General features: G+C 34.5%; 3 protein-coding genes across 5 annotated transcripts; 1 reads left to right on the forward strand and 2 right to left on the reverse strand.

The window, feature by feature from the left end:
• Positions 1 to 679: 679 nt before the first annotated feature.
• Positions 680 to 63,953, forward strand: SLC2A12 (solute carrier family 2 member 12). Its single transcript, XM_012549351.3, has 5 exons — positions 680 to 954; positions 28,579 to 29,928; positions 49,995 to 50,117; positions 53,848 to 53,980; positions 59,842 to 63,953. The coding sequence occupies exons 1-5, from the start codon at positions 831 to 833 to the stop codon at positions 60,008 to 60,010; spliced, it is 1,899 nt and encodes a 632-aa protein (XP_012404805.1). The 5' UTR covers positions 680 to 830; the 3' UTR covers positions 60,011 to 63,953.
• TBPL1 (TATA-box binding protein like 1) lies at positions 62,537 to 92,662 on the reverse strand. Of its 3 annotated transcripts, none has more exons than XM_031964236.1 (7): positions 92,545 to 92,662; positions 70,136 to 70,325; positions 69,350 to 69,432; positions 68,702 to 68,765; positions 67,103 to 67,206; positions 66,905 to 66,999; positions 62,537 to 64,344 (listed from the first exon to the last, which is right to left on the reverse strand). In XM_031964236.1, the coding sequence occupies exons 2-7, from the start codon at positions 70,268 to 70,270 to the stop codon at positions 64,265 to 64,267; spliced, it is 561 nt and encodes a 186-aa protein (XP_031820096.1). In that variant the 5' UTR covers positions 70,271 to 70,325; positions 92,545 to 92,662; the 3' UTR covers positions 62,537 to 64,264. The 3 variants fall into 3 exon arrangements, with proteins under 3 accessions (XP_031820096.1, XP_031820098.1, XP_031820097.1); XM_031964238.1 differs by lacking the exon at positions 92,545 to 92,662 and adding an exon at positions 92,269 to 92,349; XM_031964237.1 differs by lacking the exon at positions 92,545 to 92,662 and adding an exon at positions 91,824 to 91,942.
• A 39,128-nt stretch (positions 92,663 to 131,790) lies between these two features.
• TCF21 (transcription factor 21) lies at positions 131,791 to 135,332 on the reverse strand. Its single transcript, XM_003769463.3, has 2 exons — positions 134,610 to 135,332; positions 131,791 to 132,568 (listed from the first exon to the last, which is right to left on the reverse strand). Exons 1-2 carry the CDS (start codon positions 135,057 to 135,059, stop codon positions 132,479 to 132,481), a joined length of 540 nt encoding a protein of 179 aa, XP_003769511.1. The 5' UTR covers positions 135,060 to 135,332; the 3' UTR covers positions 131,791 to 132,478.
• Positions 135,333 to 144,179: the final 8,847 nt, after the last annotated feature.

Consider the following 144,179-nt stretch of genomic DNA (forward strand, 5'->3'; position numbering starts at 1 on the left):
AAAATTACTTGATGAGAAGCTGGGGTGAAAAGAGAGAAATGTGAAAAAAAATTAATCAATAAAAAAAATAAATTCTTTATTAGATGTCTACCCTATACCAGTCACTCTGCTAAGTGAAGAGGGTACAAAGATGGTAAAGGAGTCTATTATTCTGGAATGTGGCTTCTCTGTCACCATGAGGAAAAAACTGGGCATGGGTTCGGGCCCTGGGATGGAGATTTTTGTGTTCTATTTAAGGTGCTCAATGTCCCTGGACTAACAGTCCTGGTGAAAATCTGACACTCCTTCCCTCCCTGGTATATCTTAGCATAACTAGTTCCTTATTCTGCAAGATCCGATACCATCTGCTTTAGGCATGGAATTTAAATCTTCTCTGTGTCTGCTCTCTGTCTTTTCCAGAGGTGCAAGGGATACAAGAGGCTTTCAGAGCCTCGGTCCAAGGAATGTGTCAGAGCTCCTCCATGCAAAAGTGTATTAACCCCTACCTCCAAGGCTTTGCTCAAAGGCCGGAGCCACACTTCCGAAGGATGGCCCACCCCCTGCCCGGTGATAGGCTGCTGAGAATAGCAACAGCTTGTGTCACTGGAAAGGGCAAAGCTTTCTGAAATAGAAACAAAAGTTGTTCACGAATCCCTCTGGCTGGGTCTGAAGTTCCCCCAGCCCCCCCACCGCTCCCCCCACTCCCCCTGAGTTGTTTCTCCTCCCCCTTCTTCTCCTGTCACAGCCCCCTACACCACGCTGCTATGGGGAAAATAATTGCTTCCCTTTCTGTCGGTAGGATAGGTTCTGCTCTTGCACACTCCGAGGAAAGACTGTAACTTGGAGATGACATGACAATGGTACCTGTTCAAACCGCGGAGGAGCCGGACCGGCCGTGCCAGAAAATGAGAGCGGCTGAGAGTGACTGCAACAACAGCCCGGGCGGCGCTGGGCGGCAGCTTCCCGCTCCGAGAGGTAAAAAGCCCCCCGCTCCCCCTCGCAGCCCCCCAAGCCGAGCTACGGACCCCGGGAGGTTAGCGTAGCAAAGAGTAGCCTGCTGCCCGAGGAAGGCGCACCAGGATGGGACGGGGAGCCCGGAGACTGGGGCTAGATCCCCGGAGGTACTGACCTTGTTTAAAGACAAAAGGTGAGCTGCCAGCAAGATCCCGAGGTTACTCTCGGCCCTTTGAGATTTGCCCCAGGAGCAATCAATCCTTTGCTTTCATTCCGCGCTGGAATGCATAAACCCTCCCACAGGAAAGTTTACTAGAAAAGTCAGCAAAACCTGTTCGCATCCATCAGTTCATCCGTCCCCATCCATCCTCCAGAAAGCGGGGGTGGGGTGTTTCAGGGGATCCCACTTACCCCCCGGCGCAATGGCACTCTCCCCTAAAAAAGCGGATTGCTGGATGACAGTGTCCTAGAGAGCGATGAAGCTCGGTGAAATTTCATGGAAAATACACAGTACAGTCATTCAGGAATATTCTTCCTCCACACACCCCCTCTTTCAAATCTCACACTTGTGCCTATTTGCAGTGACTTTAAGCCTCCTTTTCAAGCCTGGACTGTCTTTTTGGAAGGAAACTTTTCCATTACTTTTGCTCATAAAGTTTCAACTAATTCATTTCAGTTGTCTCCGTGAAAGCAAAGCAACTTTGTTTGGCTCTAAAGTTACTTTGTTTTGTTTTGTTTTTTAGTTTACTTGAAGACATTTCCAATGCCACACAACACGTTTCTGGCTCCTTTTCCTCGATCAGTGTGTGCTCAAGGAATGACATTAATTTTGATAATAGCCAAAGCCTAACATAATTAGATAAATCTGCTGCTGATAATAAAAATCATATTCCATATTCCACAAACAAGTGGGGAGGGCAACTATAGTCAGAATATAACATTCATTTAGAGATGTCATAATTTAAGCGATTAGTATCTAACTCTATATAACAACGAGTTTTAATAATGGGATTCTACCACATTTCTGGTTTTTTGAAAAACATCTAGAGTTTAAAAAAAAACTTCATTGAACACTTGTTTGCTGAATGCGGTCTTCTACTATCAGATCATTCAGATGTAATTCTATTTCAGTTTGGTTATTAGGACATCAACATTTCATTTCTCTATAAAAGTCCAGAATATTAATATAAATTCACACATGAAAAATAACAATTATGTGATAGAATAAAACTGTTTAAAGTATTATGCAATAATTCATTAGGCAGAGATTTATTGAGTGCCTACTAAGTGCAGTATGCTATTAGGTACTGGAAGAGATAAGAAGATATATGAGACCAGTCTCTTCTCACAGAAGTTCTTGATATAACAAGGGGGATAAGATATGGATAAAATTAACTATAATATGAAGTAGCATATGATAAATACATAAGAAAGTTAGAAGTAAGTTCTATGACTGTTCAGAGGAGGGACAGATCACTTTAGTTAGGGATTAGCAGAGGTGGGCATTTGATCTGGATTTTAAACGATGCAGAACTGGGGATGGCAGTGAAAGAAGAAGAAAAACCAAGGATAAAAATAAATATTAATTGATTGATTTTGTGAAAAAAAGGATGATATAGTAACTCTTGATTTATTATCATTATCATTTAGTAAAAAGTAAGATTCTTCAGGGTAGGAATTGTTTTTCTTTGTAACCCAGCACTGAGACAATCCTTTGCCTATAGTAGGCTTTTTAAGCTTGTTAAATTGAATAACACTTAGAACTTTAAGATGCACAAATAACTTTAAAAATAAATCTTTTGCATTAGATAATACAAATATCATTAATATTATTTTATAGCTCAAGAAATTGAGACAGAGAACTTAAATGAATTATCCAGGTATAACATCACTGATTATGTGCATGAGCAAGTGTTTACATTGTGTGGAAAATTCAAATTGGAGACTAATGGAAAAAATACATTTGGTCTTTGAATTCTTTTTTGTACTTATATTTGATTTTTAAGTGTCCATTATCTGAGAATTCAAAATGCAACCAAAATAAAGAAGTCCCATTGTTAAGACTGAACTCAATAAATGGGAAAGTTCCCTGGAATTCTTATTCTGTACTTCTCACTTATTCCAAATACATACTTTAAATTGAGAGTGTCACTTCTCACAAGTTCCACCCCAAAGTAGAGCTGCCATTTTTCTCTGAGTATATGCTCTTACTTTATGTCTCGAATCATTCCTAATGGTTCTAATTCAGAATAAGAATAAATAGAAACAGTAGTAAATTAATAAAGGGGAGAAGATGACAATAACACAAGAAAAAGACTTGCCAGGAATGTAAGTAAATTATCTGTGAATAACTGAAAATTTATTATTTAATTTTGGTGGTTTTCATAAAGTGGTATATTTTCAATAATCTCTAAAGCTGTACAACTTCATAAATCTCCCAATGCAAAATATAATTCATAAATAATAACTGACATTTATATACTTGATACTAAATATTATCTCTGCACTTTGCTTATGTCAATATACATACATATGTCTCCCAAATGTATTGAAATTGAATTATTTTAATATTAAATATGGTAGATGGCTCAAGTGTTAGAATATTCTATTTATATTTTAACTATATTCATTATTTTTCATTTTTAATGTTTTAAAATTTGCAGTCATTTCAAAAGGGGGGAAAAACCCCTTTTCCTCCCATCCAGATTGAATCCTCCTTATAAATAAAGAAAAGTACCTGATACAGTGACTTCATCTATGTAAGTGATATTCTGCCCTCTAATCTTTTGCCCATCTTCCATGAGGAGGGATGTATGTTTAAATGAAATCATTAAAATATATATATTACATATATATGTAATATATATTACATATATATAATATATATATATATAAAGAGTAAAAAGTATTCTTTTAAAATCTTAACAACTGAATCTTGCCTTGTTTTTTGCCCACAAGGTTGGACTATAGTTAAATATGAAAATTAAAAGATTAATAAGAATTTTTCTATATTGCCTGACATATGTATCAATTTATATATGTTGTATGATATGCTTACAGACATGTATTTTCTATATTAAAGAAAGATGCTCTATAAGACTTACAAGTCATTTAATTTTTTTAGTCTTTAAAATTAACAATGATATTTCTGCTTAATGAGAGGAGTCAGGAAGATTGTCTTCTTGGTCTAGCTGTAACAATAACTAGTTGTGTGGCTTTGTGTAAATTAAGCTAACCTCTCTCAGCTTCCTCAGCTTTAAAGAGGATGGAGTTAGATTAGAAGATCTCTAAGGTCTTATCAAGCCCTATTATTTAAAATAATATTTACCTAGTTCTTTGAGCTTCCACTTGAAGGAAGCTTCCACTTCCATTCCTTTTTTCTTCTCTGTAGTATCTATGACTTTTTCATTTAAGGAATTCAGAACATTGATGATTATCAAGTCCCTAGTGGAAGAAGGTTTCTCAGTTTTTCTGGAGGCAGAAACTGCGGCACAAAGAAAGGTGAATTACACAATGAGGGCAAAGGGATCATGGGATCATAGATTTGAGTCTAGAGGGGATTTCAGGGAATATCTAGTCCATCTCTTTTAGCTTACAGTTAATAGGAATCTGAAATCTAGGGAAATTAACTAACTTTCCTAAGGTTATACAGACGGTGCTGGTACCAAGAATAGAATTCCAGTCTTGTGCCCTTTCTACTATGTATACCACCACCACCCATTTCCACTTCAGCATATTCTCTCCTTGCTGCTTTTCCAAAGTTTTGTTACCACAGTATAAGGACTATTGTATTGACTCAAAATATGCTCCTTCATGACCTTGGAGATAAAATGGGAAAAATACTGATTCTAGAGTAAGAGAATTTGATTCAGATCCTGTGTGAATTACTTACCTGTGTGAATTTTCATTGGGTTTATTCATGTGTAAAATGAAGGGATTGAATTAGATGGCATTGAAGGTTCCTTGTATCTCAAGTTCCATGGTTATTCATACAATCCTTCTCTCCAATTATTCTCATTCTCTCTCCATATCTCTCCACATCTTTCTGTCTTTGTCTCTCTATCTTTGTCTTTTGATATCTCTCTGTCTGTGCCTCTTTCTGTCTTATCTCTCTGTCTCTTTTTATCTGTATGCCTCTATCTTTCTGTTTTGCTGAATCTGTCTCTCTTTTGCTATCTTTGTCTTTCTGTGTGTCTGTCTCTGTGTCTCTATTTCTCTCTGACTCTCTGTCTCTGAGTCTTTCTCTGTGTCTGTTTCTCTCTCATCACAGAAGCCAAAATTCGTAGTGACTAGAACATTGAATGATTTGGAATCAAGAAAATCTGGGTTTATACCTTCTCTCTTACCCACTTTTATTACTTTGTGACCTTGAATAAGTCACTTTTTACTTTTAGAAGACTTAGTTTCCTCATGTAAAAAATTAGGAAAGTGAGCTGAACAACCTCTGAGGTCTTATTAAGCTCTAGAACTATGATATGATCTTTTTCTTCCATTGATTTTTCCCTCTTTTTCCTTCTAGAGAAGTAAGAAATATCATATGCAGTATATTCATTACACATATAATTCCATCTTGTTTCAAATCTGTGGGACTTTCCTGTAGGACACTCCTGTAATATCGAGTGCTGCATTCACAAAGGGAGATGGTCCTTCAGATGAACTTCTAAAGTTCAGTGGAATTGGTGAGAAGTAGGGCAATGTACCAAATTTCTGGTGGCGAATGGGATGCAGCACTTGACATTACATGACTGTCCTATAAATTACTTTGAGTTGGAGATGGGAGTGAGATGATACATGTATGCAAGGTTATAACTTCACAATTTCTGGCTTCTCAGTCAATCCCAAAGCCTGATAGAATTTAGTCAACTTAGACACACAGATTTCAGATGAAGCTTTGTTTATAGAGGCTACAATACAGGAAGGCTTCACCATAATTCCGTGATTCAAGAGAAGAGACATTATCAACTAGCCCTATATATGAATATGAAGGATGAATCAGGACCTTTTAAGAACAAATTTTCAATTATAGGAGGCTTATGTGGTTTACTATCTAAGGATATTTAAGCACTTAAAAATTAATTGCTGTATATACAACTTGAATCACAGCTTCCCCAGTAGCATTTTTCTAATAAAAGTTAGTTTAACTTGTGGCTAATAAAGTTCTATGATCTCTATTAGACTGCATTCTAATGTATCTGATGTACAGTTGCCTGAGAGAGTTGAGGGTTTGGCTTCAATCTTGAGGGAATGCCTTCCCCAAAGTATTTAAGAAAGGGTTCTTTCTATAAAATTTTATAAGTTGGATTGAATCTGACTTGTTTCCTAATAGAAGGCTTTCTTAAAGGAGATGATTATTGAATGAAATGTAATCATGAGGGCTTTTAGAATTAAATCAGTATTTAAATGATTAGAAACTGGATTAAATTTTCTTTTTCACTTGGAGACTCTCCACCTTCCCCTCCCAATACATGTTTAGGATACATTTCTTGCTGATTTCTCCAATAAATGTAACGTTCTAAGTAAGGTGAGTTAAAATCTTGTGAGATACTTCCTGATTTGATAACAGTTGAGAAAGATATCTTCTCAAAACATATTCAAAAATGTGGTGTTATTTTCCTAAATGATCTGGATTTACTTATGACACAAAAATGTTTCTCCCCTTATATATCATATGGCATATTGATATCCAGTCTTCCCTTAGGTTTATCTCGGGTACCAGCTCTTATTCAAAGCCTTTTCTGATATCCCTAGTTCTTTGGACTCTTTCTCTGGAAATTTCTTTTTCTTTATTTGTATGCAAGTTGTATTCTTTATTCCCAATAGAATGGAAACTCCTTGAGAGCAGAGGTTTGATTTTTGTCTATCAAAATAGAGTGTTGTGTTGTGGTGTTGAAGTGAGAAAAGTGCTGCATTTGAGATCAGACAATCTTTTCAATTCTGGCTCTGCCCTTTATTACTTTTATGACATTGGGAAAATCTGTTCTGAGCCTCTGTTTTCTCATCTGAGGAATGCCAGATGACCTTGAAGTTTATAATCATTTGATATATAATAGGTGCTTAATAAATAGTTACATATGATAAAAATCTTTGATTTGGAAGAGCCATTTTGTAAGGGACAATTTCAGTGCTGTTCTAGTCCCTCTAAAATAGCTGGGTCATTTTTCATAAATCATGAATGATGATTTACATAAAGCTGATTTTAGAATCTTTTAAAGGTAGCAATTTTTAAATTATAAATTATTTTAATTAAGAAAATAGAAAAATATAACCATTGATTTGATTTATAATAATATAGTATTTATTTTTGAGATAAATAGAATGTATTTTTTTAAAAAGTGTTCCTTCTCTAAGGGATTGAATGTTTCTTCAGGAATCCTCATGACTAATTCTAGTTTGCCATCATGTATATAGAGATATATTCCAAAATTTCTAGTCCTTGATCTTTTTGGTTTATAATTCTAAAAAGAAAGTGAGAAAAAAATCAAAATAAATTTTTAAAAAAGGTGAGGAAGATGGATACTGATGTTTGAGAATCTTCCCTTGAGTGAAACCCCTGATTCAGAAATGGGATGCTATTTTTGTTTTGTTTTTAAGATAGGCATATCTTAATTACAAATTACATCTACTTTGTGATAAGGGTTTCAATGCAAATGGGATATTTTAATTTATTTATAAAAAAATGTAGGAAACCCCAAGGCAAGATCACAGAAAGATTATTTCAGGGAACAGATAAGTTTATTTTATTTAGGAGTTTCCAAATTCCAAAACAAAAAGCATTCAAGCATTCACTGGGAAGATACTGATGTTTTGGGTTATAAAGGGGTGGCATAAAAATGCCTTATATTTTTCTGGTATCACTAAACCAGATCATCCCTTTGGGATACCATATCATTGCTTGGAGATGAACCTGGATATTGGGAGATTGTATTCGGATAGAATAAGCTCTCAACATTCCTACCAAGAATTTTAAGAAGTTTAGTTAAATTTTGAGACTTCAATAGAAGGTTGCCCATTGAAAGATTTTTATTATTTTTTCCTAGTCATAACAATTTCTGAAGACCATCAATATGACCTAGAACTGTAGCAATCCTACACTGATGAAACTATGAACCTGTAAACTGTGGATTACCTACCTCAGACACCACTTACTTGCTATTTGATCTTGTGATTTCTTCTTCCTAGAAAAATGGGTGGGATTACAATATATGATTCCTAAAGTTCCTTCAAGCATTGACATGGTTCATTTGCATTTGTTAATGCAGATAACATTGATTTTTCTCCTTTCTGATCATCTATATCAGTGGTTCTCAAACTCTTTTTCTCAGTATCTTTATGGTATTAACAACTATTGAGAATATGTCCAAAGAGTTTTTGTTTATATGGGTTACATAATAGATATTTATCATAAATAGAAAAAAAAAAAACTAATTTTGAATTTGTAGAGCCTCTGAAAGGATTTCAAAGACCCTTCAGGATTCACTGCACCACACTTTGAGAACCACTGAATATTGTTTAGCTATATGTCCTGTGCATTAAGGCAAATTGGTTGAGTTTTCAATCTTTACCATATTAGATGCTATTGCCTTGTACGTCTTTCATGTATTGTGTAAGTTTTGGCTATCAGTGAAATTTCCACTCAACAAGGAATATTGGATTTGTAATAAGAGGATTTAAGTTTGAATCTCAATTCTTCCACTTATGATCTAGGTAAACCTGGACAAAACATTTAACATCTTGGGATCTTAGATCCTTGTCTAAAATTGTAGGAATAAACAACATGGTCTCTTATCTCTAAATCTATGATCCTATGATCCTGAGTACTTACTACATTCTAGGTGCTTATTAGATCTAGAAATATGAATAAAAACAAATCAAACAGTTCCTGCCCTCAAGGAGTAAACATTCTATTAGATGATTAGAATATACATAAATAATTTGAAGAGAATGAGAATGTTAAAAACTAAAGGTAATCAGAAAACGTTTCTGTGGTACTTAAACTAAACTTTGATAGAAACTATGGATTCTCAGAAGTTGAAGCAATAAGGGAGTATATTCCAGATACAAGAAAAGAGCACATGCAAAGGTACTGCCAGGAAGTTGGATGTTGAGTTTGGGAACAGCAAGGACATTATGAGCTATTTAGAGACTGGCATTATAGATTGACTCAACAAAAACATATGAAGGTTCTGTGATACTTTCAGTGTATGAGATTCCTATTGTAAGAACTTCCTCTAGAAGGGTAGAACACAAATTGATTTTCATCTATGATTTAGCGAATCCCAGGAATTGGTTTGAAGCTGATAAGGAGTAAATAATTCCTTATAACAAATAAACATAGTCAAGTAAAGCATATTCACACAGTAGTTATGTTCATATCTCTTTGTTCACCTTGAGACTATTATTGTTCTATCAGGAGGTAGGAAACATGCTTCATTAGCAGGTGATCCATAGTTGTTATTTATCATTGCTTAATGAAAATTCTTATGACTCTTTCGAAGTTCCTTTTTTTTTTTTTGGTACAGTAAAGAATTATTGTGTAAATTGTTCTCATAGGTCTGCTTACTTTACTCTGCATTAATTCATACTTGCCAAGATTTCTTTGAAGTGAGCTATTTCATCATTTCTTATGACATAATGCTGTTCCATTACATGCATATATTATTGTTTCTTTAGCCGTTCTCCAGTCTATGGGGACCCCTTTAGAGTCTAGTTCTTTGTTTTTTGTTTGTTTGGGGTGTGTGTGTGTGTGTGTGTGTGTGTGTGTGTGTGAGTTTTAAATTTCCCTTCAGGATCAGGGAGTTTGTGTTGTTTGCAACTATTCCTTTCCTGGTATTATCCTTTCTTTTACCCACTTATTTCCGATTACTGCCTATTTCCCTGTTGTGTGTATGTGTGTGTTGTTTATACTTGTGCATATATATGTTCAATTTTTCTTAGATAAGAGTGAGACTCTTTGCATGACTGATGCAATCTTCTCTTGAGAAGGAAGGGCTTGTTTTCCCACTTTCTCACACACTCTAGTTACGCAAATAGGACGTTTTAATTCTTTCTTCCTCCTTTCTACAGTAATGAATTCTTTTTACTCTCCTCTTTTTTTCCTCTTCGAACTCTAAGAATATAATCAAATACACCCCTAGGTCTTCCATTTTTTCTTATTTAACTCCCTCAATAACCTTTGAAAGCATTAAGGCTATGAAGAGACCCTTGTTTCTTCTTTCCCTATTAGATGTTAGCACTGTATCATTGTAATTTTCTTCCAGTTGATCAATGAAATTTCCCTTTCAGTTTTCTCTTGACTTGTGTATATTCAGCTTTGATCTTTTCATTTAAAAATGCTTTAAAGTTTCCAATTCCATTAGAGTTCCATTCCCCTTCTCCCTACCCCTGTTGAATTATGCTCACTTTTTCAGGTAAAGATTTTTACATTCTATGGAGGGAAAAAGCCCTATCATTTATCAGCCCCAAAGGAGGTTGTGCTTTCTGAAACTAATCTCCATTAGAGATTTTCAAGACAAGATTGAATTATATTTAAAAAATTTTAAAAATGAATTATAAGGAACATTGTAGTGGGAATGCTGATAAATTCTCTTTCAACTTTGGAATTCTCTGAGTGAGTGAAAACTGTCTTCAATAATTACCTAAGTGATTTATAATTAAAATGAATCTGCTACAAATATTATCATGCAATATATTCTAAGTAAATTATTTTTTTAAAAATTGGAGATTGTAATCTATTTAGGATCAATCATGTCACTATTAAAGCAGATAATTGAGAGCATATAATCATCATTACATTTTATATCATGCTTTATAGTTACAAAATGACTTCTGTGCTTTATATTTTTCATCCTCACAACTAACAATGAGGATGGCACAAATATTATTATCCTCATTTTATAGATGAGAAAACTGAGGTTTAGAAAGTTGAAATGACTTTATCCAGTGAAAAGTAAATCTGGGATTCATATTTCAAGTCCAGTATTTTTTTCTATGTATAATAAATGTTCTTGTCTTGACTAAATCTTTATAATATTACTTATTTTGTATATACAGACATGAGAGGCAGTATATCATGATGATCTAAGAGCCAGCCTTGGAATAAAAGAGATCTGAATTCAAGTCTAGCCTTTGAGATATACTTGTTGGGTGGCCATGATAACCTGTAACCATGATTCAGGGAAGTGTCTATGATTATAGTTATATCCACGATTATAGTTATAGAGAAGTTGCTGTTTTGCATCTATGAGAAAGTATCCATATTTGAGAGTTTCCAATATAAAAAATCACATGTCCTGACAATAACAAACAAATAAATGTAGAAACATTGTATATTTAAGGTCTGAGGGAGGAAGAAGAGAAGAAAAATTGTATCTTTTTAGAATCTCAGCACTATTTACCTTTTTTTAAATTAATATCAAACCTAGGAAGATGAACCCTTCCCATGATGTCTAAAAGAGTAATCAAATGCCAAATTTCTTATCATTAAACTATTGGTAATAGGTGGGAATTTTTATACATAGAAATAAACACTGATGACACACAAATATATCCCTAAATTTGTTGATTCCTGCCAACACATCTCATATATTTGGAGTGCATTACACCTCCCATCTTTTACAATTCTTTTCTTCCCTCATGGTTTAGCTCAGGTGTCACTTCCTATGAGAAGCCTGTCCTCATCTTATGGTTTTTAATGTTTTCTCTGTGCTCTGTATTGACTTATCTAAGTGTAAAGAGAGAAATTCTACTTGTGATGGCACTTGTGTAATCATGGACTCAAGTGTAATAATCTAAGGCATTAATTGTCTCTCTTACCAGTCTCTCTCCTGTGGTAACCTCACTTCCCACTCAACCCCTTTGTTCTGGCAAAAAAATATTTTTTATCTTTTAAAAGAGCACAGGCAAATTCTATGCTCTCTCTTCCACCTTAGCTTTTGTCAAAGGGAGTAAAGTGTCTTTTTTTCTTAAAGCCAAAAGAAACTCCCAATCCCCAAACTGTCCTTTTTGCCATCCTTAATCATATAAGTCAAGCTATCACTTTTTCTATTGAAGAGAATAAATCAACAAACAATTAAAAAACATGAAATAATCGAGGAATAGATTATTTGGATCACTAGCTGACTCAGAGCTGCAACTCATAAGTAACACAATAGATTTCTCTGCCATTACTCTTCCCCTCTCCAGAAAAGGAAGACCGAAAATGAATGTATTGGACAGGTAACTGAGGACAGTTCTTTCAGAAGGAATAGAGAAGGGAGAAAGGAAGATGTCATTGGCTTGTATTTAGTTCTTCCTCTAAACTGCATTTAAAATCTTCCTTTCCCAGAGTTCACATTTTCAACTTAATAATATCACTGCTTCTGTGACCTTCAGACAAAAGACTGTTGGTTATTCTAAGTATTCCAAATTTAGTCTTGGTAGCATGGTTATTGTTGAACCCATTTGTCTGTGTGTGTGTGTGCGCGTGTGCGCGCGTGTGTTGTGTGCTGTATTCTCTCAGTAAAATATAAGCTTCTTTAGGACAGACTTTGTCATTTCTGTTTATGTATCCCTTGAACCTAGTATGATGCTTAAAAGGTATGTTATATTGAAAAAATTAAGGCTGTGAAAATACTGGACTTTTAAAAGCTACAAATGTCATTGATTAATGATAGAAAAAGAAATAAAATTGAATTTTGGCCATAAGTCAACTTTGAATTTTTTTTAGGGTCATCATGTTTTATTTTTTAAAAGTAGAATTAATCTAGACTTTGTTTTAGTTACTTGGAAGTAGAACTGATGCAAAATTGTGGGAAAAGATTTATCACCATTCAAAAAAAGTACTGGACACTTGCCATAAAACGGGGTTATTTTATGCCTCATGTTTTTAAATGTTGTTTCATTTAATTTTCTTCTACTAATGATGATAAAACATATCTTTTAACATACCGAACTATTCCTACATCTCTTTTAGCCAAAAAAAAAAATAGCATAAGCTATGGCATGGTCATATCAATTGGTGTTAACTGAACAGAAGATGTAAACAGGGTTTGTTTAAGAGAGAAGAGATGACATTATTTGGATATGTCTCAGAAACTTTATTAAAATGAAGGTTTCAAATACAATAAACTATTCCGTCATTCATTATATTCTACCACCCTCTTTTAAGAGAAAAAACTGTCTAAAAATCATAAATACAAAAAAGTTTTTATTTAAAATGAAGGTCTTAATGGAAAAAAAATCATCCTCACACTAACTGACATCTTTTAACATGGATTTAAAAAATTCCCCTTTAAGGCCCTACACATCTAAAAAGACACAGAAATATTGAACATAGGTTCACAGGAGAAATAATGAGAACTGTAGGTTGCTTCTACATTATATTCTATGGGGTATAAATGGGTTGCAACATATTACCAGAGAAGATTTAAGAAAAGCTGAGTAAAACACCTTCAGAAAAACATATGATAAGAAGAGGAAGTGAGCTTGTGCCATATTGAAGGTGAAGGAGAACAGATAAATGGCTTGAGAGCTCACTTGTTATACATGGTGTGTGAAGAGATCACTCAGAGGACAGAATTAGAAACAATGGGTGGGGGATGCAAAGAGACAAATTCATCTTGATATAATGGAGAAAATTTCCTTAAAATTAGTGATACTCCAAAGTAATGGATAGTCTTAGAAAAAGGCAAGTTCTACCTCATTGGAGATCTCAAAGGAAAACTGGGTCAGCCATAAGTCAGGTATGTTGGAACAGAAATTTCTTGTTCAGGTATGGGTTGGATTAGATGGTTTTTAAGATTCTTTTTTGCCTTGAGATTCTGTGATTCCATGATCAAGGTCCTTGTTGGGACCTCTATGGGCATCTTTAATTGTCACAAAAAATAAGGAAAATTGTATGGTCTGTACCAATGAAGAAAGAATTCATCATTATGAGTCATTCATTCAATATCATTCAATGAGAAAAACTCATATCATTAAGGTCACAAGATACATTGAAATATCCCATTATAGATTATTGCAGGATGAAGTATTCTTGAGAGGAGAGGATGAATCAAGAGGTAGGAGAAGGGAGAAGCACAGAGATTAGGGATTAAATTGTAGGGTAAAAATAGCTGAAATGTAGGTAGAGTATCCTTGGAATTCTTAGAGGAATATTCAGTCATATTCCCAGATTACCTTGAGTAATATGTTACTTAATCATTTAAGCTTTTAAAGGCTCAATTTCCTTATATGTAAAGTAGGGGGTTCTTCTACATAATCTTAAAAGTCATTTCTAGTTGTAAAAATATATGATCCTCTCATTCTATGTCGTATGTCCTTAGGAAGCCACTTGACTAGGGCTGGACTAAACCCCTAACTGTGACATTATTTATTAAAACCAAGCTTCACACTAAAGTAAATTCATTGAAGTTGCTCTTCCAAACCAATGTTAATAGTATAAGGTGTTGAAAGATGAAGGACACATTAATATGAAGCATAGTGAAAATTTAGGATGGCTTTAAAAAAATAACAAGCCTCTTAGGACATAGAATTCCTGAAACCCAAATTCAAAGACTTCTAAGTCTAAACTGAACCTGAACAGGAATCTCTTCTTCAACACATCTGACAAATGGTTATGCAGGTCTTGGTTGAAGACTTCCAGTGAGGTGAAATCTACCATCTTCCAAGACTTAATTCCATTTTCAGACAGAAATGTTTTATTTGAAGACTTCCAATGAAGTGGAACTGATCCTCTTCCAAAGCTGCTTATTTCACTTTAGTACCGATCTAATTATTGGGATCCTTATCCTTATATCAAACTTTGTCTACCTCTGCAATAGTGACTTTTTAATCATGAGAGTTCTTTCTATATTCGAAGGCAGAGTCATGTTTCACTTAAGGCTTCCCTTTCTAACTCAGTTGGTAAAACAAGGGATAGAGGAGGGAGAATGAAAATAATGGAAGGAAAGAGGAGAAGGAAGAACTGAGCAATCACTGTCAACCTTAGGGAGGTTCCAAAATAAGTATCGATTATGATGTCATATTTTCTCAATTCAATTAGATTTTAACAAGTATCTATTACAAGGTGAGAGGCAACATTGCTAGAGTAGATAGAGGGAGTCAGTAACATGGTTTAAACTCCACCTTGTACTGCACACTGGCTATGTAACCTGTTGAAATGACTTAATCTTTCAAGGGCCTAAGCCATTCTCCAAGACAGTAAGTCCCCAAATACTTGCTAATCAGTACTAGCAGAGAAAATCCACTCATAAAATCATTATGTTAAAATGACAAAATGTCCTTGCCATCAAGAATCTTACATTCAAGGGCAAGGTTGAGGATAAACTTCAAAATGTTTAGCCCCATGCCAGAATTCTCCTTCTGGGAATTGTGTGGTGCTCAACATCTAGATCTGACCTATTTACTAAAACAGAGGATATGGATGCAAATATGGAAAAGTCTATGACTATAGCCCTTGACACCCACCAATAGAATTCCACCAATCCCTGTTTGCATTGGCTTAGTAAATCTATAGTTACCTTTGTCTATGTTGCTTTAATTCCTTCAATTATAGTCCATTGCCTAACTAAACCAAGTTTTTGTTTTTCTTCTGCTCACTTAGATTATTTCCACATGGAATATTACTTCCCTACATAATTCCAGAATATTTAGGTAGGATAGTGAAGTATAAAATTCTCATGTTTTATGCCTTTTTTATATGAATGGATGAATACACTAAATTAGTTTGTCAATAATCTCTAAAACTGATCAACAATGTGAGATCTTGTCTATATTCTTGGAAATCCCCAAACTTGACTAGTATCTCTGGGTGTTATGGAAACTGGTCAAACCTTCTATGACCAAGAGTCATAGTTGTTGATCTTGGCTAGAGCTTATTAAAACAGTCCCATTTATACAGAATTTCATTTGTACATTAGATGCCCAGTAAAAATCTGTGTAATGACAATGAAAAATAATGTAATCCCTATATGAGTGTCAAATGGGTTAACTGACTACTATCAGTGCTATATGTAGCCATGATATAATATTTAAGAAATATAACATAAATGCTAAAATGTGTAAACTTTTGCATATATATTTTGTTATTTATATATACAGTTCTGTGTGATGCTAACCTAGGATATGCTATTTAAATGAGTCTGCTGATTGAACTGAAGGGCAGGATGGAATAAGAATTGTTCGAATGAATGCTGCCTTGCTTAAATGTATAGCAATGTCACTAGTTTAGCCTCTGTCTTTATGTAGCAATGGATGGGTAGGCTTGTCTTTTACATTTGTAAGTATTCAGAATCTGATAATGCTTGGACAAAAATTGGCTCTGTATGTGTGTGTTTGAAAAAGATAATTACAGAATTCTAGAACTAGAAAGGATATGAGTCCTTTTAGGATTAATTGGACAATAATCCAATTTACTCATTTTGCAGAAAAGAGAATTAAGGTCTAGAGAATTTTCTAGAGTTGTGCAGTCATGTAGTGACTTGTGTTGGGTCAAAAAATATTGGATTCTTGGCTTCAAACCCAGGGCTCTTTCTTGTTTCCCCTACTTATAGAATTTGTATATACGTTTTAGTAAGATTTTGGAAGCAATAAATAAGTCTTTGCCAAGAGCCTAACAGGATGCATAGTTCCATGGGCACTTGGGTCAGGAGGAAAGGAATTAAAATATTGTGAGAAACTCAATGTTTCATGTACTGTGCCAATAATATTCATTTCATCTAACTGGCTATGAGGAATAGGCAACATAGCTATTACTGTAGTAACTAATACAGTCACTGCAATGGATTGTTTACATTCTGTTTTCTATGTCTTTTTGTTGAGGATTCTCTATAATGCCTCTTGCTCATTATAACCTTCTTGCAATCCTCAGACTTCTTGAAAGGATTTGTTTTTGTCTCTGTTTCCTGGCTTCTGTGACTGCCTTCAAAATAAAATCCTGCCTTCTGCTAGAAATCTTTCTTGAACCCCCTAAATTATCTTTATTTTGTATGTATCTTGTTTATTCATAATTGTTTGCATGTTGCCCTCCCCCATTAAGTCATGAGCTCACTGAGGGCAGGGACTAGTCTTGTCTTTCTTTGTAGCCTTAGTGCTACACCTAGCACTGGCTATCTAGCAGGGACTTTATAAATACTTGTTATTTTTGGATTGATCAGGATCAAGAGGAAGAAAAGAAAGAAGGTAAAAGATCCTTGACCATGAACTATTCTAAGAGGCACGGTTTTGTCAAGGAGGTGGCAAAGTACCTTGGCAAAATGCCCAAACAAGTTAACTAATGATAATTTAGGATAATTAAGGTGAAATACAACCTTGATCTCTATTCCCTGGAATATACTCTCCCTTCTCACCTCTGAATCTTAGAATCCCTGAACTTCTTCAAGACTCAGCTCATTGCTATCTTCCACAGAAGTCTTTCCTACACCCCAGCCCACATCTGCTAATCTCAGTCCCTCCAAGATTACTTTACATCTACTTTGTGTATTAATTTGTATATAACATATATATAAATTTTGTCTTTCCATTAGCATGGAAGATCCTTGTGAATAGAAACTATTTTTCCTTTCTTAGTATTGTCAGTTCTTACTTTTATTTTTTTAATTATAGCTTTTTATTTCCAAGATATATGTGTGGGTAATTTTTCAGCATTGACCCTTGGAAAACCTTCTGTTCTAACTTTTCTCTTCCTTCCCTCTCCCCCCTGTCCCCCAGATGCCAGGTAGATGAATACATATTAAATATATTAAAATATATGTTAAATACAATATATGTATGTATACATATACGTACAGTTATTTTGCTGTCAGCTCTTACTTAGCCCAATTACCTAGCACATGGTAAATTAGCTTTAATACATGATTATTGATTTGATCAATAATGTATGTACATATAGATAGATAGATATCTGTGTATATAGAAATAATATTTTATATCTCTATATAGACAAAGATATTTAGATGCCTGTCTATATCTTTCTATCTAAATATTAGCTTATAGATATAAAGTATTATTACTCAATAGCAGGCATAATTTAGACTGAAAGTAAAAAAATGTTCAATCAGTTGAATAACTTTTCCTTGTCTTTTTAAGCTCCTAAATTATTCGTGACTGGAAGGAAGCTTAACCCAAACTTCCTTTTGGCCAGTTGGAATGGTGATTGGGCCTGCTCCCAGGGGATCAGGGATGGGAAAAGGTACTGTTATTCTTGGGCAGCTGGATGGTACAGTGTGTGGAGTGTTAGGCCTGGAGTCAGGAAGGCTCACCTTCCTGAGTTTAAATCTGACCTCAGACCTTATGTCTGAATCTAAGTCACTTAAATCTGTTTGTTTCAGTTTTCTCTTCTATAAAATAAACCACAGAAAGAAATGGCAAACCATTCCAGTATCTTTCTCACCCTAAATGGGGTTAAAAATATTCAGACATGACTGAAATGACTATACACTGCTGTACTTACTAAATAAGGAATGGCCAGGTATGCTGTAATGTGAAAAGTCAGAAGATTTGGACTAGATTGAAATATGGAGTGAGTTACATAACTTCTCTAGATCTTATTTCCTTCCTTTGTAAAATTAGGGATAATACCTTTGCTGTTACTTTATGATGTGATTGTCAGGATCAAATGAGATGATGCATCTAAAAGAGTTTTGCATATGGCCATCCTACCCTTCCTAGTCTTCCTAACATGAAATGCCTTAATGTTAATGTTTATTTCTTCTAGCTATAAAACTGCCTTAATGTTAATGTTTATTTCTTCTAGCTATAGAACCATCAAGGTTTTCCTTCTACAATAGTCAGAATAATTGGAAGAGTTCTCCAAGGCGATCTGTTTTCTTTTTTGAAAACACTAAATCTATTTTTTTCTAGATAGATGAGTATTGATCTCAATGAATTCCAAATTCTTAAATGGTTATTATAATTGTCTTGGTTACTAGTGAATGTCAAGTGTACAGTACACCATCCCTTGAGAAGATTTATGACATTTCATTTGTATTGGGCAACCCTTCCTCTGATACTGATCAAATCTATTTCTACTTTAGCAGAGGTTTTCAAGTATTGATTGAGAGCTGAAAGGGAAATTTGAGGTCATAGAATCCAGCCAATTGGTTTTATAAATGAAGAAACTGAAGCATATAGAGGTTAAGTGATTTTCTAGGGTCACACAGTTAATATAGAATTTGAATCCAGATCTTGCTGACTCTTAGGTTCAACAGTTTATCTATTATATTATACTCTTTTTTTGGCTGTGGCTAAAAATATTCATCACCATCAAGAGGCTTCAGTAGAGAAAAAGAAGGCTGGAGTTGAAAGAACTGGATTATAATCCTAACTGATACAAATCAGTTGGATGACTGTCTTTGAGGCCAAGTTTTTCTCAACTACAAAACCGGGCAAATATTTGCTGTCCTGGCTATCTCACATGGTAACTGTGAGAATTGAATGACATCATACACACGAAATATTTTGTGCTTCAAAGGCAGTAAATACACATTAGTTTGTTATTATTCAGTAGCAGTCAGTATTTAGATGAAACTAAAAAAGAGACTAATAATCATTACTTTAGACCTCTTTAGAATACCTTCTCTTGAAAGTTGGTCTGAAAAATTGAGTGATGTATTGGAAAATAAGGAGGAAAAAAGACTTGGAGATCTCTACTAATTGTTTTGATCTCAAGTCCATTTTAAAAAATCATTCTGCAGAAATAAAAAGTCACTATGAACATTTAGTCACTGGCACTGTTAGGCACAAGACAACATTTCTGTTCACAGCAGGCCAGAATTATTACGTCTGAAGGTTTTGTCTCAAGTCTTAGAAAATAAACAAACAGAGATATAACATTCCTGGCTCACTCAATCACAGTTTGTACAGTGGAAAGCTTCTTGGGTTTGGATCACTTCACCTACATTTGAATTCTGACTCTTGACACTTATTTCCTGTTTAACCTTGGATAAAGTACTTAATCCTTTTATACTGGGTTCCCTTACCTGCGAATGAAGGAAGTAGAAGGAGGTAGATTAGACCAAAAGTCCTTAACTCACCATCCATGACATTTTTTTTTTTAATGTTTGATAGCTATTTCAATAAAATTGATTTCCTTTGTAATCCTATGTATTTCATTTTATACATTTCAAAGGAGAATTCTGAGAAGGGGTCTATAGACTTCACCAGATTGTCAAAGGAATCAATTTCACATAAGAAGGACCCCTAGACTAGCTGGTTTCCCAGGTTCCTTCCAGTGTTAGAGCTTATTATATAGTTCTTTTCTCTTTCTATAATTTTCTTTGATGCTTTTTATTGCTGTTTAGTTATTTCAGTCCTGTCTGATTCTTTGTGAGTATCATATTTCTTGCCCTCTCAATGGGTGGGGAAGGGGTGGAGAAAGAGAGAATTTAGAATTAAAAATGAAAAATGAACTCAGTTCTTCCTGACTGCAAGCCTAGAGCTCTATCCATTCAGCCACCTTGTTGCTCTAGAGTCAGGAGACTTCAGTTCTAAATTCTGTCTCAGATGCTTACAATCTGTATAACTCTGGCCAAGTCATTTAACTTTTTAGGCCTTGGTTTCTCGTTTGTAAAATAAAGGCAATTGTTTTAATCTCTGAGGTTCTTTATAGTTCTTGAATTACACTGTATGACCACCTGTTGAACCTTGCCAGAGATGATGAAAGATTCCATGCACCTTGATAAACTGCTGAAGAAGATTAAACAAACTAATAAATAGGTGAATGAAAAATAAATGAATGAATAAGCAAACAAACAAATTAATAAGTGGGCAAGACTTCCTGGCATCATTCAAATCATGGAATACATTGTAGATATCTGCATTCTTTACCTACAGATGAGATAATAAAAGTGCTTGATCCTATATTCCAGTTATTTTTTTATCATGTCAGCTTTTAGGTAGCTGGGATGATGGCTCACAGATGGGGTAAGGTCATAGAATGGCTGGATAGAGGAATTTTCAAGATTTTTAAAGTCATATAACCCTTATATTAAAACAAAAACTTGCAATCTTGATCATTCAATGTAATTTGAAAGAGATCTAAGAGGCAAAAAGTAATAAGATAAAATTCATGTCTATATCCAATTACTCATATTAAAAGAGAATGGAGGAGAGAAAAAGTCTGAAATGTCATTTTATTTTTGTTTATTTTTTTATTTCTTAAATTTAACAATTTTTCATTCCTGGATGCCTTCAGAAAGAGGGCTAAAATGGCATTATCCATAAAGTGTATTATTGCTTTCAGTTCTAGATATCATATTTTAAGAGGGACATTGATATAAATGGATAAAGCTTCAGAGTCGGTAGTCTATAAGGAATGAACAGGAATTAGGAAACTTTTTTTAATCTGGAAAAAGAAAGAATTTGTGATTAGGAAAATAAGAGCAAGTAGCATTTCTATAGAGTTTTAGGTCTGCAGAAAACTTAAATATTGGATAGAGTACTAGATTTACAGTGAGTAAAAACTGAATTCAAATTCTGCTTCAAGTATTTGTCAGCTGTGTGATTCACTTAACTTTCATTTGCCTCAATTTTTTCATCTCTAAAATAAAGATTATAATAGTACCTATCTCTCAAAATAGTTGTAAAGATAAAATAAGGTAATATTTATTAAAATAAATATTAAAGTAATTTATAAAGCTTGTTATCTAGAAGAGGAATTAGATTTAATACTTGACTCCAGAAGCCAAAATTGGAACCAATAATAGATTTAGGAGAAAGTTTTTATCCTTTTTTGATCACTTTTTTGTTGATTTGACTCTTTGTGACCTCATTTAGGATTTTTCTCTGGCAGAGATATTGGAATAGTTTTCAATTTCCTTCTCTAACTCATTTTGCAAATGAGGAAACTGAGGCAAACATCTTTCATTGATCCACCCAAGATCACACAACTAGTAAGTGTCTGAAACCAGATTTGTACTTGTCTTTTTGCTTCCTAGATCCAGTTCTACTCATTGTATCATCCTGCCTTTTAAATATATTTGCAAACAAATCTATTGCTACGGTTTAGCTGTATTGAGGAGAAAGTATTTTGAGATAGGATAAAAAGAATAATATTCTTACAAAAGCTTAAAACACAAAGAAAGCAAAAAAACTTTAAATTTCTGATTTTATGAAAGCACCTGAAACATTAGAGGTCTAAAAACATCTTGAAAAATTCTCCCACAAAGCCAAAGGCAGATTCTGTGAAATTTCAGCACTCCACAGAAGAGAGTTTGAAAAATTCTGTCCTTGGAAATATGCCAAAAGTCTTATCTCTTCCTGTCCCCCTACTAAACTCTCTGTTACATTTGGTTCTGCTAAACCAGGAAGCACCTTGGTCCATAATCCATATTCCAGATTTGGGTCATCTGGATTAGATAAACTCATTAAACTCTTGCTCTTGCCAAGACCAAGAATCCCAATTTAGATTATTCACCAGGGTCTAAAGATATTTCAAATGTACTCTCAAGACCTAAGGGACTCCAAGGAGAGGCTTTGGGCTTACATAGACTGTGTTCAGTTCTACAGAACCTAATCTCACCTCTCTCTGTCTCTGCTCATATGCTATATATATTAAGTCCTGAGAAATCTCTAAAACAAGCTAAATTATAGTTTATCTTTAAAGTTTCCCCAATATGTCAGGAACCAAGTCCTTCTAGAAAAATGTGGATATCCACTGTAAAATAGATATTTGTTTCCTGTACCTATTAAGAAGGTACATAAATACTAAGGACTCAGAGGGTATGGATGAACAAATACAGAAAACATAAAATATCTCAAGTAACCCTAATGTTCCTTATACTCCTTGCTTGGGTGTACATTCTCTGAGTAATTCACAAGATCCAGATCTCTTTGCCAGTCAGGGTATGAAGTTCTCTAGTCTTTTAGCTACAAGATGTATGTGGAAAAGGTTATAATTTCCTCTGGGTAGGTGGTACACTGTTCAGGAACTCTTTAACTCCTGCAGTAACTGGCAAGGTTGAGTGAATCCATTGTTTTCAAAATCACTAGTACTGAATTGTAATTAGTCAAGGACACATAAAGACAGAAGAAGGAAGACAGAAATTCTAGATCTAATCTTAGGCCCACCTAGATAAAAACCATTATATACTTATGCTACAAGGCTCTTGATGTTCTAGGAAACTCTTTAAAATTAAGTTGGCTTTGACCTGGATTAGTAGATAGTAGATTTTTAATTCCTTAAAGAAACCACTGAACTAGTTTCTTATGCCCTTTACTTTTTTACAACATGTATCCATTTGGAGATTATTTTAGCCCACAGTGTCAGATATTGGTCTAAACATAATTTCTACTAAACTGTTTTATAGTTTTCCCAGGCGTTTTTATCAAATAAGGGACTATTTCCTTTAGGTGTCCAAAATTTCATATTTTTATGCCTTTGCATTGGTTGTCTCTTCTTCCTGGGACATTCCTCTCATTCTCACTGCATTCTTCCTTTACTTAATTAAGTTAATTATTTTATTGTTTGTTTTAGACTGAAATTAAAAGTAATTATTAAGGAATTAGCATGTACCAAATGGGGATACAAATGCAAAAGCAGGATAACTCTTGCCCTTTAGAAGTTAACATTATTATATATATATACATATATATAAATTTTTAAAATTTATATGTAATTTTTCAAACATTCTTTTAAAAATTTTTGAGTTCTAAATTCTCTCTTCCCCTCCTTCCAAAGAGGAGGCTCTTTGAGAGGCAAACAATTCAATACATATATAGTCATATAAAATATTTCCATATTAGCCAATTACCAAGAAAAAAATACCCTGCAAAAAATGAAGTTTTTAAAAAATTGTGTTTTGATCTGCATTCAAACTATCAGGTTTTTTTTCTCAGAAAATGGATAACATTGTTCATCAAAAGTCCTTTGGAATTATCTTGGATCATTCACAATTAAACATCTTATAATATTATTGTTATATTATCAATTAATATTATATACAATGTTTTTCTGGTTCTGCTTATTTCACTTTGTATTCATTATTTTAAATTTTCTCAGGTTTTTCTGAAAGGATTCTAATCAGTATTTCTTATAGAACATTAGTATTCTATCAGTAGTTAGGTAGCAAAATGGATAAAGTACAGAGCCTGAAATCAGAAGAATTCATCTTTCTAAGTTCAAATCTGTTCCTAGGCACTAGTTGTGTGAATCTGGGACAAATCACTTAATCCATTTGCCTCAGTTTCCTCATAAAATGAGCTGGAGAAGGAATGGCAAGCTATTCTATTATCTTTGCCAAGAAAGTGACTGAAAATGACTTAACTTATTTCATCACAATCATGGAACACAATTTGTTCAGCCATTCCCCAATTGATGGGTATCCCTTTAATTTCTAATTCCTTGCCACTACAGAAAGAGCTGCTATGGATATTTTTGTAAGCAGAGGTCCTTTATATTTTATTTTTAGATCTCTTTGGAATATAGGCTTCAGTCGTGGCATTGCTGCTACCACCACCTCCCCTCTTTTTAGAATGTCTGCTTTCCTTTAAATTCAGCTTGAGTTTTACCTTTGCATGAGTTGTTTTGGGTCCTTCCCTCTTGTAAAATTTTCCCCTTCAAATTTACCTTTGATTTACTCTGAATTTACCTTGTGTTCCTAGTATTTTGCATGTTTTCTTCTACTCTTCTCCACTTCCCACCTTGCTACTAGAGAATAAGAACTGTTTTTTTTTCTTTGTTTCAATACTTAGCATAGTTGCTTGGTACTTAGTAAAAGTTTAAAAAAGATTTGTTGATTGATTGAATGGACAAACTATCCTTCCAGTCACAGGCTCAGAAGCTCTGAGCTATTTTCTGCCTCACTTTACATATGTAATCAATTTTCAAGCTTTGTCTATTCTTCTTATACAACATTTCTCATGTCTATTCTTTTCTGTCCACTCAAACTGTCATGGTATCAATCACCTCTAGATTGAATGAAATTGTCTACTTGTTTCTAACATCTCTTCTTTATACAAAGGATAAAGAAAATAATTTTTTTAGTTTTGAAGTTTGGGTACCTCAGTTCATATTCCACCTTAGATACTAACCTAACCTTATGATTGTAGGAAATTCACTTAGCCACTTAGATACTCAATTTCCTCATCTGTAAAATAGAGAAGGAAATGCTTATATACAACTCACTATCGAAGGTTTCTAAGAGGAAAACATATTATGTTTGTAATGGATGGTATACAACAATACAACTACCTTTTCAATTTATTTCACATTACTCCTCTTCTTTCTATGTCTGGCCAAACTGGCTTCTTCCTGGTTTTGTTCTGAGCTTTCTTGCTTCCATACATTTATGCAGAACATCTCTTAGATCCTTTTTCTGTCTGGCTTGCCTCTTCCTTTAAGGTTATCTGGTTACTTCTGTAGCTCTTTGTCTGGAATTCTCCTTTGTCCTTAACACATTCTACTTTATATTATATTTATTTGTATATTTGTCATGTTTAACCTTTGGATGATAAGTTCCTTGAGGGAAGATCCTTGTCATTTTTCATTCTTAAAATCCCTAATGTTTGGCCTACTGTTTACAACATAATAATAATCAAATGAATATTTGATTTTATGGTTCCAGACCTCCTTCCAACAATGAACATTGCGGCAGATCGTATATAAGTATTTATATATAAATATAAGTAAATATATATGCATATATTTTATTGATGTTTTTTGTTTTTAGAACATTTATTTCTAAATATTTACCCTGTACCCCCAGAACTGAGCTCTCTATTTTAACGCCCCAAAATTAGTTAAGTACAGTCAATACAGTTACTATCTGTACCACATTTTAGGTCATTTTTCAGTTGTGTCTGAAATTTTTATGACCCCTTTTGGGTTATTCTTGGGAAAATTATTAAAGTGGTTTGTTGTATCCTTCTCCAGCTAATTTTACAGATGAGGAAACTAAAGCAAATAGGATTAAGTGACTTGCCCAGGGACACAAGCTAATATATGTATGAGGTCAAATTTGTACTAGAGACTTGTACTAGTAGAGTCTTTCTCATTCCAAGGCCTTTACTCTATCCACTGTGTCACTAACTGCCCCTTCTGATCCAATTTTGTACATATTTATTTATGCATATAATCTCTCCATTTCAATCAAGTAATAAACTTTTATTAAGCATCTGCTTGGTGCCAGTTTTGTGATAGGTGCTGGGGATAAAAATACAATATATGAAATAACTCCTTCTTGCAGGGAACTGTCATTCTAAAACAGCCCACACAGATACTCACACACAAACACATATGTATATGTATACAGGATAAAATAAAGAGAATAAAAATATAAAGTAGTTAAATGCAAAATAGAGAGAGAGGGCACTAGTAATCAGAATCAGGACAGATTGAATATAAAAAAGGTAGTAATTAAAGGATTACATATAGGTATGGATATATAGGTATGGAAAGAAAGCTTCCAGGAATTGGGGACAGATTGACTGACATTCTGCCAAGAGGAAGAAGCTTTGTTTCATTATCAGTTTTCTAATACCAGTATTGGTCATTATAATAACTGAATTCAATTTTATTTTGGTGTTCTTTTCATTTACAATTTTCATTGTAATCATTGTACATATTTTTCTGGTTTTGCTTACTTTATTTTGCATATAGATTTCTTCCTGTGCTTCTCAAAATTTGTTATATTTGCTTTTTCTTACTATGTAATGATGTTCCAGTATATTCACATTCTGATTTGGCTATTTTCAGTATATATTCATGTCTATTTTGGGGGGGCTATATAACAATTTTGACATGAATGAGACCGGTTTTTCTCTGTCTTCTTTAGCCCGTTAGTGGAATTGCTGGATTAAATGGTACAAACAGTTTAGTAACTCTTAATTACAAATTGTTTTCCCAAAAGATTGCACCAATTCACAACTACAGCTAACAATATATTAGTGTGCTCATCATACCCCTACCCTTGGGAAAAAATGTAAATGTTTTAAAAATATTTTCCTGTAAGAATAAGAGGATTCTGAATTCTTTGTCTCTGTATCCAGCCAACCAAATTTGCTTTTGGTACATTTAATACCTAAATGCATAAGAATCCTGGCATTGAATGTCTATTTACTAGTTATATCTTCACCATGGACAAGAGAGTTCTTGGAAACAATTTATATGTAGAATATTACTTCCTTTCCCATTAATCTATCAATGATTCACCATCATTCCTACTTTTACTTACATTTGAATATAGCATTTATTTGCTAAGTGCACTTCACTCTGAGTCCCTTCCTAAAATGTCTTCTGGAGATTCCAGTTTACCTCTCTTTTGAGTTGCTTCAGTAGATGAGGGATGGAAAGTGTAATGATAGAGCAAATCTAACTCAGGTTGGACAACAATTCTGGAACAAAAAAGGAGCTTCTTTTTCCATGCCAGAGGTGACTTCCCTTCTAATGTTGGAGCTCCCATTCAACAAGGAATTTCTGTCTTGGGACTGGCAAAGCTGGGAATTTTGCCCTTCTATAGACTCAAAAGAACTGAGGAGCAGATGACACCAGGAGAATCCCTTCATTGTTTTTCTCAGGTTATTGGTTCTAAAATTTGGTTAATGATGGAAAACAAGGTTACCAAGTATTTATAGAGAATCGTGAAGAATCCTCAGATAAACAACAATAACTCAGTCTCACAATCAAACAGAACAAGGATGGTGGGGTTAGAGAAGGGTTGAAGAGGGTTTTCTTATGAGGGAGAAGATGACTAGAAGAGTTATGATCTGGAATCTGAACATTTCCCAGATGTGCCAGTCAGTCCTTGCAGTAGCTCCAGCTGCTGCCCTCTAGAAATCCTACAAGTTCAAATGGCCTGGGATAGACTACTTGAGAGCCTAAAATTTGAAGAGTCTTTTAAAATTGCAGTGATTATCAGGTATAACTTTCTTCTTTTACCTCCTCCAGCAAGCTCTTGCCTAGTCTTAGTGAATAACAGCCTCTTTTTAGATACTTCACACACAAGCCTATGGGATGTACTTAGCACATATTAAAACTATTTAAGTTGGTGTCTATACCATCCTGTTAAACCAAAAGCTTCTTGAAGATAAGGACCAAGTCATAGCTAACTTTGATATTTTCCCTTTTCTTACCATGATGGTCATCATAAAGTAAGTAATTAATTTGTTATTTGATACCATTATTATAGCAAAAATATTTTTTTAGAAAAGCATTTTAAGAACTATTCAGTGACTACCTAGGTAACCTTAACCCCAGAATTTTTCTTCTCCAGGCTACTTGGAAAGGAGAAGCTAAGGCTCTTTTTTGGGATCCAACTCATGGGAAGCTGTTTTCAGTACCAGTCCTATCTAAAAGTTCTCCTTTTGGGGAGCTGGAATTGGATAAAATAAGCTAGAATATCAGAATGGTTGAACCCTTCCTAATCTCTAACCCAATAGAGAATATTAATCTACATAGTCAACAACTTATGATTTAAAAAATTTATTGGAAAACTTTTCCCAGTACACCATCACCAACCCAGCCCCCTGCCAAAAAAAAAGTGTTGGAAGAAAGTCTTTGTTTCTGTAGCCAATGATCTCTGTTTTTCCTACAATGATGCTGAGTTTGGTATTTGTTCTTTTCATCCTAACTCAGTGGTATGAAACCATTTGCCTAAGGTTATGGCCCACTTCATACATAGGATGTTAAAATAATAATTTGGGACTGATATCTCTGTTTTTTTCTCTTTGTAGGCTGTGGAATGTTTACTTTCCTCTCATCTGTTACTGCTGCTGTCAGTGGACTCCTGATGGGCTATGAACTTGGGCTCATCTCTGGGGCCCTTCTACAGTTAAGTGGCTTATTAGCCTTGTCTTGCCGACAACAGGAAATGGTTGTAAGTTCCCTGCTCATTGGGGCCTTTTTGGCATCTCTCACAGGAGGATTCCTCATAGACAGATATGGAAGAAGAACTGCTATCATATTATCCTCCTGCTTGCTTGGGCTGGGCAGCTTGGTTCTGATCCTGAGCCTATCCTACTCAATTCTTATAATAGGACGAATTGCCATAGGAGTTTCCATATCCCTGTCTTCCATTGCTACCTGTGTCTATATTGCAGAGATTGCTCCACAGAACAGAAGAGGCCTTCTTGTATCACTGAATGAACTTATGATTGTCATTGGCATTCTTCTTGCCTATATTTCAAATTATGCATTTGCCAGTGTTTTCCATGGTTGGAAATATATGTTTGGCCTTGTTATTCCGTTGGGAATTTTGCAAGCCATTGCAATGTACTTTCTTCCACCCAGCCCTCGATTTCTGGTAATGAAAGGGTATGATGAAGCTGCTAGCAAAGTCTTGGGAAGATTAAGAGGCATCTTAGACACTACTGAAGAACTTACTTTGATCAAATCTTCCTTGAAAGATGAACACCAGTATAGTTTCTGGGATCTTTTTCGTTCAAAGGACAACATGAGGACCAGAGTACTAATAGGCCTCATGTTGGTCTTTTTTGTGCAAATCACAGGACAGCCAAACATTTTATTTTATGCATCAACTGTCTTAAAATCTGTTGGATTTCAGAGCAATGAGGCAGCCAGTCTTGCCTCAACTGGAGTCGGAGTTGTCAAAGTAATCAGCACAATTCCAGCTACGCTTTTTGTGGACCGGGTTGGGAGCAAGACTTTTCTGTGCCTTGGTACCTCAGTGATGGCCGCCTCCTTGGTGACTATGGGTCTTGTGAATCTTAATATCCATATCAATTTTACCAGTATCTGCAGAAGTCATAGTCCTATTAACCACTCCCTAGAAGACTTGACTTTTTATGAAAAAGGAAATTTTCCAGTTAGCAATGACAGTCTCAAGGAACTATTGATGGGGATAACCCCAAATAGCAAGAGCTCACTCATGTCAGTCAGAAGTGATACCAAAAAGCAAGGGGAGCTGATGTGGGCATCTGTGCCAAGTGTTGGAACCTCTAGACCAAGCCCAACACAACACCACCAAGAAAGGGGCCAAAATGAGGTCCCAGAATTTTTGAAGTGGCTCTCCTTGGTCAGCTTACTTTTTTATGTTGCAGCTTTTTCCATAGGACTTGGACCAAGTAAGTATTTCATAATCCTGTGTTCCTTGACCCATTTTTCCCATTTTTTAAATGGTAACCTATTGTTTGTGGATAGTCAAACTGTTCTCTTATAGTTCATTGTAAACATGGTTTCTGGGGACAAAAGATTAGATTAACACGTCTTTGCAATCTTCTTGCTGTGTCATAAGGATATAGTAGATATCAATCAATTGGTCATTGCTGTCTAAGATGCAGAATGACATGGTAGAGAGAGCATTACATTTGGTGTTAAGACAGCATGTTTTGCTTACAAGTTTTGTCATTTATGAATTGATCTAGAGCAAGTCACCAAAACTTTTTGATCCTGTTTCCTCATCTGTAACACTTTGTCCCACCTATCTCTTGGTGTTCTTTTGAGGATACAATGAGATAAACATATGTGAAAGTATTGTATGATGGCAAAAGACAATAGAAGCATAAGCTATTATTCCAAATTTTGTGAAGAAACATAGTGGTTGTCAAAGTCATATTTATTCTATACTTACTCAAGTGATCTAGTGTTGGACCAATGATTTTAAAGTCTTGTTTTCTTATAGCTCATTAGTCATAATGATCATTTTAGAAAATCACTTCAACAAATATTTGCCATATCTTTTGTGTGTAAAGCTTCTAGGATTTGAAAATATGAAACAAAAAATAAAGCGATCCTTATTTACTACTGATGGACAAAATATGCATAAATAAATCAATATGAAGTCATAAAAATAAATCCATAGAATAAAGGAGAGAATGCAGAAGGGGGCATAAGACAAAGTTTTGGGTAGCAGGGCACTGAATTATGCTTTGAATTCTAAAGTTGGAAATAAGCAGAGAATGCATTCTAGACCTGGGGAATTACTTATACAAAGACACAGAGGTAGGAAATGAAGTTTTGCTTATAGGTAACATCTAGCAGAATAATTTGTTTAGTATCTAGAATGTGTAATATGAAATAAAAGTAGAAAGTAATTGGGGAAAAGATTATGCAAGGATTTATGTGCCAAGCAGAGGAATTTATATTTTTTTCCTACAAGTGATAATGAGTCATTGAATATTTTTAAATGAGTGAGTGGGGCAGTAATATGATTTCTGTGTTTTAGAAATATCAATTTTATAGCTGTTGGGAGAATGGATCACAGAAGAGAAGACTGGAGACACAGAGATTGATTGTGAAGTAATGAAAGCCTAAACTAGAATTGTCTAGTATAGACCATTGATTTCATTTACTTCCAAGTTGTCTAGAAGATGATAACCTCACTTCCCCATCTCACCCATCTTCAGTTGCTCTCTACTACCTTCAAATATGCCCAAATCTCTCTCATCCTTTAAAATTCCTTCACTAGATCTTCTCCTCAATCCATCAACTTATGTTTCTCCTTTCTTTCTCAGCCAAACACCCAGAAAATGTTATTCACACTCACTGTTTCCACTACTTTTTCCTTCTACTCATTCCTCAAATCATTTCAATCTAGCTTCTGAATTCATTACTTGACTGAATTTTTTTCAAAGTTACTAGTGGTCTTCTAATTGTCAAATATGGCAGTCTTTTTTCATTCCTTATCCTTCTTCCTCTCTCTGCTGCATCTGTCCATATTGATCATATCTCCTGACTGATACTCTATCATTTCTGAATTTTTCTAATACTGTTTTTCTCCCATTTCTTCTTTTGCGTGTCTATTCCAAGAACTATTGTTCCCCAATGTCCTTTGCAGATTTATCACCTAAATTATGTTCTTTAAGATCATGTCCTAGGCCTTGTCCCTCTGGTACTTCTATATTCTGTCTCTTGGTAACTTTATCAGCTTCTCTGGGTTTAACTATCCTCTTTAAGCCAGTGACTCCCAGATTCTTCAATATCTCCCTTGATCTTCAGTCTTGCACCACTTGTTACTTATTGACCATTTAGAACAGAATGTACCAGAGATATCTCAAGTTCAACACCATAAAACAGAACTCGTCTTTTCCTCATAACTCTACTTCTTCCATACTTCTCAATTTCTCCCTTAAATATATCCTTTCTTCAAGTTTTCTAAATTCATAACTTTGACACTGTCCTCTACTCATTTACCCTCAATCCAAACATCCATTCAGTTGTCAAATGTTGCTGTTTCTATCATCACATATTTCCCATCTAATCCCTTGTTTCTACTCACAAAATTACTATCTTAGTTCAAGTTCTTCACACTCCATGATTAAATATTGCAACAGCTTCCTAATTGGTCCTCCTCCATCAAAGCTTTCTCTACTTTATTTAGTTGTCCAAGATGCTTCCTTAAGCATGGAGTTACTGTATTATCCCTCTACAATTGAAATGGCTTCCAGTTATTTCTAAATCAGTCTTCCTTCCAAGACCCCTTTCCATTTTTTCATTTGTGAATAGATGCTGAATCTCTATCCCTACTTTGTGTCAGAGAGAATCTAGAATTTTACTTCATTATTACTTCAAGACCTACTATCCCTTTCCCAGTGGTACTGGGCTGCTTTTGTGAGGCTGACACCTTGGTACATGCTATGGACTTCTGGCCTATATATTGTTACCACCTCTGGGCTTTTCTATCTGAACCCACTACTAAATATGCAGCATTTGCTGATCCCCTCAACTCTTAATGCTCTTTCTCTCAATTTAATTACTTTTAAAATCAATGCATTTAGCAACTTTGTCTTTATTCTCTTTACATTTATTCTTGTATTTATAGGCTCCACAATTAGAATTTATGTTCCTTGTGAATGTGTACTGTTTTATTGGTTATATTGCCATACCTAGTCTGTAGCACAGTAAGTGGCACATAGAAGACATTTAAAAATGCTTGAAGGTTTGGATGAGTAAAAAGAAGAGGATGGTTATGTGAAATGAAACAGAAAAAGAGAGAGAAGAAGAAGAAGAAGAAGAAGAAGAAGAAGAAGAGAGGAAAGAGGGGAGAGAGAAGAAAGAGGGGGGAGAGGGGAAAGAGAAAATCACACACAGAGAGAGACAGACAGAGAGTATTAATAACACACAAGAGGAGGTAGGAGAAAGTATATAGGAGTAAGGGATACAAAAGATCAAAATAGATGAGAAAAGACCATTGAAATGAATAGCTAAGAGATTATTGACAACTTTGGAGAGAGCAGTTTTAGACCAATAAGATTCAGAAACCAGATAACTGTTTAAAAAGTGAGCAAGGGGTGGGGCAAGGAAATGGAAGCCTCTAGAAAGAAACCTTTCTGGATCTTTGGCTATGAAAAGGAGAAAAGACAAAGGATGATAACTTGAGGGAACAGTAGGGTTAAGTGAGATTTCTTTTAGAAGAGGGTAGAATTTTAGGAAATTTTAGGGAAAGGAGCCCATATAAAATGAAAGTGAGAAGGTGAAAGAAGAGGTAATGGTTAAGGGAATCAAGCTTTTTGAGGAGAAGAGAGAAGTTGAAATCAAGAGCACAAGTTTATGAGGTAGCCTTGGCAAAGGAGAAGGGCTACCTCAGATGCTGGAGGAGAGGAGGAGAAAATAGAAAAGGGGAATAATGATGAAGAGGTTTTTGAAGTTTGGAGTAGAAAAAGTGAGTTTGAGATGAGTAACCTATATTTACTTAATATAGTGTGAGGTGAGACTCCTTTACTAAGAGGGATAATGGAAAGAGAAAGTACTATAAGATATGAGAGAAGAGAAGATTTAGTGTAATATTTGTTAAAAGTGCGACAGAGACAATAAAGGAAAAATAAATATTGTTGTGCACCAATTATGGCTCAGTTGAGATAAGATAATGTAAATTTGAGATGAAGCCATTTAGTTTGGATGAATAGCTGTGTCCCTGGAGCAGGGAAAAAGAGGGCATGGACATAACTTGGAGGCGGGGGGGTGGGGAGGTTGGCGAGGTATCATGGAGGACAGGAGAAGATTGAAATGAGAACAGAGAACAGACAACAGTGGGCAGAAAAACTGGAGGTCAAATAGGACAAAGCAGAGGTATAATTAGAAGGTGATGTTGAAGAATAGGTACTTATGGTCATATTTTCTTAATTTAAGTGAGTCTAGAGCTAGAATAAGCCTTAGAGATTATTTAAGGATTGGAAGAGATTTCAAAGATCAACTAGTGCAATCTATATATGAAAGGAATCCCCACTATAATATACATGGCTCAATCCTCTCTTTAAATGAAGTCAGCAAGAATTATTAAGCACCTACTATATGCCAAGTGGTATATTTTCCTCATTTATATAAGTGATGAAACTGAGGTCCTAAGAGTTAAAGTGTCTTAGCCAAGATCATCAGATGAATAAGTAGCAGAGCTAGGATCTGAACTCAGGTCATCTGACTCTATATCCAGGACCTTTTCTATTGTATTTACTGTCTCTTTATTTATGGAACACCTATGTGAAGCAATTATAGGTCAAGGGTGTGTGACTGAGTATGACTGATATATAATAAAGTCAGAGGTTATGAAAACTGAGGAGTTTGATGATCCTGAAAAGCCAGGGTCATCCAAGGGGGTAGTGAGATGTATGTTGAAGTTCCCAAGCATGAGGAAAGGTATATTATAAGACAGGGATATTATAATGGGATTTCCTTTAATAATATGTGGGTTGGATGAGATGGCCTCTGAAGTCTCTTCCAACTCTTAAATTTTGTGATTCTGTGAATAAAAACTACTGGACTGGGTGAGTAAGTTGGAATGAACCATGAAGAAAGAAAGCTTCCTAAATGATAGTTAGTTGTTGTTCTTCATTCTCAAAGAGGACCAAAATTTACATCACTATGTTGGAGCCAAGGTACACTGTATCCAACTGTGGCCGATCAGATCAAGATGAGCTCAGAAGTCTCCACTACAGGCTGCTGGCAAATGGACAGTCTGGTAGGATCTAGCAGAGCTGTCTAAGGGTGGCAAATATGCCATATAGGAGTGCTGGCTTGCTGCTTCAGTGGGCAATAAAGAAAGACAATTCACTACGTAGAGAAAGGTGTTAGGGATGCTTTGGGGAGGTGAGGAGGGAGAGTTGAGTATATAGATAGTAATGTAAGAGATGGAAAGAAATGAAGAGTTATAGGATAAAAGGGACATCTTAGTACTTAATAACTCCATTTACTTGGAAAGATAAAAAGTGTGGTTTTGTTTGTTTAAGTGTTTGATTCTTCCTGATGAACAAAGAAGTGAGGTGGGAGTGGGAAACAATTTTAATGTTACAGGACACAAAGAATTCTTTAAAAATACTCAGCTTTCCCAGTGATGTACGTGGAGCATGACTTTACTCATGTAAACAGCCTGGGAAAGGGAGGGAGGAGTAGAAAGATGGAAAGAGAAGAAGGAAATATGGGGTATTTCTTTAAAGTACATTTTGCCCACAGGGGTAACCTCAGGAGGCACACAATTTATTTCCATTAGGTTCCCAGGGGGTTAGGCATCATGTTACTCAGTTCAGCACAATATAAACAACTTAAAAGCCACCAACAGCAGCTGCTGGGTCAGCTAATTTCACCAGAGTCAGGCCAAAGGTTTGAGCATTTCTTTCAAATTATATATATCCTTGGTATTTGGCTCACTAGAATGGAGGGTTCATTTCATTTTTCTCAGTGTTAACTTTATCCACAAAGTTGTTTACTCTTTATACTAATAATTGATATTCATGTACATTTGAGTAATTTAGAAAGTGCTTTGCATATGTCATATTGTTTTCGATTTCATTATATTTTAGATAATATTAAATAAACTTTGCCTCTAGTATAATCTTCGCTATTATAGTATGCTGGACAGAGCATTGGAGCCAGAACCCAGTGGCCAAGCCACTTAATTTCTCTAGGCATTAGATGCCTCATGAGGGGTTTGACCTAAATGATTTCAAACATCCTTTCTCCTTTCAAAGCCATGATTTAGTTTTTTGAAATCATATTTCTGGCCATGATTTAGGGAAGCTAGATAACTTATTCACTAATTTGTGAGATGACTTGGGTAGCTCTTCTGCCTTTGGTTAATGAAATGTAAGTGCCAGTCTAATTTATACTTTCTTTTCCCAACTCTTAAAGGTCACAAAGGTAAAGAGTAAAGTTATATTCCATGTACATCACTAGGGAAGCTGTGTAAATTTGCTAGGTTATCAAACCCATCCATTACAATTAAACAAACAAACAAACAAAACCAACACAAAGCATCAGTCTTAAAAAAATTTTTTTAACAGTTTTTAAATTAAAAATTTTTTTTTTAGTATTTTAGATATATTTTTTAGATTCTCCTCAGGAGAATGTACCTTTGTCCTCCCCATCACCACCCCAAGAAGTCAGTGAAAAAAAATATATGTAAATATATCTAAAATACTAAAAAAATTTTTTTAAATTTAAAACTGTTTCCTTGAAGAAAGAAGGGGGGTGGAGAGTGGGAAACAATTTTAATGTAACAGGACACAAAAAGGTCTTTAAAAGTCTGTCTGACTTACTCAGCTTCCCTAGTGATATACATGGAGCATAACTTTACTCATGTAAACAACCTGGGGAAGGGAGGGAGGAGTGGAAAGATGGAAAGAGAGGAAGGAAATATGGGAAGTGAGAAGGTTAAGTCAAAGGGTACAAACAGTTTAGTAACTTTTAAAATATAATTCCAAATTGTTTTCCAGAGTAATTGTACTGATTCATAGTTCTACCAACTTTGTTTTAATTTGCTTGACTGCCTGCAACTCTACTAACATTGACTTTCCATTATTTTATGATAAATGCCAATTTGATGACAGAGAAGTAAAACCTTACAGTAGTTTTAATATGCATTCCTCATATTTCATGATTAGTTATTTGGAGCACTTTCTCTTATAGTTACTGATAGTTTATATTTCTTCCTTTGAAAACTGTCCATATCTTTTCTTTGAAGTATTTGTATTTACCATTTTTTATTGAGTGATGTGACAATATGTTCTTATAGCACAATTTGTTCTGTCATTCCTCAGTTTTGGAATACATGGCTTTTTTTTAGTTACTTATATCATTTTTTAATTTATTGGGTTTTTTTGCTATGATCAACAAAGTTATAAACCATCAGCTTCAATCTATAAAAAACTGTCATTAAATGTGGAAATATGTATGGAAGAATTGTACATGCTTAACATATATTATTTGCTGTTTGGGGAGGGGGTGAGGATAAGAGAGGGAGAAAAATTTGGAACACAAAGTTTTGCAAGATGAATGTTGAAAACTATCTTTGCATATTTTTTGCAAATAAAAAGCTATTATTAAAAAAAGAAAATGAATGGAATAAAATACTAATTTGTTAAAAAAATCAATTATCATTTATAACTTAAGGACTTGAATGCTTTCTCTTTATAGGAATTAGATAGATAGAGAGATAGATTATTTACCAAGCTCTACACCCTGTATCCAGCACTCTGCAAAAGAAAGTTTTAAAAAATTGTAATTTATAAAACAAATTAGAATGTTATTATTGATATTACGAAGGAAGAATTTTTTCATAAAATATTTTAGAATTCCTTTAAATAGCAAGTTCTAACACATTTGAAATACAAATTGATTTATAAAAATAAAGTTTAATATTGTAGGATTTTAGGGCAGGAAAAAATTGAGAAATTGTCTTGTCCAACCTTGCAGATAGTCTCTCAGAGCTGAAGGGGACCTTAGAGATTAGCTAATACCCTCTCAGGATTAAAATTCAAGTCTCCTGACTCATAGAGCAATGCTTCTATGCATAAGGATTTAAGAAAAGCAATAAAGAAAAATAATCATGTACAATAATGTTATTCCCAACTGGATGAGCTCTTACCTAATTAATTTTTCTTTTATTGTTCAAATTAATTTCTTCATTTGTACATATATATATACATGTATATGTATGCTTCAATCTGTATTTTGAGTGTGTGTTTGGACATGGCTAATATGGGGATTTATTTTATTTAACTATACATATTTGTAACATGTTTTGTTTGTCTTGGTTTCTCAATAGGTTGGGGAGGAGAAAGTAGGAGGATGAGAATTCAGAACTGAAAAAAATGTAATTAAAAATACATTCTTAGTAAGGATCACTTCTAACTTAATTTATTCTCAAAGTAGATTTATTCTGGATCAAATATTAATATAAACCAAGCAATTATTAGTGAAAATAGATAATATGCATACATTAGATAAGTGGATGGTATTAATGTATATACATATTGCTTCAGTGTGCCCTTTGAATATGTATATGTGTGCACATGTACGCATGCTTTGGACATGGCTACTACAAAACTTTGTTTTGCTTAACTATACATATTTGTAAAGGATTTGTTTGTTTTGATTTCTCAATAGATGGGGAAGGGGAAAGTGGGAAGAAAAGAATTCAGAACTGAAAATAAAATAAAATTGAATTTAAAAACATTCATAGTGAACAAGAATCACCTCTAGCTCACTTTATAAAATCTCAAAGTAAGTTTATTCTGGATCAAAAGCATTATAAGCTGAACATAGTGACAAATGGATAGTATTACATATAGTATTCATATATATTGAATAAATAATAGTCATGGTTCCACTTTTAGAATGAAAGACAAACAATAACAAGAATTATATTTTTCTATTATCTCCATCTTCATATATATTAATATATAAACACACATATATACCTACATATATACATATATCTGTATATATGTATGTATATGAACTTCAATCTGCTCTTTTGAGTCCATCACCTTGTTTCATTATCATTCCTCTGAAATTCTGGTTGGTTATCATATTGATCAAATTTCCTAAGCCTTTCAGAATTGTTTTTATTTATGGTATTGTTGTTACTATATAAATTATTATCCTGGTTTACCTCTCTTCCTTCACTCTATTTCAGTTCATACAAGTTTTCTAAGGTTTCGTTACAATCTTCTCATTGGTTATTTCTTACAGCACAATAATATTCCTTCATATTCATGTCATAACTTCTTCTGCCATTCTGCCTTTTCTAGTTCTTTGCCACCTTGAAAAGAGTGGCTATACATTTATATATATATGAATTTTTTTTCTTTCTTTTGATCTTTTTAAGGCATAGATTTAATATTGCTGAGTCAAAGGATATGCATAATTTAATTTCTGTTGGGGCATAGTTACAAATTGCTTCCCAGAATGGCTGGACTCATTCACTGCTTCACCAACATTACATTAAAAGTCTGTTTTCTCATAGCCCTTACAGTATTTGTTATTTTCCTTTTTTGTTTAGTTTGCCAATCTTATATGGGTGTGAAGTTATACCTCAATGTTGTTTTAGTTTGCATGCCCCTAATTATTTCACTTGGACTTTATAATGTTTCTTTCTGACTTTCTCTCCTGCCATCTTTCTCTATCCCTTTCCTCCCCCCCTCCCATCCACTCAGTCTTTGGTAAACCTCAACCATTTTCAGGGTTTCAATTTTTACCTGCATTCTGGATGACTTCCAACATCTCTATTTGCTGGCCTTTGCAGATTCATTAGTAATTTTTGATTCAAGGCAATGTTCATTTTGAAAATATTCTTATTTTTATAGAAAAATGGATTGGTTACAATTATGATATAATAGTATATAATAGCAACATATATAATAGCAACAAAAACAACAACAATAATAAACTAATCTATTCTTTAAGAAGGGTTACTGAAGGTAAAATGAATACAAGCAGCATTTAAAAATCTGTCATGGAAGTGTATACTGTGTTGCATGGGACACTAGTGATTTTACTTAAACAAATATGCTTTCTTCAACTCTATGTATTTAATCATTCATCTAAGAGAGATGACTTGCATTAGGCAAGGAAGCCCATAGCTAGTTCCAAGATTTAACTGTCATTAAAAAAAGGAAAGGGATTAGCAGGAATGGAAAAATAGCTTTCAACTTTCATACCCAAGGAATAAATGAACCAGATTTTTTAAAAAAAATTCTTAATGTCTACAGACAACTTTTAAGTCAGTGCACTCTAGAGAATTGTATTAATCACCTATTGCTAAGTGAAATGCATTATTTCATTTCTTCTGTGAGGATTTCGGCATGCTAATTAGGAGGAGTCAGTTGATATAAGGAGGAGGAAAGATGAAACCTGAAGGGTACATACCTTGCAATTATGTTATTGGAGTGTTTTGTAGAAAAAGAAGGTTTTAAGGTAGCTGAGAAATTTATTTAATGAATCCAGGTCCTTGTTTAGTCTTTAAATGAAAATAATGCTACTTTGCAAAATGTGTTAAATTTTAAAAAACTGTTCATAGGCATTTGAATTTTTTTAAAGGATTCTTCTTTTGACTCTTTGGCTTTCTTTCCTTTTACTTCCTAACTCAGAGTCCATTATTTCACAGTATTACTGAACAGCTTTAAACTGGTGATACAAATAACTGCATTTCCAAACCCTTCTAACCCAGCTTCAGGCTAACATCCTTACCTCTTGGGCATTTCCACTTTGTAGATTTACCATCACCTCAAATTAAGAGCATAGAAATTGAATACATCATCTCCATCTCCCTCCCCAAGTTCCTTTTTTTCTTATTTTTTGCTATAACTATTCTCTCATTTATTCAGGCAGGAAAACCTGGAATTATATTTGATTCATCCCTCTCCTTCTTCCCTATCTTCATTTGATCACAAAGTCCTATCTACTTTTACTTCAGATAATCTCATATCTTTTTCTCAGTCTTGCAGCTACCACAAAGTAATGAGGCCAGATCCCATAATATCAATGCTTATAATACTGGAATTGAATCCTTCTTAACACTCCTTTCTTCAGTCTGACTTATTGCTGCAAGATTAGTCTTTCTTCAATAACATTTTCATACTTACCCATATTAACTTAGAAATACTAAACAAATAGTTCATTTATTTTCTACCATGGAATTTCTGTGGAAGGAACTTTAGAATCATTCAGTTCAGCTCTTTTACTTTAAGGTTTTAAATGATTTTACCAATAGCATAATTTTTGCCTCTTAGAGGCAAAACTAAGACTCTTCAACCTAGATTAAGTATGTAAAATACACATTAGCTTTACAGATGTATTTTTAAAATAATAACTTGATTCTGAAAGCTAAAATTTATCACAGTACTACAAATGTTAGGTTCTTAATCTTTATCTAAACCATGGATTTATTTGCCAGTGGTAAAAGCTATGAACCCATTCTTAGAATATTTTTTTTCATATATGAGATTAAATATTTAGGATTAGAAAGGAACCCCCAAATCAGTGAAGATAAAGGTGTAATTTACCCCCCCCCAGGCTAGTTTATTGAATCCTGAAGTACTTACTGGATCTGTACAATCCAGATTAAGAATCCTTGTTCTAGCAATCCTTCAATCTCATGTTCTAGACTTTATACATATACATATCTGTACATACACACATGTTTTATATGTGCATGTATGTTACACAATTCAAAACACAAAACTCTGAATGTTTATAATGTACATATATAACATGTATTATATAATGGACAGACACATGTATAATGTATAACACACAATGCATGTACTATAATATATACATATATAATAAATATATAAGATATACATATTTTATGAAATATACAACTTACATATGAGACACATATAATAAATATGCATATTTAATACATACATAATGTACAAACATAATACACAAATAGATTTAATGTACATACATGTAAAACAATATTATATCAGGAACACATAATATGCAATGTTATATAGTATATATGTATGAGTAATATACACATATTCTATATAATGTACATATATACATGATGTATACATATTTGACACACATATTTCATGCACATATGTGAGGTGATTATGGAGCAATAAAAACTACATGTGTAAGAGTTGAAATCAATTCCACTTTTTAAAAAATTTTTTCATTGTCTATAATAACAAAAGTAAAACAGTCCATGTTCTCAAAGGACTGACATTATATTGGGAGAAATAAAATGTATAAAGTTAAGTCTATACAGGGTAAATACAAAGTAAATCCACCTGGGATTAGGAGGAAGAGCCCTAATACTACAGGAGATCAGGAAAGGCTTTCTGGATGAGAAGTCAAAAGATATTTATTATTTTAGGACTTTTTTCATATCATATTTTAAATATATTACAAAATCTTATTAACCTGATGTGGTTATTAATCAAATATTGCTTGTGAAATAAGCAAAGCCCTTGACATGAATAAAATAGGCAACATTCTCTGTACTGAAAGCAAATTTAATACCCTCAAGTAAACCTTCTTAGATTTGGATTGGCACATACCAATTGATGTCATTTATGAGATACAAGGGCACTATTTTTTCTGAACTTTGAGCTATCAGTTGCTTTAAAACTTTGGTGATGGACGCTAGAACCAGGCTAGTTTGTTTTTAAATGGTTAATATCACTAAGAATCTTAACTTTGTTCTTCCCAGAATTGTTATGGTGTAGATCATAATTTTTAACACCACTAATCTAGTTTGTTTTCCCATGAGGACTCAGGCTAGAGAGTAAAACAAAATCTCTGATCTCTAAATTTGTTCTCAAATGATGAAGCCTTGTTAACTCATAAACATGGTTTTTCTGCTCCTCAGCTCTTATAGTTCCAAGATTTTTTTAAGGTTCTGAGTTGTTTTAGGATTATAGGTCAAGTTGGCAAAATACTGTCAGAGAAATAATATAGGTCTTAAAGTCAGAAAGCTTCACATGAAATTCTGCCTTAGACATCAACTAGATGTGTAATACTGGAGTCCCATTTTTTGACACTTTGGACTTCTGTATTAATCATTTAAATTTTCTGAGCCTTAGTTTTCTCATCTGGAAATGAGTGTACTATTTTTCATTTTATTTTTTTTTGGTCAGTAAGGAGCTATATCAGTGAGAGCTGTTATCATCATTATCATTTGCATTTTTATTATGCTCACCATATTTACTTATAGGATCCTTTATGTTGTTTTCCCCCCACAAGGACACAGTAGATTAGAAGAACATAGTCAAGGAAGATATGGATTCTAGTTTTACATCTGATTTATACTGACTGTGTAACACTGATCAAATTACTTAACATATCAATACATCTAGGCAACTCTCTAAACTAATAAATCTTAGATCTCTGCATTGGTGAAGGGAGATTTCTTCTTCTTGTTCAGTGGCATCTGACTCCATGAACCTATCTGAAGTTTTCTTGGGAAAGAGGCTTGTTTGCTACTTTCTTCTCTAGCTCATAGATGAGAATATTAAGGAAAAGAGGATTGAGTGGCTTGCCCAGGATCACACAGCTAATAAGTATCTGAGGCCAAATTTGAACTCGGGAAGATGAGTTTTTCCAACTCATCTTTCTCAGGTAGCAGGAGGCAATGCCCATTCAGTGATTATGGCTAAGTACCTTTTATCTAGTCCAAAAAAAATCAGTCTGGGAGGGGAAGACCCAAAAGATTTCTGACCAAATCAGAAATAGTTGCTATTTATGCTCACTCTGAGCCGTCAGATCCCAAACAAAGGCTAAGATAGCTTTGGACTGTGATCTATTATTGACCAATCGATTAGAGCCAGAGTGATTTGCGCTTAAGGCATGGTACTTAAAAAAAGAAATATAGTCTTCGGATCCTAAGATATCTTGCCAGGGTATAGCAATCATGATTTATAGAAATCTAGATGGCTTCTAGAGCTTCCTTAGCCTCTTGGAACAAACAGGACCCTCCCAGAACCAGAGCAGCCCTCACTTATATTGGTCTTCCTTGTTCTGGAGTTGAGTCAGCATGAAAAGATGGGGAGGTGGGTATGGCATTTTCTGAGCTTTTAGCTTCATGGATTTAGTGCTGAAAAATAATTTCCCAAATGAAAAAAGCAAGTCTCTAATGGATATTGCTGTATTATAGCCAAGTCTTGTTATTAATTCCACTTAATAAATAATTATTAAATATTTACTATGTGCAAAGCTATGGAGAGGTGATTTGGGGACAAAGGGGCTAATACCTTAGTAGGATAGAATTTTTTATATATATATATATATATATATATATATATATATATATATATATATATAAACACATACATACAATACAAATGTTTGCATGTATCTTGTGTATATATACACACATATAATGTAGACATGTATTTATATGTTCATATAATGTATCCACATGTATCACACACAAATATGTATATAGCTTTGTATATATATGTGCATGTGTGCATATATGTACATGCACATGCATAGATACACACATAGAGCCCATAAACATATACATACATATATAAATAACAAAAGATAGGATGTAATAAAAACTGGAGAGATCCAAAGTACTTTAGACAAATTCGAGAAGAGAGTAATTCATATTTAATTTACTAAAATTAAAGGATCCTTTATGATCTTAGGCAATATATTCAGTATCCTTTGTCCATCAGCTATGTTTATGTACCAAAAAATATCACATTAGCTCACACCAAATGCTCATTTTTTCCTCAATATATTTCCTGAGTCCAATATATGCTAATCTGGGACATTTATTGAATAACTAATTAATGATTTAAAAAAATTTTAGAAACATTTTAAAGGATTATTGTAGTCTTAATGCTTGTAACAAATTACTTGCTTAGTTATGTTTACTCAGTCCAAAGTTAATAAAAAATACTAAGGGAAGGAAGGCTGAGAGTAAATATAATTTAGAAAGAAGTAATAAGGCTTTGCAAAATGCTCTTTTGAAACAAAAATAGTCATTTTTATTTTAGAAGGGAAATTATCTGCTTTAAAATCCTTCATTTAGGATTTTACATCAAAAGAATTCTTGATTTTTCAAAGGACAATTGAGAACATGAAGTTGCCAAGTTTGAGACTATGACAAACAAGTACAGGGTCATAGAACAGCAGGTTCTAATTTGGAAATTTACTTAGTTGCTTTATTCCAGGATGTGAGAAAAGAGGAATAACATTCAGAGCTACATCTTAACTATCTCAGAATTTTCTCTGGCACGAATTACATTTTCTTCTAACCCCTGGCACCTAACATTGAGATTCATCACATTAAACCTAATTCACTTAATAGCACAAATAGCGCAATTCATGTAGTTGGCATGTTGGCATGCCACTTCGGAGTTGGCAAAACACTTGGCTCACATTGTCTCATTTGATCCTTACAACAGTCCTGTGAAGTAGGATCCTATTGTTACCACTATCTTACTGATGTCCAAAAAGGTTCAGTGATTGGTTTAGGTTCACATAGCTTATGTCATTAGAGAATCTGAACATTAGGCAGTTCTTCCTAATGCTCATTCGAGCCCTTGATCCTTTGTGGTGATGCTGCCTCTTTTAATTTGATAGCAGTTTTTTATTAAGAGTGTAATGTGTAATATGTACTATGTTAGATACTAGGAGACCTATAAAGTTTAGTTCATAGATTTAGACCTAGAAAATCTAATCCAGTAGTGACAAATTCAAATAGAAATGGATCCCTGGGGGTATCATATTGTTTTAGATAACACAAATTAACACAATCTGTGCTGCATTTTTATTTATTTTGGTTCAAAATTTCCCAATTACATTTTAATATGATTTGGACAGCAGTTTTGTGGGCTGCTGGCTGAGGGATACAAATTTGACTCCTCTAAATCTCATTTTATAGGTGAAGAAACTGAAGTTTAGGAAGATTAAGCTCATGCAAGGAGCCAGGATTAGAACCTTTCATTTCAAACCAAAAAGCTTTCCAGAGTACTACAGTACTGATAGATTAGTTTGCACTGTCCACGTGGAGCTTCTATTATAATTTATAATCAATCAAATGTATCCATCCTCAGTGCTTGTTCTTCTTCTTCTTCTTCTTCTTCTTCTTCTTCTTCTTCTTCTTCTTCTTCTTCTTCTTCTTCTTCTTCTTCTTCTTCTTCTTCTTTCTTCTTCTTCTTCTTCTTCTTCTTTTTCTTTGCTTTTGCTTAAATTTCAGTTTTGGGAGATATCATTTTATACAGTTTATGATTTGGCATAGCTTACATGAAAGAGGATGTTGAAAGGAGTTTCTGGGAAGAACTGTTAAAGGAACAATTTGCTATTTTATATCTGGTCTAAAGAATCATTGACTCATGATGTGGTACAGTACAGTTCTGAGCTAATATTTGCCACTACTCATTTCCCCTTACAAAGAAATTCTAGCTTTTTGTCATTTAGGAGTGTCTTGAACTACTTTAACCAAATAGGGCTTTTTGTGAGAAAAGTGCTCAACTTAATGGGTGGATCATAGATCTGGAGAAGGAAGAGATAATCAAAAGACAAATAATACCACTCTCATTTTGGAGAAACTGAGATATGAACATAAGGCCCAGAGAAGCTCACTAAGCTAAATCACACAGATCTTTGGCATCAAGGCAAGATTTGACCTGAGGTTCTTTGCCTCCAGATGCAGTAGATCTCAGATACCCAGTTTTAAGATAAAGGAAGCAAAGAAGTATGATATAATCCAAAGACAGAATCAGATAGACATATTTTTTTTTCTTCGCACTGTAACGAACCAAGAATGTGACCTTGGAAAAGTTATTTAAGGTTTAGATCTAAAGCAATTCTCAAAAATCATCTAGTCCAAACCTTTTATTATTATATTTTTATCATTTTAGTAGCAGAGAGAGCAAAAATTGCACTATTTTTAGAGAAAAGAAAAGCTAAATGTCACCAGCTTCTTCCAGCCATTCCACATCAGCCATTCTGATATAAGATTTGCAAAGTCTACTATTGGTAAAATTACAAAAAAGTTGGAAGAATTTTCTAACCCTAAGTCATATAGAAGCCTGGGGCAATGGAGTCTCAACAAAGCAGGAGCAAAGACTTTTTTTTTTTAAATTAGGAATTCCAGAAGCATAATTGTTTTTCTGCCTTATTGTGATCTGGTTCTGAATATAAAGAGCTGAACTACTCTTTGGAGTTATGTGCTAAAACAGCTGATAGATACTTCCCCATGAGAGAAGTCTGAATAATTGCCGAAGACCATGGCAGCAAGGAAGAATAATAGTTTGCAATCAATGATATCACCCAGTTAGCAGCTAACATCCAGAATACTTTGGGGATGAGCAAGTGTAGCATTGGAATAGAAAAGGATTACAGATAGGACATAAATTTTGGAGCATGAGTTGCCTTAGCTATGCATATTCCCTATAAATATATCTTCTCCCTAGCTATACATGCTCCTTCTTTCACCAATACTATAAGAATCTGTGGGATGAGGAATCTTTATGCATAATGAGGGGTGGAAGAGGACAGTTTCCAAGCTATTTAATCAAATGTCTTTTGTTTTGATCTGGTTTTGCTCTTAATTAAAAAAAATATTGATGGAAACTTGATAAGCTGTGGTTCTGAGTGAATGTTGACACAAGACTGTTTTGAACTTGAGGTAGATTTGAGACTATAGGTGAATGGCCCCAGGCAATATATGTTTAAAATAGTTGATTGCTTTTCATTTTTTTAGTATTGAGTCATTTTTCAATAATTACTCTCCCAGCCTAGTAAATGTTGCTCCATGCATCATAGTCACTATATTTATTTTTCTCCTGGTTCTGGTTTCTTTGGTCAGGATTAATTCATACAAGCTGTCCCATGTTTCCCCAAATTTCTCATATTTGTCATTTTTTACAGCACAGCTACATTTCATTACATTAAAATACCACAATTCATTTGGCCATTGATCATTCAGACTTCTCAGTTGATGCATGTTTACTTCCGTTTTTGGTTTTTGTTTGTCTGCTTTTGGTATTAAGGTACTGCTTTGAATGTTTTGCAATAGCCTTTTCTTTTTGTGACTGGTCACCTTGGGATATATATCCAGTAGTGGTATTCTTTGATCAAGGGGTGTGAACACTTTCTTTCCTTTTCTTTCATAAATCCAAAGTGTTCTCCAGAATGGATGTATCACTACCTATTTTTTACAGATTAGGAAACTGAGGCCCAGAAAAGTTAGGAAGCACCTTACCCGAGAGCACAGAAGTGGTAAGTAGCAGAACCAAGTTTTGAACCCAGGGTCCTAGATTCTACACCCAACTTTCTCTAAACTAGCACTATACCAATAAAACTTCCTAAGTCAACTGAGCCACAGTTTCCTTATTTAGAACAGGAGGAGATAGTTCTAATAAACTATATTGTTCATACTATCTCCCTCCTCCTCAAATAAACATGTTATATTCTTAAGTAGAATGTAGGCTTTTTGTGGGCAGAGATTGTTTTCATTTTGTCCTTGTATACAAATGTATAGTACAGATTGTTTTCATTTTGTCCTTGTATACAAATGTATAGCAGACTGCTTTGTACACATTAACTACATTAATCAATACCTGTTGAATTTGGATCGAATTAAATTGTCTTTGGAGGAGCAGAAGTAGTAAAAGGAATCCGTGATAGAAAAGAAGATTATAGGACACCTGTTTCTTATTATTTAAAAATGTTTTTGCAATTTCAGGAAAATATATGTTTTAACATTAGATGTTTCTGGAAAATATTTTTATTTTTTTCTTTCCAAAATGAGTTAAAATGCAAATGTGGAAACTTATTTCTCCACTAAATTAAGAGATTGTTCTCCCCTAACCATGTTAATAACTTTGATGATTAAAATGATGACTCAAATATGAGAAAACCTCCTATGGTTTTAGTTCAAGAATTGAAAAATTACAATTAACATGTAGATTTACCTTTAATTCATCAGCACTTTCAGTCAAATTTGATGTCCATTCATTTGTGAAAATAATATTTTGTTCTCCATTTTCATAAGGGCAGATAGTTTGCTTAATTGTTAATGTTTCTATCAATATGCAAAGAAACATTTCAAAAATATGATAAAATAATTTTTCCTCATTCCTACCTTTTTAAAATCTTTTCCACTTTGAAAAAAAAGAAATGTCCTGCTGGAAAAGATTTCTATAAACTGAATATGCTGTCTTTGTCAGGACAAAGGATTCAATTAAAGAAACAGTATGACTCAACACATGGTGAAATAGAGAAAAGGAAGAGTTAATTAGCACTTAGCTCCTCTACATTTCCTACTTCTTGCCCCCCTTCCTTCCTCTATCTCCTGCCTATTTTCCTTGTGCTAGAAATGAAGAATGGTTGCATACTTAATCTACATACAATCATGGGGGATATTATTAGGAGTGAGCTAGGACTTTGGCAACTGAGGACTCCTTTTCCCTATATCCAAAGGTTCTTAGATTCCAAATATGAAATATTGAATGAAAATTAATCTTAAATGTAACAGCACCCTCTAATCATTTTAAAGCTCAATTATGTTCAGCAAATGTTCCTTCGGGTGTTGTGGGGACACACAGAAGTCCAACATTCTGTTCCTGCCCTTAACAAGCTTTACAATCCACATGGGACAACAACAAATGATAACAACAACAATACAGTTAAATAGAAATATAAAATCCTTGTAATATAAGGGATTATGTCAATGTAAAAGTAAAACCCTATCATTGCATTACCAAAATTTCCAGTTATTTTAAAACACCATAGTCAGAAAAGATTTATGTTTTAGAATCTGTTCTTTTTGTAGGCCAATTAAGTAAAGGTAAGACTGTGTAGTCTGGTTACCAAATGTTATATTGTCATCATGAAAGAACACTGAAATAAATTGTGCACTGTCATAAAATAAACACATATCTGAAACTGTTTTAGAGCAGAAGCCAGTATGTGACTATGGGTATGTTTTTTTTTTAATCAATAAATTAATAGATTTTATATTATTGTACAAGATTATTATTAAAAAAGCACTTTGTAAATAGTAATGTTTTCTAAAAATGTGATCTGATTTTATATGAGATTCCATGAAAAAATGGAACAGACATTTTGTGTGATTACATTGCATTTAATATGTCTGTGAAGTATAGGACGTATTAGAGAACAGGGAAAGAAGACATTGGAGAGGCAGAATGTTGTAACAGTCCCACTCTAAATATAAGGTGAAAAGACATAAATTGAGCTAGGAGCAGTAATGAAAATAACAAAAAGGGAAGAATGTGTAAGACTTTGAAAAGACAACATTGGCAGGACTTTTCATACATAATTGGAAAATATTTAATAAAGTAAATTTTAAAAATTTAAATAAATGTCTGTTGAATTCAATTTATATAAAAGTTGGATCAAAAGTACATTTATCCAACTAGTTCACTAGACCATGGTTGCTTATGCTTTTTTCTCATCACTTTTCTTCTCTGTGCTTTAGTGCCTTGGCTGGTGTTGAGTGAAATTTTTCCTGGTGGAATTAGAGGAAGAGCAATGGCTTTAACTTCTAGCATGAACTGGGGCATCAATCTCCTTGTCTCACTAACATTTTTGACCGTAACTGGTAAGAAACTTTGTCTTCTTGTGAACCATGTTTTGAATTTTCATAAGCAAAAGGTCCTTCCTTATTTCCCAGTCCCAAGTCAGTTCTTTTAAATACTAGTTAGTTATTTGAGTTATGCCCTGGGCCTAATATTCAGACCCTATTAATGAATTTTATTTTATTTTTTTTTTTTGTGAGGCAATAAAGGTTAAGTGACTTGCTTAGAGTCACACAACTAGGAATTGTTAAATGTCTGAGGCTACATTTGAATTCAAGTCCTCCTGACTCCAGGGTCAGTGCTCTATCTACTGGGCCATCTGGCTGATCGCCAGTTAATGAATTTTAGAAGACTATATATCCTTTATGGTCTTATAGAACCATTATGTCCTATAACCTGGGAAAGCATCACTGGACATAATGGAAGGCATCCTCAACTGGGGAGTCTTTGACATGTCCCCTGGTGGAGGAAAACAGTTCCCAGGTTACCACAGAACTTTTCTTGAGAAACTATCCTTCTTACCTCAAGAAATAGTAGCTTTGTGTCTACTCTTGACAACTACATGCAAAGGTCAGTTGTTTTTTCTCACTGGGCATCTAAGAAATCTGATTACTGGGGAGAAGGTAAGAGTGTGTAGGCTAAATTTCTTAAAAGTATAGTAAAGTTAGTAAAGCTTTTAGGGATTTTATCCAGTCAACTCCTTCATTTTATAGAGAAGATCATTGGAACAGGGAAGAGACTTGGCCAAAGTCAGAGAGGATGATTTGTTTAGTTTTTATTAAAATTGGAACTGAGCTGGCCTGGGATCAAATTGACTCATGGATGGTTAAAACTAGAAGGAACCTTGTCCAACTGTCTAATTTTTCAAAGGAGAAAAAAGGGGCCCTGAGTTAGTATCAGAGCGAGGTCTTGATCTCCTGCTCCAACTTCTGATTTCAAGGCTAGCACTCTTTCAGTCATAATGTTGAAATTTTGGTTCCTTCTGGATCAGTCTTTTTTCCTGGTCTTTTGATTAAAAAACAAAACAGGTGATTAAGAAGGGAAAGCTCCAGTCTTTCTAAAAAATGGTTTCTTAATAGTTTCTATCCCCAAGGGGTATGAACATAGATTTCAGAAGGCCTACAAACTTGGCTGGAAAAAAAAAATTGCTTTTTATTTCAAAATAATTCGTTTCCTTTGTAGTTCTAAGTATTTTATTTTGTGTACTTAAAAACATTCTGAGAAGGGATCCATAGTGTTCCTCAGATTGTCAGAGTGGTTAACAATTCATGTTCAACATGAATTCTACCCTAGAGGTAGTCAACAGGACATTGTGATTACCCTGACCTAGTTAAGGCTCTGTTATCAGAGGCCATTTCCAAAGTCAGAAAATGTATTAAAAAGGAAATGGGTCATTTACTCTGGCCACCTCCTCTCACATGTACTGCCCTAACTGTCCATCCTTATACCTGTCAGGTTTCTGTGGAGTGAAAAAGAGAAAAAGAGAGGACAGAATGGGAAAAGGGAAAAAGAAAAAGAAAAAAACAATGAAAAGAGCAGGAAGGGAGAGGTAATATGCTGGCTAACAGAATCAAGTTTCAAAAAAGATCTTGTTTATAAAGTGACCTTGATAGATTGAAAAGTGGGATGAAGCTCACAAGATAGTATTTACTATGGATAAATGTGAAGTCTTGTACTTTGGTTCTGAATATCAAAGGCAGGATGAGGGAAGTCTGACTTAACAATGGCTCATGTGACAAAAACCAAAGGTTTATAAATTGACCATAAACTCAATAAAAGCCACAAATGTGACATGACTGCCAAAAAGTTAATGTGGTATTGAGCTATATTAGTAGGAAGTACAGAGTCCAAAATGAAGGTGAGAATAGTCCCACTGCACTACACTGGTTAAAACAATCTTCATTTTAATGCTCAGTTTTGGAAACCCTGTTTTAAGAAAATTTAAAAGGGATCCCGACAACTAGAATTGATCCAGAAGATGCTATACTAAGTAGTATAGTTTTGTTTTTGTTGCTGAGTCATTTTTAGTTGTGTCCAACTCTGTGACCCATTTGGGGTTTTCTTTGCAAAGATACTGGAGCGGTTTGTCATTTCCTTTTCTAGCTCATTTTACAGATATGAAAACTGAGGCAAACAGTGATTCACTCAGGATCACACAGCTAGTCAGTATCTGAGACCAGATTTGAACTCAGGAAGATGAGTCCTGACTCCAGGCCTGACATTCTCCACTACATTATCTAGCTGCATCCTAAAGAGTATAGTAGTCATGTCCTATAATAATCAGTTAAAAGGATTAAGGATACTTATCCTGAGGGATGGGGATAAAGCATTGGCAGGAGTTGGGGTAAGAGGTGAGGAAGGGCATAATAATTCTTAAAATATCTGATGACTTGTTAAGTGAAAAAGGATTTGATTTATTGTGCATTTGTATCTAGAGGATATTAATGGGCAGAAATTGCAAGGAAGTAGATTTTGGTTAAAAATAAGAAAGACCATTGTAAAAATTACAGATAAACGTGAACTGGATTGTCTTAATAAGCACCCCATCACACACAAAAAAAGACTAGATGACCTTTATGTTCCTTTTCATTTATACAATTTTTAGGGGGAGGGGATGTACAAGAGAATACAGGTGTGTGGTTAGAGAACTACACTGAGGAAATTTAAAAAGAGAATAAAAATTAAAATTGATAAAATAATTGGAATATAGTATTATAACTTTCAACAAATAAGAGCAAGTTATATGCACATACATTTAATTTGTGGGTCATCCCCTGACTACTTTTCACATCTCCATTTCAATCAATGGTTTGTTTTGGGTATCTCTTTGTTAAAGGTCTTCAAGCAAAAGCTGAGTAATCAATCATATGTTTAGTTGCTTGTAGTCAGGGTTCATCGTTGGGCATGCTTGGTTTATGTGGCCACTGAGATTCCCTTCCAACTTTGAAAAATTCTGTGGTCAGTGGATTTGGTTGGAAATAATCAGTGTGTCATAAAGACAACCAAAGGGCTCCCGTCCTTGCTAATGCTGTCTTTGCATTATGAGCCTTCATACCTTCTCTTTCTGGAATCTAGAAAAATAACTGTTATGAATACACATTATCGTAGTTTTAAATGACATATTAGCCACTATGAATTGATTTTTTTGGATGAAGCAGTCTGAGTCTCTTCCAAAAACAAACAAAAACCAACTATCCTGTAAAAATGCATCATTAAAAGCTAATAAAAATGGCTAACATTGAGTCTGAATTGCAATAGCAACGAAATTACCAATTCCTTCTCCAGGGGAAGTTGTTATGGTAGGTAATTAATGAAAATACAATATTTGGGTAGTAGCTGTTCTTAGATTTCATGATTCCAGTTTCCTTGGTTATCATTGGTATGATTAAAATCAGAATTATATAAAGTGGTTAGTATAACATAAAAACTAATCAACTTTTTGCGTGTTCTATGTAGAACTTAAATCTTTGGCTAGTTTTAGAATTTGTGATTCCTGTTTCTCGGATTATTATTAGTATGCTTAAAATCAGAGTAGCACATTGTGTATGAAGTAGCTAGTATAACACAAGAACTAATCAACTTTTTGTGTGTTCCAAGTAGAACTTAAACCTTTTCATAGTGACTGATCTCAGAATTCATAATTCTTGTTTCCCTGATTATCCTTAGTATGAGTAAAATCAGAATTGCATATTACTTATAAAGTGATCAGTATTAACACAAGAACTAATCAACTCTTTTGTGTGTTCCTTGTAGAACTTATTGGTCTTCCATGGGTGTGCTTTATTTACACAATAATGAGTCTAGCAGCACTGATTTTTGTTATTTTGTTTATCCCGGAAACAAAGGGATGCTCTTTGGAACAAATATCGATGGAACTGGCAAAATCGTAAGTATTAATGATTGACAATTTCTATCAACATATGATTGGCACAAAGTTAACTTTGTGATACAATCAGGTAATAGATCAGCAATTAATTTAGAATAGCCTCTTTGGACTGAAAGCATTTAGAGAATGAGTTTACTGCTATGTTTTGTCTTTCAAAGATTTGTAAAATCAGCATGACTCACTTAAGGAATGAGACTATATAGCCTTCTATAGAGTGAATTTTCTAGTTGTCAGAAGAACTTGGAGACATTCAAGTTCTCCTTTCAATTTCTCCATCTTTTATGGGGTTTTCTTCCTGTTTCTAGTGGGACTAATACTACCATACATAATGTTTCCTTCCCAATATTGGAACTACTGTGGGTATTTGACCCCTCCACTGCTAATTATTCCAATCAACATTTAGAAATCTTGTAGAAAAACAAAACAGTCTTAACAGAAATGCCTGTATTTCTCTCTTTCATATGCAAAAAATATCCCAGCTAAAACTAGTTTAAGTTTAGGGAGTCAAAATAGACTCGTTTTGATAGACTGCTTTAAATAAATTTAGAACTTGAAAGTAGTCTAACCTGACCTAGAAGTGGCCTGGGGAAAAGGCTTTTCTCCTTTTCATTAGAAGAATCGATAGGGCTTATCTATTAAATGGGAGGCTAAGTGACAAACAGGCAAAGCATCGGGCTTTATGTCATCAATGCTTACAAAATGTCAAAGTGATCACCACCACTGAAGATCTTCAAGTTGAAATGGAATGACCACTTGTTGAGAATGTTGTCATGGGTTTTCATGCTTCAATAGGTTTATACTAGATTATCTCTACAATCCTTTCCAGGGCTAAGATTGTAAAATTAAATGATTGAGTAAAAGGAAATTGTAAAATTGTATGCTTTTCTCTGGAGACTTTTTTTAAATATAAAAAAATAATATATTTTTGAGAAAGTAAAATTGGAGAAAATATATCAGTTAATGCTTTTTAAAGTTCCTTTTTTAAAAAGACAAAGTGGTATCAATATGTGATAGCCAATGTTATAGGTTGCAATTATAGTGATACTTGGGAAAGGAGTAAGTTCACTTCTGAAGGGACCAAATAGCTAATTCCATAGGTGGAGAAGAATGCGGAGCGGATGCTGATGCAACTTTTCTTTTTGAAATTGCTTGGCCAATTCACACCCTCACAAATCCTGCAAAATGTAATTTTCATTAAATGTTTCTTAAAACTTTCAACAACTTATAAAAATTCCAGGAATAAATTGAATAAGCATCTTTCCTTTAACTTGGTCACTGGGCCATCTTCTGAAATGTTAATATAGTCTTTTTTTTTTTTAAATTGAGAATAAGGCTATCAATGACTTCCCCCTAGCCAAAATAGTGTTTTTCACTACTTCTCATACTTTAAAACCTCTCTGCTGTTGCTGTACTGATACTCACTTTCTTGAAATTCTCTACTTCCTTGGCTTCCACTGAAACTGTACCCTTCCAGAATTACAAAATTTTTAGTCAGATGGGGCCTTAATGGTTCTTTTTCAAGTGATATTTGAAGGGAATACTTATCATTATGACCTAATAGGGTACTGAGCGTCTGTTTGATAACATATAATGAAAGAGGGTTCCCAGTTCCTCCAAAGATCACCCATAAAATTAGCCTTTGTCTTTTGTCCAATTCAATAATGTCCTGTCCAATTCAAGCTCCTTCTCCTCCATGAAGTCTTCCCTAAATAAATAGTCCACAAGCTTTTCTTTCTCAAAGAGACATAATGGATAGAGTTCTAACCTTTAAATCAGGGAGGGCTAGGCTTAAGTACCTACTGTGAAACATGGTAGCTCTATGATGCTGAGCAAATCACTTGACTCTTCACTAGTTGCTCTAGGCAACTCTCTATGATGATAAATTGCAGGGAAGATGCTGACCCACATTGAAGAGTTTCTTCAGCTGGAGGTACCCAATACCTATAGAATCAAAGATCTGAAGCCCGTATCTATGTTTCTGTATGAATTTATATTCCATACTTCTTCCAAGTAATTGGAGAATTTACTGATTTCATTGTCTGCTATAATTAGAATAGAAAGCCTATAGGTTAAGGGAAAATCCAGTTTCAGACACTTCCTAGCTGGGTGACCCTGGGCAAGTCACTTGATCCTATTTGCCTCAGGTTCCTCATTTGTAAATTAAGCTAGAGAAAGAAATGACAATTTTATCGTTGCAAGAAAATAAATGGGGTCATGAATAGGACAAGACCAATTGACTAAAGTAATTTAGAAATTAACTAAGTAATTAATTTAGAAATTAAGTAAATTTAGAAATTAGTGTTAACCTAATGCATGTTTTTGCTAAACATAGGTGTGATTTAGGTTTGCCCATGGTATATATGATAATCAGATGTACTGGGTCCCATTGCAATTAATGTAATTACTATGTTTAAATGTACTGGGTGAATGAGGTCTCAAAATCTTTGACATAGCAGTTATTCACACTCATGAGTGTTTCAGTGCCTTTGAGCTACCTATCAGCCACTTTTGGGCTAAAGTAGCACATAGGAATGTTCTATAGTCAGAAAAGCTTCTCTAAATGTGGTTCAATAATAAACAAAATAAAGGGGAAGGACACAAAGCTTTGAAAACCAATTAACAAAGAATTTCCATTCCCTTCTTTCCATACCTCAAAACCCCCCCCAAAAAAGTCAAAAAGGAAATCTGATTGAGAAAGGAACTATGAATGGTATCTGGAAGTGTATCTGTGAGTCAAGAACTGATTTTTAGTTCTGGATGAAAGTACAACTCTCCCACCTAGTGGACAAACAGAATAAAATAATCCTTGGGAATAAACGGGTAAATTAGAAAGTTAATTCATAGTTCACTACTTTGGGAGAGGGGTATAAGGGGAAGATAAGGGAAACCTGTCCAAATTAGAGAAATTTGGAATTATGGAATATTTTAAAGGGACAGAAGTTTGTTTGCTTTTAAGCTTTCTTTTCCCAATTCTAAATCCAACGAAAAAAATTCAAACTAAGTGAAAAGGCAACAGGAAGGACCAAAGTCAAAAAGCAACATGATACTTAAAATGGAACTATCTTTATAATAGCATTTATATCTAAAGATTTGTGAGGGAGAAAGAAGATAAAGAATTAATAAAGGAAGATAAAAGGTAAGGAGGTAAGAAAAGTCCTTATTTTAAAAATTTACATATTTATGCTATATGTAAAGCAAACTGATAGGTTCATCTGGCAATTTTTTGTTTTCTCATACTAATTTAAGTTGGCAAATAAATAGCAAACAAGATAATTGCATCTCTTGCTATAAGAGGAGAGTAGCTCCTTGATACGCAGAGAATGACATTTAGATTAATATCAGTATAAAAATACCATTTTCAATTTCTCAGAAATTTCATTGTCATTGTTTTACTCGCATGTGGATGGATTTTAAAATTCTTGTGAAAATTAGAAGTTTTCATCTGAGTAATGTCTGCCATTTGAATTATCGGCTGTTTTTCAAGGGCTCCCTGGAATGCCAGTTTTTTAATAGGTAGTATTGTAGGCTAAACTGATAATTGTCCAAATATATTCCAGTGAGATTTTTAGCAAAAGTATTTTGCCTAGTTATTCTGAACAAACTAGTAGGCCAATAGGACTTAATCATTTGTCCAGTGCTATCATTCTGTTACCACCCATAGGAATAATGCAAACAGACTTGGATAAATTTTAATTTTAGTTGAAAGCAATTCATTTTATGAAAATTTAAGAGCTTCCCATTCCATATATTTCTGACCTTATAGTCAATTACTAAAAACTTATACACCTTTCTGTAATAAGAAAACACAAATTTCTGCCAGTTCACATCAGCCCCAAAACCAAAAGTTCTAACTAAATTGCTTAAGGGAAAATATGAGATTTCTAATATATTTGATTTCCTTTTTGACCATGTAATAAGATAATTCACATGGCTAACATATACACTATTTCATTGGAATAAGTATTTTTATAAATAATGGACTAGACCACACAAACATGATTGTCAATAATACCACCTATCTTTTTTCATTAGACTCCACACTCTTCTTTTCTGCCTGCTTTTCTCATTATCTTAATTTCCCTTTGGCATTTTGTTCTCTCTTGCAAAAAACTTAAATACTGACATTGGTTAACAGGCAAAATTCATTTAAATGGAAAAACACATGAATTTTAAATATCTGTGCTAGTATTTGAAAAATATTTTACTGAAGTAGAATGACAAGGTTGGACTGGATCACTAAGGTTCCCCCAGCTCTAAAAAGTTCTACCATGTCCAAGTATGGTATGAGTTCTCTACCTTCCCCACTTCCCAATTTTCTAACAATCTCTTCAGCTTCATTTTTAAATGCCTTGGAAAATTCTATTCTAACCATCATTAAGCATTAGTTGTCCCTTCTGGAGAAATATTGTCCCTCAAACCCCTAAACATAATTGTTATAAAAATGCACTGTTTGATTTTATTCTTTGTAGTTTAGTTCTTTGTAGTTGTAGTTCTCTTTAACCATGGAACACATCCTCTCAAGCACCTTATCTTACTCTTCTATGAACTTCAGATATGTTATCAGTTTTATAGTTAAGACATTTGGAAATGACTTTAATGATTACATTTTTTTAATGCCAAGGGTACTTAAAATTCAAATATTCCTTCCCAATGCTCCATAGCTAGTAACATGTTGAAATTCAGAGTTGCTATGAACTAAGAAAGGGGTTAAAGTATGCTGCAGAAAAAGGATGCATTGGCCTGGAGTGATAATCTTACATTTACTATTGAAAAAAATCTTAAACTAGGAATTATATGATTATTCTAAGGAAAAAGTAAAAGTGAATGGCATATCTAAGAAACTTTTATATTCTTTTTTTGCTTAGCATTTTCCTCTTACATTTGGAGTTAAGGCCTTATACCACTACTCTTGCAAAATTAATTTATATAACATTCATAGTGCCTAGTATTCAATAAACTGAGGGAAGAACATTCTACAATGTTAATTTGTGACAAAAAAAAAAAAAAAAAAGAAAAACTTCTGTCCTTTTGGCAGTGAATTCAAAGTAAGATGGTTCACTCTCTTAGTTATTTCATTAATGGAAATTGGCTCTTTCCTTTAAGCCAAGAATTTTATTTTATATTGTTGAGATCTGTGATTTCATCATGGTACTCCCACCAAGGTAGGGAGCTCCTCCCAAATAACACAAATCAGAAATGGTTCTACAAAATATACTCTTAGAAAGTAGCTTAGATGGTGGGTCGGGATCACAGTGTAAGAGGGAGGGAGAGTGGGAGGGAAGAAGGAAGGAAGGAAGGAAAAAAGAGGAAATAGAGGAGAAAGGAGGGGGAAAGGAAAGAAGTGAAGAAGGAAAGAAAGAAGAAAACAAAAGGGAGAGAAGAAAAAGGAAGAAGCCATTTCACAGAAATTGATCATTGTGACATTTTACCAATATAAACATCTCAATGGCTGGGAGTGAGAGAAGAGGTTCTAATGATTCATTTTCCTCCACATTTAGCAATTAACAATTACAACAAAAATGAGAAATAGTAAGATTTATGGATAAATTTTTTGAGGACTCCATGCTAAGCCTAACTATAACATTATACTTGGGAGTTCAAATTTGCAGGTAAAACTGCTATGATTACATCCTTACAATTCTTTTGATAACTAAATACGTCTTGGAAAGCAGCCAACAAAAATCTGTGCTTTAATATATCATGCAGAAAGGCTTTAGTGTCATAACGTGACCTCGGTGTACCTCTAGAATTTTATAACCCCCAGGGTGGCTTTTAAAATATGTCTATTATTATTATTTTTTTTTAAACAGCACTGTATAAAGCAAGAATGATGTTTTCATTAGTGACTCTTTCTCTTTCAGGAACTATGTGAAACACAACATTTATCTTATGAGTCATCAGAGAGAGAAGTTAGTGCCAACGGAACTTCAAAAGACAAATCATCAAGAGCAGTGTAAAAGGTTGTGTAGTAAAGAGCAATCAAGCAGCTCTTTTAGGATAACTGATGGCATATTGCAAACAATGATATAGATTTGGTGTAAGGACACTTAGTGTCTTTCTAATAATATACATTTGGTATTTTTTTCCCAACTTCTGAAGGTCAAGCTTTAAGGTATTTTCTAATCTAGTCACAAGTGGCTTGAAAATCAGTTCTTAATTTAAAAGTCTAACTAGGGAAAGAGGAAGCAGACATCAGCAAAGTACCTACCATTCTTGAAGAACCAGTTAAGAACTGACCTGAGAAAATGCAGTTGGGTCTCACTGTCCTGAACAATTTAAGAAAGAACAGGCCTTTTGCAATCAAGTGAGCACTCTACGTCACTCTACATCGCCAAATATATATATGGAATGTGTGTGTGTGTATATGTGTGTGTGTGTACACACACACACACACACACACGAAAACTTTAAAAAAAAAAGTTTTATTTTCAGAAGTATGAGGGGCAGATTTCAAAATATGATTTTACTACTCACTATAGGAACCTGGCTTGCAGAATGGATCTTTTTTTTCCTTTTTGTAAGAAAAGGCAGTAAATTCTACGGATGCAGCTCATCTTTCTTTGCTAGTTGAAAAAGGGTTAGAATGCTCTCTGACGGCTATGTCTGATTGTACTTGCTGACCCGTATCTAATTAAGAATAGTAAAGGTTTCTATAGCTGTTATTAAAATCTATGTAGTAATTTTAAAAATGTATTAACCAACAAGTGGGCTTTCTGAACTTACATGAATATATTCCAGATCTCCATGCTCATGTAAATAAGGAATCAGTTCTGTAGTAATAGATAACAATGAATTTTTCAACATTTTTGGAATTCTTGTTGTTACCTAAGTGAGATGCCAAGAGAGATTGGAAATATGGGACCATATTTAGTTGTAACCCTTAGAGAAAACTTATAAAAAATTTCATGAAATCCAGAAGTTTGCCAGATATTTAATGTTATTTTTTTGTTGTTGCCTTAAATAAAGCTTTCAAAATTTTCTCCTATCAAGGTTTTCAAAGCTTAAGTGCCTAGCATCTACAACTTCACAATCCTCAGAAATTTCCTACCTCAAGTTACAACCAATAGGTCATTACAACATTTAACCTTTGGACTTCTATAGATTGTGTTACAGATGTCCAAAGATTAGGTTACTCCTATTTCACTTATATTTAATAAGTATGAACAAGGCATATATGTTTCTATCAAAATATGTAATTCATCAAACCAGGATTTATGTACTATATTTCCATATAATTTCTTCAATTTAAGAAATTAGGCAAGAGTGTTATTAGCATGGAAAATATGGGAGTTTTAAGAAGTAAAAAGCCACAACCAGCAAAAGTTCAGGATACCAGCATAAAAACCCTAAGAGATAAGGATGTACATCAGAGTTTTGGATCATTAATCAGTTCATCTTGACAAAAAATTCCAAGTTATAAGTCTTTTTTAAAAAAAGAGGGTCCAAAAAAACGATGACCCTTAAAAAAAGGAGGACTTCTTTATATTCTGGAATTTGATTTAATAGACAAACCTCCAAATCTCTTATATGCCTTTATACCAAAATACGGAAGATACAAATCTAAGATAGCAACAACAGCTCAAATACAGAAGACATGCTTTAAATAAAAAAAATGCAATGTAAAAAAAAATTCTATTTTGAAAAACAATCCACTACTGATATTTCCCTAGAAAAGACAAGGGAAATATGTATAGCTAAAGAGAGTTGATAAGAAGCTACATGTTAGAAACATAGTATATTTCACATGCAGGTTTCTAGTCTTAAAGGATGGCCACTTAAAAACTAAGTTTATTGCAATATTTGGTGGAGTCTTACCAAAGCTTTAAAATCATTGTGCATTATAGATAGGAAATAAATGTTAGTTTTAGTTTAAATAAGCTTCTCAGGCATTCCCTCAAAATGCATTATTTGAAGTTCAAAGAGTGCACTCATGATCAATGGATGCTTGTAAACCTTGTTGGGTATTGCTAATGATAACAGTATCAAAAAACCTAATTCTAATTTCTAATTAAATGTTTGCCTTTTTCACTTATATCAGAACTACTTGATTTTCCAAAAATAGGAAAAACTGTGAATAAGGATATATTTTTTATTACGTCCCCCAGTATAACTGTATACAGTGTATGAATGCCAGATGTTTTAAAACCATTTATTTCTTATGAAATATTCATTTTTGCTTTTACCCTTATACCCTTTTGGGTTTTAATCTAATAATCTAACACTATTTGCTGATACTGATTCAGCTATATATAACAATTACTGTCCTCTCAGCATGCCCTCCTCCTATATTTAAAGCCAAATATGCCATTTGAGAAAGTACTAATCAAACTGATTTAACCATCAATGAAAATCATCAGATTTAAGTCTACTTCTTGCATTTAGTAATTTTTTTTTCCTTTTGCTACTTTTTAAATACTTTAAAAAAATGTCATTGTTCCATGTGCACTTCTTTCCTTATTTCTTCCTTGTTTATTAATAGCTTAGGTGTGGAAGGTCATTAAAACCAAATATAAATACTTAAACTAACAATACAGAATCTATACTTTTTTTCATCCATTTTGATTCTATACATTAGATGACCTACTGAACTTTAAAATGAATTAAATGTAGAAGAAAAACTAATGGAAACATTAAAATAACCTACAAATTCAGAATCATTTTCAAGTCAGGCTTATTACCCAAGAGAAACCTCCACAAGAAAGAATTTTATTTTGAAGTCAGCCTTTTCACTTCTTATAGGGCAATCAGGATGGAGAGTAATAAAGAAGAAAGAGGGCGCAAAAAACATATATAACATTTGTACAAAATTGTACAATTTATCCTAATTTAGCATTCTATAATATACAGGAAAAGTTACTTAATGGAGCTCACATATTTTAATAATTTATTCTAAATGTTTCATAACATTTTAATACATTCAGATTTTGGTGTAGTATTGTGTTACCTATTGTTTCCAATGATTTGTGGAAACCCACAGTTTTATTTTTCAGAATAAAAACACTTAAATTCAAGTCATAGGGCATTCCTGCAGCACAATTACTGTTCCAATGCTAAGGAATTAGTCAAAGAGGACACTGAATCAACTAATTTAGAATCATTTTCACTTAGTGAACTAAATATTCCCTAATTTTTTTTAGCTCCATTAAATAAGATAAAATCAGGGAGAAAGCACATATGTCTCACAAAATGACTTTCAAGTCCAAAGTGAGCCTCCTTATGAGTATATAATGCTATAGGCCTGGAATAGCCTTGGGGGCACTTCTTGTCTTGACCATACAACTTTATCATACTGCCAAGACTGGCAGAAGACTGCAGTGAAGGCCTAAATTGAGAATTTCCATCACTTTCCTTCAGCTGTATCTGAAGGTCTTTCCAGAGTAACAAAGGTAAATATGAGATACAGCCCAATAAAGCTGCTTTTTTATATCCCATCTGTGGTTAAGAAAAGTTTCTTTATTAAACTAATATTCTTTTAACTCTCAAAAGATATTTAACACTCTTATCTTATTAAATTAGCAATGTAAGACATTATGTTTAATCTATAAAGTTCTACTCTTATTCCCTATAGTTTATATACATTTTTTTATTTCTAATTTGCAAGAAAAACTGACATTTGGTAACACAGCATTAAGAACATACTGTACACATGTGGCATATATACAAAATACACTTCAAATGGAAGCCAAAAAACACTTCAGCAAAAGACTAAGTTTGCATAGTTTTAAAAAATGAATTCTGAGTAATACAATTTCAGTTAAAATAGAAAATGGGGAAGAAAAAAATAATAGAATAGGTATGAAGAGAGATCTTTTCCAAACTTTTATTTGTGCACACATTCATCAATTGAAAAAAGATAACCTTTACAGCTTCTTTGGTGCCCATGTTCAGCATACAAAAATGTAAAAGACTATTCACAAATAAAACACATTAGCTCAAACTGAAAAACAACCAAAAAAAAAAAAAAAAAAAAAAACCCAACCAAAATATGTCTTAAAAGTAGTGCACACCGTGACAGCTCTGCTTTATGACACGAGAATTACTGCGAAAATAAATAGAATGTCCTTTTGTAAAAGCAGCAATTTCACGTCTTGTAAACTTTTTACATTACAGCACTATTCAAAATAAAATCCAAAGGGACTGACTGGAGCTTACACTGTGGCCATGAACAAATAAAAGAGTCTATTCCTCAGTTACTGTTGGTCCAGTTTTCCTTTCACCTTGAGTCCAATGTGCAGCAGTTTTAAAAGGTGCTCAGTTAGGAAACCTAACCAATTGAGTGGTGAATTATAAAATTTCTTTTCTGCTTTCAAACACATATGGGTAAATCTGTTCCACAGCAGTAGCAACAGCCTTTACATTTGGCCCTAAAACCAAAAAGGAAAATTGCATTAAAAATCAACTTACTAAATGTAAACTACAGTATTTCAAAATGTAAATTAAGATGACTATTTTTCCTTGTTATTACCTACAAAATGTTCATGTGAGTATAAGACAGAGAAGAGAAGTAAGCTAAAAAATATCAAGAATTTTACTGATCCACAGTTTCAGACCCCAGTTATCTTACTGTTAATGAGAAAAAAGTTCATAAAGGCTAATAAAACTTCTAAAAACACAAAAAGAATTCTACTACTCTTTTGGTCAGTGTAATCTGAAGATGATATAAAAAGTAAATCATTACTTTTACAATTGTAATAGGACTAGAATATATCAAAGTTTTCCCTCTCAACAATTGTTAGGTTTGTTTTCATAAAAGTTTACAAAACTATTCCCAGGAATTGACTGGCCCAAGGGTTAAGGGTTAATAGTTTCCTAGTAGCCTCTGAATGTAATGATGTAGCTTCCTAGTTACCTACAGAAATTAAAAAGGTTCAAACACTTGGAGTTAGGGCCCTTCAGACTTGATAAATGTCCCAAGAATTGCTATCCTACTGAAAAGATAGTATTTGTACTTAGAATGCAGTTACATGCTGGACTATGCTTATTGGACAATCTTTCTATGTTACTGCTTAAGTAAATCACTTTTTGTTAACTGTTCAATGACTTAAAAGTGCCTCAGAAGCAACTTGCACAACTGATAATCAAATGCGTGACAGCAGGTATATGCATACACACACATATAACTGATAATTTATGACTCCTTTGGGCACAAATGTTATTTTATTATACATCTGATAAATTGGCCTGTTTACAAAATGAACCCTGCCCAAACTCAGAGAAAAGAAGTTTTGGTATAAATAATGCATCCACTTAGTGAGAAAGCATGCATATGTCCCACACCTGTAGTACCATCACTTCCACACAAAAAAAGGAGGGAAGCCCATTTTATCATCTCTTCTCAAGGGCCAACGTTGGTCATTATAATACAAAGCATTGTATAGTTCTTTCTCTTTATACTGTTGCAATCAATTATGCATGTAGTTTTTTGGTTCTACTTCACATTCTGTATTAGTTCACTATCTTGATATGATTCCCAGAATTCTATCATAAAATTAACTTTTAAAATACTGTTAAATTTAAACTAGCTTTTAAAATTCACTTATTTTTGGACTGGATGCTTTTAAAAATTAACTTTTTCACAAACTGTCAATTAACTCAACAAAGCTAGTTTTTTAAAAGTACCTTTTAAAATACCTGACTCAAGTTTTTTCTCTGTACTCAGGGAAATTGGAAGTTTTCAATTGGTTGTTTTAGCACATACCACCTACATAGTTACATACATACATACACACATAAAACCTATAGCTGTAGATTGTGTGAAACATATTCAGATTAACAACAGTTTACATATAGTACTTTACACTTATAATTAATTCATTTTCTTCATAATAACCCAATATTGCAGGGCAATCCAAAAATTATATATTTCCTTTTTATATATCAGGAAATTGAAGTGCAGAGAGATTAAATACTTGCCCAAGGTATTAAGGGCAAAAAGTGGTGCAGCTACAAATCAAACATCTTTTCTGACAAAAGAGGAAGAACTAAGCTTGATCTAAAAATAATGGAGAATGTCGAATCTATAAGATGAAAGTGTAAAGTAGAAGAAGCTATAGATTGAAAGTCTATCTAAAAGTTATGTACCTGGTGACAGTATGGGGAAAATGGTGTCAAGTTCAAGCTCTAGAAGTAGGGATGGCCAAAAGAAGGGAGAAACCAAAATCATCTCCCTGAGGAGGGAGGGATGCAGGCAGGGTATAGACTTAGAAAGTTCCAAGGAGATCACCCTTTAAGCCCTAATCAGTCAATACTAGTCATCTTTATTAGCAAAAATAAGTAGAAATAAGATATAGGATATATGACTATAAATTAATATAAAAAAGGAAAAATTAATGATGGAGGAATACTAAATGCAAGCTTGTCTATTAACATTTTGCTCATTATTAAACTTGGTTTCCATGAATTGGCCTTTGTCCATAATCCTCTGGGCTCTTGATACTAAAAATAATTTTTAAAATCACAAATTCTTTGTCTACAATTATTTAGCTGAAGTTTTTAAGAACTGATATAACAAATTACAGGAAATTTTCAGATTACATCTGAATTGTTTACTCAACACTTCTATCATTGATTTTCTAAAATCTGAGGGTTTTTTAATGCTGTGAATACTATACTCATTCTTAAAAAATGGTAGATGAACCCTACCCATACTCAGAGAAAAGAAATTTGGGGTATAAATAATGCATCCACTGAGTGAGAAAGTGTGCATATATCCCACACCTGTAGTACCATCACTTCGGCAAAAAAGGGAAGCATTGTTATTAAAAATACAAATTTTATTAATAAAATTGTAATAAAATATACATAAAAATTAAATATAAAATCACTATGGTGGATATTAATAAAATTTTGACATATTTTGGTTACTATATATTAATATGCTATTTAGTTACTTATTACACAATTTAGACAAAAACTATAAAGTACCTGTTACTGTGATACTTCCTGTTGAAAAAATCTGTAATGTAGCTCGTAGAGCTTTTATGCGATAACATACTGCAGGATGAAGTTCAGGTTCATAACTGCCAAAAAAAAAAAAAAAAGCTCTAATTAATATGACATAGATTTAAAGTCTCCTAAGTGATTTCAAATGTAAAAAACTGGTTTCACTCTTCTGAGAGTTACCTGGCATGAGGCCTATTGTTCTTTGTGAATTCTGGCAATCGAATTTCGAAGGGCATGTTACACACTGCCAAAACATTAACGACTTTAAAATCTGTAAATATTACCTTTAGGAAGAAAAAAGCAGAATCAAGTAAATTATTCTAAAAAACAAGACATCTGGTTATCCTAAGGCATTTCCCCCCAAAAATCTCTGTAATATGAGTGGATCTGGGTCTCTTGTCAAGCAAATGATCAAAATGATTAAAAGTGTGGTGATGGAGGATCAGACCTCTTTAGTACTGCTTTTCTGAAGACCAGATAATTATTCCATCTGGATTAAGTAACATCTTTTTTTGAGGTTGACCATACATCACAGTCATGCAACTTAAGAAAATACAAGATTAGGATATGTAAATGAAATCACAGCTGGAACATTCTTGCAAGTTAGTCTGCCAGTTTGGGTCAAACAAGGTAATGATCTCTAAGCTTACTAATTGAACAAATTTCTTTGGCATACTACACTCATTATTGTGACAAGGTTCAAAAGTTCTGAAGAGAAGACTTCATGTATCCTAATTCTATCTGCTATGACACCTGTAAGATAATTTATTGGTATAAGTGAATACTACTATGATTAGGGTTTACTTTTCCTATTGGGGGAAAAAATTAATACTTATTTTATTTAAGAATAAAAAGAAACTCATAAAATCTTTAATCCACGAATGTATTTTTAATGATACAAGGAGTCAAGGAAAGAGAGCAAGGGTTGGTTCACCTTTCTTCTGAAAAGCAACTTACTGGATCCATTGCTATTTGGTAATAGAAGCTAAAAAAAAAAAAAGGCGAGTAATAAATCTGCTCTACTCTAGAGAAAAGCATTTGGTTCTTACTCATCAAGGAAAACAGTGTTTTTCCTTTCCAGCAAAAGACAGAGAAATATGATTAGTAAAAATGGGATTAAAAATTCACAAACAGAGGATTCCTATTCAATCATAGTGAGTCCATCTTCTTTTCTAGGCTAGATTTAAAAAATAATGAATCAATTTTTTAAAATATTAGAGAAGAACATGATAAGAAGCAAAAGAGCACAGTCAATTAATGATTGTTTACCAACCATATTGATGCATATCTACCATACTCTGAAGACTAGCATTTATTACCAAGTAGAGAAAACCACATTCAAATTAGGAATTTTTGTGTCAATTATTTACTTCAATTACAATCTACAGTCTACCACCAAGCTGGCCTTTTTGCTATTAATCAATCAATAAGTATTTATTAAATGCCTTTTATGTGTCTTATATCTTGCTAGATTAGATGCTAAGGATACATGAATAAAGATAGAGATGATAAGGACAGAGAAAATGTCCTTATCCCTCCACACTACCCCATCCTTACTCTAGTTATTGTGCTGTCCACAAACTTTCCTGGCAAATGATTTTGCATTTATTTTGCATGCATTCTGTATTTAATTCTATATGCTACTTGAGGAAAGATGCTGTTTCATTTTTTCTTTTGTACTCTCAGCACTCAGGACAGCACCTGAAACAGTTCTTGTTGACTAAGTGATTTTGAGCACATCCCAAATATTTTCAGTTCGTATGTTTTTATGCACTTTACCTGAAAACCAAGTTTCTGTAGACTTCGGGCTAATCGCCTGGCACCAAATTTAGCTTCTTCTTCACTATTGTTTAAGAAGAGAAAAATTGGAAAAAATGAGCATAATGGATTTATGACTTTGGGCAAATCACATAGCATACTCGATGCCCCAGGCAATTTAGAGGGCTGGAACTCTGGAGAAGTATACTTGAAACAAGGATACTTAACAACAAGATGTTAACTCAGTGTGACTGATGATGGTTCTCTAGTTTACATATACTTAGTACTTAGTATAGTGATGTAATGGTTTTTTGGTTCACATGTACTCAGTATGTTGTAATGATGTAATTGTAATAGGGTATTTAAGGGCTGAGAGGACTGGAAATGAGACATTCCATCTTTGACCATCCTCCTGGTGGCTTTCCTGCCTACTTCACTCCTCCACTAATACCAAGGACTTTGGCTGATCCCAACGTCCTCCAGAGAGATAGTCCAGACATTACAACTTATGCGACACTGCAAACAGATCATGAAAATATATGTTGTCATAAGTGGGAGGTTTCTCACCATGGAGCTCCATATAGTAATGAAATCATGTGTGAATTAAAAAAAAAAATCCTAGGAAAAAGTTAACCTTTTTAATAGAAAAAAATTTTAGATATCACTTACCTTGTGGCTCCTGTGCAAATAATTTTTCCTGAGGACCAAATTGTAGCTGTAATTCTAGGTTTTCTAAGCTTCATTAACACTTTCTGGGAAAAAAAAATAAAGATAGTAAATGTTAATATTCAAAGGTAATTTCTTAAGTTAGAAGAACACATAAAAAAGTTTTTAACCTCAAGAGTAACCAGTTATAGCTTTAAACAATAAATTTATTTTTGTCTATTTAAGTCTATCTTAATTGCTTCAATGTCAATATGAAACCAGGCTATAAACACTACCATATTAAGCCAAAAGGTAGATGACCCTGAATTAAAATTTTATAACCTAGATTACCTATATGTTTATTTTAGTGTTAAACTTCTTGTACCATGGATTCCCCAATTAATTAGTATAGTCATAATTTCACCACAAAAAAATTTTACTAAGTGCCACAGGTTTATTCCAAAACTTAAAATACAAATTACCAATTTCCTTTAAATTTTTTGACATTATATTTTAAAAGACAGAGATTTAAATATGAAGTTATCTAAGCAAACTTTTTATAGCTTAACAAAAAGTAAATCTTTCAAATAATTTATAGGTTTAAAAACTTAATATAAATTAGAAGTGCTTATTCAAAATATACTTTTTAAAGAATTATTAAGTCTTCTAAGAAATACATGAAATTTGACAGAACAAAATAAGTATGTAGTCAATGAATTCCTTGACAAGACTGTAAATAATGTGTCTCAGCTCAACATTCAAAGCTTTTAAAATTTAACTTAGGTATTCTACATTTTAAATTTCACTTACTCCAACATCACGCTTGTAAATTACATTTGCTCCCTCTAAAGCAATCTTCCTTAAGTTCAAATGGCATCTGGTTCTAAAAACACAGACTACGTTTGTAATTAAAATGTCCAATGCAACATCACTATCTGCATCCATTGGGGTAGTTTACAAACTCAGCTTCCCCACCAGTGCACCATGAAGCTCTCAAATCCTGAAAAAGAGAACAAAGCAATTACATACAATCTCATATAGCCCAATTATTTGAGGCAATATCTCTTTTCTTCACTAGAAATAATCCTGGAACGTGAAATGCAAGGAAGACTATCCTTTCCTCCCCCCAAAAAAGTTAAATTTACTTTAAACTACAAGTTAATAAGAAAAAAAAAAATCCATATAGTTCTTTTGAAAAGTGCCTTGTGATTGATAACTATGATTTAGTTTTTCTTTTCATTTTTTTAATGATAAACAAAACAGGTCAGAAATAAAGATCAGCTTGGCATATTTGAGTAATGATATTAAACTTATTGTCTCCAAAGAAATAATTGTTTCTGTTTTTATTGAAAAAGTTAATAAATATCAGCAACATTGCAATAATTTTTTTTTTTTTTTTTACAAAAGATTGGGTTATGAAGGATTGAAAATGAAACATGCTACTTACTTCCTGACAGATATTGAATGAGAGTTTTTTGGACATGGACAGTACAGGAACTACTTTGTTTGATTATACTTATTTGTTATGGGTTTGTTTGTTTTTTGAGAGGGGGAGTGTATTCAGTTGCAAAGGGGGGAGGAAAATAAAATAAATGCTAATAACTATATTAATTGAATAAAATTTAATTTAAAAAATATAATTGTATTATTTTCTATTTTTCTATCTGTCTTATGGAGTTGTTTCAATTGTAGAATGTTTTCACACTTTATATAGTGACAAATGAAAATTTTTACTTTAAATTTTAGACTTTATGTTCACATAAAATCTTAATAGAAAGTACACAAGTATACAAAAATACATCTAAGTACCCACTATGTTTTTCTGCTTATTTTTCCGGAATCTTGCCAAATGTCCCTTGGGGAAGTTGGCTAGAGTTCAACAAATCCCATATATCAAGATGTTATGGAATTTAGCAACTTCATCATGGCATCCAAGATTCCTGTACAATCAAACTAAAAAAACCCACAGAAAAATGCATTTTCTTTTCACAAATTATTATAATCACTTTAAAAGAATAGTAGTTCTCCAGGTTTGAATTACATTCTCTGATCTCAAAAGGAAGAAAGGAAAAAATTATGGAGTATTTTCTATTCCACACATACCCAGAATATACTGCTCAACCTCCTCCATGATTTTTTTTTGGGGGGGGAAGTGAGAGGAGAAATGTGGTAGGGATTTGAGATCCTAGGTAATCTCAAGTTTGAAGTAAGAGCTTGAAAACCAGTGCTCTCTATATTGATAAATTATCCTTTTTTCCCCTTCTGCCCATTTGAATTTCAAAAACAAATTCAGTAAACATTTGCTATTTCAAGGCTACAACCTATAAAGAGCTATGGATATGGTTAATATCTCATTTATTTTGGTGAAATCTCTGCAAACAGATTATAGTTGATTGGAGGCTTCTTTCTCTAACTCTAGATCTTCCCTATGTTTTAAAAAGACTTTTTAAAAGAAGAATATATATAGTCAATAGAGTGGAAGAAGCAGTAAGAAAGATGAAAGAGTGGAAATAGGGATGGCAGTGTAGGAATTTGCAAGTAGCTTCAGTTTCTAGGTTCTCTTAGCTATGAGCTCTGATATGGGAAAGAGCAAAGAAAAAGGGATAATATCAAACTGTTGTAAGATACAGAGAAAGCCCACAAAATTGTTGTAAGAAATTAAAGGAGATGATGGGGGCTTCCAGAGAATCAAGCAGCATGGCATAATGTATAAAGAGCCACCTTTGAATTCTGTCCTACTTCTCATACAAATTGCCTGTAGTAACTAGTGAAATGTCATTTAATACAAATGGTCCCGGGCAACTCTCTAAATACTTTAAGATACAGAAGTATTAGCAGTCTAAATCAGGGAGTTTACAATTTACACACTAGACTTTTCCCACAGATGAAATCACTTGATGACTATAATATACAAACAAAACAGCCAATATAATAAAAATAATATTATCTAAATATACTTATTCAGGGCCATACCAATAAGTTATCAAAGAATTACTTTATCAAGATAGATGAAAATAACAAAATTCATCTGAAGAAACTAGATAATGTAAGGAAAATAATGAAAAAAGGGGTAAAGGGGAGGAAAAAAGTGTAACAGCACCAGATGTCAAACTATATTACAAACTAATACTCAACAAAATGATTTATTAATGGTTTAAAAACTAGGCAGAAATTGAACAAATTAGATATGCAATATATAGAAGAAAATGAGCACTAGTGCCTGATAAAGAGTGTAGGCACTAGAGCCTAATGCCTGATAAACCCAAAGATTCCAGCTACTGGGATAAGAACTCACTATTTGATAAAAACTGCCAAGAAAGCATTCTGACAGAAATTACATAAAGATCAGTATCTCACAATGTATGCCAAGAGAAAGTCCGAATGGATACATGACTAAAAATAAGAGTGATACCACAAATTAAGAGGAAAAACAACTACAAAGCTATGGATAGATTAAAAAAAAAATCATGTCCAAAGAAAGAACAGGGAAGTCTTCCCTGAAGATAAAATGGCTAATTCTGTTCATATAAAATTAAAATTTTTGGACAAAGCCAATGCTTTGAAAGAAAACAGATAACACAAGGGCAGAAATCTGCAGCAAGTTTCTTTAAAGGTCTCATTTCCAAGATATATAAGAAACTGATTCAAATTTGTAAGAATAACAGCCTAATGTCCAAATGCTCTAAGTGCTAAAGAGAAAACTGGCTCTGGCTTCAAGCTGCTCACATTGTAACAGGGGTAATAACATATGGAAGTTTCAGCCACAAATCATATAAAAAGGTTTCATGATCTTTGGGGTTCATTTCCAGTGATAAAATAGTATTTTTGATATTGAACTACTTAAATTACAGGAATTTTCTTTTCTGTTCTTTAGTAAATATGGCTATTACACCTACAGCAACAGCTGCATCACCACAGCTGTTGCTTCTCAGAAAGATGGCTGTGTTGAAAGCATTGCTATATTTTGACTCTTTCTGTTGTTGTTTGCTTGAATTTATTCTTTTGTTTTTTCTTAGTTTTTTTTTTCCTTGATCCAATTTTTCTTGTGCCTATATAAATACCTAGATAAATATGTATACATGTATTGGATTTAACATATATTTTAAAATATTTAACATGTATTATTGGATTACCTGCCATCTAGGGGAGGAGATGAAGGGGGGGGAAGGAGGGGAAAATTTGGAACACAAGGTGTTGCAAGGGTCAATGTTGAAAAATTGCCCATGTGTGTGTTTTGTAAATAAAAAGCTTTAATTAAACACATTTAAAAAAAAAAAAAGGAGGACAAAAAATAAGAAAGCATTGATATTTCAAAGGGTTCAGAGTCCTGAACTACATCCATTATAGTCCAAGAGGAGATAGAGAATGGCATGGTAGTGATCTGACATATGGTACATACTAACTCATTCTCTTCAGGGTCCCCTGCTCTTATAATAGGCTGACTTGTGTGCCTAAATGGAACAATTGGATGAATATTCATAGAATGATTAACCATTCTCCAAAGGACTTGCTTTCCCAGATTAAAAACTTCAAAAATTGGGCCGTAAACATAAATAGAAGTCTCAGGATGCCGCTACTTCCTAGTGCAGTCCATGTGCCTTTCTATGTATTGGTGATGACTGGTCAGACATTGTTACCAATGATGATTAGGAAGATGGAATTCTTCTCTACAATGATCCATCTCTTTAGTTATGGCTGCAGGGGCTGGGTTGAAAGCTAATCTGGTAGTCTGAGGGACACTGTCACTCTCAAGACTCTTGGATTCAGAATCCTGAGTTGTTTTTCAATAAGGTCTCAGAGGAGGTGGTCATCAAAGTGGTGGCAGTGGTTTGAACTGCCTGGCATTTGCTACCTCCTGTCTTCCTCCAGGGTGCTTTGATGCTTCAATTTCCTCATCCTTTTGAATGGCAATTGTTGGGGATTTCTGGTTTCTCCACCCCATGAACTATTTCCCTGAATGATGGCTATGAATTCTGGCCTGGATGAAGGACAGAGTCTTAAGTCAGTTTCAGTAGGATTCTTGTGCTTATCTGCCTGTTATTGCCAATTTGTATTGGTCAAAGGATATGAAAAAGGCAATTTTTAAAAGTAGAAATCCAAATAATCAATAGCCATCTGGAAGAATGCTTCAAACCACTAATAGAGAAATGCAAATAAAGACAACTCTGAAGTTCTATTTTACATTCAATATGTTAGCAAAATTGATCAAAAGGGGAAAATGACAAATGCTGAAGGAGTTATAAGGAAAATAAGCATATTAATGCATTGTTGGTAGAGTGGTAAACTGGTCCAATTATTCTGAAATCAATTTGGAACTAGATTTGAAAAATTACTAAACTGTACATATTCCTTGATTCATTGATATCCCTCCAGAGAGATGAAATAAGAAACTCAGCCAATATGCAGAAACAACCACCACTACAAACAAAATCAAATAGATAGTTACATAGCCCTTTAAGGTTTGCAGAGTGCTTTGTAAATATTCTCATTTGGTCCTCACAAAACCTATTGGAGATAGGTGCTATTATTAATCTCACTTTACAGTTAAGTGTTAAATATGTTAAACTAAGGCAAATAGAAGTTAAGTGACTTAACTGGAGTCACATGGCTACTAAGTGTCTAAGGCCATTTATGAACTTAGGTCTTCCTGACTCTAGGTCCACTCTATTTGCTTTACCATTTATATGTTTTCAGACACAAAAGTGCAGATAAAGAAACATTTTTTAGACATGCCCAAGTGGGGGAAATTTGTTTCACATTTTTTTTCCTCCTCCTCTTCTTATCAGGGAGCAGGAGTGGATATGGATTTGCATCAATTAAAAAAAAAAACCATACCAAAAGAAACCCTATGTACAAAGCACTGTGCTATATACTAGATACCAAAAGAGAAAACAAAATAGTTTTTGCCTTCAGTAAACTTAAACTTTTTGAGGACAGATAAGGCATTTATAAATATTACTGTGAAAGAATTATTTGATTAATTCAGTGACAAAATAAAGGCAGCAAAGGAGAGATCAAGACAAAATGCTATAAAAGTATGAAAGAGATCACTTTCAAGTGGGTTAAGGAAGAATTAGAGAAGGTTTCATGGAAAAGGGAGCACTGATACTGGACTTTCATGAAAACAAAGGATTTCAGTCATCACAGGTAAAAAGAACAAATTTCTGACATCAGGAATAGCTCTCGTGAATGCATGGAGGACTAGCAAAATGAAGGACTAGATAAGGGTTTTGAGTCTGAATTAACTGGAAGAAGGCATGCACAAGGAAGAAGAGAGTAAAATTAGACAGTAAAGACAAGGTAGAACAAGATTTTAGAGGGCCTTAAATGCTTAGTTTAAGTAAAGACTGTATTTTTTTTTTTTTTTTTACAGGCAATGGGGAGATAATTAAGGCTTTCTTTTCTTCTCTTGAAAGATAAAAGAATCATCTCATTCCTAAATTCAGGATCTAGCTACTAGATCTTAAACAAATCTTGTCAAGTTTTACACAGACTACCATTAGTAACTTCTTAAGCAGAAGAATATAAAAACTGACAAATAAGTCTCTGTAAAATACTCCTAAAATATTAACTATTGAAATATCTAAGGGAGAAAGAAGGGAGGGACAATTAATGGTTTGGAAAGAAGAAATATTGGAGACAAGCAATAGCAGTGAGAAAAAAATAGCAAAGAATAAAATATCTCCAAAAAAGAATAGAAATATTAAAAGAAATAACTTACAAAGTATAAATTTGAATGAACTGTTTTTTGACTCCAAATTTCAGGCTTTTCCCCATTTATACCAGTTGCCTCCTCACCACTCAATGTGGAGCTCTACAGAGGAGTCAATGTAAAAATGAGGTTATCATATAGTTCAGAAACTTAAATTCTGAAGGTGACAGAGAAGCATATTAGATTATTATATATATCCTGGCTATCTAAGTTTATCTAAGTGAGTAAAACTTATCAATAAGCTACAGCAAATAATACAACTCCTGTACCAAGAAAAATTGACAGGATAAGTTTTATGTAGAATATGAAAATCAAGCCATTATAGTCCTTAAAAACCATTTTCACAAGATATGTACCATCAAATGATCTCAAAATGTTTCAAAGGATAAAAAATAACATTTCACAGACTCAAAAGCTAGACATGTATTCCACATTAAATTTGATACATTATCACTATCAAGTCTTTAATTAAGAAAAATATCTTTGCACTGCTTGATTTTCAAACTTATGCCTCCATTTTAATTGATTAAAATTGCTACTTATACCTCAACAGTACCCTCAGTTACTTCTGCCTTTCTGTGAGGGCCGAACAAATAAACTCTCTCCCATACTCTCCTTTTATAGAGAGCTCAAAATTCCAGTCTTTTCAGCTTCCTTTTGTGTATGGTCTTCTCCATCAGTGTAATCTTCCCCACTGGTGTGACAATTTTTCTTTTTTAAAATGTTAATTTCTAGCACTAGGTACAATGCCTGGCATATAATAGGCACTCCAATTACTCAATCACTATTTCCTAGCACCTAATAATGTGTTTAATCACACCATATTGAAACTCACTATTTCACAGAAACTAAATCCTGCTAATTTACTGTAGCAAAACTCACTCTATTCAATATGTCAGAGTTAAAGAAAAGCATAAAGAAACAAGGTTCTAGTTTTGGTTGTGCTACTAAATAGCTGGAAAAAATTTCAATAAGTCATTTCAATTTTCTTGCTCATCTGTAAAAAATGGAAAATACCTGTCCTACATCATCAAGTGCTATGAAAATAATATGATCTAACATATGTGAAAGCACTATATAAGTGCTTAACTGATTAAGTGTGAATTTACAAACAAATTTGCATCAGTATCACTTATAAGTCTGTTATTCATGTTAAAACTGAACTGTCTGCTTCTTAAAAGATTGCAATCAGTTTAACCTTTGTTTTTCTCTAAGGGAGAGAGAGGCTGGATGCTAAATCTGATTTTGAATAACAGATTATTAACTCTATCTTAAATCTCACTGTAATACTTGATGAGGATATAGAGAAATAGTTCAAATTTGAACAGACTGAAAAGAAAAGTTACTGCTCTTTGTCTTCCTCTGCTAATGAGATCTTTATAGATCTACCAATGCTACTAAATCATCCCTTAAATCCAGTCACATTTCTTTCCCACAAAGCATATGTGGGGGGGAGGGAAAGCAAACAAGCATGTGCCACACACTGTACTATCAGTTTTACAAATACCATCTCATATTGGCTCCTCACAAAATCTCTTGAAAGTACATACCATTAACTCCAAATTACAGTTACAGAAACTGAAGCATACAGCAGTTAAGTGACTTGTCCAATGTCACAATAGTATCTGAGGCTGAATGTTAATTCAGACTTCCTACCTCCAGGCCCAGAGCTCTATTCACACTATACCACATTATCTACCTGTGAAGGTTTTCTGGAGGCAGCCTTAGTCTCAGTTTATTTTTCCTTCCAGAATAGCCCGGTTAGTTGAGGCCTACCTCTCTGCCTGGCTCCAAGAGATCTTGCAGCTTTCTCCTTGGCTTCTGCCTCTGCTTTCTTCAGCCTCCAGCCAGCACCAAGGTAGAAGATGCAATGAATCTCTTGCCTCGAAGATAGGGCTTGTAGGTTCCAAGAGCTCTCTCCGACTCCAAGTAAAATTCTCTCGAGCTCCCAGAGTTTTTAGTAACTCCTCAAGTAACTAACTCAAGTAAGGACCTCCTGCCAGTTCCCAAGCTCCAAGAGCTCCCTCTATTTATGTGATCTCCCAAAGGTTAACTCCAACTTCTGGAGGGAGAGGAATTCTGGGTTATCTCCCAGAGTGCTCTCTGGTCCTAAGAACTTCAAGAGAGGTGTGAATTCAGACTAAGCCAGCCCTGAATTCTCGTGTGAACTCCACTGGGTACTTAGATACTTATGAGCTCTCTAAAGGTGTGAACACAATCATTGTTCTATCAGTTCTACTTAGTACTTTGTTTCAAGTTCTGGCCCAAAATATCTCTTTCTAAGATTAAATCAACTCCAATGGCTTAACACTTTGTAAAGATTCCAACATCTACCTAGCCAGATCCATAGATCTACATATTGACATATCTAAATTGATGCATGATCAATTCCCTAGTTCAAGATCCATCTTTCCCTCACCTCCCCCCACCTAAGGCACCCACTTCAGCCCTATACCACTCTAATTATCTCTCCCACTTTCTTCTCCTTTTTGAGGCTTCTCGACTCTCCCTACATCTTGCTCTCCAAGCTTAACTCCCAGGACATGCCACACTCTTTCCCTGCTTTTCCCTCACTATCTAGGCTGCTAAAGCTAGACATGTATGCCATGATAAATTTTCCTTTCTAATACTTGACCTAGAATATAAAGTGAAACCTCAAATGAATATGAGGTAAGATTTTCTTTCTATATGGTTTGAAATCCATATGCCATTAAAACAAGAATCATATAAATATATAGAGTGTAAATACTAAACTATTTTAAACTATGAGTAATCATATTTGAATATGAATCTTGCCCCTACTTTATTTTTTATACATTCTGATATTTATTTGGTTTAGTTTTGGCTTCCACTTACAATTTAGAGTCTCAATACTTTGACACTGAATGGCCTTACTTCAGTTGCTTATATGGTGTTTTTACACGCATATATTCAGTAACTACTATTTTATATACTGGTGATAAGAGGATGATTATAAAAAAAAAAAAAAAAAAGTCTGTGAAACTACTACTGCCATTCTACCTGATAGAACGTTTTGAAAAACCATCACAAATAATCCCTCAAATTAGCCAAATTTTAATCAAAGATTGAAAGTAGCTTACCACTCATATGAAAGTGTTCCAAATCACTATTAATCAGAGAAATGCAAATTAAGACAACTCTGAGATACCACTACACACCTGTCAGATTGGCTAAGATGACAGGAAAAAATAATGATGAATGTTGGAGGGGATGCAGGAAAACTGGGACACTGATGCATTGTTGGTGGAGTTGTGAACGAATCCAACCATTCTGGAGAGCAATCTGGAATTATGCCCAAAAAGTTATCAAAGTGTGCATACCCTTTGACCCAGCAGTGTTACTACTAGGCTTATATCCCAAAGAGATATTAAAGAAGGGAAAGGGACCTGTATGTACCAAAATGTTTGTGGCGGCTCTGTTTGTAGTGGCTATAAAATGGAAAATGAATGGATGCCCATCAATTGGAGAATGGTTGAGTAAATTGTGGTATATGAATGTTATGGAATATTATTGTTCTGTAAGAAATGACCAGCAGGATGAATACAGAAAGGCTTGGAGAGACTTACATGAACTGATGCTAAGTGAAATGAGCAAAACCAGGAGATCATTATATACTTCAACGATGATACTGTATGAAGATGTATTCTGTTGGAAGTGGATTTCTTTGACAAAGAGACCTAACTCAGTTTCAATTGATCAATGATGGATAGAAGCAGCTACACCCAATGAAAGAACACTGGGAAATGAATGTAAACTGTTTGCATTTTTGTTTTTCTTCCCGGGTTATTTTTACCTTCTGAATCCAATTCTTCTTGTGCAACAAGAGAACTGTTTGGTTCTGCACACATATATTGTATCTAGGATATACTGTGACATATTTAACATATATAGGACTGCTTGCCATCTGGGGGAAGGGGTGGAGGGAGAGAGGGGATAAATCGGAACAGAAGTGAGTACAAGGGATAATGTTGTAAAAAATTACCCTGGCTTGGGTTCTGTCAATAAAAAGTTATTATAATAAATAAAAAAATATATATTAAAAAAAAAAAGAAAGTAGTTGCTTCATAGGTTCTATTCTTTTTTACAACAAAATTAGCAATGTTTTAAATCAGTATCAACTTTTCAGCAGCATTCAATATATTAGCTTATTTCATTCAACATACTACATTTGTTCAGTAGTGACTCTAGCTTGTCAATCTTTTATGTCAGAGGCCATTAGAGGAACTGTGCAGTTTAGGATACTGCCATTAAAGGCTATTAAATCATATGTGTCAGAATAAATGAATGAACATCAGGAAAAATTATTTTCAAACTAGAAAGAATAAAGTAAAAAATTATATAATCCTCTAAGGTTGGAAAAGTAAGGGGAGTCAAAGTGTATAATTATGGCCAGGCTAAAGGTTGTATTTGTCTTATAACATCTGGGAACTAATTAAAGTTTTTCAAAAAGGGGCAGAAAAAGCATGATACATTTTTGGGAAGATGATTGGCTAGGGGGAGAGGACTATCAAGTAGACAAGAATCTATTATTGTCATGTGATACAATCACTGGAGCTAAAGATGACAAAGATTTGAATTATTAGCTTGCATTTTCCTACATCAATAAAATTGCTCCTTTGAGATCCTTTGATGACTTAAATGTATACTATATCCATCAGTGAGTCATGTTATCTGGATTACCATTCTAATAACACTAACAATAAAGAAAACTAAATGTTCACTAGCCATTGACCATAATCCATTGGACTCCTTTAGACTTCATCAATTCCTCCCTTTCCTCTCCCCTCTATTCCCCTCTGCCTCAAAAAACCCCTACCTTATCAACAGAAACCTCATTATCTTTTAAGATCATATCAGCCTTGGTATTATTCACATACCATCAGTATGCTATGATTGTAGGGCTTTATAATGAATTTCCTCCCAAAACTTCCATTTAAAGAGATGGCCACAGTCTATTCTTCTGATCTTCATCATGTCCCTAAACCAGGTCCTACTCCCTTTCAACTTCTTTTTGTGTGTTATTTTCTCTCATCCATTAAATTGTAACCTGAGAGTGCTTGGGGCCAGACTTGGTTCTTTGACCAAAAATTTTAATAACTGGTGCATCAGACAATTCTCTAACCAAAAGTTGCAGGTATTATGAACTGGTGCTTCACTAGGACAAACTCGAGATCCATAATGATTTTTCATTTGTGCAATTCCATCAAAAGAAACTGGGTTTGGGCATACATCAGGTATCATTTCACAGACAATAAGCAATTAAAAATTAATACATTTCTGCATTTTCTCATTAGCAAATCCAGCCTTATGAAGAAAACCAAGCAGAATCCCATGCTAACGGTGTCTGCTAGCAGTGCACTGGCCTTTTTGTGCCAGTGACCAAGTTATATACAGACACATAAAGAAGGACAAAAGACATACCTGCATGGGACTATGAAGACATCACTTGGGATTTCTTAGGAAGGAGACAATTATTTTATTGGTTTCTTTCCTAGTCTTTTACAAGTGGAAGCATCATTATTAACATTATGGACTTGGATTCAAGTTTGAATCCCATTTGAGAATTTTCTGGCAGTGTGATCCCTCTGCTTAACCTTTCTGAGCTTAAATTGATTCATCTATAAAATGAGGCTAATGATAGCAGGTTTTTGTTCTTCTGAGAATCAAATGAGATAAATAAAAATTGCAAACTTTAAAACACTATGTAAATATACTAAATTTTTTATTTCATTCTTTTCTTGCATTTAGATAGCAAATAGTCAATTTAAAGTCACTATCCTGTTTTTAGAATTTTATAATTAACTTCCTAAGGAATATTGTACAGATAGATAAAACATCTGTATTTTATAGTTAATAAAAGTATTACAATATAAAAAAAAAAATTGTCAGGTCAATAACTCTCTCCTCCCCTTCCCCCCATATCTGTATTTCTAGTGTTCAATCTAGAGTGTGACAGAGTGAGTTCTTAATATATACTTACTGAGTGATTCAATCAATAAGCATTTTGAAGTGCCCACTATGTATCAGGTCTGTGTTAATTGCTATATGGGACACAAATATGAAGGAAAAACAACCCCTAACCCTCAAGGAGAATATGTTCTATGAGGACTTTACTAGCCTATAGTTTACAGACTCTTCTCACTTTTTTTCCTAAAGTATGCAAACATATTTGGTATTCTCGAAACCTCTAATAAACATCTCTGCCAATTTCTATGTTTTTTCTAAGGTAACTGACAGTGACTCAACAACCACATCTGTTGGTTCTTTCAGCACCATGGGATATAGTTCATCTAAGCCTGGGTAGAAGTCCATCTCCCTATTCTTTCCCAGTTTCAAGTCCCCATTAGCTATTTTTAAATCTATCCTTCTTAAGCCTCAGAATTATCTCTTTATCAGAAAAATATAAAAGCAAACTAAGAGCTGAATAGCTTTCTCTTCTCTGTGTCTGTTTTCATCCTCTACACCTCAACCAATAGTCTTGTTCTCTTCTTTGATAACTTGCTTTAAAAGCTTAATCTTTTTTGTTGTCCTGAGCACTCCTTACTAACTTGAACTCACTGAGCTTTAGGATTCCTGACACAATTTTTATAGGACTGTTACATGCTTGTATTTATCTTCTCCATTTATCCTTGCTTCTATCTCTTTTGTCCTTTCAAAATCTCTGTTGGCCAAGTTTGCTATGCATCAAACACTGGTTTCTTTTATCGACTCCACCTTTTTATCATTGAGAATTATTTTTACTTTCTTATATATTTTATTTTTTGAGAATTTCTCCATTTGACTTTTCTCAAATAATTTTCCACTACAGGGTTTATATATCATAGCAGAGGTTTCAAAGCTGAAAAGATAAACAGGTAGCACTAACACTGTTGGAGAAAATATATATTTTCGTATATCATCTTCAAATATTCTATTCAGTTCAATAGGCAATTAATAAGTGACAAAATACAAGGAAGTATGCTAGGCACTGGAGATACAAAGTTAAAAATTAAGCAATCTTTGCCCTCAAGAACCTTACTTTTCAGTAGGAAGAATGTCACACACACAAAATTAAGTATATACAAAGTAAAGAGAAATAGTTAGGAAAATAAGGAAAAAAGAATATTAGTAAATGGAAGCATTAGGAATAGCCCATATAAAATGTGGCATTTGAGAGCTACATCTTACACAATGTTAGCAATTCCAGTTATTTCAATGGCTATTATAGATTACCACACTGGGTTTTGTTGGCCTTTCTTGTCTAAGAAATGAACATCTCTCCCTCTCTTTACTCAAAACATCTGCCATAAGTGATAACCAGATGCCTGTGAAAGATAAAATGAACACAAGTACTGTTCTACAATTTAAAGTGGAATGATGCTTCAGATATACTTCAGAATGAATATTAAAAAATAAAACATTTCTGTGACTCACCTACTCACCATGTAAAACACAATTACTGGAAATACACATTCATCTAGTCCTTGTCCAGAGGTAATTCAAAGATAATTATGATGAATCAAAGCTTGGTTTGTTTCAAATAGAAAATTAAGAGACATATCAACCAAAAATGGAGAACTCGTAGCAACTTCTAATTCTAAGGGACTTTACTAAGGAGAAGAGAATTTTACTCATTTTTCTAACTGGTGATGCCTAATTGAAAAAAAAAAAAAATGAAACTAAGCTCTCCATCAGCAAATCTCATAGTGGGCTCTTTCAAGGGAAAAAAAATCCAATTCCAGAACTATAGTGTTTCCCACATATCAAAACTGTTTTTGATACACCATTTCTCTGTAGGTCATTTCTTTTACCATGTAATATTCTTTAAATTATTAGACCAATTTGCAGCATGCATATTACTACAAAAAACATGAGCATATTTTTACTAGACACATGACGGATTTATAAATGCATAAAAGTTCTCATTATAAATTATATTCTACAGCAGAACATCTTTATAATCATACAATGATTAAAAGGTATAAGGAGTATGATTCCACTATGCTTGTTTGTTGCTTATAAAACATTTGATTGGATAGAGCAAAGTATCCCATTACTCTTGGCTAAATAAGTTATTTCCTCTGTATATCATAAAATCATACCAAATCCCTTGAAAGATATGAGATAATTTTTTTCACTTATCATATCACCTGATCAATAAAATTAAATGAGGCATAAAACAAGGAGATATACATTTGACAAGGTGTTTGCAAGAGTCCAAATCAAAGGATTTTTTTTAATAAATGTAAGATCTTCCAACTGTTCCTTTTATTGGATGTCTCTGTATTGATAGATCAAGTCTTAAAATATTATAAAAGCCTCTTAAAGGAGATCCACATTTACTCAAGACTCAGTCTAAATAAATAACACACAGAAAGAAAAGTGATTTTAAAAAGCCTGATTTTCAAACTATAACATTGCTAATTAGATAATCCATAGAGCTGGTCCATCAACACATATATCCTGGCCAGAAACTAAATGTTTATTGATTGGTACCTAAGAAATTATGGCTAAATACGGAAGTAGACCCAGAATTGAACAGAAGCAAACTGGTGCTCTTCCCCATAACAAAGCATCACCTTTTAAAAATTATTATTTTCCAATTATATGTTATAATTGTGAATCATGGAATCAATTTCCAAGGAATTAAATTTTAAAGTCATCCAAAGGACAAGCCTGAATTTCTCCTAATATTCACAAAATTTTTGAATGTTTACAATTACATAGTTGAGAAAAAGTACCATTATTTTTAGAATTCCAAAGCAGTAATCAGAGGATAAAGCTGGGACATTAGGTGTTTATTTCATTCTTCTGAACAAAATATTAAAAAAAACATTAATTTTGACTGAGCACTATATCGTTTTAAAGAATGGGATAAAAAAAAAAAGAAATGGGACAATACACTTTACATGATGATGATGATGATGATTATAATACAGGTAATAAAAATCACAAGTTAGAATGAGATCCCTTTTCATGTTCTCCCCTTTAATGAAATATTTATGTCTATATCTAAATTCCTCCATATTAATTCCTTTCAGCATTGAGCACTGTTCCAACTCCATTGCACCTAGGTCTAAAAAGTCTCCCCAGAAACTAACAAAAAAAAAATTCATTCAGCAAAGGAGTATTAAACATCACAGTGCAAGACATGCAAAGTGTTGGAAAGAACCCCAAAGATGACTTAGATAGGGTCCCTATTCTCAAAGACATTCAAAGATATGTTCCCTATTTCTCTAAAAGGTTAAAACCTTTAGATAGTAATGAAATTTTTAAAGTATAAAGTTATGTATTTTCTATTCGTTTTTTAGTTATATTTATTTCTCCCTTCCTCTTCATTCTAGAAGAAGGCTAATCTAAAACATAGTTTTTCTTTTTTTCACATAAGCTAAAAAGAAACATTTAATAAACACTTATACAGCACCTGGTAGAATGCTATGCATATGATAAGTCTGATAGATATTGTAAATAACAATCTTCAGATATTTTAAGATAATCACTCCAAAAGAAATATCACAATAAAACATTTTTCAAAAACATTTTCAAAGAAAGTACTAATTCCAGGATATTGCTTTGACAACATTCTATCATAAACCTTCCTATTTCAATTACAATTAAAGACTTATTCATTTAATCTTTTCATTCCATGGATCTTATTATCATGAAAGAAAATCATTCGCTAAAAAATTACTGTCCTAATTAGCCTTTAGAAAAAGTACTGCTGCTCTCAGCCATGATGTAATATTACATAGTATGTGTTAAAGACATATTATAACACATACAACTCTTGAGTAGCTTTACTTCAAAAACAGATTCAGATGTCATACAGACGTCATGTTATCAATTTGTTACCACTTAAACGAACTCTGCCTAGATTATAGATTCATACATGTATTCAAGTAATTTTCTTGCCTCAAACTTCCACATATTCTCAATTTACAATTGAATATTAAGATATTCATAGGAGCATCAAGGTGAATTTGTGAAACCATTTTTTTAAACAATTTCCAAGATCTGGCAAAAGATAATTCAAGTCAAATAATAAAAGGCAAAGTAGTGTGAAAAAATTTGCTTGTTTCAGATTCTTTTTTTTTTGTTTGTTTTTTGGTTTTTGTTGAGGGAATTGGGGTTAAGTGATTTGCCCAGGGTCACACAGCTAGGAAGTATTAAGTGTCTACGGCTGGATCTGAATTCAGGTCCTCCTGACTTCAGGGCCAGGACACAATTATCCACTGTGCCATCTAGCTGCTACTTATGTCAGATTCTATTCTACTTTCTCTATAGTTAACTTAGATTTGAGAATCTTGGAGAAATTATATTTTGAAAATGAATTTTGTAGCATGAAGTTAACTGTTAGAATAGATATTACATTCTAGAAGATGCCTAATCTAAAAGATAAAAGATGTTTTTTTCCCCATTACTGTTTGTACTATTTTTAAAAATTAGGAAAGTATTCTAAAATGTTTAATAACATTTTCTAGGATTTTTACAATACAATTTTCTGACGAATTTAAAGGTATTTTTAATATACTGTTTCAACCAAATGGTGAAATAGGAAGGACCAAATATGATCTATAATTGTAAAAAACAAATAACAGACATAATAATAATAGCTAGCAAATTTTATATAATGTTTTAAGCTTTTCAAAGTACTTTCCACATATTATCTTGTTTCATCCTCCTAACAACCCTGCAGATAAACAAACAAAACTAAAAGTCTATTTTAGGGCTCCTATTTCCTAGTATAATACTCTTATCTACTAAGCCAAACAGTTATAAATTATTCAAATTAAAGATGGCATTAAGATTGTTAAAAAACAAACAAACAAAATTAAAAGAGCAGTCCCAGCTCTACTAAATATATGGAAAGCACAGAAAGACTACCAAAGAAAATATGTTTCAATAAAAGACATTTTTGATTTGAACTTCAAAGACAAACTAGATTAGAGGTATATAAATATACTTAGGACCCAAGATAAAAAGGGGTTGAGATAAGAAAAAGTTGAGATATTGAAAAATTACACAGTCAAATGTACACATGGATACCTCATCTGTCTCTATAGATATAAATGTACAGAAATTGTCATAAAGAGTTTTGGAGGAAAAGTAGGGGATGCTGGACTTTAAGTTACTATTGGAATACTGGGAAGAGACTGACTTATGTGGAAATGTCTGGCTGAATAGAAGCATGACTCCGAGCCTAGAAGAATCCCTGATATCCAAAAGTCTCTATTATTATAATTATTTCTGCTTCTTCTACCTAAACTTATATAGAAATGTTTGACAATAGATCTATCATTATTACCTGAACTAGAAGCAGGACTCCAGACCCAGAAGAAGCTAAATGAAGAAAGCTGGAAAAAAAAGGGCTCTTGTGTCCCTGATGTCCAACAGTTTCTACTACTATGATTATTCCTGGTTTTTCTACCTAGACACCCCCAAAAGACAAATCAGGCTTTCTATTTTACCACCTGCTACAAAGGCAGAAATTGCTTTAAGGTTTCTTTCCACACCCTAACCCCTTTACTCCCCTCTCCCACTTTTCACAATTAGAGATAAAAGGTTTAACACTTTGGTGTGAATGACTTCTGCCTTTATTCAATCCACAAGCATAAATTGCGTATTTTGCTAAGCAAATGAGAGAGGAGAGAGTAAAACAAATGGAGAACTGAGGTGTTGCTACCAAAGAGGACAAAGAAAACAGAACTAGGACAAACTCTGAAGACTTCATGATTTTACGTAGAATTGGCCTTGTTTACCTTCAAGTTGGCCCTGATAAATTTACACTAGTGGAGGATTGAATTCATGCAGCTGCAAAAAATTTTGCCTTCGTGATTTCTGAAAATTTTGTGTTTTTCACTGTATGAAGTAGTTTTGTTCCCAAGAGATTTACTAATAGTATCACCGTACCTATATTTGGGGTCTTTTTATCATACCCCAAGAAAAGTCTCTTTATAGTCACTGAGAATGGTTCTGAGTAAGTATAATACCACTAAGTAGTCTGTGATATGAGGTCAAGAATTAATAAAACATATGTATTTATCTGTATGAACTGTGGATCAATTTAGATACCCAGAAAACGTCTTATATATAAGCGGGTAAGCTACCATTTTCTGACATCTTTATTTTTTTGTCAATGATTTCAGGATTTTTCTACCATAAGAAGTCTGGATTCAATATCTCTCATTCTTTGCTACCCTCTAACTTTTTCAAATCTATCTTCTGCCTCCTTTACTAGATTTCTTCTATTCTGAAGATCACCAAATCTAATGGCTTTTGCCTAGTCCTCTTCCTACAATATTTCTTTAAAGCATCTTATAAAGTTAATTGCTTTCCCTCTATGCCATATGTCTTCAATGTCAGATTATCACCATTATTTATTTCTTCTCCTATTCCCCCAAAGTTCTGTCTTCAATCCTCATCTCATCTTCTGCCCTCTTTTTCTTTTGGTTTTGGTCACATGAATGACTCTTTAAAAAATACTGACTTTAGTTAAAATGGAATAGTACAGAGACAAAGATTTTGGAATCATGGCATTGAGCATTTTGTTTCCAGTTGCATCTCTCATCGGTAGTTCAAATTCAACATTTCTAAAACCTGCCCCTGAAACTAACCCTCAAGATTAAAAAATGGTTTGGTATGAACCTCAGAAACCACTTAAGTCTATCCTTTTAAATGGACTTCTCTGTTGCTATTTTCATGCTCTCTAGTTAAAACTCTGTAGTCATTTTTAACTCTGCCTTCATCCTCAAAGGACAATCAATTGCCAATAAAATCTTGATTGATTCATCAAGTCTCATCTGTACAGTTGTGTACAATGGCCTTAGCCTAATCCTTGCTTAGACTTTTGTTCTAGGTCTTGGTACCTGCCTTTGAATTTTAAACTGATTTAGTTATTTAACTTTAAATCTTCTGAATTTTTATCTCCTCCTTAATATATAGACTGTGAGTCTTTTTTGTTCTGGCTGAAGATAAGTTAACATTGAATCTTCTGATTTTAACTGTGCCTTTGTCATTATTACTTATTCTGGCCTCCAATCTGTGAGTCTTGCTTTCTCTGACATTGGCTGTTTTTTCCTCAGATTTCATTCTCCATTCTGCATACTAGATTTGAACTTAGTTTTGACAGCTATAGTTAAAGAAAGTTCAGCAAAGAATGGATTTTTACAGCCTTTGGGGGATATTTTGTTATTGAAAGAATTTTTTAAAAAGATGACATTAAAAATAAGTTGTTCAATGAGATCTCTTAAATCCTCTTCATATATAAAATAGAAAGACTAAGTAGAAATACTATTTTTTCAACAAATAAATATGTTTATATACAGAATTCAATTCAATAATTAATTTAACACACTATGAGCTAAAGTACTATACAAGGTAATGGGAAGAAAAAGATAATTACGATGAAGTCACTGCCTGCTACAAGCTTGCAATAAACTACTGAAGATGAAAGACAGATGGGATTGCAATACAATTCAAGCATACATTATGAACTTGAGTGCAAGACAGTAAATATAAAATTACTATACAAAATAGAAATATAATAGGTTATGAGTTAATAGTAAAATACTAATATTAATTATACTTATATTTTAGATATGATAATGACTAATAACATTAATATAACTAATATAAAGTTTTATTAAGAGCTTAAAGAAGTAAATATGATTATCTGATAGAAGTAAGATGAAGATTCCATTGAGAGCTGTCTTGATTTTAAGGATTGCTAGAATCTTCAAAAAAACAAAAATGAAAAAACAGATGGCACAAGGAATATTATCATCAGTATGGTCAATGAATGGGGTCAGCAAAGATACAAGTGGAGAGAAAGTATAAGTGTGCTAAAGGTAATGTAGTCAGGTCTGGCTACAGTATTAGAGGGGAAGTATATGAGATAGAACTGTAAAAGAGGGAAGCACCAATACAGAAAAAAATCTTAAACTCAGGAAAAGAAGTTTGGGTTTTATTCAGTAGGCAATAAAGAACTATTGAAGGATTCTGAGTAGGGAATTAAATCTATAGATCTTGGTGTAAGGACAATCAAGCAGTGCTATTAGGATGGATTGGAAGGGAAAAGCTTAGAGAGGTGCTACTATACTAGCATCATTTTCAAGTGAAATAATAATGGCAATAGGGTGTTGGCAGTAGGAATAAGGGATCAAAACTTAAAAAAGTAAATGAACATGAGTGAATTACATAGTATGAAATAGGGAAATCCAAAGAACATGGTTTGGGTTGGGGGGATGTTACTATAAAATAGGTATTGAGCCCCCTCTAGAGCTCTTGAGCAAGTCATTCAATTTCTCTTGCCTCAGTTTCCTTATCTGCAAAATGAAAGCTTTGAATTAAGTGGTCTCTATGATCCCCTTCAGCTCTGTGAAATCCTGTAGATTCTATCTTTTGAAATTCTCCCCATCTATCCCAATCCTTTATATTTCAGCTGCCATCTTTATGCCATCATTTCCTCTCAGTAGGGACATTTCGAAAGCTGCTGAATTAGTTTCCTTACTTTCACTTTTCTTCCCCTCCATTTCACTTTATTTAGTATTATAAGTACTCTTCATAGAGTGTATTTTTAATTATATTAATTTTTAATTTTTTAAGTCCCCAAAGCCTATGGCAATGACTGACCAACAGTAAATGTTTAATGAACATATGTCAAATGCATGTTGAATGACTGACGACTCTGTGCTAAATTAAATCCAAATTCCCTACCTTTGAATTTATATTTCCTCCACAATCTGGCCCTAATCTATCTTCTAATCCTATTTTTTACCACTCCTTCTCTCAAATAGAACTATTCAGTATCTTCCCAAAACGTTTTGAATTTTCCCTCATCCCTGTTTTTTATTTCCTCTAAGGAATGCCTCTGTCCCTCCAATAATACCTTACATGTGCACCACACTTTAAAATTCTCAAATTCCAAGTATATTTTCATATGGTCCTCAGAGTAAATGGCAGTCTGAGTTTCTATGATCTTCAAGTGACTTATCCAATAATTTACTGATCCTAGTGATCTAATGCTATTAGCACCATCTTCCATACCATTCCTTTCATTAAGCCTCTCCTTATACTACCTTTCTCCCATGAGGATTATCAAATCCTCATTCCTTCTATGAATGACCTCTCCAGGGATGCATGTGCTTGTATTCCTCCTAATCAATTATAACATCTTAAATGGTTTAAGATTTATTCACTTTTGTAACCTGTTACATCTAACACATGGCATAAACACTCAAGTATGTCATTAAAAGAAAATAAATTCCATTGGAAACCTCCCACCTCGACAATCTTCATCTTGAGCCACAAACCTCATGTCACTCCCACTACATCCTCAACCAATGCATGCGTGCAGAGCTTGGGCAGTCTCAGTATCTCTTGGACAATGTTACAGTTAATGTAGCAGCTCACAAATGTGGGTCAAATGAAACTGCTGTAGATATAGCAATGCAGAGGCAGGAAAAAAGCCCAAAGATTAGGAATGGAAATGAATTAGTCCATTCTTCCAGGGCTTAGCCACAGTGCTCGGCACACAGTAGGCACTTGACAAATGCTAGCTGACTGACATTCCCATACTTCTTGGGCTTCAACACTGACACGACCTCATTCAATTCACCTCCCTCCTCTCTCGGATTCCTCCTCTTCGAGATGACCAGGGTACATTTTAAAAAGCTGATCAAGTGCCAGATGAGATCCCCACGGGGTAGGCAGTCCCAGGAAGAAGCAATGTTCATATTTTGGCGGCTCCCCACATCCTCCCAAAGATCATCGCCCCTCCCCCCCCACCTCAGATAAGTTTCCTGGGAGGTACAACGGGGCTCCGATCCCTTCCTCGTCCTCCAGTCTGGCATCTCGGAATCGAGCCCCCACAGCCCGAGGCCGGGGGCCTGGCTCTGACCTGCTTCCCCAGCACGGACTGACACGTTAAACCGCCCGGCACCCGACACCTCAACCCGAACAACCCTCCCACGCCGGGCCCTCACCCCATTCCAAGCCCCGTCGCTGCCACCCCCACCCCCACCCCGACTTCTTCCCTCTGGTCCAATTCAGATCCTCACAGACCTTGCTGGACAAAGTCCCTCTTTGGGAGAGAACTGTCATCTCCCATCCCCCCCCCTCCGCCCCATTTAGTCGGAGCCTGGATGGGGCCCCTCCATCTATCCCCCGGATAAACCTCAACCTGGATAGGGAACCCCTCTATCCCGGCCTGGATGGGGACCGCCTCATCTACCTCCAATTCCCCGCTCGGGAGAAACCATAGCCTGGATTCGGAACCCCCACTTGATCCCAAAGAAGCCGCAATCTGGATGTGGGACCCCCCCCCAAAAAAAAAAATTTAATTCAGTCTCTTCCTGCCACGGGGTAGGAGCCCGGGCCGGCCTCCTCCCGCGCCCCGCCCCGGGCCTCGGACTCCCCCGGCGCTCCTCCGGGAGCTCCCCCACCCCCACCCCCACCCCCACCCCCACCCCGGGTCCTCCCTCAGGCCGAGCCCCGGGGCTGCAGTTACCGAGGGGGGAAGAGGAGGCGGCGGCAGTGCGGCTGGTGGTGGTGGCGACGGCGAAGAAGCAGCAGCAGCAGCAGCAGGAGGCGGCGGCGCTGCCCAGTCTCCATGGAACTCCCGCCCCGGCCCGTTGCTAGGAGCTCCCGCGGCCCCGGCTCCGTAGCTCGCGCTTTGTTGTTCCGGGTCCGAAGCCGCAGCCGCTTCCCTGCGACAATAAACAGCAGAAAACGCGGCGAGATGGGGGTGGGGGTGGGGGTGGGGGCAGGGCATAGAGAACCCGCCCGGCCAGAGCGCCCCCAGGAAAGGTCGCCTGCAGAACCGCGCTAGCCAGTTACTTCCGGTTTCTACTCCTCCCGCGGCCGCTGCCGCGGCTTCCTCACTCTCTGCGTCAGCCCAGACAAGGGGAGGAAGGCGGGGCAGAAGGAGAAAGAATCCCAGCGGGGGAGAAGGGGGCGTGGCTCGTGGGAGCCCACCTTTCCTTTCGCCACCCCTTACTCCGGCACCCGGGAGGTGCAGTAGCGGGAGCCGCCGCTTGGCGAGGAGAAGGAGCAGCGTAACTGGCTCGACGCTCAGAGCTCGCGCACTCCCCATGCGCACTCACCATTTCACCTAGTAAAAAGGTTTCTGGCCGCGGAAGGGTGTGGGGCCTGGGGCACGCCGAAGACGGGGAGGGGCGGGGCGGATGGTTTTCCAGAGTTGGGTTAGGCCTCCGCTTCGCCCTCTCTGTTGGCGCTAAATGCTAATAATGACCTTAGAGAGAGCCTTGAAAGACTTTTGCTCCTGAGAGTGCGGGTCGGTGATTGGTTCTCTATTAAAGATGATTCTTTGACGAGTCTGGTTCATAAAAAAAAAAAAAAAAAAAAAAAAAAAAAAAAAGTGGCCGCTGCAGCTCGATGCAAGCTGCAGAGCTGAATCTTTAGGCTGGAGATCCCGGGGATAAGCATCCTGCTTGGGATCCCCTCCTCCACTCCCACCCCCACCTCCCAAAGAATCTGCTTGAACAAAGTCACCTAAGCAATTTTGAGATCCTGCTAAGAAGAGCAAGATTCCCGATTAATTTTGATTCGTTATACGACTCAATTTAAAAATGCTCAAACCATCTCCATGTTGGGGATGAGCGTGGCATGTACGTTTTTTGATCCTGTGGCTATCTTGACAATAGGGTCTCTATTGTTCCTTTTTTGGCCCTAAAATTATATTCTGGATTTTGGCTTGCATTAGAAAACATTTCCTCATTTTCATATAATTATAATATTTGACCCCTTTTAAATGGGGATTTCATTAAAGCGAATAATTATTTCAACTTCAACTTTTTATTTTTAAAGATTTGAATAATAATTTCATATGAGTTTGCCGGAACTTTTTGAGCATGATTTCAGGCTACTTATTGGTCTGAGATGATATTTTCGCTATATTTCACCACTTATATGGCCATTGTTTTCAAAATTTATTGATAATTGTTTATTAGCTCCATCTCATTTTTTGTATGTGTTTCAATCAGTATCTGGGGACTGAGTTAATTAACCCTTAGCATCTTTCAAACTCTTTTTGAAAAGTCTTAGAGATAATTAAAGATCAAAATAAGCTGTGGTTAATGACCTTTGTTTTTATTCCAAATCTAATAAAATTTATATAGTTTGATATCTAAAAACCAAAGGGAACATTTAACTTTTATTTCTCCCTTATCAATAGATTTGAAGTTGATGTTGATTAACCAGGAATAATTATACTAATGAGGTAGTCTTTTAGGGCTGTTACTAGTAAGGCTGTGAAGAAGTTTTGATAGATACAATTGAAGTCTTATGTTATTGTTATTTTAGGAACATTTATTTGGAGCTAGAAAGGACCTTAAAAGGTATCTTTTTATATATGAGAACACTGAGGAAGATTGTATTTTACCCAGAGTCACAGCCAGTAATTATCTGATATAGTGTTCTTCCTGATTCCAAGTGCAATATCCTATCTGTTACTAATATTTAAGTAATAAATGAATTTTATTTTTTAAGTAAAATCAAGTTTTATCGGGTTTGGGGTAAGGTTAAAATTAAGCAAATATTGTTTATATAAGGAAGCACTGGACTGAGGTTTAGCTAGAATGCAATCATCCAATATTGTGACTGATACAAAGTATGAGTATGTCTCATATCAGATATATTGCACATTATTTGATATACCATTTTCTGAAAGGAGGTAAAGAAAAATCAATTTAATATGATTCTAGAAATAGAGAGTAGAGGAAAATTGCCATTCAAATTGCCCCTTCAACTAACTATTCTATCTGTGAGATCCTGGGGAAGCCACTTAATCTCCCTGTGCCTCATCAAACTCCCTAGGATTCATCTGCCAATTACTACTAATTTCACTTCGACAAAGTTGCCCACCATTAAGAAATCACTGATCCTTTAAGTATTCTGGATGATTGTAAGAGAAGTCCAAATATAGGAGAAAGCAGCTGAGATTTTGAACTAATGCTGAATTTATGGACTGAATGGCAATCGATTTGACAAAACTATCAGACTCTTTACAATCACATAAATTTAGAGTTGAAGGTCATTGAATCTGACCATTCTCAAAACATGGCTTCCATCTACAATATTACTAAAAAGTGAAAAGAATGAAGTTGTTAATATAATGCTAAGATTAGAATCTGATAACTTGTTATATCAATAATTTGATTAAGTAAATGAATGATAATAGGATTCTCCGATTCATTGGTATAAGGGTATGACTTCATATGCCACCCACATCAATGTCTTAATATTTATGCGTTGCTATGGCCAAAGACTTATCATTTGATGGCCTACCTGATGAGTTTTGCCACATTTAACTCTTCTGGTCTTCACACAACTATTACATGCAGTGTATCACCAGATTCCTAAAGTCTTTCTAGCTTAGTCATTTCAGTGGGTCAGCCATTGAAAACCCAGTTCCCTCTAGACCACAGTGAGACCTAAGAGTATGACATGGGAATGTTTTCTTAATAAAAAAAAGTAGGGAAATAAGAAGGTCTTGATAAAATAATGTAAAATAAAAGAGCCATAGACAAAAAAAAAATTCTTTTTTTAGGATTCCACATGGGTTCTAATTGAAAGTGGTATAAACAGAATAATTTCACTCTCCACATATTGATTACCAGAAGTACAATGAAAACAAATTACCAAAAAATGTCCATTGACATCCCATCCTCACAAAAGTCCTACTCTGATATCTCACAGACTGGAGGTAAGCCTGTATTCTTTAAGACTATACAAGCAGACTACAAGTTCTGGAAGGTTCTATCAAGTTGGAAAGACATCAAATTGGTTGGTAGGAAGGTTGGTAGGTTAGTTGATTATTGTCCATCATTCTCAGAGGACCAAAATGATATCACTATGTTAGTCTGTTCAACAGTGGCTTTTCAGATCAATATGAATTCAGAATACTCACAGGTTGGTCACAATTTCAAATACAGTCTCAATCAATGTCTCCATTTCCTATTCAAGAACTATTCTAGCTAAGTACAGAGATCAAAGAGGTTAATCAGTACAGTATATATGCATTTTTGGCCATGGCACTGTATATCAATTGATGGCAATGAGTTAAATAAAATGCTGGTATGCAATTTTAAATTTAAAGATAAAAATATTACAGTGGTAAATATATGTAGTTGAGTATTTTAAATAGAAAAACATATAGGAAGATATTTATGTATATATCTTATTGAGTTGTTATCATGTTCATTTAACATTTCACTAATATTTAATGCCAATAAATATAGATTAATTTAAGCTTTGATTAGGTGTTATATTCCATGTAATTAAATGTATTGTGTACATATTAGAGATTATTTCAGTGAACCAATGAAAGAATCTACACTGACTAAATTGGGAAGACTACTTAAACTATGTTACTTAATTCATGATTACATAGAGACAGTATGGTACATCAGAAAAAACATTGTACCAGGATTTCAGACCTGGATATTAGTCTCATAGCTGCTATTTACTGACTGCATGAACTTGGGGAAGTTATTTAACTTCTCTGAACCTAATTTTTTTTTTTTTTACAAATGTAAGAAAATTAGAAAAGATGATCTCTAAGATGCCTTTCAAAATAGCATATAGATGTGCTGTGACATAAATTTTTTCCAAATGAAATCTAAAATATGCAGCAATATAAACTAGTGGAAAATTTTTAAAAGTCTTTAGTAACAGCTATCAAAGTAGATAGTATTTGAGGTTTCTGTGATATAATAAACCACTGAAAAATAATCCTATATGGAATAAGAAAAGGTTATATTAAATATGAGCTAGGAAAGAACAAGCATATTTATTAAGCAAACACTATGTACTGAGTGCATTACAAATTTTATCCAATTGGATTCTCAAAACAACATTGGGAGATAAGTGCTATTATTTTCCTCATTTTACATTTGAGGAGACTGAGACAGGCAGGCCCATTACTCCATCCACTATGCTGCTGAGCTGTCTTGTAGTTGTGTGTGTGTGTGTGTTGGATATGGACTCCTTAGAAAATCTTTAAAAGCATAAAATAAAATATATAGGATTACAAAGGAAACCAATACTGTTGAAATAATATTCCCCCCACTGAAATTCACAAATCCCCAAAACTATATTCTCAGACACCATTGGTATCTCTAGACTTCATGATTAAGAACTTCTGTTTTAGGCAAAATAATTTTCTGTTTTGACCATCTGAAGACTTTCCTAAGAGAATAGTGTCACAAAATACTAGAATTGGAAAGAAACTTAAGAAGTCATATAATCCAAATATTTAATTTTATGATTATATTTATAAAATTTATTTTTTATATTATAATTTATAAGAGACTCAACTTAAAGAGGACACTGAATTTGGAATTCAGTTATTCTTGAATCTGTCTTGAATCTTGAATAGATGAGGAAAGAATCAGTATTTTTGAATCTTGAATAGTCTTGAATTCAAGAATCAGAATTCTTGAATATGTCTTGAAATCATGATTTCTCTGAATCATGGCTTCTTTTTTTTTTTTTTTTTATAAAATAAATGGTCATGGATTAAATGATCTCTTAAGTTTCCTTTTAACAGTAAATCCTATGATGCCAAGTGACTTGTTCAGATTCCAGTGAGTTATAGGGCTGATCATACAGTATTTGGTAGTTTAAGGTAATTACCAAGGTTATCTAGTTCAAAATATATCAAAATTGATAACCCAAGACAAAACACCCTCTCTCTGATTGGCCTTCTAATTCCTATTTAAATATTCTAGTGATAGGAAACTTATCTTCTGCTGTGGTCTATTCCACTTTTGAATAGCTTTATTTGCTATGAAATTTTTCTTTATATTTAGTGAAAATCTCACTCTACTCAACTTCCACCCACTCCTAATTCTGCCTAATGGGGCCATGCAGATATTGTCTAAACCTTTTTTCTCATGACAAGCTGTCAAATCCTTGGTAACAATCATCCTGTTCCTCCTAAGTTAAACTCTGCAAGTTAAACATCTTTGGAATTGAAATTTTTTTAGGCCACCTTCCTCCCCACCTTGATTGCCTTCCACCTTGATTGCCTTCCTTTAGATGTGCTCTTGTCTGAAATGTGGCATCCAAAACAAAATACAATACTATAGACATGGTTTAACCAGCACAGCAGGATTATCATCTCCCCTTTTCTTGTTATAGACATTATGCTGTAGTTAAAGCAGCCCAAGACATAATTAGCTTTGTTGACTAGCATATCACATACAGACATATTGAACTTGCTGCCTACCAAAACCCCTAAGATCCCTGAAAATGACTATTATTTATTATTAGTATTGCAATTTTAAAAAATCATTTTATAACTTTAAAAGTTATTTTATGTCTTGTTTTTTTTATTGCCTCATTTCCAAATATATCCATTCCCTATTTATTTCTCAGAGAATTACCTTTTGTAATAAATATTTTAAAAGATTAAAAAAATCACTCAAGGAAAACTAACATAGCAATGATTTCTGATAGAGCATGTAATGATGCTTCATATTTATAGTCTCCCATGATTCTCACAATCTCTGTGACTCACCAGACCAAAATTCTTTTTTCCTGACTACTACTTCATTATATGTATTTTTTCATAATCACTGAAAGTAGGTAGGGATTTTCTTGCTTTTGTATTTATGCTCAACATCTAGAACTGTGCTTGACATATGATTAGCACTTTAAAATATTCTCTTATCTTTTATTTGCTCTTTGTTACAAAGAATTATTCAAGTGGAGGGGAAGTTTGGGGAACTCATTTGGAAATGACAAAATATGTTTAAAGGGCATTATTAAAATATTAATTCCTTCCTTCATTCATTGAGTCTCCTGTCTATTCGTGCCAGTCACTTCAGTCTCTTAACCTAGGAAGGAATCCAGTCTTCACTAGATATTAGAAGGGTCTATGACACCACAAAGGTGGTTGTTTTTCAGTTGTGTCTGACTCTTTATAATCTCCTTTGGGGTGACTAGAGTACTTTGCCATTTCCTTGTCCTGCTTATTTTACAGATGAGGAAATTAAGACAAATAGAACAAAGTGACTTGCTCAGGATCAGACAGCTAGTAAATACCTGACACTGGATTTGAAATTAGATATTCTTGATTCCAGACCCAGTATACTATCCAGCTGAACTTCTACATGATCCTTTTTTAAAATTTCTTATTGAAGTAACTTTTTGTACTGTTGGAATTTTGTTCATGAAATAATTTCCTTCTTACTAACCCAATTTTCCTTAAGGATTATAGGCCTGCCTCGGCCCGCGAGGCAGAGTGTGTGGACCCTGGAAGAAAAGAGATAAGGGCAAGAGAGAGGGGACGCGCAACCTCAGTTGGTAGAGCATGAGACTCTTAATCTCAGGGTCATGGATTCGTGCCCCACGTTGGGCGCCATTTGCCTCGGCCCGCAAGGCAGAATGTGTGGACCCTGGAAGAAAAGAGATAAGGGCAAGAGAGAGGGGACGCGTAAGCTCAGTCGGTAGAGCATGAGACCCTTAATCTCAGGGTCGTGGGTTCGTGCCCCACGTTGGGCGCCATTTGCCTCGGCCCGCAAGGCAGAGTGTGTGGACCCTGGAAGAAAAGAGATAAGGGCAAGAGAGAGGGGACGGGCAAAATGGAGGCAAGGCAAATCCATCTGATCAAGCCTCATTTTAATGGGTGCAATAGTAAGGATATATATAGCAGTAGGAAAGAAGGCAGGGTTGTACAAACACAGTACAGGGTGGGGGTCCTAGACAAAGGGTTGGTATCCCGCCCAAGGATGAGCTGCTCAGATGTTTCAGGTGGCAGGAAACTCTATGATGTGATTAGGGGATGCCTAGATATCTACCTATTCAAAGTTAGGATGTGATTAGGAGATTCCTATTCAGGAAGTCTTTGGTATGATGTGATTAGGAGATTTCAACCTATTCAAGGTTGGCCTTATGTGGCTGTAGATTAGTGCCGGCTCCCCACATAGGCCAATGATTTCTTCTCTGCACTTGAAAAATAGGCTTTCTAAATATGGGGTAAATATCAATCTAGGTGTTACTTTTACTATATTATATTTATAAATGAGGAAAGTAAGCAGGCACTATTACTATAATTGAGCCAATTCTGTGGATAAGGAAAATAATTGTGTATTTAACAAATACAAGATGGAGGAGATATGCTTAAATGGAAGTACATTCAAAAAAAAGAGAAAAGAAAAAAAATCTGGAGATTTTAGTAGGATATGCCCAGTAACTCACAAAATTATACGGCAATCAGTCAGTTCACAAATAAGTATTGGCATAGGCTACTGGTACAACATGCCAGGTACTATAGAGTGGTGGAAATATAAAGATAGGTAAGAATCGTCTCTGCTTCAAGAAGCTCATAATTTAATGAGAAAACATGCAAATAACTTTGAACAAATAATATACAAGATAAGTTAGAGATCATCTGAGAAGGAAAATACCAGAATTAAAGAAAATTAAGAAAAAACTTCTTGCAAAAGGGGGTACTTTGTAGTGTGTCCTTCTTTCTCAGAAAGGACTATGAATATCAGGAAGGTGATGCCATGACTAGCAAGTGAATTGAATATAAGTGAGGGAGAAATGTAGAAAGTCACCAGCCTCACTCTTTCCTCCAAAGCTTTCTAGGTCCAGGGGCAAGATATGGTTCAGGATAACTGGAGATGGCCCCTGGAAGAACTTGAAGGAAGCAGAGGTGAGGAGGAAGAGTCTAGAGATGTAGTGTCTTATATGAGGAATAGTAAGGAGACCAATGTCACTGGATCAAAGAGTATGTGCTAGAGATATGAAGAGTAAAACTGGGAAGGGCAGCAGAGACCAGACTATAAAGGGACCAAATTAGTTGGTTTTAAAAGCCAAGTAGAGGATTTTATATTTTAATCTGGTAGTCATAGGGAGCCAATGGAATTTATTGAATAAGGAGGGGATAGGGTCAGATCTATGCTTTAGGAAAATCCATTTGTGATTGTTGTCCTTCATTCTCAAAGAAGTTTGGAAGAAGGGAAGGTTGGGGGAAAAGATAAATTTAGCTAAGATCATGTTGCATTTAAGATATCAATGGGCCATTCAGGTTGAGATATCCAATAGGCATTTGGAGACAGAGATTAGAAGTACAATTAGAAGGACATGAAAACCAACTTGATAGAAATGATCATTCTATGGGAGTTGATGAGCTCAACATGCAAAATAGTATAGGGGAAGAAGTGAAGGATGTTCAGGGAAGAATCTTGAAGGACAAGAAACATTCCCAACTCCTTTTAATTCTAGAATCTTCCATCTTTTAATTATTTCCTTTTTAGTTTTTATATAGATTGTGCATGTGTTTATTATCTCTGCCATTAGCCTGTGATCTATTAGAAGTCAGGGGCTACTTTTTCCTCCCTGTTGTATTTCCAGGGCTTTGCTTAGTACAATACTGTCACATAGTAGATATTTAATGTTTATTGATTGATAAATGATTAGTGGGTGTGACCTGTATGAATATCCATCAAAGGAAGAATAATCTTATGGGTGAGAGAAGAGGATGACCAATAGTGTTATAGGCTACAGAGAGGTCAAGGTTAAAAATTGAGGAAATACCATTAAATTTGGCAATTAAGAGATCACTGGTAACTTGGGAGAAAGCAATTTCATTTGAATGGTGAAGTTGGAAGCCAGACTGAAAGATTTGTAAGAGAATGAGAGCAAGGGAAATAGAGTACATATATTACTAGATTATTGACTAGATTATAAATGGTCTTCTCAAGACTTTAGCCTCAAAAGGAAGAAGAAATACAGAATGATAACAGAACGGATAGTCAAGTATGGTTTTCTGAGGATGAGGGAGACATAGGAGTATTAACAATTGTAATGTATTAACAATTGTAATGTTCAGGCTAGCTTTCTGGAGGTCCTCCTGAGGGGCCTTGGTCTCAGCAAGATAGACACCATGAGAATGGACAAGAATAGAGTCCAAAGTCTTTATTGCCTCTTACACAGTCTGTGTTTGTCATAATCTGACCCAGTCTCCTCCAGCAGTCTGTCAGTCTGATTTCCTGTCCCCAGTTCTTATATACCCTATTACAATTACATCAGTATAGCATACTGAATATACATGAACTATTAACATCACCATGCTAAGTACTAAGTATATGTAAACTAGATAACCATTGTCTCATCAATTCCTCTGAGTTAACAATACCATTAGACTATAAATTCAGTATGAATAAGGATTGTTTCATTCTATGTTCTTCTACTTTTAAAGTCTAATATAGTTCCAAGTATATTAAAAAATACTATTGATGGATTATGCACTACCTAGTCTCCTTCATCACTTCTCTCTTAGTATCCCTAGTTTCCTTCAAGATTCAGCCCAAGTTCCATCTTTTACAGGAAACTTTTCTTGATCCCCTAGATGCTATCCATCTCCCTTCCACAAAATTACTATGTATCTTTTATATGTATATACTTACCTATACTTCTGGAATCATAAATCTTGGGCTGTAAGAGAGCTCAGATGTCATCTGGTCTAATCCTCTCATTTCACAGACAAAAAAAAACTGAGGTCAAGGGAAGAGATTTGCTCAGAGAAAAGACTTGAACCAAGTTCCTCTAACTAGAGTGAGCATACATTCCCTGGCACCTTGCTATCTTCTCACTAAAATGTGATTTTCTTTGCCTTGAAGGCAGCAAAGGCTTCACTTTTGTCTTTGTATTTCTAGTACCTGTCAGTTTATAGCACAAATAGGTATTTAATAAATGATTATTGATTGAATGATTATATATTAACTTTGTGGTAACAGATTTATTCTTTTGCCCAGATTCCCAACTCAGAGGGTAGGTAACCTCTAATTTCTGTTAGAGGTCTTAAGTTGGACAATCAGGTGCTGGAATGGTGCTGAAAAGAATCTTGTTCAGGGACAAATTAAAGTACGTGCCTTGGCATTTCCAGTTCTGAAACTACCACTGTATTAGATTCAGAGTGATTAAATTACTTGTTACATACTTAACAAGTTTTCTAGCTCTACTATTTCTAATGTGCAGTGTTTTAATGCCTAAAACACTTGTCCCAAACTTTCATTTATACACTTACTAATCATTGCCATACAAAAAGAAATGCAAAGGTGACTAGTCTGACTTTATTAAATATCTTTTATGTAAAAAACACTGTGGGAGAATCAAAGAAAATTAAATTGTGGCACTAACCTTTACAGAGTTTATAATCAAGTAGAGTTTTTATTTAATCCTTTCTTTATTTCTCCTCTAAAGAAGCTATTAAAATCATGAATAAAATGCATTTTAGAGGAAAGAAAATCATGAAACCTGGACACACTGGATACCAAAATTTGGTTATTGGTTCCTGAATGATGAAATATACTTAGTCATTTAATAAGAAGTATCTGACTTTATCATATTCTGAAATTAAAGAGAAAAACTCTTATCTGATTTTCTTGAGGCATTAAAGTTTTATTTACATTTAATTTCTGTACCCACTATGAAAATAGAATTTAGGAAGGTTAATCATTACCTAGAATGAACTTTAGCATTATCAATGAAGGGAGAGGAGGTCGATGAGGTGAGGGGGTAGGAGTGGAGTGGACTAAGAAGGTAGAAATACAGAATCTGAGACTGGTACAGATGGTATCAGAGAATATATTATTTTTCAAACAACAACTCTGAGAAATCTTCTAAAGAGCTTTCTTAATTTGGTCTCTCCTATCAAACATCATGTACTGTCTTGACAATACAAAGCGCTTTACATGAATTCTTTAGGACTAGTAACTACTGAAACATTCAAGAGGTCATTTGGTGACACTTAATGTTTCAATTCAATTTATTTTAATTGAGAGGCAATGTGGTGTAACAACCACAACAATATTTTACCTTTGTATAAAACTTCCTCACCTAAACCCTGAAAACTTACTTCCTCACCTGAACCCAGCAAAATATGTACAATAAATACTTTTAGCCTTATTTTACAAATGAAATGATTGACACATAGAAGTGATTTGCCCATGGTCACATTACTAGAATAGAGAATCTTGAATTTGAAATCTGGGTTAAATAAAAATGTTTTTTTTTAAACTGTTTCTTCAATAGCAGTGTACTCTTTAACTCACATTGTTGCAATGTGGAAAAGTTTTAAAATTATGAACACATATACAAGACCCTTGACCTTGCTATTGCCTACAAGTGTTCCTGCTTCCATAGTCAAAATTCTGAAATTCCTATATTTGATCACAATCTCCTATCATTTTATCTCTTTCCATAGCTTATTCTTTCTTAATTTATTATTTGACTGCAATATTCCCTCCAATCCTCATCGTTTCTTAAAATATTACGTAGCCATTATCTCTTTTCCTAGTTTCCACCCTGTAAGGAACTAATTCAACTCTACAATATCCTTTCTACCAAGATCGACTCTTTTGTATACTCTCTTGATCCCATATTGCCCTCATCATATTTTTCCCACAGATTTCTCCTATACTATCATCTCCTACTTCACTTGTAATATTCAATCTTTTCCTATCTACTGGTCCTGATCAGCTGCCCACAAACATTCCCAATTCTCTCTCATCCTTAAAACCCCCCCAAAACAAAAAGACTTTACTAGATGACACAATCCCTAATAACTATAAAATTACTTCTCTCTTTCATTTCTCAACCTCCTCTTCTCTTTTGTCTCTCTCTCCCCGCAATCCTCTGCTTATCTAGCTTCCAATATCATCATTCAAATGAAACTGCTCTCTGAAAAATTACCAGTGATCATCTCAATTGTCACATCCCACAATTTTTACCCATTACTCTTCCTTTTTGACCTAACTATTACCTTGTCTTGTAGGATACTCTCTCTCTTTTCTAGGTTTTCTTAATACTTTTTTTAAAACTTGTTTTCTTCTTGTTCAATACTCTTTCTAAGTCTCCAGTGGTTCCTTATCCACATTGCACTAATTTTAAGAAGCCTTTTTCATGAACTCTTTTCTCTTTTTCCCTCACTTGATTATCTTATTTACTTCTGTGTATCAATTATCATCCCTCTCCAGATGACTCCCAATTCTATTTATCTAGCCTTAATCTTTCTGAGGTCCCAATTAACAACTTCTAGTCCCATATTAACACCTACTATTGGAAATTTTGACTGATTGTCCTATAGGCATCTCAAACTCATTGGGTGTGAAATGGAAATCATTATATTTTCCCTTAAGCCCATTCCTCTTCCAGATTTCTCTGTGAATATCATTTTCACCTATTTCACATATCTAATCAATTAACAAATCATGTTGTTTGTGTTTCCACAACATTTCTTATACATATAATCCTATAATCCTTTCTACTTACATAGTCAATACTTTAGTTTACAGCTACATTACCTTCTCCCTGAACTATTGCAATGATCTGCTGATTGGTCTCTTTACCTCAACTCTCTTCCCATTCCCATTCATTGTTCACACAGCTGTTAAAGAGAATTTGCGTCTCTTTAGGTACTCGGTAAATTTCAGTGGATACTTATAGAGTAGTGGATACTCTAGAATCATTTATAAACTCCTTCATATTGTTTATAAAGATTTTCATAAAAAATATCTTCCTACTCACTTCATCCTGGCCCATTGCTAATTATCCTGACTTTTGACTTGCCACTGGATTTTGATGACTGGAAAGGAGAATGAGGCTCATGACTAGGCAATTCTGATTCACTAAAATCCAATTCATGTGCAAATCCAGGCAATACCCCATGATGTCACTGGTTTTCTTCAAAAACAAAGGATGAAATGGGAGAGGGGGTTCTTGAAGAGGGAGGAAGGGAGGAAATTTGGAACTCAAAGTCTTAAAAACTAATGTTAAAAATTGTTTCTATATGTAACTAGAGAAAATCAATTTAATTTAAATTAATTTAATTAAAAACCAAAGAATGAACAATAACAAACAAGATAACATTAGTCCCCTCCGTACACTCTGTGGTCCAGCCTTATGAACCTATTTGCTATCCTGTATATTGCTGTTCTCATTCTTCATTTTCCATCTTTGTGCCTTCCCACTAGCTGTGTCCCATTCTCAGAATGAGTTTCCATCTTAATTCTATTTTGGAATAGTTACTTTCTTACCTTAGCTTAAATGCCACTCTCTGCCTGAAGGCTTTCTTAAGCCCTTCTAAACAATGGTATCCTCCCTCTCAAAACTGTTATATTCATTCCATATATACTTGTTTAGATGTTAACTCTCTTATTTGAACATAAGTTCCATGATGGCAGGTATTTGTATCCCCAGGGCTTAGCACAGTGCTAGACTTTAATAAATATTTGTTGGTCAATTGATTTATGATTAATATTAATTTACTAATTTATATTATAATAATATACTATATTATTCAAATAATAACTATTTATTTGAGTGCTTAGTCTGTGACAGATATTGTGCTGAGCCCTGATTGAGATATAAAGTATGATTTGAAGGACCATTAGTATTTTTAATAATTATGCTCTTATGCTGATTTGGGGAAATTAATTCAATTGGAATTAATTTGGAGCTCTTCTCTATTGTTGGTTTATCTATCTTACTCTTTCTTGTTCATATGCTTCATATCTTATCTAGTTCTCCACTAGGAAACCAGAGCCAATCTGATCACCTTCCCAGATCTGCCCTATATTAGGCATGTATTTATTTGCAATATTTGCATTGCATTGTATTATATTTGTTAGTGCCCTATTCAATTTTCTAAGAGGATATATCTACTGACCAATCTGCATCTTTAAAAGGAGTTCTAATTTAAAGAGGCTGCCTGAATGGATGAAAACACAGGTCAAAAAACAAACAAAAGCATCTCAAAATGATATAGGATATATCTGTAACATAAAATACTAACCAAAAACATTTTGAAGCAAATAGTTGAAAGTTAATTTAGAAAGTTAATTTTTAAAAGTTTTTTTTTTTCCCTATCATCTAAACATTCCCTTACATTCCTCCTTCTTCCTCCTCCAAAAGAGTCATTCTATATGACAAAAAAGGGGAAAAAATTCAAACAAAAAAAGGAAAAAAGAGGGGAAAGAGAAAAAAATTAGCAAAGTTGATCAAAATTTCAAAAAATAAAGTCTGAAGATATATGTAAGTTTTCACAGCCATAGATTTCCTACCTCTGCAAAGAAGTTGGGGGAAGTGTTTTCTCATATTTCTTCTTTATGGTAATTATTGCTTGTTCTTTATAATTTTACAACATTCATTCTTCATTGTTTTATTGTGGTTATTTCCATTTCTCTAACTGTAAGCATTGTGTCTATGTATGTGTGTGATTTTCTTGATTCTCTTTACTTTGAATCATCAGTTCATGTAATTCTTTTCATATTTCTCTATAATCACAATATTTTAGAATATAGTAATTTTCCATTACATTCCTGTGTCATAATTTGTTTAACTATGTCCAGATCAGTGAACATTTAAATGACTATTATTTATATTTATATTATATAATTTTATATTTTATGAATTACATAAGATATATGATATTTATATAAATTATGTAATATAAAATAATATAGTATTATTTACATCTAAAACATATAGACAGAAATCATCACCTTCAGTTTATCCAATCAGATCAAATAATGCAATTTTTATCTTAGCTATAGAAGATCTGAATTCAACAATTAATTTATTTTTGTTAAATTATCTATCCCTCCCTCACCTAATATACTCAACACATTGTGTTTTAGGTTCTCAATAAATATTTAAAGTTAGTTTTGATTCTATTTAGGCAGAGATATAAAATATTAATACATGATCTCTCAAGAAATTTCCCAAAATTACGATAAATAAACAAGATTGGATGTACTAGTAGAAAGGGATCTGCAATTGAGAGCCAGAAAAATAGGAAATGGATGACCTATGGTGAAGGATACAGGGAACACAATAAAGAATTTTTTTAATATTGCTTTTTCATTTTTCATCACTAGAAAATCTCATTTTCAGAGAATTTAATCATTTTAAAATTTTATTTCATTCTTAAATGTTATCTTATAAAGCCTTTACAATTATGTTTCAGAGTGTCAGAGCCTTACTGAGGATGGAGCAACAGTCTCAAAAATTACCTCATGTCAGATAGCAGACTTCAGATGTTTCAAAAAGGCTCTAGATTATTACATTCTGTGAAATAACAGAAGACTTCTAGGCAATGCAGCAATATCAAATATGAAAGTATTATGCACTTGATGCATATGAACTTAGTGCATAGTTCTCATAATACTTTTAGTGCTGCAATAGAACTTATAGTTAATAATGGCTCATGTGATGCCTCCCTTAAACCTTCAGGAAAAGTTTATTACTTTACAATTAACCGATGGATCATGTAATATATAATTTGGCCACCAGGTGAAGCTATCCTCAAGCCACCAACCAAGCAAATGTAAAGTTTAAGGGACCTCAGAGGCCATCTAGTCCAAACTTTTCACTTTACAGCTGAGAAAACAAGCTCAGAGAGGTTACGTGCTTTGTTTGTAGTCACATAGTTAATGTCAGAGTTGGGATTTGAATCCATGTTTTTCTGACTTTGACTCTAATGCTCTATTTAGTAGCCATGCTGATTCTGTAGTCTAACTAGTGAACCTGTATTAATTTCTTTTCTGGTCCCCATGTATGTACCTTTCTAAAGGCTTCATGTTATTTCCTCTTTTTACCACCCACTGGTAACTTGAAGCCTGAAAACTCTTAAACTTTTTCCCCATTCTCAGTTCCATGAAGTTTTCATGTCCCATATTTAATACTGACCTAAGGTATGCAATTAACTAATAAAAAAGCATTTTATTCTTCACATATCCAATCAATTATCAAATCTTGTCATTTCTTTCTCTCCTGTCTAAACTCTTTTCCTAATTTGTAGAAATCACTGTACTAGTTCAGGTCCATTCTACCCCTTGCCTGAGCTATTGCTATAGCTTTCTTGTTTGTCTCCCTGTCTCAAGTCTCTCTCCACTCCAATTCCTGTTTCATATAGCTTTTTGATAGTTAAATCAAGTCAACAAGCACGTTCTATGTGCCAAGAATTGTACTAAGCATTGGGGATACAAAGAAAGATAAAAGACTTAAGAGTTCAAAGACTAAAGGGAGACATCTAATGGGTGAAATGAACTGCAAGCAATTATATACAAACAAGCTGCATATAAGATAAACTGGAGAAAATCAATAGAATAAAAAGGATTATTCTTATAGAATGTGGGATTTTAGCTGAGATGTTTAAGAAGGCAATTTAGGAGGTAGAAATGAGAAAGGAAAGAATTCCAGGTAAGGGGAGCAGCAACTAGGCAATGGAGTAGATCAAGAAATATGAAGGCCAGTGTCAATGAATTGCAGACTACATAATATCTGGATTGGGATGGAGTAAAAAGAACAAAATGATTGGAAAGGTAGAAAAGGCCAGGTTATGGAGGGCCTTAAAACAATCAAAGAGATGATTCTATATTTGATTCTAGAGGTAACAGGGAATCACTGGAGATGATTTAATGTGGGTGGAGGGAATAGGAGGTGGGAGAATATGGCCAGAACTGTACTTTATGAAGATCAGTTTGACAACTTGAGTGGAGGATAGACTGGAGGAGGGAGGTATTTGAGGCAGAGAGATCAACCAGCAAGCTATTATATGATAGTTCAAATATGAGATGAAGATTTGCATCAGGGTAATTATGGTGTCAGAGAAGAAACAGGGGCATAGGAGAAAGAGGTTAAAAGTATGAGCAACAGGGCTTGGAAAATGATTAGATTTGGAGTGTGAGAAAATGAAGATTTGAGGATGACACTTTGATTATAAGCACAATGTATCCACAGTGATACAGAAGTTAGGAAGAGAAGAATTTTGTGGGTGAAAATTAATGAATTCAATTTTGGACATGTTGTATTTGAGATTTCTATGGGTCACCCAGCTTGAAATATCCAATAATCAGCTCCATATGAGAAACTGGAGGTCTGGAAAAAGGTTGGGGCTGCACAAATCAATCTTAGAATCATCTGTATAGAGATAATAATTGAAACCATGGCTTCATCTCAACATGATCACCAAGTTAGGTAGTATAGAAAGAGAAGAGAAGATGGCCTAGGTCAAACTTGGAGGATGCCCAGGGTTAACATCCAAGACCTATATGAAGATGCAGCAAAAGAGATTGAAGAGGATGGTTAGACAGGAGAAGAACCAGTAGCAAGCAAGCATTGAAAACCTAGGAAAAGAGAGAGTCAAGAAGATGATGATTGACAGTATCAAAGGAAAAGAAGTCAAAGAGGATGAGCATTGAGCAAAGACCATTAGATTTAGTGATTAAGAGATCAGTGGTAATTTTGGAGAGGGAGGTTTCAGTTTAGTGGTAATTCAGAAGTCAGATTTGCAAAACTAAGAAGAGAGCAAAAGGAAAGGGATGGAAAGTATTGATTGTAGATATTTTTTGCTAGGAGTTTAGCCAGAAAAAGAAAGAGAAATATAGGATAATTAGTAGCAGGGATAGATGTATCAAATTTTTTTTTGAGAATGGGGGAGATATGGTGTATTTATAAGACTAAAGAAGCAGCTAGTAGTCAAGGAGACATTGAAATTAAGTTAGAAAATGAGGTAGAATAGGATTATTTGTGCATATAGAGGGGTTAGTATTGGCAAGAAGAAGGGCTACCTCTTAATGTGAAATGAGTCTGAGGGAGGACAGAATGGCAGAAGACATCTTAGTGATGAAGAAAAAGGGAGAAGAAGGAGCTCATAGTTAAAGACCTTAATTTTTCCAGTGAAATAGGACACAAGGGTCTCAGCTGAGATGGTGGGGGGCTGGAAAGCTATGATAAGTTTGAAAAAAGGCATCCTTTTATTAACTATTAAACCACTTGTGGGTTTCTCATTTTGTTCTACCACTGAATCCAAATTACTGCTTTAATAAGGTCTGTATATAATTTACCTTCCTGGTCTCACATGTTACTCCCCTCTACTCATACTGTTCTTCCCTCTGAGAACACCATCTCCTATTTCTGTAACTTTGTATTAGCTGTTTGTTGCCTGGGCCTGGAATGATTTACTTCCTTACCTCCACCTCTTGACATCCTTGGCTTCTTTCAAAATATAAGCATTCAACTCAAATGCTATCTTTTGTATGAGAGCTATGTAGTACTTCCCTTCTGCTCCCCACTTCATGAACTTTTTCCATCTAAGATTTACTTCCTCTATTCAGTATATATCTTCTATTTGCCTCTTTATTTATATGTTGTCATCTCAGTATGACAGTGAATAGAAAGCCCTCCTTGGAGCTAGAAAATTCTGCCTCTAATGTATATTGACAGTTTATTCCTAGGTAGGTTTTCTCAAAGTTCTCTAGGCCAGTGGTGACAAACCAGATAAAAAATGGGTGAAAAGAAGCACCACTAAACCATAATTAGTATCATTAAAGGGCTGCATATTGAGTTAGAAAACCACAAGCTAGAATTATCAATGTTTTGTTATATTTTTTTATTTTGTTAAACATTTCCCAATTACGTGTTCATCTGATTCAGGGGAGTTTGTGGTCCCATTGCCCAGGGGAAACAAGTTTAACATGTCTGCCTGAAGTAACACTAAGACTCTTAAGTTACAGAGAAGTAATATAAGCCTGTCTTATTAAAGTTTATTTAGAGTTGCCTCTACCAAAGAAATCACAAGTCTAGAACCTATTCTGAATTTTCCCTCATTAATATTTAAATTCCTTGATGGGAAGGACTGTTTTGTATTTTTACCTTTCTTTGTATCCCCTGGGTTTAGCTCAGAGTTTGTTGACTGACTGATCAGTGATTGAGCACTGGGGATGCAAAGGCCAAATTAGTAGTCCCTGACCATGAGAACCTAACTTTATATCAAGAAAAAAATGAGTAATGAAATATCACTACTAATTTTAGAATACTAGAGAAAGATGTCTATGGCTTGCTCCAACCAACAAATTTCTTAGCTTCAAATTACAGTTTTATAATTCATATTATGTGACTACATTTATATGATATAGGTATTCAATGTGATATTCAATATGATACCTATATGAGAGGTATTCAATCATTGGTAGCCATTTATTTTAATAGACATAGAAAAAATGGAAAAGAAAAAACCCTAGATGCTTCTTTCTCCAATATTCTTTTTTTCTTTGGGTCATGAGAAGTATATAAGGAAAGAAATGTATGTATGTGTTTCAAACCTCAATCCCAGATGGAACTAGAACAACTGGAAAAAAGGCCCTTTTTCCAGTCCCCTACTCACTAATCCTCTGCTTTCTACTATGGTAGGCAATGCTTGGGAGTTTAGTTTTCTCCTTAGCAGCTATGCTCCTTTCGGTTTCATTTTGGCAGTTTCTTTCTCAGCACCATATCTGGGTCTCAGCTGTCTCACATAATACTCCTGATTATCATAGTTAGAGTCTTGGACCATATTGCCAAAAATTGAAATCGGATTCCTAAAGCCAGCTGCTGCTCAGATACTTGATGTGCCAAACATCTCTATTTCTGTTTCTAGCTCCCTCTTTCTGATTCTTTCTCTGTATCTTTGTTGTCTGTTTTTGACCAAAAATCCTTCTTTTAAGGACAGAGGAGGAAAAAATAAGAAATCTTGGGTTTTTAATGTATGAAGTTTATGACATTCTCTCTATTCATTGGTATCTCATTAATCCATTACTCAGCTCAGGACTCCCAGCATCTCTCTCTCACTTTACACAAATAAAAACGTAATTGGAGAAACACCTGCTACACAAGTATAGTCATAATACGTATGATTCCCAAGAAGAGAGTGAACACTGAAAGAACACAGAGCAAACTAGGACACATTACAGAAATTGACATTTAGGGGGAGATATTTCATAATACATCAATCTGGGAAATATCTGGGGGAAAATCTTAATGTGACTAAATTTTTTGCCCAAATCCCTGAGGTTCTTCTAGCAGTTGAGCGAATTTCTAAAGGCAAAACAAAAACTCAAGGCTCCAAATTTTGGCAATGAAGCGCACTTCTCTCTATATTCCTCTCTAATCCATGATGGCAGGACAATTAAACTCATCTATACACAATTCCAAATTACTCAGTAAGAAATCCAAAAGTATACTTTTGTCTCTTTCTAAAATCTTAATCCCAAATTTCAAACACAGTTTAAAGTCCCTAATTACCTTTTCTAGATTTGGAGGAGGAATTGAATTAAATGCCTAATGAATGGCTATTATAAAATCTTTCACTGTTTTCTAATTAGAACTTTATACTGAAAGCAGTGAGAGGAATGTTAATTACATTGCACTTTATAAAATACAATACTATAGACATACTACTAGAAGAATTAGATAGCATTGATCTTGACATTATTCTCATTGTAAACGAAGGCAAAATAAACGAAAGGGAGTGCAGCTAAGTGGGAAGATGCTTCACAGCTTCTGGAAAGATTTGATGGAGGTGGCCTTATTTTGTATCCAAAGGCAACAAAACCTCATTTCATGGATCTCTTGGTCATCTTGCACTGCAATGTATAAACTATTGCAAAGGATCAAGAAGAAGAGAAATTGTTTGAAGTACAGTTATCCCTTCCATATTTCTGGGATTAGGGGAACAGTGCCCTTTTGATCTAGAAAATCTGCATAAAAATTTTTGGCTCTTCCTTTCTACCAGAGAATAAGTATGAATTTTTTTTCTTTTTCTTTTATGGGTGTTTACAATATGTTATTGTAAAATTTTGGCTGAGTATTTAGTTATAGTCTCTGACTCATCTGAGACTTCTGCAAAACTCTCAAAAAGTTCCCATTTAATTTCTTATGCCTATCTGTGATATATTAGAACCATGATGGGAAAAGTCATGATGTGGAAGGGAATAATTGTATTAGGTACAACCCTTCAAAATAAATCATCCCAAATTTTAATGTATGATGAATTCAATGCAAATAACAACTTAGGCAAAAACAAAAGGAAATATGGCTTACGTTTAAGGGTAAGAAATACAATAAGTCAAAAGTACACATACACACACACACAAGTCATTCTAGAAATCTTGGTACAGTTTCACATCTAGCTTAAACGGGGACATCTCTATACATACATGCATGTGCATACACATACACAAATATAACTTTATCGTGAATCCTTTCTTTGAGAAGAGAGTCAGGACAGAAGCATTGAAAAATATGAAATTGAATATATCTTAGCAGATAGTAAATAAGATCATCTGAGAGTTTTTTTCTGAATCAGCTCTCTGTCCTCTACCATAGTCTTGTCAGAGCAAAGAAAAAAAATCATTAATAAAGAGAGGCTCTTGTATGAACTTACTTGTATGCAAGTTAAGTCATTTCTAATGTGACTTATTTAGATAAGCCATTGTCAGAGAATGTAGAGGGAAAAGAAAAGAAGGATCCTGATTGAAATGTTGATGTCCACTTATAATTATGAAGTGTGATAGGATGATGATATAGCAAAGGAGTATCCAGGGAAAAAAACTAATTGATTATGTCAAATGCTGCAAAGAGATGCATGGAGACTGAGAAAAGACCATTAGAATTGACAATTGAGAGATGACTGATAAATTTGGAGACTGAATCTTTCGAGCTGAATCAGGGGCGATAGATAAATGAACAGATATTGCTTATGACCAATTAGGAATGAAGTTTAAGCAATGTAAATTAGTCACCACAAGGAGACCCAATAGTTTAGAAATCACCTTACCCAAAAAATATTAGATGCTATTTTCAAGAGTGAAATATCATACTCAAGAATACACAATGGAGACTATGAATCTGTAAAATTTTGTGAAAGAGGATGTTGGAATATTATAAGTAGAAGTGATACTACAGTGAAACTCACCAGAGGGAAAAATCTTTACAGGAAGCTTAGTCCCAGTGAAGTTAGATTTTCTGAAGAAACTTAATGAGCAAATCTTGAAGAAAATAAATATGTAAAAAGTGAAAAATATTTGTCCCAGTTCTATAACAAACTAATTTCATCTTCAGTACCAGTGGAGACACTACACTTGGACTCTAAAACCACAATTTTCATTGTGATAAATGAGGAAATAGGGATGTCACTTAAAATAACAATGATAAAAGAGAAGTTGGACTAGCCTTGATCAAATTAGATGAAGACTGGGAAGCAACACAGTTTTTTAGGTACTGAGGAATTGATTTTCAAGATATATGAAAGAGAGAAGGAAAAAACACTAAAGCAAATCATGAACTTTAATATTCCCCCCCCAAATTCATGATCAAGAAAATATTAGGTAGCTACCAATCCCTAAATTCACTCTCCTATTTATATAAAATCTTTATGAGAATAACTATAACATGATAGAAACAGAGTCCAAATTCTGAGCTATCGATAAAGGTATAAAAAGGGAACAATTATTTTGCAAATCATATCTCACAATAGAGCATGTCTTTATCATCATAAAATTGATGAAAAAGTTGCAAAGAATAGAAAGACCCCACTATGGTTATTATTTGTTGATTAGAACAAAATATCTAATTTGGTTGTATAAAATATCACCTTAGAGATACTTTATTAAATCATGTCCTTGATAAAAATAAAATCATGTCATATCCTTGAAAAGTATACCAACAGATATAACTATTTGACAATCTTCTGATTATAGATATCAAGCAAGGCATAATAAATCTGAGAGATGTGTGCTCACTAAGAATATCATTGTCATTGTCATGAATGTCTAGCACAAAGAAAAGTCATTTAGAGACTCCTGATTTCAGCAAGATTTCAGTCTCTTGGGACCCAAGTTACTCCAATTACCAATTACTCCAAAGTTTTTTAGGGTTTTGTGACATTGTTCTCCTGATTCATCTCCTATAAGTTTGACCTGTCTCAGTCTTTGCTCAGTCTTCATCTAGGTCATGCTTGGTAATCATGGATATTTCCTAGGGTTCTGCCCTGAATTTTCTTCTCTTCTCTTTATACACTATTTTGCTAGGTTTTCTCACCAGTTGCTATGGATTCAATTATCATCTCTTTCTTAGATTTATTTGTTCAATCCTAAACTCTCTCGTGAGATATGTTAAACTTACCATATCTAATACCAAACTCTATCTTTCCCTCCAAACCCTCTTATTTATTTCCTTATTAGTGTTGAGAGCACTATTATCCTTCCAATTATCCATAAATACTCATTCCCTCTCCACTCCTTCCCACAACCCATATTCAAATTGTTTGGCTTTTAAATTATTTCTCCCCTTTCTAATACCATATTCCCCTTCATTTTCTTAGTAATCTAGTGATACTGGCCTCCTTGTTCTTCCATAATACATTCCATCTCTTAACTCTGTACATTGTCTTTCTTACTTTTTTTTTAAAATCATAATAACTTTTTTATTTTTTAAATATGTGCAAAGATAGTTTTCAACATTCACCCTTGCAAAATCTTGTGTTCCAAATTTTCCTTCCTCCATTCCCCACCCCCTCCCCTAGACAGCAAGTAATCCAATATATATTAAACATGTTCAGTTCTTCTATATATATATTTCCACAATTATCCTACTGCAGAAGAAAAATCACATCAAAAAGGAAAAGAAAATTGAGAAAGAAAAAAAGCAAGCAAATAACACAAAAAGGTGAAAATATTATGTTATGATCCACACTCAGTCCCCAGAGTCCTCTATCTGGATACAGATAGCTGTCTCTATAACAAGTCTATTGGAATTGGCCCAAATCACCTCATTGTTGAAAAAAGTCATGTCCAACAGAGTTTGATCATCACATGTTCTTGTTGCTGTGTACAATGTTCTCTTGGTTCTACTCACTTCATTTCACACCAGTTCTTGTAAGTTTCTCTAGGCCTTTCTGAAATCATTCTGCTGATTGTTTCTTATAAACAATAATATTCTGTAACATTCATATACCCTAACTTATTCAGCCATTCTCCAACTAATGACCATCCACTCAGTTTCCAGTTTCTTGCCACTACAAAAAGGGCTGCTACAAACATTTTTGCACATATGGGGTATTTTCCCTTTTTAATGAGCTCCTTTGGATACAAACCCAATAGAGACATTGCTGGATCAAAGGGTATGCACAGTTTGAGTGCCTTTAGGCACTCCATACATTTTCAATAGCCGATCCTAAAGCCCCAACTTCTTATCCTCCTCATTTTTTTCTCCTAGCTTTCTGGGTTTTCTTAAAATATCAGCTAAAATTATATCTTCTTCAAGAATTCTTTACTTATCTACCTTAATCGTAATGCCTTTACTTTGAGATTATCTTAAATTTATGCTCTACACCATGTTTGTAAATAATTGTTTACATGTTATCTCCTCATTAGATTGTGAGCTTCTCAAAAACAGAGACTGTTTTTTTTAAACCTTTCTTTGCATCTTTCGCAATTAGTACAGTGCTTATCACATAGTAGATCCTTAATAAAATGCTGCTTGATGTCATTCGAAAGAGCTTGCTCTAACTATTTACATGGGATAAAGTCTATCATGAAGACTTTATTATGCAATTTGATGAATAGCCCATAGAGCCAATTCATTCAAACATGTATCTTGGAAAGAAACTTTGGATGGGAAATGAAGTGAGTTCAGAATTGAATAGGATAAGAAGATTAGGTCACATAACAGTGTTTTTTGTGACCTCAAGCTTCTTCTCTGAAGCAAAAGCCCATCTTTTTTAATAACATTATTATTCTGGTGATACTCTATAGCTGTGAGTTATGGAACAAATTACAACCTCAAAAGAATTATAATTATGGATAATTCAAAGGACTTCATGAAGACATGTGTAGTGGTTATGAGCATGCTGCAGGATATGAGTGAATAATTATATACTGGAAGTAGTATAAAGGATATCATTAGAGAGATTTATGGTTGGAAAATGAGGTGAGCTAATCATGTAACAGGACTGAAATATAATTAATTGATAGCCTACATGTTAGGTTGGTACCTATATGATGTCCAGAAGTCTAGAGAAAGGGTATTAGAATGATGAATAGACTATTTGCAGAGAATTTTTGGGAGGATGTAGACAAGAGTGTCAAAGAATTAAAAGGACTGGCAGAGACACATAGGTTGTCCAATGGACAAAGAGTAAGTCATGGAGACAGAAAGACTTGAGTTTAAATCTGGTCTCAAATAACTTAATAGACATGCTAGTCTGGACAAATCATTTAACCTTGATCTCCCTCAGTTTCCTAATCTATAAAGTGGGGATAATAGTAACACCCATCTCCTAGGATTGTGAGGATCAAATGAGATAATATTTGTAAATTGCTTAACACAGTTCCTGAAACAGTCAATGCCTAATAGATTATTTCTTTCCTTCTCTCCCTAATATGTGATTTGTATCACTGGAGTGAGATCTCACATTGATGAGATAGGTCACTGATACTAAAGTAGTGAAGCATAACTAATTTGTAGTCTAAACAGTATTGCATTTTGTTATTTATAATAAGAATTCTTAATGATAAGAATAGTCATTGTATATTGTGTGCTATTACAAAATTGTAGTACTAGAATGGACCTTGAATAATTTAGTACATCCCCCCTATAGCCATACTTTATTAAAATAGCAAAATAGATTGTACCCAATTGTTGGCGACTTCCTACTGGTCAAACAGTTAGTTCCCACAGACTAAAAGCTTGAAATTTATTTCCATTATAATCCTCCTGCAGTTTCTATTCATATATTTTATGTAATCAGAATTGTTCTTTTTGAACCCAGTGGGAACCACTACAACAATTTTCTATTAACCTTTAGAAGCAATTCCTATTGTCTTTGAATATCAGAGAGGGAAAACGTTTGTTTTAAAAGTTTTACCAAAGACAAGTTTCCAAATCCTTCCTCTAAATATGAATGCTCCCATCTCCCCAGGAAGTATACATGCATAGAAAATGACAGTTGTAGAGAAGTAAGCTTTTAAGGACAAGCAAGAACAACATGCAGCTTAAGCATATGCTGTTTCTCAATGGTACTAAAGCTTTTGTGGCTTATTCACATGCAATTTGCAATACTTAAATAGCTCTAATATTTGTATTGGAATAGTACATTATACTGGAGTCTATAGGACACATATTAGTCACATTCATGCCTCAGTTAATGATGATTACAGAGAAGGGTACTGAATCACTTGCATACACAATGTGTACCACTGATGTGATTCTATTGCTGAAAGTAGACCACTTGTGTGTCAAGAGCTTTAGTAACCATAGTTATACAATTTTGTGATCAAATTTATGAGTGTTCTGGTGAATATTAACTGTGATACAAACAAAAAGCTGTATTTCAGCTAAAAATTATAGCTCAGAGTTTGGTCCCACTTCAGAAGCAATTAATGAGGGTAATTTTCTTTAAAGCTTATTTTTAAAAAATACCCTTTTCTCTCCCCCTCAACCTTTTGTCATGTTTTTAGGGGCCAGTTGATACTTTGCACTTATTTTAAATGAACATGTATTCTCTTTCACTCTGCACATTTCTGCTGAATTTCTACAGAAAAAGAAAAGATAGAGCCTTGGGACTGCCACCATGTGGCTCAGTACATGAATAGAAATTAGAATTGTCCAAACAAAGAAACAGCACAAGGGATATGGCAGCTCTGAAAAATGACTTCCTAGCATTTGTAAAAGTAGTTATTAACTGGCATAAGAAAAGAAAATTATAATTGTAGAGGTTAATTTTCTACTTCTCAAAATTATCAAAGTCCCTTCTATAGCTCACTGTAACATCATATTAAAATATTAATGTTCCTTTTCCCCTAGTAATGTGACTAATTGTCAGATGACCATATAAAAATCAGATTTTTTCGGTCCCTCTGAATATGGTTCCAATGTTCATTTATCACTGTTGTTGCTACTCAGTGGTGTCTGACTTTTTGTGACTCTGTGTACCATAGCATATCAATACTGTCCATGGGTTTTCTCGGGAAAAATACTAGAATGTTGACCATTTCCTTCTCCTGTAGATTAAGGCAAACAGGTCACCAAGATATTAATAAATATCAAATATCTGCATATTTGAACTTCCTGACTCCAGGCTGATCACTATGTCACTATTTGCATCTATATCACTTATATCTAAATGAAGTCTTGCTGTCTGACCCTAAACAAATTATTTAAATTCTCTGGGCCTCATTTTCCTCTGTAAAATGTAAATTTTGCAAAATATATATAATAAAGGAGTTATCTTGTCAATATTAAAGTTCTCTTCCAGTTTTAAATCTATGATCCTATGACTGTAGCTATATATTTACCTATATTATCTATCTCTATACAGATATAGATACATAGACAGACAGATAGATAGATAGATAGAGATATATTCCAGATATGGGATTTTATAGTGGCATAAATTCCATGTATCCAAATTCTCTCCATGAATGCAATTTCTAGTCTTAGAGGACTGCATAGGGTATTGAAAGATTGTTTACATAGTCATTTTGTATCAGGGGTAGGATTTGAACTCAGGTCTTTCTGACTCCAAGGCTAACTTTATATCTATTGTGCCTTGATAAATATTTCTATATCCCAGACCTCAACTTTATCCATCACATTCTCTTTCAGACTGTTTTAAAGCACCATAAATTGAGCTATTTGTCATTATCATTACCATTGAAATAGTTATTATCATTGTTATTAATACAGTCCTTTGTGCTACACACTGCACCAATTGAAAGAAAGAACTTCAAAATAGTTTCCAAAAATACTTATCTAACTATTCATTCTGATATTTTAGTCTTTTATATCTTTTATCTCTTTACCTTCCATCCCTTTCTCCCAAAGTTGTTTGTCTGTAGAAGGAAGGGAGGATGAAAGGAAAGAAGAAATGTCTAAAGTATTTTCCAGCTCTAAATTGATGTTAATTTTTTTTTTGTTTCCATTCTACTCCATAACATAGTCGTATATGTTAAGAAGAAACTAGGAATTTATCAAAATTTTCAGAAAATTCCTTGAATCCTCTATGGGAAAATGTATTTAAGTTAGTAAAACTAATAGCAAAGAAAGCATCAATAAGTGACATTTAAAGGAGATGATCAAAGTAATATCAAGATTTCCCCCCACCAATCATTTTATTTTTCTTTATCTATTTTTAACATTTATTTTTTTTAAATTGAAATTTCTAATTTTCTCCATTCCTCCTATCTCTTCCCCACCCATTGAGAAAAATATATAATATGATGTCAATTTTACATGTGAAGTCATGTAAAACATTTCCATATGCTGCCAAAAACAAAAACAAAAAAGAGAAGAGGTTTTGCTTCACTTTGAACACAGAGTAAGATATCTTTCTGCCTCTGTCTTTATCTCTCTCTCTCTCTCACTAATTAGTAAATTTAATCAAGAATCCATTGTTTCTAATTAATTTTTAATTTATGCTTTCATGGCCCTTTATTGATTGAAGTTGATGAAATTTTTATTTCATTATGGTCTGGAAGAAAGTGCATTTATTATTACTTCTTTTCTATGTTTCTTTGTAAGGTTTTTAATATCCTAATAAGTGATCACTTTTTGTGAAGGTGCCATGTATAGATGAGAAAAAGATATATCCCTTTCTATGTCCATTCAATTTTATCATATCTAACTTTTCTGAATTCATATTCATCCCCTTAACTTCTTTCTTATTTATTTATGGCTTGTTTATCAAGCCATAGGGAATGGCTTAAGGGAAAAGTTAAGTTCTCCAACTAATAATAGTTTTGCTACCTATTTCTTTCATTTAACTTTTCTTCTAAAAATTTGAATGCTATGCCATCAAGTGCATATGTTTAGTATTGATATTATTTCATTAAAGTTTCTTTGGTTTATTTCTTTTATTGGATCAAATTTTGCTTTTGCTTTGTTTGAGATCATGATTGCTACCCTTGTGTTTTTTTCTTCATTTCATTTTTTATTTTGTTTTTGCTAAAGAATAATAAATTCTACCCCAACACATTATTTTATTTTCATGTGTTTATTCTCTGTTTCAAGAGTGTTTGGATTCTGATTTCTAATCCATATTATTCCCTACTTCTGTTTTATGGGTAGACACACTAAATTTGAGATATCTATGGATCATCTATCAGTGAGTTGATGATGCAGCCCTGGAATTTGACATTTGTACATCATCTGAATAAGATTTTCAATGAACTCCCACGAGCTGTTGAGATCACTTAGAGAGAATATAAAGAAAGAAGAAAGGAGGGCTTAGGTAAGAGCTTTGGGAAGTAACCGTTCTTTGAAGGCAGGAAATATTGACAAGTGATACTAAGAAGGAATAATCAGACAGATAATAGAAAAGCCAGGAGTAGAGTAAGGAATACCAAAGGGAGGGAGTATATCTTTCATTAGTAGGAGGTGGTTAACAATGAAAAAATTGTAGAGAAGTCAAGGGGGATGAAAAGAGAAAAAACCATTGAGTTTAATTTTAAAAACATCATTCTGGAAAGAGTAATTTCAGAAGAGTGGGAGGACTGAAAGTCAGCTTCAGAGGAATTAATAAGCAGGTGTTAGAAAAAGAGCATAAATGTAGTTGACTCAAGAACTTTGACAATTGGGAGTGATAATTTGAAAAGATGGCAGAATTAAGTGAAGATTTTGACAACAGGAGAAACCTCAGCATGTCTGTAAACATTGAGGAAAGATCCAATAAATAGACTGAAAATGAGTAAAAATGATTGAAAGGACAAGTCCCTAGGAGACAGGAGGACTTGAGTTACTTTCTGGGAAGGCTGGTATAGTACTTGTCATCTTTGATAGCAATAAATGATAATTATGTTCATTCCCTAAGCATTTCTATTTTTATTGAATTCATAAATTAATGGCTATTGGTTAAGATCACCAACCTAGAGAATGTAAAGAGAGAAGACCAAGGACAGAGGCTTAAGAGACTTAATTTCTTAAGAGAAATTCAAACTTGAGGGGCCAAGAGGAACAGAATGAAATGGTAAAGGGAACCAAGAAGGAACAGTGTGAGAGAAGTATCAGAGAAAAGCAATGTGATATAAGGCAAGTGGAGAGAAGTATGGAGAACTGATCATTAGTGCCCCGAATGGCTGAAAGCTAAAAAAGGATGATGACTCAGATAGCATCCTTGAAAATCTAAGTATCTATAGCGTAGTGGGATTGGAAGGTAGACTGCAAGAGGTTGAGGATAAAATGGTGAGATAGTGGGAGCAAATGATTGTGGACTATGCAGGCTTAGCTAGAAAGGAAAGAATCGGATCACAGGATTTAGAGGTGAAAAAACCTTAGAAATAATTTAATCCAGAAACATTAAGGATGTTGCATAGTTTAAAGGGAGGGCAGGATCAAGGGAAAGGTTCTGATTTATTATTATGTGAGGCATGAACATATTTGTAATCAGTGGGAAAGGTAAAAAATAGAAGAGGAGAGAAAGAGGAGATTTGATGAATAAAGAATGACCAGAGAAAAGATGAAGGGGTGGGTTAAAGTTCCATATCAAGTTTTAGCATCTAGGCACCTGAAAAAGCAAAATGCCTGACTCAGATGAAGTATGAATCATTTCAGATTCCGAGTGTAAACTCACCTGAAATATTGGAGGAGGGGATGGTAATAAGAGAATCAGAGTTTGAGATTTGGATGCTTGGACCACTTATAAGTTATCTTATAGTTATGCTTTATTCTTCATTACACTGGGCTAAGACTCCAGAATGGAAATTTGTGAGTTCAGCCACATTCCCAGGGCCTCTTCACCACCAATTTATTTTTTCCCCAATAAGATCTCAGAATTACAGATATATAATTCTCTTTCTCTCATCTCTCTGTATTACACATAATACATATTTTATATACATAACTATATATAATATAGTTGCATATATACAAGTATATATAATATATAACAATATAGGTAAAATACAATAATATCCATAGATAACTTTTCTCTCTTTGTTTTCCATGACATTGCTTTCTTTTGATTCTTCTCAACTCACAGACTATACATTTTTAGTTTCTTTTGCGAAACCAGTATCTGAAAAGAGGATCTACACATGAATGGATTGGAATGAATCCCAAAGGGGAGGATAGCAACAGAGAAGAATAATAAATTCTGCCCCAACACATTATTTTATTTCCATGTGTTTGATATTAATAACTAGCATTTAAGGTGTGGAAGATGCTTTATAAGTGTTTTCTTGTTTTATTCTCACAAGAATCCTTCTTTATTTTACAAATTTTAAGGGACTTGCCTAAAGTCACAAACTAATAAATATTAGAGACCGAATTATTAGAGACTAAAGTTAAAGACTAAAATCTTAGATAATCTTGAGATCATCCAGTACAAACTCCTTATTTAACAATGAAGGAAATTATTCAGGTAGTACACATTAGAAGTAGGGTTAGAACCCAGGTCCTCTAGTTCTTAATATAGTAAAGTTTCATATAATATTGTGTTTAATGAGTAGACAAATTTATGGACAAGCATTTATTACTGATTTGCTATGTGCAAAACTTTTTCTTAAGTGCTGGGGATAGAATAGCCAAGAGTCTCTGCTCTTAGAATGTTAGAATTCTAATGAGAGAGACTGAAAACACGTAGAAGATATTTCAGATGCAGTTTTGATGGAAAGGTTCCATGATCCTTAGGATAGCAGATGGCAATCCATTTTCTTTAGTGTTATTTCCTCTGATAAAACCATACTGGTTTCTGCTGTTGAGCCATTTGATAATAACAAAGACTTTGGTGGTGAAAACTTTCTGTTCTTGGTTTTCAGTAGCTGTGGTTGCTAAGAAGATTAGAGACCTTAGCAACTGCAGATACAGGTTCTAGGTCATGTCTCCTTCTGAGTTGCTTTCTAGGATGATGGCTTCTGAGGCTTTACTGGAAGCACGATCTAGCCTAAGGATCATTGGCAATCACAAAATGCTAGTATTTATCTGCCTATCAATGATAGTAGGTTAGTGATTGTTGGTGGTGATGGCTTCTGGCTACCTATGTTGATGTCTTATCTCCCCCCTTTCCCATTATACTGAAAGCTTCTTGATGGCAAGGCTAGGTATGAGTTAAACTTTGTATGTTTCTCAGAGCCTGATAAAGTATTCCACACACAATAGTTTCTTAAATAAATATATTTTTGTATTTTGTTAGCATAGCTTTCAAAGTTCAAGGTGTAAGCTTGGACATTGCAATAGGATTGCTCCAAAACAAAATTATAACAGATTTAATAAAAAAAATTACTTCTTTGAAAAGTGTCTGTTCATATCCTTCAATTTACATTATTATATATTTAAAATGAATAGCAAGTTGTACATTATAGATTTGAAATTTCAAGTTCAATTTAAAAAATTATGCCATTATGGAAATCTTTTTTTATTTTATACAGTATAAATAAAATAAGTAGAAAATTTAAAAAGAAATTATTCAAATGAGTGGCAACATTGTATTTTAAATTTTATTCAGATAGCTTTCTTCTGTAAGTAGCAGAGGAAATCCTTCTCCAAGTTCATGAATTTCAATGGTTGACTCTGAAGGGGCAAGGGTTGAGGTGAAAGGAAGGTAGGCAAAGTACAAAAGGATGCAAATCACCCCAGCTGAAACTCTCCAGCAGAGGCAGGAAATAAGATGACAGATATAATAAAAGAGGTGAAAATTGTCAAATATTGATCAGAATGAGAGCACAAGTTTTAGAGCTGGAAGAGACCTCAGAAGCCATCTAGTTAAATCTTTTCAATTTTACAGGTGAGGAAACTGAGACTCACATTCAGATAAGGAAATTAAGTGGCCCACGGACTCACAGGTAGCAAGTGGTTGAATCAGAATTTAAATCCAGTGCAACTAATTCAAAATTCAGCATTTTTTTTATTTCCTTAAATCATCAGTGATAGAGGCAGACTGTTAGGCTTCTGTAAAACATAGAATTTTAATAGGCTCTTTGCTGGAAATAAAATTCTGAAAAGATTTCAAGACTGAGAATAGTATCTTCTATGTGTGTGATGTTGGTTCATTCATTAGAATTTATACTTAAGACTACTATGTGAATTTAATTTTCATTAGGGAATAATTGTATGGATCCTCAAATAACAAGCTCCTATTAACTATGAATGTTTAAATGTAACATAGAATGGTAATGATGGACCTCCTTACCCAACATCATACAGCTGGTGTCTTTTGGACTTAAACCTAGGGCTCTATTCATTATGGCCCCTTGCCTTTAGATATAGTCTTTAATAATTACAAAAATGTTTATTCCAGAAAAGAACCAGATCTTTACAAGCATTGTGTTATTGCTTTCATTGGCTAGGTCTGGTTTTACCAGTGAATAGGGCAATATGTTGAGAGACATCAGTTCCTTTAGGTGTCTAGGGGTATCATTTTAAAGACTTGGAATCAGCAAATTATTAAATAAACTAAGGAATGCCCAGAGAGGGTTAAATCTATGTGTTAAGTGTTACAATTTATTTATTTATCATAAGAATGAATTTTAAATGTTAAAATCAATTTACTTAAAACATTTCATTTTTACAATAAAATTTTCATTAGTGATTTATAATAGTTCCTTATAAGTGGATGATTCAAGGATAAGGAAATCACTAATTTAAGGCATCTGATTATGGACTTTCTTCCCATGTAAAGAGAGAAAAGATAGTTTGCAAGCGGGAAGAAAAAAATCAGGTAGGTAGGTAGGTTGGGGGGAAAATTTAAAAACCCATCCTCCTCAATTTATTGCCTTCAGTCTCACTTATATTGTAGGTGTTCTCTTCTACTTGGAATTTGCAATATTGAAGCTCAAGATTGTCCTAACAATAATCCCAATGTTAATTGCCTTTATTTTCTCCAACCTTTATAGACTCAAACTTAATGATTTATTCTCCCTTGACCAAAAAAAGGTTTCTTCTGTTTCCCAATCTTCCTTCAGTCTTGACACAGGCCTCTCATGTCTAGGGCACTCCTCCCACTTGAAAAAGGAAGAGTTATATAGCTGCTGTTATCTGTCCCCATAGGATGCTAAGACTTGCTAGCTTCATGTAAATAAGCTTGAAGAGAAAGGTTTAAAAGAAAGAAAGGAATGACTTGCATTTTTACCCAGCAGTATTTCCAGTTGATAAAAGAGAACAAATTAGGGATAGGGAGCAAAGGAAGTATTTGAAAAGGAGAATTTAAAAATGGAGAATGGATTTTAGAGACCTTGGCTTTATTTGACTTTGTCTCTTCTCATCCTTCCCCCAGGGTTTTGAGTGGTCACTAATTGGAGAACCTTCACCCTCATGTTCTTATCAGTATCAACAGAGTTCTCAGGCTCTCTAACATCATGGGCATTTCAAAGGATGACTGTGTGGAATGAGACAGAGACTTTAAGAATACAGTTAAAGAGACTTTAAGAAGAAATTCAGATAGATCGGTAAAATATTTCATTTTGGGAAAATAATAGCTGACTTCTTTTTCTATCTCATACCACCGTCAAACTCCCCAGTACAGTAAAGCTCAGCTACAAAAGAACAGAGGTCCTTCGTACCTCTGGGTTCTCACTCTGGTTTCAGTATTCCCCACCTCACGGCAACTGGGACGCTGAAAAGTTCTCCTTGGATAGATACCCTTGGATTGGACCTCCCAAGAACGGAATCATATTACCCAGTAGCAATAGCAAACAAATGCAAGTAAACTAGCACTAAATGTGGCCGACTTCATAGCTTTAGTTTGGTGTGCAAAAGGTATCAGACATAGGGAATGTGGACCTTGGAGACCAATTCCCATTTATAGCACAAGTTTATTTGACTCAATGAAAGGAGTTACGGTGTCTCCTGACCCACAAGTGTGTCGCCAGCAAGTAGGACTGATAATATACTCTCCTGACTCTCTCATATGTTTCTGTTCCTCCATGTACTGCTTCATATGTCTCCTGGTCTATATCAATAAGGTATTGAAACATTGCCTCCAAGCAAGTGAATTTAACTTCATTTTTTAACTGACCATGTAATATTAAGAATGATCTTCCCTATTCCTCTTTTTTACTTCCTCCTTTAGTTATAATTAGAAAATCATGCAATTGAACTACAATGTGAGCTAAATTTATAAAAGACACCATCGAGTAGTTGTGTACCTACAAGAGGAATGAGATGGGCTATATAGCTAGAATGAAAGAATAGATGGAGGGCAAGTGTTAATCTAGAGTGCTAGAGATACTAAAAAACAAGAGAAAGTCCTCCAACCCTCAGAGAAGATTCTTCTAAGCAATATTTAAGGAAAGACATGATTCTTCAAGATTGGAAGGCATGAATGGTTTGCATTTGGCACTGAATGAGATTGAAGATCCTTCCAAGTAGTGGATTTCTGGGTCGATTGAAGAAAAGTCCAACTTGCTTAGTTCTAGATTGTCAATGAGTTGTTTGCATGGTGCAGTGACAAGAATTTTTTTCTTAGAGATTAAAAATCAGTGTTGGCATGTGGGCTCAGACATCAACTAGTTTTGTGGAATTATTAAACCTGTTAGCCTACATTATAGGGTTGCAGAGAGGAAGCATGTTGTAAATCTTAAAGCACAAAACCTATTATTTATGTTAATATTAAGAATGATATTTTAGCTATCTTTTTTGGAAAACACCTGAAGAGGTTTCTCTCCTTTTTTCTCCTTTTCTGTTCCCCGAGAAACACCATCTTAGCAGTCTTCTGTCCAAATTTCTCTACAGATCATTAACTACAAGAGGAAAGGGAGAACTGTGCTTATATTTTTCCATTCTGTTTAGTTTGGTAATGAGTGAGTTGTTTGATAAATAATGGGAAAACCTTTGATAAGTACATAGATATTTGCTGGTAAAAGTCAGATTGGAAGTGTGGGAGAGAATTATCAAAACAACACAATTATAGCTCAGTTTAGTATGTGGGATAGGACTTTATAAAATCGGGTAAAATATTTTTTTGCAACACTTTCTCTTTACAGATACTGTTGGAGTTGTTTTGTCTCCTTTTCATTTTTTAGAAGACCTTTAAATTTCTTTCTTGTGTCTAGTTGGCACTTCTCTTGGAACTAGCAATTCTTTCTGATGGTTGGTGTTGATGATTCCTTTTCAAGTAAGCCTCCAATTTCTTCAAGCCAGGCAATGAAATGATCTCAGCCTTGAGTAAGACCTCTGGATCAGAAGGATACAAAAACTTTTAAAATAAAGAAACCAAGTCTGGTCTTAGGTTATTAGAAGGAAATGAGGATTTTTTTTTGGGGGGGGGAAGACTGAAGGAACCAAAGAAAGCAAGAATAGATAAAATAAATGAAAAGGAGATGAGTGGGGGGGAAGAAATAGTGGGGGAGAAGTAGCTAGAGCACCACTGAGAATAATGGAAGGTTCATTTAAGGGAGCAGGGTCATAGGTGGCCCACATTCAAACTGTATGCCTTGGTAGGATCCTTGAAAAAATACAGTTGAAATCCACAGAAATCAAAATTGGCACTTTGCCCATTTTCTTTAATGCTAAGAGAGTCTTTTAGTTACTCTCTATTTCTAATGATCATGGACTGGCCAGAAAATTCCTTAATTTTCTTTCCATCTCAATGTTGAGAAATTATCCCTGCATATGTTTTGAAACTAAAAAGCTTTAAAAAATTTCTTTCCATCTAGAAAAATAATAGATAACACTAATATAGTGCTTCAGGTGCTTCATGTGAGGTCAGTCGCTTCTCTTTACAACCTTGTAAAATATGTCGTGACATCATCCTCATTTCATAAACGAAGATACTGAGTCTCCTAAAAATTAGTGATTTACCCAGGACTGCATAGTAGATAATGATGGAGGCCGGATGCAAATTCAGGTTTGGTTTATTCTTATCTTATTTATTACAAAACTCAGTCTCTTCTGAAAACTTTGCGGATTTTGAGGGGAAGCCCAAGACTGAAATAAAATAAAGATTCTGACCTTAGCTTCAGATAAGTTGGGCTCGAGTTCTAATTTACACCATTCATTGGTGACACCCGGACAAGGGATGTTGTAAAGAGCATTGTCTTCTAATGTAGTTCGGAAAACTATTTAAGGTGATTTGAGAGTATCTGATACGTAAATGACTTGATCAAAGATAGAGGAAATTTCCCGACGTCTGCATCAACTCCTATTTGGGATAAAGCCGCTTTCTCCAGGAGATTTCAAAAACTTACTTTTTTTTTTTCAGTGACTGACCAAAAAAAAAAAAACAAAAAAAATCTCAAATCTTGCAATTCCCCTCCTTCAGAAGAGTGGCCTTAGGTCTGAACGCTGGGAGCATCTCTACTTGCTCCCTCTTCCCCGAATTTGTTTTTACAGACAGGATGCGTGGGTGTGGGGGTCACTGTGCTCTAGTGATTAGTATTATCAGTAGAATACTTTTACGTTACTGATATAGTAAAAAGGGAGGGGGGCGCTTTTTTCTTGTCCCTTTTGAAAGTCGACTAGGTTTGCAGCTCTGGGCTTACCTTCTGTCTGACGGTTCTAGTTGACTGACAATGTCTTGTCCAGTCACAGATAGGTTGTTACGTGATTTGTAAGGTCATTTTCTAGGTTGACGCTTAAGTGAGATCAGAGAATTAAGACACCAGAAGAACAAACAAATCGCGCACTAATTTATCACCCACTTGCTAAGCAGAAGTGTTTCATAGTTGTAGCTGATGCACCTGCGAGAAATAGGCAGCTGGAGCAGGTGAAATGTGCGCTGGAGGAGAAGGAGGAAAAGAGTAAGATCTTTTTGGAGGGAAAACAAAAGAAAACAAACCTTTAAAGCTGGTAAGAAAAAAGGAGCAAAACGCATCTGGAGGCGAGGAACATCCTAAAATAATCTCTCCTACTTCTTTCCCATTTACGCCCCAGATTAAATTGCAATTTGTTGGAGCTGTAATCAACCTTGGAAGCAATATATACTAGTGCAGAATTCTTCCTACATAGTACGCATTCTCTGTTCGTTTCACATTGGCCAAGTTGGGGACCCCTGAACTCAGACCGACAGAAATATCACAGAGCTTCTCTTCTGTTTCTGCAAAGAGTTGAGGGTAAGGAGGATGGAGAGGAATGGGGTTGGGTTAAATCTCTCAACTCAGGTACCCGCCCCCGTTTTATCCCCTCCTCCCATCGAAAAGAGCAAGTGAAGCGGAAATTTAAAGCCCCTCTGCTAGCAATAACAGCATAAATAACCAAAGACATCTTGTAAACAGTGCGGTCATAACCCTGAAAAATTAAACAGCCCCGGTGGGATCTGGTGCATCAGCCGCCTCTGGTCTCCAATAGGGCAGTAGAGGGAGCCCAGACCCATGCTCCTTGGACTCCTTTCTCTGTTTATCTCACTTTAATCTCCCACAGACTAGCTGATCAATAGACTAGAAGATGTTTAACTAAAAGATGTTTAAATTAAAACCCAAGTTGGCGGGAAGTTCTTGGGGAAAATGGGGAACTCTCTTTACAACCCTCAACCACAATGTGTCCATACAAGTTCAATAATCATAGAAATACTGGCAGTTGAACTGAAGAAAAGGAGTGGTGGAATAGAGAGGCACTCTTAATGGAAAGAAATCAAAACTTTTTGGATTTTCAAGTTCTTGGTTCCTTTCTATTCTTTTTCTGGAATACAAATAGAAGTTGGTAAATTTCTTGTGCACCCTTGAAAACTGATACAAGCTGAAATTCACAGGCATGCCAAATTGATTGATAACATTGCAAAACCTTGAAAAAGTCATCTCTTCTCTCCCTGCTCCATCCCAGTTGCCCTCTGGGTTCCCTAAGGCATTTTATCTGGAGCATCATTATCCATCTGATTCCACTCAAATTAGCTTCATTCTCCCTATTTACTGTTATTGCAGAGTCTCTGTAGAAGTTTTCCTTTTGGGTATTTTGCTCTCTTAAAAAAACAGACCAGATAGTCGTTATTATTATTATTATTTGCAATCACAGAATCCCAACTAAAACAATGATAATAAAATATGGCCTACAACTTCATAGCAAAAGATACCTATCTCACCAACCTGTATTAAACAATTCTCACTCAAGTGAACTCAGAAGTTTGGTTTGGATTTCAGAACTAACAAACTCAACTACTTCATCTAAAAATTATACTTCTTCCCCCAAATCCATAAAGCCCTTAGTCTTCCATTCCTCTCCCTTTATCTTATGAAAGAAATAAATACAACAGTATCAAGTTCTTCTTTTTAAATATAAAGAAAGATTTATTCACAGAAGTAGCAAAATCATTCTGAAGAAAAAATATATCTTTTAAAGTGAATTACTTTATAGATGTGACTATCAAAGTCAGCTATTCTATCATCTACATTCTCACAACATATTGTACAAAAGATACACATGACAGGTTTCATTATATATTTATATATTCATATTTATATATTGCACTTGAACCAGCAAGGCTTGGAGAGTCACTCATTCATTGTACATGTTTATAAAGTTAAATAGATGGGAAAATTTAAATGTACATTTGGTCTCCTCTTTGGTCTGGAAATGAATCTCCTCGTCGCTATAAAGTGTTCCTTAGGAGAAGGGATGGGTAGTGGGGGGAAGGGGAAAGAAGAGGGGAGGGGAAAGGAGAGCATGGAGGGCTTTCCTGCCCCCAGATCCCTCCAGTAGAAAGTCTTTCCAGGGTTGCATCTCCTTGGTCAGGATGCTGTTGTTCCACACAAGCGGGTTGCGTTGACCACTTCTTTCAGGTCACTCTCTGGTTTTCCAGCCACCATAAAGGGCCAAGTCTGCAGTTAGGGAAAAGATGGAGGTTGCAGGAGGGCAGATAGTAGTGGAATATTTGGGGTGGTGGTGAATAGGAGTAGGGATGGAGTTGAAAAAAAGGGAGTTAAGGAGGGTCACTCCTATTTATGGGTACAAATTTGAGGTGTAAGTTAAAGTATCCCTCAGTAACGTTATTCTCTCTCTCTCTCTCTCTCTCTCTCTCTCTCTCTCTCTCTCTCTCTCTCTCTCTCTCTCTTTCTCTCTCTCTCTCTCTCTGTGAGTGTGTCTCCACCCCTCCAAAAATAATTGAAAGAAAATGAAATGAAAATGAAAGAGAGAAGTTGAAAAGGAAAGAAGGATAGAAATTAGCAAACTCTGGAAAATGATTAGGCTTATTTTTGAATAAATATGTTTTCTTTACATCACTCTCACAAAATACTAGTTCCTTTCCTTTCTTGCTTTTCCCCTCTACATATTCTCATTTGCCGAACTTTAGCTATCTTGTTATGTCAACTGTTCATTCTTAGTAAGTTCACTCCTGTTTTATGTATCCCTTAGACAGATTTGTAATAGATTTGCCAATGATTGGTTTTATGAGCTCCTAAATGAGAACAATAACAACTATGATGATAAATAAGGGGAAAATTCCCGTATGAAGTAGGAAAAGCCGCTTTCTCCTCTTTCCTCCTTCTTCTGATTTATAATCAAAACTCACTTGAGAATATCAAAAGAAGACTTCAGCTGTAGCTGCTGTGCCAATGCTCTCATTTTATTGAGTTTTCTAGGTTTTTTAATTTAAAAAATAAACTTTTATTTTTTTAAAAAAATGAACTTTTAATTGAAAGAGTTGCAGACAAGTAAAATTCTTTCCCTCACTCCAACCAAGCTCAAGGCTCGAGTCCTGGTGCTGTGGTGCTATCTATGCCTCCTGGAGAAGAATCCTTTCTTAATGAATGCAGAACTGATAAGAAGCCGATTTTCGAAGAAAAATCTCGCATTCTTATCATAGAAAAACAGAGGAGATAGTCAGTTGTTTATTCTCCTTTAAGACTAAAAGTTTTAAAATAAGCAAATTGATTACAAAATAACAAAATCTGAAGACTTTCCCCAAACTGCAGAACTCAAGTGGAGGAACACAGAGTTTAGCCAAACATTTATTTTTTAAGCAATAATTTATTTTTAATCTTGACAGAAGCCAAGAGGATCTTAAATTTTCAATGAGAATCACCATTGTGACTGAGCTGCACTGGTGAGAGCTGTTGGAATTTTGAAATAGGAATATAATGATAAGACATCTGTTTTTGGCCGCTGAAGAATGTGTGGTCCCAGATACCTGGCTTGCTAGTATGCAGAAACTTCAGATTACTCACACTTGGTTAAAACATATGCTATTCAATTTTCATTTTTAAGAACCAAATATCAGGAAACAAGGTTTAGGAAATCTCAATACTAGACATATTTCTTAAAAGAATCATTTTTGGAAGCAAATACACAAAGGCAAATAGAAACCTTAATTTATAGTGGATTTAGCTAGGGAAAGGAGAGAGAGAGAGAGATGGATAGGAGCGAATTCTCTCAAGTTTTGTGGGGGAAAAACCTCCCCTGGGTGTTTGACCTCTCCCTAAGCTTCTTGCCAATCTTCCCCCGTGTCTAATGCTAACCCCTCTGCTCCTGGCCCGCACTAAAGCCGAAGCTCCCTCCCCTTCGCTAGATTAATAGACTTGCAAACCCCTAATTGGACTGCCACGTTAAACGACGGTATAAATCAAGTAGGCTATGTGGGTTGGGAGGGGAGTGAGGAGGCCCTGTGAGGTTGCATGAAGGCTAAAGGAGAGAAGATGGAACATTAGGCCAGTGTTTCAGGAAAGGTCCCCGACTGAGGAAGTGTCTGGATGATTGTCCCACTTGGTGGTGTGTAAGTGATCACAGGTACACTCTTATATACACCGGGTGTGCCCACGCATCTGTGTGAGCAGGGGGCGAGGGTGGGGATGGTGGGGAAGAGAGGGAGAGGGGATTGGGTTGGCCAGAAGGCTGTTGGAGAAACTTAGAGCAGTAACTTACCAGATTGACAGGATGGATGTAACCATTTTCGTACTTGTCATTGGCCAGGATCTGTCTCAGGTGAGCAATATAACTGGACGCCAATCTTAGAGTGTCCAGTTTGGAGAGCTTGGTGTCCGGAGGGACCCAGGGCAAGGTCGTCTTGAGCCTGGAGAAAGCCTTGCTAAGGACCCGCATCCTGGCCCGCTCCCTGGCATTGGCTGCATTTCGTTGAACTTGTTTCCCCTCCTGGCTGACTCCATTTAGAGGGTTCTTCTTGGTGGGTGCTTTTCTCCTCTTGCCAGAGTTACCCCTGCCTTTTTGGGGAGACCCATGTTCGCAATTAGAACTCTCTTCATTGCTTTCATTTGAAGTCCCAAATTCCTTGTTAGAATCCATTTTCAGGCTGTCGCATTCCAACATTTCCACCTCCTGAAGATCTTCCACATCACTAAGGGAGCCAGTGGACATGATTTGAGGGAGAAGGGACAGAGAAAGAACAGGGGAGAGGGAAAGGAGGAAAAGGAGAGAGAGAGAAACAGAGAGAGACACACAGTAAGAGACAGAGAGAGACCTTTTCAAAGTTCAGAGCAAAAATTGCAGGCTAAAGAGGGGTTTGGGGTGCTATTGGGGGTCCCACCCCCTTCCCCTTCTTAGTGCTGTTGAAAGGGGGCTTATGAGTGTTCTTGTGGTGAAGAGGCCAAGACTCTTCCCCACCCCCTGTACACGATGACCCGTAGTGGAGTGAGTGAGAGAGAGAGAGAGAGAGAGAGAGCTAGCTGAGGAATTTGGTGGACACTAGTAATTTATCTGGGGAATAGAGAGGCGGATCCTAGCAGCCCAGGGGAGGGGCCCAGCTTCAACCACAACCACACTCACAAACCTAGTCCACAACAGGAGGGGATCACACAAACGCACAAAGGCCACTCATTCCCAACTTGTCATTTAAATCATTCCTACTGAAACAGGCTGCAGTCATTCCTAGACACTTCCTTGCCTCTTCCCCTTCCAGTGGTTATCACCCAGCGGCTCATTTGGGAGTCTCTTTTCCTTCCAGACTCCTTAGGATTCATTGAGCACAGATAGATTTAAGATTGAAAAGGACCTCAGGAGTCTTATGGGCAGCTTTTGGGAAAGGGAACTTCTAAAGCACATTCTCCCCTTGTTCCTCATCTCCCTCCCCAAATCCAAATAGTATATTTTCTCTTAACCTCAAATTCCAACCACCCCAACAATTCATTAATAAAAAAGATTCCAGAAGACAAATTTATTCCTTCAGAGATCCAGTATTACATTCTAAAGCTTTAGTGTATTATTTCAATGTGAGTTCTCCATGTTAAATTAAGAGAAACACAAACCTCTGTCACTTACTTTATTCTCAAAAAACCAAACAGCAATAGGACTGAACCTGTAAGAAAATTTGAATGATTCTTTAGAAAATAAAATCTTCTCTGAGGAAGAATAGAACATATAAATACTATTTAATGCACCTGGATACTAAGTCCTTTTGGAAGATATCAGAGCTACCACAAAAACCATTAGATTACACAGACACATACACACACATGCACACACATATATGAGTACATTACATACACACACTCAGGAAAAGAGCCAGAAAACTGGCTCTTTGTATTTGTACCTTGGTTAAATATGAGATAACAAAATCAATTCCTCCAGCAAGTGTTATATTTAAGATATTTCCTTATAAAACATTTAATATTCGAGTCAACTCTTTTAATTGTTCTTGAGATATATTTTTTATCTGCTTCCCACCTCCACAATCTCCAATTCTCCTTCCTAGGTTATGAAGAATTCTTCACTCTTGGATTATCTCCACCTAGAGGCCAAGTTCTGCCAGTCAGTTTCCTTCCTGGCTCAGGACTAGAAAACTCTCCTAAGTAGTCAGAACGCTCCCTTTAAGCTGTAAGAAGGTATTATGTGGAAATTCCCTACTAGTTTAACTAGCCTCGTAGGGAGAAATGATTCTTTATCACATCAAAAGGACCATCTCTGTGAATTCTTCCTACGACGGGTAAAAAAAAAATATCTTTGTAAGAGAGTTGATTAAAGTTAGAAAGATAGAGTAAGAAGTTATGATTCTCTTACCTGATCTCTCTCAATCTTTTTTTCATATTTTTAAGAGGAGACTGGATTTAAGCTTGAGGGTAGCTTCTTGTCATTTGACTCAGAGATAGTATTCCCTTTTTGATAGGATAAAAACACTAGGTTATCATATCTTTAAATCCTGGACTCAGCTGGGAATTCACTAACCTCTAACGTTTTGTTTTGTTAGCAATGCCCTGTTTGCTTTTCTCCTGTGCTGTAAACTAAACAAATTGTCAGCATATCAGTCTTTATTAATGAATTAGTGCATTTTTTCCTCCCCTTTTCCCCTCTACCCTTCTAACTATAACATCCCTGCCAGTGGACCCAAAATTTGTTAATCACCAGCATAGAGATTTATGGACTCTCTTATTTTCTGTTGTTTGTGCAGGTGGAGATTTAAATGACCATATCCACCACTAAGATTTATGGGCAAGAGTGATTGATGTTATAAACCAGGAAAGGGACTCTTCCCACAGCAGGGATGACAGAAATATCAAGTTGAAGTTGCTTTTGTCTTTTATGCACAAGTGACCCAGGACTCTAGCATATAAAGCACAATAATTTAATCAGGCATTAAGAGGACACCCAGCAGGCCTGTTAAACTTTCCCTACTGACTTACAAGCAAGCGACTTTTCTTCTGCATTGTCCCTTTTCTCCAAGTCTTGATAATATATGAAAATTTAAGCTATTTTTAGACAAGAGCAGGTATAAAAAGTTAGTGTTTGCCATTTGTACAACATATATACATATTCAGGCCATATATTTAAATACCTAAATATACCATTAATGAGATAATATCTGTGATATACCCATCAATTCATTTATTTTATGTGAAATCATTCTTGATTCAGCCTTAGTGTACTTGTTTTCCAAATTGCCTCTTATTTATTGTTTGTGTATTTATATATGCGTTATATTTTATCCCTTGATAGAATATTATCTACTTTAAGACAGGAATTATTTAATTTTTGTCAGTTATACTCCCAGTATCTAAGCACAGTAGTTATTAAATACTTATTAACTAATTGATTACTGATATGCATTTATTCTATGTGCAAGAGATTATGTCTAATTATTAACAACATTGAAGAAATTATGTTTTTAGGACTTTTTTCTTTAAGTTGTGCTTGTATTCTGTTCTCCACAACTTTTAGACACTATAGGCTAGCTGAGGCTACTCTTTGCAAGTTTCTGAACTATTCCCTGTGATGTTTCTTCAATACCATGAAACAGTAAAAGTAAAATTATCACAAGGAAGAAAAGAAATAATATTGCAGGATCTGGTTGTCTTACATAGCAATTAATTTTCTTTAGATAACCAGGAATTTTCTCCACTCTCTTTTATCCTGTAAGGATCTACCTAGGCCCTTCTATTGAAAGCTAAAAGGGCATATATATTGGAAATGATCCTATGCTGCTTTATGCTGTGCAATAAGTGCTGCGTTGAGAGATGATTTGGGCCTGTGTCCCAGATCTGCTACTTACTGTCTGTGTAACCAACACCTACTGGGCCTTGCTCTCCTTATCTGTTGTGTAGTCCCTTCCAGCTTTAAAACTATTATCCTCTGACCTTATTTCTGAACAGTTGGATATCAGTCTGATGGCAAGATTGTGAAAGCCTGGGAATCTTTATATAGATTAATCCAGAGACATTGGCAAATTTCTGTTTTGTATTTATTTATCTGTATCTTTTCTGACTAAAAAATGGGGAAAAGGGGACATCATTCAGCAAATCAGAGGAACTACAAGTTTTTAAAATGCTTGATATATTAGGTTTTACCGGGATCCACATATTATCAGAGGGGAAAATAACATTTTAACTCAGAAAGTAACTTTTTTTTGGAGTGGAGAAATAGAACACGGACTGGATTAAAGTCGTTTGGATTTTTTTTTGTTCTTATAATAAAAGAAGCAAATTATTCTATCCAAATAATTTTGAAATCTCATTTGTAATTTCTAGGGCCATACTTTTAAGATGGCTGTGTTAGAGTTTTAATTGCAGTACTAGTGGTCAGAAAGAGTTAAGATAGTTTTCCAGAGTTCTTACCTTTCTTTCAAAGCCCCGGAAGAATTTGGCTAATTTACTTGTTTGCAAACTATTTGCTTTTGCACTAAAAGACTATGTTTGAGGAATTGCAGTGCTAAAGAAAATTTATTTCCAAAAGTTGTAAAGGAAAAAAAATGAGGGTTAGGAATGGAATGTATCCTTGAACTTAAATGCTGGTTTATCAACTGATAAATTTTTAGGAAGTCCAAATTTGATTCAATAGTGCTCAGATGGAACAATTTGCTTCTTTTCTTATAAAAAAAGAAAATACCACAGACATACTTAATTTATGTTCCATATAATTTTTTTTCTCCTAGAAAAAGTGAGGCGCTTTCCTTATTAAATCTTTTCTTTCTACTTTCTTTCATTTTCTAAGACACCTCTAGGTCATGAATACAGCATCATTGCTATCTTTCTACCTCTTAGTAAATTAATTATTAGTGTCTCAGATTTATTTAATTTCATTTCAAGACAACCAGATCATCAGTACTTTTTCTCTTTGGGCAATGTTAGAATCTTGCTCTGTATTCAGTGTACTGCCACTCTCCGTACCATTTTATATTCCATGTTCTTGACTAATTGGTGTATATTGCCTATAATCCCACTTGGTGTTTCTTTTGTTTCTTTCTACTTACCACATAATATGTTTAACACCAACATCACATAACAAATCATTTGTATTTATATTGGAATTTCTTCATCATCACAAACGAAAATTCTAATATATCAAGTGATGTAGAATTTTTTTCCTTACCATATGCAATTCAGTCAGCATGTTACAATGGAAAGGATGCTGGATTTTGAACCAGAAGTCTGGGGTTTGGATCCTGATCTTCTATATATTACTTCTTTGACTTAGGAAAAGCTCACTTAACCTGTCTGGGCCTCAATTTACTTCCCTGTCAAATGAGGGGGATTGAACTAGATGATCTCTTCTAACTCAAAATCTATGAAATCTCAATTAACTCTTGGTCTATTACATTCTAGAAAGAAATAAAGTCTGAAACATTCAAAACAAAAATTCAGTAATATTTGTAATTATTAAGGGTATGTGTAATTTGGTGGCTTTCGCCTACTTGATATTGAATTGGCACTATCCCAGAAGTATAGAAATATCAGTTAAACCATGAAAACTCTTGCTGGTCTCTCATACCAAACCCCACTTACCTGATGAACTCAGAGATTACAGCAGATGCTACAACATTGCAGGCAGAAGTTGGCAAGTAGCACCCAAGACAATAATTTTAAGGAGGAGGCCACAATATTCCTTTACATTCAAGAGTTTAATGTTGCATTCCAAAGACCTGATACTTACCTTAATGTAACATAAAAGCAGCCAGACCCATATACATTAGGGGCTGGGTTTCACCTAAGAAGCCGACACAATGATGGAGCTTTAGACCAGGTGGTGAGAGATGAAACTGTCATCCAAGTTTAATGTTTTTTGGAAAAGTTGTAAAACAACCCTTTGCATGTAAAGTCAAAAATACCTGTTTGTGACTGCAGTATATATATATTTTTTAATGTGATACTAACTGAAGGAAAGGATATGTTGACAGGAAAAAATATATTGTACCACAAGTTGGCTTGGTTAAGTAATGAAATACTAGGGAAGGTGATGAGGGGGATTGTGGGTAATAATAATGCTAATATTGTTTTTATTAATGTATTATATATTATAATAAATATTTATTAACATTAATTAATAAGGCCCATATGACTTTTTAAAATATGCAAAGTACTTCACGCATTATGTCATTTGATTTTCACAATAACCTTGTGACTTAAATGTTGTTATTATCTCCAGCCACAAATAAGGACATTGAGGTTCAGAATCACTTATGACTTGACCTGGATTGCAAAGATATCAGAGGTAGGCCTTAAGTCCACTTCTTTGTTATTCCAAGATCAGCATTTAGCAAAATACACAAGCTTTGTTGAAGTGAATATGTTACTTTGATAAGACAAGAGATACTTCATATCTTCTGTAATGAACTTAATATTAGCAGAAGATGATTTAGTTTTTGTAAAAGAACAGAAGAAGACCAGGTAAATTGGAGAGAGGCATATTTATTTAAATATTCCAAATAGAGGAACTGACTAACCAATAGGCAATATAAAAGTAGCAGGATCTCCCTAAGATCTAGGGTGTGTCAAGTGTAGGATTCGAGTCCAAGTTATTCTGATGATAAGTACAGAATTCTATTTATTATGGCATTTTATTTCTACAAATTTTATTATAGTGTTATAAACTATTTGAAGCCTGTCATCTTCAATAGACACTTTTCATTTCATAATGGCATAATTGGCAACTTCTCTTATATTTCTTCTCCACTGATAGCACCTTAATATAGGTCTTTCTAATCTGCCTGAACTGTTGTAATAATCTCCTTACAGATATTTGTCCTCTCCACTCTTTCTTCTCCAACCTATTTCTTTTTGTATAATCATCATATTTATTTACCTTAGACATAGACTTGATCATGATTATTGTTCCTCAAAGATCTTTAATGGCTCATTATTACCAACAGAATAAATTCAAATTCTTTTGCTTGGCATTCAAAGCCCTTGAAAATCTCTTGCCATTCTATGTTCTAGCCCTATTTCACTCTCCTTTCCTCTGCACATTATATAATCCAATTAAGCTTGATTAATAACTCTGAGCTCTAAATACTTTTAGCACTTTACCACTATTGTGCCTTAGTATTTTCCATTTGCTTTATTCTGAATATCCTTCACTTTCTTCACCAATTAAATTTGTGCCTATAGTTTAAAGATCAACTCAAATGTCAACTCTTCCATGAAGCTTTGACTAATCTCCAAGTCAATAATAACATTTCCCCTTAGACCTCAAATATTTTGTTTACAAATATCCAATGCATTGATCATGTATTATATGTGTATCACACTACTAGACTATAAACTCCATGAGGGTAGAGATTGTCTTATCTAAAGAAACATTCCTTTCATTGTCTAACACATTACTCTGCTAACTATTGGCTCTTAATAAACAACAAATCTTTATTAAATGAATAAATCAAAGAGACAATGCTTATTTTAAAGTCTTTCTACAATATTACTCAATTAATTATAGGACAATTTATTTTAGACTTTGTCCAAGGAAATTTTATTAACTGAAGCATCAGAAGGGCCATGTGAAAAGATAAACGCACTTATTATTTTACTCCTTTGGCAAAGTTAAGGGAGATTCTGTTTTAGTATGGTTCCAGTTTATAGCAAAGATAATGTACACATCAAAATGAAAATCTTAATGAACCAAATCAATTCTTAATGGCCAATGATTTTGTTTAAGACCAGGGAAAATACAAACCAATTCTATTCAATATTAAGAGTAGTACTCCCCCCCCCCCCCCCCCCCCCTGCTTTGAAACTCATATTTATGTTTCACCAGTTGGATCCAAGAGGACAGCTGACTACTTTTCCCATTAGCACTCCAGAAGAAATCCTGAGGGGATGGGGTTTCTATTACTTTCACTCATCAGTCCTCATTCCGTGCTCTCCCCAGTATCAATCAACTAGTCAGTACTTCATTAAGATTTTTATTGAGAAGATATCCCTTGCAATCTAGAAGATCTGAGTTCAAATATGGCCTCTGGCATGTATTAGTTGTGTAGTCTTGTTACTTAGCTTCTGTTTGCCTCAGGTTTTTCAACTGTAAAATGGGGTTAATAATAATATCAGCCTCTCAGAGTTGTTGTGAGGATCCAAGGAGATGTTTGTAAAGCACTTAGCATAGTGCCTGACCAATAATAGTCGAGATAAAAATGTATTATTATTATATAACCATCTCTGATCAACTTCTCCTCCTTCCTCTGCTCCCAGACTGAGAGATACCCACAATAGGTTCCCAAATTCAATGAGACTGAACTTAAAGGACAACCGTTAGTGCATTGAAGGACAATGTAGTTAGTGTGGTGTAAAGGATAAGGTAGTTAGTATAGTAAATGAAAATGAGGTATATATATAATCAGTGGGGTCACTGAGCACATTCCTTTCTTATGAAGGTCCAGAAATCTTTCTGTCCCTTTGTGTAGTTCTCATGAATTCTATGTCCTTCTAATGTATATAACTTGCACTTTTCTCCATCATGAGAGGTTATAGTCTCTGAAGCTGCTATTGTTCTCAGGTGATCATTGTCTCACCTATGCCAGCAAGTACTTCATCTGTTAAATGTGCTTATTGACTCTAGTTGTTGGTTGGCCCTCTGTGCTTTAATGTAACTTTTGGTTATTTGGACTTCACTTCTTAAAATACTTATCTAAGACCAGGAAAGAATAAACAAGAAAGATAGAGGTGCTATGAGCTCATAGATATATAGTATCCAATTAGGAGACAAGGCAGATATCTTCCCTTTTCTCCCCCATCCAAAATTCATGGCAAGTCTACCTCAGTTACCTCTATAAAAGAGAGAGAGAGAGAGAGAGAGAGAGAGAGAGAGAGAGAGAGAGAGAGAGAGAGAGAGAGAGAGAGAGAGAGAGAGAGAAAGAGAGAGAGAGAGAGATTTATCAGTTTTTTTTTTTAATTTACATTTGGATTTAGTTTGAACTAAGTAGCTTCTGAATTGCTCCTTACAGATCTTCAGATAATTAAAGGACTTTTTCTTATATAGTCTTTTGTACCCCTGAACCCTCCCAAAATATCTTGGGGTTTAGTTTACTGGCTAGATTTCTTCTTAAGGACCATGCCTTAAACCAAAACTAATCAGATTCTAATTGGTCACCAACAGGTTTTAGACCAAATCCCATTTGGTCATTGTTTGGGTCCTGATTGACTCAGATTGAATGTAAATAGCAATCATTGCTACTTTGGCCAGAAACCCTGAGGGTCTTCCCTTCCCAGATCCATTCAGCCGTTTATTTATTTATTTATTTTTATATCTTTTTGGACTAGGTGAAAGAGAAGATTCTTTGCTCCAGTTGCTACCTACCTTAATCACTGAAGGTATGGCCTCTGTCAAATGGAAATATATTGAAGACCCTAGCGTAAAAAAGACCAAGATCTCCCATTTCATCCAGGGCCATCTCCAGTTATCCTGATCTATATCTGACCACTAGACCGATATGGCTCTGGAGGGAAAAGTGAAGCAGGTGACCTTGCACATCCCTCCCTCTCTTAAATTCAAGTCACTTGCATATCATGGCATCCTCTCCCTGATGTCATGGTCCTCTTCAAAAATGAAGGACAAATAATACTCAACCATCATAGCTAAAAATATCTCCTCCATCCCCTTTCCATTAAATCGTTTGGATTAGAACCAAGTAGGGAAATGCTTGATCTTTCTTTAAGTTCATGTTCATGTTGGCTAATTCCACCATTACACAAATACCAACTATGAGGCAAACACGATGTTAAACTCTAGGGACACAGAGACAATAATGAAACACATACACACATAAGCACAGAGACATTAAGT

Source organism: Sarcophilus harrisii, chromosome 4 (genome assembly GCF_902635505.1).
Source record: "Sarcophilus harrisii chromosome 4, mSarHar1.11, whole genome shotgun sequence".
In the NCBI taxonomy this organism is placed as follows: domain Eukaryota; kingdom Metazoa; phylum Chordata; class Mammalia; order Dasyuromorphia; family Dasyuridae; genus Sarcophilus; species Sarcophilus harrisii.

What these genes read in the sequence shown, in the direction of transcription:
- TBPL1 (XM_031964236.1), bottom strand. Translation starts at nt 70,270, where the DNA reads ATGGATGCAGATAGTGATGTTGCATTGGACATTTTAATTACAAACGTA. An exon ending in TTTACAAGCGTGATGTTGGA is followed by an intron (nt 69,433 to 70,135) that starts GTAAGTGAAATT and finishes TTTTTTTCCCAG; the next exon opens with AAAGTGTTAATGAAGCTTAG. An exon ending in AGGAAGTATCACAGTAACAG is followed by an intron (nt 64,345 to 66,904) that starts GTACTTTATAGT and finishes TTTTGGTTTTAG; the next exon opens with GGCCAAATGTAAAGGCTGTT.
- TCF21 (XM_003769463.3), bottom strand. Translation starts at nt 135,059, where the DNA reads ATGTCCACTGGCTCCCTTAGTGATGTGGAAGATCTTCAGGAGGTGGAA. An exon ending in ACATCCATCCTGTCAATCTG is followed by an intron (nt 132,569 to 134,609) that starts GTAAGTTACTGC and finishes CCCTAACTGCAG; the next exon opens with ACTTGGCCCTTTATGGTGGC.
- SLC2A12 (XM_012549351.3), top strand. Translation starts at nt 831, where the DNA reads ATGACAATGGTACCTGTTCAAACCGCGGAGGAGCCGGACCGGCCGTGC. An exon ending in TTCCATAGGACTTGGACCAA is followed by an intron (nt 29,929 to 49,994) that starts GTAAGTATTTCA and finishes TCTGTGCTTTAG; the next exon opens with TGCCTTGGCTGGTGTTGAGT. An exon ending in TCGATGGAACTGGCAAAATC is followed by an intron (nt 53,981 to 59,841) that starts GTAAGTATTAAT and finishes TTTCTCTTTCAG; the next exon opens with GAACTATGTGAAACACAACA.